General features: G+C 36.1%; 3 protein-coding genes and 2 pseudogenes across 6 annotated transcripts; 2 read left to right on the top strand and 3 right to left on the bottom strand.

Moving 5' to 3' along the window:
- Window positions 1-690: 690 nt before the first annotated feature.
- On the bottom strand, window positions 691-1934 carry LOC119542613 (annotated as a pseudogene).
- Window positions 1935-21369: 19435 nt separating this feature from the next.
- LOC119543101 (early activation antigen CD69-like) lies at window positions 21370-30205 on the bottom strand. The gene is made up of 5 exons (XM_037847777.1): window positions 30024-30205; window positions 26352-26474; window positions 25116-25315; window positions 24660-24763; window positions 21370-23528 (listed from the first exon to the last, which is right to left on the bottom strand). Exons 1-5 carry the CDS (start codon window positions 30085-30087, stop codon window positions 23420-23422), a joined length of 600 nt encoding a protein of 199 aa, XP_037703705.1. The 5' UTR covers window positions 30088-30205; the 3' UTR covers window positions 21370-23419.
- A 39647-nt stretch (window positions 30206-69852) lies between these two features.
- Window positions 69853-70706, top strand: LOC119542908 (annotated as a pseudogene).
- Window positions 70707-83608: 12902 nt separating this feature from the next.
- Window positions 83609-102490, top strand: KLRF1 (killer cell lectin like receptor F1). 3 transcript variants are annotated; one of them, XM_037847015.1, is made up of 6 exons: window positions 83609-83900; window positions 87587-87676; window positions 88609-88755; window positions 93724-93863; window positions 94223-94335; window positions 100926-102490. In XM_037847015.1, the coding sequence occupies exons 1-6, from the start codon at window positions 83816-83818 to the stop codon at window positions 100930-100932; spliced, it is 582 nt and encodes a 193-aa protein (XP_037702943.1). In that variant the 5' UTR covers window positions 83609-83815; the 3' UTR covers window positions 100933-102490. The 3 variants fall into 3 exon arrangements, with proteins under 3 accessions (XP_037702943.1, XP_037702942.1, XP_037702941.1); XM_037847013.1 differs by lacking the exon at window positions 100926-102490 and adding an exon at window positions 94689-96685 and having other exon boundaries at window positions 83663-83900; XM_037847014.1 differs by lacking the exons at window positions 87587-87676; window positions 100926-102490 and adding an exon at window positions 94689-96685 and having other exon boundaries at window positions 83662-83900.
- CLEC2B (C-type lectin domain family 2 member B) lies at window positions 100186-124775 on the bottom strand. Of its 2 annotated transcripts, XM_037847016.1 has the most exons (5): window positions 124480-124771; window positions 122162-122263; window positions 108803-108966; window positions 105585-105688; window positions 100186-101974 (listed from the first exon to the last, which is right to left on the bottom strand). In XM_037847016.1, the coding sequence occupies exons 1-5, from the start codon at window positions 124565-124567 to the stop codon at window positions 101857-101859; spliced, it is 576 nt and encodes a 191-aa protein (XP_037702944.1). In that variant the 5' UTR covers window positions 124568-124771; the 3' UTR covers window positions 100186-101856. The 2 variants fall into 2 exon arrangements, with proteins under 2 accessions (XP_037702944.1, XP_037702946.1); XM_037847018.1 differs by lacking the exon at window positions 122162-122263 and having other exon boundaries at window positions 124480-124775.
- Between the last annotated feature and the right edge of the window lie 4783 nt (window positions 124776-129558).

Below are 129558 nucleotides of genomic sequence, written 5' to 3'. Positions count from 1 at the left end.
TAAAAGCTTAAAACTTGGTAGTGTTAAAATTTCAAAGATACAAAGGAGACACTATAGTATATTAAGTCATTAGCCACATATAAAGGGACTCTAACAAAAAGGAAATTGTGCAATTCAGGAGTGTGACAGTTACAAAAAAGAGGAAATATGTTCTGAAATGAAGAACAGAATATTAGAATTAAAGGAAATCATAGAATCATTAACTTCAAACACAAATAAATAAATTGAAGCTTTAGCAAAATTGAAGGGTCTTATACTTTATAGCTAGTAAGTGATGTTAAAAGTAACTCAGAGACATTTGGTTATCGGTACCCTAATTTACTCATATTAGGGGCATTGTTCAAAAGATTTTTGTCAACAAAGACAAGACATATGAAGAGAAAGAGATAGATAGAGAAGAGCAGTTTTCAAATATTTTTCCAAAAAGGACTTTTATTATACCTGTGAACCTGAAATATAATTTGGTTGAACATAAAAGATTAAAAAATACAGCACCATTCCAGTTTATGATTCTGTGTCTGGGACCCAACTTTTCTATCTAGAAGCTTTTAGTTTTTTCCTTGGATTCTGAAATTCTATGATGAAGTGTCTTGTGAATTCATTTTCTTTTTTTTCAATGTTCAGTTTCCTTTAATGACCCCCATCTTCCTGAAGGGCAGGTACAGGCAGCTAGGCAATGGCAAGAGATGTTCACTTGAAGATCTTGCCCTGATTGAAGGGTTTGCCCACATGCCGGAAGGCCCCTTCCCAGGAAAAGTACTCTCGAACCAGCGTCTGGGTCTCCTTGCTGCCAGGATTCAACTTCTGCCATGTGTACAACTCATAGTCCACCTGCCAGTCTGGACTCAGCAGAAAGGCAAGTTCCTGGCGTCGGAAGACCCACACTCCAGAAATGGAGCGGCTGTTGTTGGTTCCAAAGAAGATGACACTGGCAAAGGCATTCTTCCTCAGCTTGTCCAATCGCTGGAACATTCCATTGATCAGGTTGCAGATCATGAAGGTCTGGGTGAGCTCTTCAAGAAAGCAGTACTCAGAATACCACAGGGACCAGATGTCCTTGTCAAAGTGTTCCCAGAAATATGGCAGCACCACCAAAAGTGTATCCTCATTGAAATACTTGTGCTTAAATTCATCCAAGACAAAGGTACCCTTGGGCAGGTGAGCAAGGGGTCTTTGGCCTTTGGCTCAGCAGCCGATGCCTGCTCACATTCATCCATCTCATCCTCAGGAGCAGGGGCAGCTGCCTTTTTCTCCTCTTTCCTCTCAGCCTGGGGCTTCTGCTCCTCCTCCCGTGGGCCTTTCTCTTTCCTTGGGGTGTCCTTTTTAGGCTGGCTCTCTGCAAACTTCTGGGCATCAAACTGGGCCATCTTCTCACAGAGTTTCACCTCCCCCAACACAGCCCGGAACTGAGGCTGGTTAATGCAGGTGGGGAACCAGCAATTGGTATTGGGGAAGGCCTGGAGAAAAGAAGGCTCAAGGACCTGTTTGTAGAGCCACAACAGGGTGCAGGCAACCGTGATGTCAGCCAGTGTCACACGAATTCGCCTCACCTCCTCCTCCTCATTCTCTGTGGCCTGCTTGTTGTGGCGCATGATGCCCAAGGTGGGGAACACCCAGGTACTGGCTGGGGGAACTATGTTGCTTTCAGCAAAGCTCTCACCCATGGTACTACCTGCGCAGCTGCCTCTGGAGTACTTCCCACAGCTCCTCATTGCATTGCTCTCAAACACACAGAATCCATCGTCACCCTCAAATGCTGGAACCTTGCTGGCAGGAAATTTGCGGAGAAATTCGGGAGCACGGTTGGTTTGTCCAAAGTGGAAGTGGGGTGCAGCGGAGAGCACATGGACCTGAGCCCCACTGTAGTGAGCAGTGATGAGGGCCTTGAAGGCCCTCCAGTTTTCCGGATATGTGTACAGGGTTGCAGCTGCCATGATGATTCCACAGAGAAAGGGCTGTGAGTCTATTTTTATCCTTTCTGTTGGGTGTTTGACAGGATGTTTTAATCAGACAACTCACATATTAAGCATCTGAGTAAATTTCTCTTCACATATCTTTTCTAATTTTCTCCCCACCTTTTTATTCTCGTCTCTTTTTTGGCATTCCTTTAGTGAGGTATTGGAGCTCTCGGATTCTAATGTTGTTTTTCCCCATTTTTCTCTCTTCCTTTTTAGGTTCCACAAGCTCTGAGAGTTCCTCAAAGTTTTACTCAAGCAGTTTTATAGAATTTGTTTTTAAAAAGATTTCAATACAGTAAGTTTCTAGAGTTCTTTCTTTTTCTCTGATGGGTCCCTTTTTACAGTTTGCTCTTTTTTTTAAAGTGATAAAATATTTTCTCCAACCTCCTTGAGATTATTAATATAAGATTTTGTCAAATTTTTCTTTTCACTGCCACTTTTAGTTTGAACTTCATCTTATATGTGCTGGTTTTGATCTGTGCTTTTCTTAGAGGTTTTCCTAAACATCTAGTGATCCTTGACTGTCATTAATACATGAGTGAGGTACTGAAATAAACCGTGGGTAGTTCTATGTCTTGTGCTGGTGGGCATTTCTGTGGATATTAGGCATAGACAGTTCATTTCTTCCTATTCATTTCTGTTCAGCTGGACAGGTTTCCCAAGGAGTAATCCTCCAGTTTTCTACCTGGGTGCCTGAAGCCTGGATATCAAGAATCTTGGATCTGATTAGGGGATCTCTCCAATCACTATCTAGACTTCCAATTAGTGCCTTTGTTTTCAATAAAGCAACTCTTCCCTCACCTTTCCTGAGCACCCGACTCCTCTGAAATCAGATTTCTTTTGGCCTGATCTTGCCAGACAGTGAAGTTCCATTCCTCTGCAGAGATGTGGAAGTTGCAGTTTGGTTGCTCATGGTAAGAAGTGTATCAAGACTTAACTGCTCCTTTTACATACGTTCAATGAGTCCTCCGATTTTTACCTATATTGCACCCATACTGTGATGGTTGGGATCATGTGTCAACTTGGCCCGGTGACCCAGCTGTCTGGTCAAGCAAACACTGGCCTAACAATTGCTGTGAGGACATTTGAGGCTGGTTGATAAACCTACAGGCTGGTTTATTGGATCATCAGTCAATTGACTGCAGCTGTGACTGATGACTCATCAAAGGGCGTGTCTTCCACAATGAGAGAATGCAATTGGCTGGATTTAATCCAATTAATCAGTTGAAGACTTATAAGCAAGACAGATAGAAGACCTTCACTTCTTCTTCAGCTGCCCAGTGAAGCATTTCCTGAAGAGTTCGTTGAAGTTGCCGGTTCGTTTCCTGAGGAGTTCATCGGACATCTTCCTTGGAGTTGACAGTTTGTTGACGGCTCTACAGAATTTGGACTCATGCATACCCACAGTTGCGTGAGTCACTTTTATAATTTGATAATCAGAGACACCTCTCATTGATTCTGTTTCCCTAGAGAACCCTAACTAATACACATACCATGTTAGTTTTCAATTGATGCATAACATATCACCACAAACTTAGTGGTTTAAACAGTGCATATTTATTATACCACAATTTCTGTTGGTTGGGAGTCTGGGCACAGCTTAATTGGGTCCTGGGTTTGAGGGTCACAGGCTGCCATCAAGGTGTTGGCAGGGGCTGTGTTCTTACCCAAGGATTCACTGAGAAGAATCCAATCTCACGTGAGTTCTTGCCAGCATTCAGTTCCTTGTGAGCTGTCACACTTAGGGTTTCCGTTTCTTGCTGGCTGCCAGCCCTGTTTCTTGCTTCATGGGCCTTCCAAACATGGTCCCTTGCTTTTTTTTTTTAATTTAATTTTATTGAGATTGTTCACATACCATACAATTATCCAAAGATCCAAAGTGTACAATCAATTGCCTATGGTACCATCATACAGCTGTGCATCCATCACCACAATTTGTTTTCAATTTTTAGAACATTTTCATTACTCCAGAAAAGAAATAAAGACAAAAAAGAAAACTCAAATCCTCCCATACCCCTAACCACCACCCCCCTCCATTATTGACTCATAGTATTGGTATAGTACATTTGTTACTATTGATGAAAGAATGTTAAAATGCTACCAACTGTAGTACATAGCTTGCAATAGGTGTATTTTTTCCCTGTATGCCCCTCTATTCTTAACTTCTAGTTATATTGTCATACATTTGTTCTAGTTCATGAAAGAGATTTCTAATATTTGTACAGTCAATTACAGACATTGTCCACTACAAGATTCACTGTTTTATACATTCCCATCTTTCAACCTCCAACTTTCCTTCTGGTGACGTACATGACTCTAAGCTTCCTTTTTCTACCGCATTCACACACCATTCAGCACTGTTAGTTATTCTCACAATAACATGCTACTGTCACCTCTGTCCATTTCCAGACATTAAAACTCAACTTAGTTGAACATTCTGCTGATAGTAAGCAACCGCTCCCCATTCTTTAACCTTGTTCTATATCCTGGTAACTTATATTTCATGTCTATGAGTTTACATATTGTAATTAGTTAATATCAGTGAGACCATGTAATATTTGTCCTTATGTGTCTGACTTATTTCACTCAACGTAGTGCCCTCAAGGTTTCTGCATCAATCTGTTTTTCTTAAGACAGTTTTGTTCACCCACCATACTTTCTGTTCTAAGTATACAATCAAGGGTTCTCTATATAGCCAAGTATTTATATATTCACCATCATCATCACTCTCTATATAAGGACATCTCCATTTCTTCCACAAAGAAGGAGGAAGAGTCAAAGAAGGTAAAGAGGAAAAAGAAAAAGAAAGAAAAAAAATGACAGATATAAAGCAACAAAAAGGAAGATAGAGTTATCCTAAAGTAGAATAAAAGAGTCAGCCAGCATCATCAATGCCAGGAGTACCATCCCCTCCCTTATGTCCCCCTCTTAAAGGCATTTAGCTTTGGTACATTGCCTTTGTTATATTAGAAGAAGCACAATACAATGTTTCTGTTAACTATAGTCTCTAGTTTGTTTTGACTGTTTTTTTCCCCCAGTACCACCCTATTTTTAAAACCTTGCAAGGTTGACATTCATTTGTTCTCCCTCATGTAAAAACATATTTGTACATTTTATCACAATTGTTGAGCACTCTAGGTTTCATTGAGTTATATAGTCCCAGTCTTTATCTTTCCTCTTTCCTTCTGGTGTCCCACATGCTCCTAACCTTCCTCTTCCAACTACACTCACAGTCACCTTTGTTCAGTGTATTTACTTTGCTGTGCTACCATCCCCAAAATTGTGTTCCAAACCTCTCACTCCTGTCTTTTCCTATCTGTCTGTAGTGCTCCCTTTAGTATTTCCTGTAGAGCAGCTGTCTTGTTCACAAACTCTCTCATTGTCTGTTTGTCAGAGAATATTTTAAACTCTCCCTCATATTTTAAGGATAGTTTTGCTGGATATGGGATTCTTGGTTGGCAGTTTTTCTCTTTCAGTATCTTAAATATATCATACCACTTCCTTCTTGCCTCCATGGTTTCTACTGAGAAATCTGCATAGTCTTATCAAGCTTCCTTTGTATGTTATGGATCACTTTTCTCTTGCTGCTTTCAGGTTTCTCTCTTCGTCTTTGACATTTGATAATCTGATTATTAAGTGTCTTGGCGTAGGCCTATTCAGATATATTCTGTTTGGAGTATGCTGTGCTTCCTGAATCTGTAATTTTATGCCTTTCATAAGAGATGGGAAATTTTCATTGATTATTCCCTCTATTATTGTTGCTGCCCCTTTTCCCTTCTCTTTCCCTTCTGGAAAACCTATAACACATACATTTATGCTACATTTATGCACTTCATGTTGTCATTCAATTCCCTGAGGCATTGCTCATATTTTTCCATTTGTTTCTCTGTCTGTTCTTTTGTCTGTAGGATTTCAGGTGCCTTGTTCTCCAGTTCTGGAGTATTTTCTTCTGCCTCTTGAGATCTGCTGTTGTATGTCTCCATTGTGTTTTTCATCTTTTATGTTGTGCCTTTCATTTCCATAGATTCTGCCAGTAGTTTTTTCAAACTTTCAATTTCTACCTTATGTTTCCCTAGTGTTTTCTTCATAGCCTTCATCTCTTTTGTTATATCTTCCCTGAACTCATTGATTTTGTTTTTATTTGATTTAGCATACTTCTTTGAAAATCTTTAATAGACTGTTTCATTAAAGTGAAACCATATCTCAACTGTATCTTGATTGAGGTGTAAGTTTGTTCCTTTGGGCCATATCTTCATTTTTCCTAGTATAGATTGTAGTTTCCTGTTGTCTAGGCACCTGGTTTCCTTGGTTACCCAGTCAGATTTTCCAAGACCAGAATAGGTTCTGGTCTCAGAATGGGATTATAGTCAGGGTGTATCTTAGAGGATACACTAAGATAGAGGCCTGTGAGGCCTCTAGTTGCAGTGCTTTCCTAACCTGCCCAATAGGTGGCTCCTGTCAGCCTGTTGCTCCTGACTGCTGTAAGGAAATGTGGCCCCTTCAGTTTCTGTTTTGGCTGTTTTCTTCCAAGCTCTTGGGTCTGGTTCTGAAGGGAAAGCTGGACCCCACCTCCTTACTCTTAGGGAAAATACACCCCTTAGGGAATTATCATCTGCATTTAAATTGTCTGTCTGACTCTGTTACCTCCACCCATCTGGGTCAGAGCGCTGCAAACTGAAAATGCCTGTGTCTCTCTCCTCTGAGCCCCTTAGGTTGAGAGAGAGAAAAAGGGACAGAAAACTCCCTTTTAGAGCCAGTACACAGCCCCCTAGTTTCACTTGTCAGCCAGAAGTAACACCTGGTCTTCTGGGTTCTCCCTTCCAGGACAGATGAGTCTCCTGGTTCTTTAAGGTCAGTCATCACTAAAAGTCTCTGTCTGCTTGTATTCAGCAGTCCACAGTAGTTAATTAAATCCCCATTTGGAGCTCAGTTGAGCTACATTTGGTTACTGGGAGAGTGTTGCTTTCTAGCACAGCAAGATTTTGCAACAAAGCTTGCCCAAGGTGGGGTGGGGAGGCTCCCAGCATGTTTCCACAGTTTTTACTTACAGATTTTATGCTGTAATCTCAGGCATTCCTCCCAATCCAGTTTGGTGTACGATGTGTGGACAATCATGGTTGTCCCCCAGCAGTTATTCTAAATTATTTACCAGTTGTTCGTGGTTGTTCGTTAGTTGTTCCAGGAGACTAACTAAATTCCACTCCTCTCTATGCCACCATCTTGCCCCCTCCCAGGTCCCTTACTTTTTAAAGGCATCAGGGGAGACAGTCACCTCCAGCAAGATAGAATTTATCCTCTTAAGTAGATTAATCATATGCATGTAATCACATACATCCCATGATTTTCCTCTATTCTATTGGTTAGAAGCAAGTCATGGGTCCCCCTCCCACACACTCAAGGGGTGGGATCACACAAGGACAGGAGCTCAGGGACCCTGGGGGCCACCTTGGAGTCTGTCCACCCAACTTAGAAGGTGCCTAGTGTCTCCAATTCCTGAGCATCCAGATCCCTATGGTTGAAGTTACTTAACATATTCCAATATCTGTGGATGTTTCTCATCTGTGGCTATTTTTCTTTAATCTTGCCCATGGCATTAATTCTTTTTTAAATTAATGTTGTTTTAGTTGAGTTTTATGGAGAAAGCAAAACAAATACATTGGTTCAATGTTACAAGTTTACCAGGAAAACCCCCACTGAATTTTTAAAGTAGTCTTTCATCTGCTTGGAAATTTTTAAAAAAATGCATTTATGTCTATAGGAAAAACATAAACATATTATTAATCTTTATTCAATTTTATTACAAAGCAACTTAATTTATAATATTAACCAATGTGTTTTACAAGCTGTTATTCTTGACACCTGAAATATATAATTCTATCCCCGAGGAATGTTTCTGGGAAACATTGGATTACATTATTAGACTGATTTTTCATGAATTTCACATAAAGATGTTTACTTAAAGTAGTAACCTTAATTTTATGAAACCTATAAATATACTCTGGTGATTTCACCAGCTAAAAGCTAGTGTGTTATTAGCAATATCATGTGTTTCAGGTATGACTGACTCTGGGTACGTCCCATGTATTAGCTCATTTAAACTTCATAACATCAAACAATAACTACAGGAACGAGACAGCATTACTCTATTTACCGATGAGGTAAACAAAGATAGGAGTAGAGCAGAAATTTGAACCCATATTTTCTTAAATTCCTGGAACCAATAAATCTCCTTGTCTTTTCTTAATGGCTCTTTGTGTCTGTAGGACACACCTCTATACCCAGACAGGCAGTTCATGTCTATGCCTTAACTTTCACTTTCTGCTGACGCAGAGCTCCAGGGTCTGTCAGAGGTGACAGACAGCTCTTGGGCATGCACAGCCCTGGGCACATGTGCTGCCCCGTCCATGTAATGTACATGGCCTTCCAGATTCACAGGAACACGTTGGAGCTTTTTGAAGCCCGTTATGGACAGTTGCCACAAACACCCCCTGGGGAAAAGGATTTATGCAAGGGGGAAACTCTTTGTCAGATCAAATAAGAGAAGTGTTTTCTGCAGAACTGCCAGACAGGTCAAATAATGACGATTCTCTGGGAACAGAGCTTTGGAGGATTCCAGAGCTATTCTGCACCCTCTAGTGACTGCTGGCTGCTGGGTTCATGTGGAGTTGTTGCTTGTTGAGGCTACCACAGAGCTGGGGAGGAGAGATGGGATTCGAGCAAGTCAACATGCCACAAAGCTCACATATCTTTCCAAGAATTGGCTCTTTCTCTTGGAAAAATGCTCCCCAAATTGCTGTAAGCCAATGGTTAATTTCCAGGGTTTTAAAAGTTAATTTTGACAATTTTTGCCAGTATTCATATTGCTTTTGGGGAGGTCCTTGTTCCACCATTCTTACTGATGTCCAAATGTTACCTTCACTTTAAAATAAGTTGTGCTACAACTGGTTTACTTTTAGGGCTGGAGTTGGTCAATCTTTGATGCTTCAGAACTCTTTTAATTAATAGTTATATCTTAAAATATGAATCGGGAGTAAGCAAAATGACAGATAAAATCTTTCAATAGCCATTTTTTTTGGTTTGATGGATTAATTTTTATCATTTTTTATTGTAGAATACAATGTATATACATAAAAGTGTTAACCTTCCAAGTGCAATTTAACAAGTAGTTAGAGCAAATTTCAAAGAATATTATAGGTTACAATTCCACAGTTTAGTTATTTCCTTAATATGAAACAACATATATACAGAAAGGTACTATCTTCCAAAGCATGATTTAACAAGGAGGTATATAGGAAATATCCAAAATTTTTATGATTTGTAGTACCATAGTTTCAGTCATTTCCTTATTGTGAAATCTAACATATATACAAAAAGGTATAGCTTTCAAATTACAATTTGACAGGTAGTTATATAACAAATTTTAGAGGATGCTATGGGTTACAGTTCCACCATTTCAATTCCTTCCTTCTAACTATTCTAATACCTTAGGAACTAAGGAAAAAAATTATATACACATTCAGTACTCATAATCCTTTGCTAAATTCCATCTTGTCTGTTGCTGTCCCTTCTTCTAGTTTAATCATTTTCCCAATCATCAGGGATGTCTAGGAGGTGACCACCTTAACCTGTTCATGTTGAAAAGGGGGTGTGACTTTATGAGCAAAGGGGACATATCTAGCTGATGTTCTTGAAGAGGCTATTGCCTCTGAGTTTTGGAACTTGACTGGCATAGGAGCACTCTGAAGGATTTAAGTTTCTAACAATGAACTTAGTGAGTGAAACTTTTATAGAGTATGGTATTCCTATTAACTATAGTCCCTAGTATGCAATGAGTAGATTTTTCCCATATACCCTTCTGCTGTCAACTCTCTGTGCCAGTGTCATACCTTAGAAGTATATCATGCAAGCACCTAACTATATTTGTTGTGCTGATTTGTGGGAAACATGTCTTTAAACAACTCCTTTCATTCCTATTTGCCTTCAAAATGGTGCTGATACTTACAATCTCATTATCAAACATCTATAGCCATTTTTCATAATAAAGAGAGACAGAAGAATTTGGTTTTCAAGTTAAACTTTGGGGGGAGTATATAGATTTTAGGATCATTTTGATTGTGCAAAGTTAAGATCCAGTCATGACATCATCAGCTCATGATGTCAAAGTTGAATTGATGTCATGAGCTGATCAACTGATCTAAGAAAAGGAATTATGAACAGATGTCTTTGTATTTGTCTGAAAGTATCTGCATAAAAAGTGTGACCCAGCAATTGGGGAAAAAATAGATGGGGAAAAGGAATCTGATCCGAAGGTAAGTAGATAGGCTTCAGCAACAAAGTATAAGCTGGGGAAGAAAGAGGTGTGCTAGTGCTAGAGGCCAAGTTGAATGTGGCTCGTCATAAACTTAGCAGTAGTGACATTTGATAATGTTTAAAATGTTCTGTGTCTCTATGTGCCAAAATTACTGATTTTATCCCAGAGTGAATTTTTCATTTTACCTATTGTACCCAGATTGTCTGAGTATGAATCCTAGATCTGAAATTTAAAGCCCTTGGGCAGGTTACTAAATTTCCTTGTGACTTTTGGTTTCTTTATACTAAAAATGTGATATCAATAACACCTAAGCCCTAGGGCTGTTCTGAGGATTAAATGAATTAGTCACATATAAAACACTTAGAATAATCTCTGGCATATAGAAGACTATACAGACATTAGTTATAATTATTGTTATTTTTATTGCCATTACTGTTTTTATTACCATTATTCAATACAAACTTTTTTTTTTTTTTTTTTTTTTTACTTTTTTGGGTGTTTTGAATAATAATGGGACAAGGCTGCAAGCTTAGCAAAGAGGTATAGGTTGAAAACTGCAACCTATGGAAGCAGTTATAAATCAGCAGTAATCAATAGAGTGGGCTGGAGCAATAAAGAGTGAGAGGAATTAAGCAAAACACACATTTTCTTATCATTCTCTGGGAATTCTTAGAATTATTCAGATGTGGAGAAGATTTCTTAAATAAAATATGAAGTCCCCAGTTATTTTATTTGTCTATTCAAGAAAAGCATATATAAATGTGCACTAGGCAATATCAACCCTCACCCCACCATAAAAACCTGTAAAGCTGAAAACATTCTGTAAAAACATCCTAGAGCCATTAGTAGATAACAAACCCAGGAGAAAGCTGAAAAACAGAAAGAAGAACTGCTTGTCTTGTAGAAATATTTCAGAGAGGTAGAGAAGCTAGTGAGTTCAGCAGTACTTTTGGAAATCTTAGGGGCTCGGGAAATTAAAGTCTTCAAAGGGTGGTGGGAGGATTGATAAAATCAAAGTATCAGCTTGGTTCATGAAATTTCTACACCCCAGGACAAGGTTTTTGAAACTCAGCACTTTACTTTTTTTGTTTTGAGGGAAAAATGTCATTTTTATTAATAATTGAGCCAGACTTCATGAAGGAAATACAAAGTATTAAGCTAAATCGGTCATTATCTCTGCTGCCCACCCAACTAGTCCAACTGGTTTAAAACATAGTAATATTATTATTATTCAGCTATTTAACATGGTTGTGAACACAAGTTATAGTCAAGAGGATCAACATGTTTTCAGGATTGATGAATGCTGATGCAGAAGATATGTTTTCCAGTGTTTTAAACAATATTTGTATCTACAGAAATTTATATACCAAGAACTAGAAGCCTTAAGAAAAGAAACCCAATGAACATATATCTAATATATATTATCAGATTAAGAAATCTATGTACGTTTTTCCTCTTCTGAAAAAAAGACCAACCAACCACACAAGCAAGTGAAATTATAGCAAACTTCAGTTAATGATAAAATATTGAAAGTTTTCTTTTGAAAGTGGGACCAAGACAGAAACACTATCATAACTTCTATTTAGCATCATTATTTGTGGCCTTTGCAAACATGATAAATTTTAGAAAAGTTACAAGTATTTGAAAGGCAAAAACATAGCACATGTCATGTATAGACATGATTCTGTTAATAGGAAATCAAAGAGAATCTATAGAAAAATTGTTAAAATATATAAATGAGGTTAGAAGGTAACTGGATGCAAGGTCAACTAAAAAAACGTATTATATTTCCATTCACCAACAAGCTGAAAATGACATTTTAGAAGTATACTGGAAGCTGGAGGCAAGATGGCAGATTGGTGAGCTGTATGTTTTAGTTACTCCTCCAGTAAAGTAGGTAGAAAGCCAGGAACTGCGTGGACTTGACACCGCAGAGTAATTTGACTTTGGGCATATTTCATATAACACTCATGAACACGTTGAACTGCTGAGATCAGCGAAATCTGTAAGGTTTTGCAACCAGGGGACCCACGCCGCTCCCTGCCAGGCTCAGTCCCATGGGAGGAGGGGCTGTCAGCTCCGGGAAGGAGAAGGGAGAACTGCAGTGGCAGCTCTTATTCTACTCATTCTACTGATCCAAACTCCAACCATAGATAGACTGAGACCAGACACCAGACAATCTGAGAGCAGCCAGCCCAGCAGAGAGGAGACAGGCATAGCAAAAAAACAGCAAGAAAAACTCCAAAATAAAAGCAGAGGCTTTTTGGAGTTCTGGTGAACCCAGAAAGCGGAAGGGCAGAGCTCAGGCCCTGAGGGTCATATGCAAATCCCAAAGAAAAATTGATCTCTCTGCCCCCTGGATCTTTCCTTAATGGCCCTAATTGCTTTGTTTCTTAGCATTTCAATAACCCATTAGATCTGAGAGGAGGGCTTTTTTTTTTTTTATCTTTTTTTTTCTGTTTCTAAAACAATTACTCTAAGAAGCCCAATACAGAAAGCCTCAAAGACCTGCAATTTGGGCAGGTCAAGACAAGAGCAGAACTAAGCGAGCTCTGAGACAAAAGGCAATAATCCAGTGGCTGAGAAAATTCACTAAACACCACAACTTGCCAAGAAAAGGGGGTTGTCCGCTCACAGCCATCATCCTGGTGGACAGGAAACATTCTTGCCTGTCACCAGCCCCATAGCCCAGAGCTGCTCCAGACAACCCAGTGTGACGGAAGTGCTTCAAATAACACGCACACACCACAAAAATGGGCATGGACATTAGCCTTCCCTCAGCTGGTTGTCCCAGAGTTGGGAAGGTGGAACAGTGTGAATTAACAAAGCCCCGTTCAGCCATCATTTCAGCAGACTGGGAGCCTCCCTACACAGTCCAGCAGCCCAGAACCACCCTGGGGGGACATCACTCACTTGTGACATAGCACAGTCATCCCTCAACAGAGGACCAGGGGGTGCACCGCCTGGAAGAGGGACCCACTCTCAAGTCTCAGGGGCCATACGCCAATACCAAGGACTTGTAGGTCAGTGACAGAGACAAATGGTGGCAGGACTGAACTGAAGGATTAGACTATTGCAGCAGCTTTAAAACTTCAGGAACACCAGGGAGATTTGATTGTTAGAGCCACCCCCCCTCCCTGACCGCCCAGACACACGCCCCATCTACAAGGTGGGCAACACCAACTACACACGCAAGCTTGGTACACCAATTGGACCCCATAAGACTCACTCCCCCACTCACTATAAAGGCAAAGCAGGGGAGAACTGGCTTGTGGAGAACAGGTGGCTCGTGGATGCCACCTGCTGGTTAGTTAGAGAAAGTGTATGCCACGAAGCTGTAGATCTGGTAATTTAGAGATAAGGACTTCAATTGGTCTACAAATCCTAAAAGAACTCTAACAAGTTAAGCAAATGCCAAGAGGCCAAAAACAACAGAAAATTCAAAAGCATATGAAAAAACCAGATGATATGGATAACCCAAGCCCAAGCACCCAAAATCAAAAGATCACAGTCCCTAGAGCAACTAATCAAAGAACTAAAGATGAACAATGAGACCATAGTACGGGATACAAAGGATATCAAGAAGACCCTAGAAGAGCATAAAGAAGACATTGCAAGACTAAATAAAAAAATAGATGATCTAATGGAAATTAAAGAAACTGTTGACCAAAGTAAAAAGATTCTGGATACTCATAGTACAAGACTAGAGGAAGTTGAACAATGAATCAGTGACCTGGAAGATGACAGAATGGAAAATGAAAGCACAAAAGAAAGAATGGGGAAAAAATTTGAAAAAATCGAAATGGACCTCAGGGATATGATAGATAATATAAAACATCCAAATATAAGACTCATTGGTGTTCCAGAAGGGGAAGAAAAGGGTAAAGGTCTAGGAAAAGTATTCAAAGAAATTGTTGGGGAAAACTTCCCAAATCTTCTGAACACCATAAATATACAAATCATAAATGCCCAGTGAACTCCAAATAGTATAAATACAAATAAACTCACTCCAAGACATATTCTGATCACACTGTCAAATACAGAAGAGAAGAAGCAAGTTCTGAAAGCAGCAAGAGAAAAGCAATTCACCACATACAAAGGAAACAGCGTAAGACTAAGTAGTGACTACTCAGTGGCCACCATGGAGGCAAGAAGGCAGTGGCATGATATGTTTAAAATTCTGAGTGAGAAAAATTTCCAACCACGAATTCTTTATCCAGCAAAGCTCTCCTTCAAATTTGAGGGAGAGCTTAAATTTTTCATAGACAAACAAATGCTGAGAGAATTTGCTAACAAGAGACATGCCCTACTGGAAATACTAAAGGGAGCCCTATAGAGAGAGAAACAAAGAAAGGAGAGAGAGACTTGGAGAAAGGTTCAGTACTAAAGAGATTTGGTATGGGTACATAAAAGGATATTAATAGAGAGAGGGGAAAAATATATATGATGAACATAAACCAAAGGACAAGATGGCTGATTCAAGAAATGCCTCCATGGTTATAACGTTGAATGTAAATGGATTAAACTCACCAATTAAAAGATATAGATTCACAGAACGGGTTAAAAAAAATGAACCATCAATATGTTGCATACAAGAGACTCATCTTAGACACAGGGACACAAAGAAATTGAAAGCAAAAGGATGGGAAAAATATTTCATGCAAGCTACAGCCAAAAGAAAGCAGGTGTAGCAATATTAATCACAGATAAAACAGACTTTAAATGCAGGGATGTTTTGAGAGACAAAGAAGGCCACTACGTACTAATAAAAGGGGCAATTCAACAAGAAGAAATAACAATCATAAATGCTTATGCACCCAATCAAGGTGCCACAAAATACATGAGAGAAACACTGGCAAAACTGAAGGAAGCAATTGATGTTTCCACAATAATTGTGGGAGACTTCAACACATCACTCTCTCCTATAGATAGATCAACCAGACAGAAGACCAATAAGGAAATTGAAAATCTAAACAATCTGATAAATGAATTGGATGTAACAGACATATATAGAACATTACATCCCAAATCACCAGGATACACATTCTTCTCTAGTGCTCATGGAACTTTCTCCAGAATAGATCATATGCTGGGATATAAAACAAGGCTCAATAAATTTAAAAAGATTGAAATTATTCAAAACACATTCTCTGACCACAATGGAATACAATTAGAAGTCAACAACCATCAGAGACTTAGAAAATTCACAAATACCTGGAGGTTAAACAACACACTCCTAAACAACCAGTGGGTTAAAGAAGAAATAGCAAGAGAAATTGCTAAATATATAGACACCAATGAAAATGAGAACACAACATACCAAAACCTATGGGATGCAGCAAAAGCAGTACTGAGGGGGAAATTTACAGCACTACATGCATATATTAAAAAGGAAGAAAGAGCCAAAATCAAAGAACTAATGGATCAACTGAAGAAGCTAGAAAATGAACAGAAAACCAATCCTAAACCAAATAGAAGAAAAGAAGTAACAAGGATTAAAGCAGAAATAAATGACATAGAGAACAAAAAAAAATAGAGAGGATAAATATCACCAAAAGTTGGTTCTTTGAGAAGATCAACAAGATTGACAAGCCCCTAGCTAGGCTGACAAAATCAAAAAGAGAGAAGACCCGTATAAACAAAATAATGAATGAAAAAGGTGACATAACTGCAGATCCTGAAGAAATTAAAAAAATTATAAGAGGATACTGTATGGCAACAAACTGGATAATGTAGAGGAAATGGACAATTTCCTGGAAACATATGAACAACCTAGACTGACCAGAGAAGAAATAGAAGACCTCAACCAACCCATCACAAGCAAAGAGATCCAATCAGTCATCAAAAATCTTCCCACAAATAAATGCCCAGGGCCAGATGGCTTCACAGGGGAATTCTACCAAACTTTCCAAAAAGAACTGATACCAATCTTACTTAAAATCTTTCAAAACATTGAAGAAAATGGAACACAACCTAACTCATTTAATGAAGCTAACATTAATCTAATACCAAAACCAGGCAAAGGTGCTACATGAAAGGAATACTACAGGCCAAACTCCCTCATGAATATAGATGCAAAAATCCTCAACAAAATACCTGCAAATCGAATCCAAAGACACATTAAAAAAATCATACACCATGACCAAGTGGGGTTCATTCCAGGCATGCAAGGATGGTTCAACATAAGAAAATCAGTCAATGTATTACAACACATTAACAATTCGAAAGGGAAAAATCAAATGATCATCTCAATAGATGCTGAAAAAACATTTGACAAAGTCCAACATCCAATTTTGATAAAAACACTTCAAAAGGTAGGAATTGAAGGAAACTTCCTCAGTATGATAAAGATCATGTATGAAAAACCCACAGCCAGCATAGTACTCAATGGTGAGAGACTGAAAGCCTTCCCTCTAATATCAGGAAGAAGACAAGGATGCCCGCTGTCACCACTGGTATTCAACATTGTGCTGGAAGTGCTTATCCAGGGCAATCCAGCAAGATGAAGAAATAAAACACATCATAATAGGAAAAGAAGACATAAAACTGTCATTATTTGCAGATGATATGATCTTATATCTGGAAAAACCTGAGAAATCAATGATACAGCTACTAGAGCTAATAAACAAATTTAGCAAAGTAGCGAGATACAAGATTAATGCACAAGTCAGTAATGTTTCTATATGCTAGAAATGAACAAACTGAAGAGACACTCAAGAAAAAGATACCATTTTCAATAGCAACTAAAAAAATCAAGTACCTAGGAATAAACTTAACCAAAGATGTAAAAGACCTATACAAAGAAAACTACATAACTCTATTAAAAGAAACAGAAAGGGACCTTAAAAGATGGAAAAAATATTCCATGTTCATGGATAGGAAAGCTAAATGTCATTAAGATGTCAATTCTACCCAAACTCATCTACAGATTCAATGCAATCCCAATCAAAATTCCAACAACCTACTTTGCAGACTTGGAAAAGCTAGTTATCAAATTTATTTGGAAAGGGAAGATGCCTCGAATTTCTAAAGACAATCTTAAAAAGAAAAACGAAGTGGGAGGACTTACACTCCCTGACTTTGAAGCTTATTATAAATCCACAGTTGTCAAAACAGCATGGTACTGGCACAAAGATAGACATATAGATCAATGGAATCAAATTGAGAATTCGGAGATAGACCCCCAGTTCTATGGCCGACTGATCTTTGATAAGGCCCCCAAAGTCACTGAACTGGGGCATAATGGTCTTTTCAACAAATGGGGCTGGGAGAGTTGAATATCCATATCCAAAAGAATGAAAGAGGACCCCTACCTCACACCCTACACAAAAATTAACTCAAAATGGACCAAAGATCTCAATATAAAAGAAAGTACCATAAAACTCCTAGAAGATAATGTAGGAAAACATCTTCAAGACCTTATATTAGACTTTACACCCAAAGCACAAGCAACAAAAGAAAAAATAGATAAATGGGAACTCCTCAAGCTTAGAAGTTTCTGTACCTCAAAGGAATTTCTCAAAAAGGTAAAGAGGCAGCCAATTCAACGGGAAAAAATTTTTGGAAACCATGTGTCTGACAAAAGACTGATATCTTGCATATATAAAGAAATCCTACAACTCAATGACAAGAGTACAGACAGCCCTGTTATAAAATGGGCAAAAGATATGAAGAGACAGTTCACTGAAGAGGAAATACAAATGGCCAAGAAACACATGAAAAAATGTTCAGCTTCGCTAGCTATTAGAGAGATGCAAATTAAGACCACAATGAGATACCATCTCACACCGATTACAATGGCTGCCATTAAACAAACAGGAAACTACAAATGCTGGAGGGGATGTGGAGAAATTGGAACTCTTATTCATTGTTGGTGGGACTGTATAATGGTTCAGCCACTCTGGAAGTCAGTCTGGCAGTTCCTTAGAAAACTAGATATAGAGTTACCATTCGATCCAGCGATTGCACTTCTCTGTATATACCTGGAAGATCGGAAAGCAGTGACACGAACAGATATCTGCACGCCAATGTTCATAGCAGCATTATTCACAATTGCTAAGAGATGACAACAACCCAAATGTCATTCAACAGATGAGTGGATAAATAAAATGTTGTATATACACAAGATGGAATACTACACGGCAGTAAGAAGGAACGATGTCGTGAAACATATGACAACATGGATGAACCTTGAAGACATAATGCTGAGCGAAATAAGCCAGGCACAAAAAGAGAAATGTTATATGCTACCACTAATGTGAACTTTGAAAAATGTAAAACAAATGGTTTATAATGTAGAATGTAGGGGAACTATCAATAGAGAGCAATTAAGGAAGGGCAAACAATAATCCAAGAAGAACAGATAAGCTATCTTGGGTAAATTTAACATTCTGGGGATGCCCAGGAATGACTATGGTCTGTTAATCTCTGATGGGTATAGTAGGAACAAGTTCACAGAAATGTTGCTATATTAGGTAACTTTCTTGGGGTAGAGTAAGAACATGTTGGAAGTAAAGTAGTTACCTTAGGTTTATTGTCTTTTTCTTACTCCCTTGTTATGGTCTCTTTGAAATGTTCTTTTATTGTATGTTGTTTTGTTAAGTATTTTTTTTTAATTTTTTTATTTTTCATACAGTTGATTTAAAAAAAAAAGTTAAAAAAAAAAACAACAAGGAAAAATATATGTAGAGCCCCCTTGAGGAGCCTGTGGAGAATGCAGGGGTATTGGCCTACCCCACCTCGATGATTGCTAACATGACCACAGACATGGGGGACTGGTGGTTTGATGGGTTGAGCTCTCTACCACAGGATTTACCCTTGGGAAGACTGTTGCTGCAAAGGAGAGGCTAGGCCTCCCTATGGTTGTGCCTAGGAGCCTCCTCCCGAATGCCTCTTTGTTGCTCAGATGTGGCCCTCTCTCTAGCTAAGCCAACTTGAAAGGTGAAATCACTGCCCTCCCCCCTACATGGGATCAGACACCCAGAGGAATGAATCTCCTTGGCAACATGGAATATGACTCCTGGGGAGGAATGTAGACCTGGCATTGTGGGATGGAGAACATCTTCGTGACCAAAAGGGGGATGTGAAAGAAAATGAAATAAGCTTCAGTGGCAGAGAGTTTCCAAAAGGAGCTGAGAGGTCACTCTGGTGGGCACTCTTATGCACAATTTAGACAACCCTTTTTAGGTTCTAATGAATTGGGGTAGCTGGTAGTGGATACCTGAAACTATCAAACTACAACCCAGAACCCATGAATCTCGAAGACAATTGTATAAAAGTGTAGGTTATGAGGGGTGACAATGGGATTGGGAAAGCCGTAAGGACCACACTCCCCTTTGTCTAGTTTATGGATGGATGAGTAGAAAAATAGGGGAATGAAATAAACAAACAAAGGCACCCAGTGTTCTTTTTTACTTTAATTGCTCTTTTTCACTTTAATTATTATTCTTGCTATTTTTGTGTGTGTGCTAATGAAGGTGCCAGGGATTGGTTTAGGTGATGAATGTACAACTGTGTAATGGTACTGTGAACAATCGAATGTACGATTTGTTTTGTATGACTGCATGGTATGTGAATGTATCTCAATAAAATGAAGAAAAAAAACATAAAAAAAAAGTATAGTGTATTAATTCTCTGTTGCCACCATAACATGTTTTATGGTTTGAAACCGCACCATTATCCTGCAGTTTCCATAGGTTGGAAGTGTAGGCTCAGTGTAGCCCAGTTGGTTCTCTGCTGATACGAATATTCTTATTCTTTTCTTATCGGGATATATATGCACTGATTTCTGTTAACCGTAAGCTGTGGATTGGATTGTGTCCCTCTAAAAGATGTGTTGAAGTCCTCATCTGCAGCTCCTCAGAATGAGACCCTGTGGAAATACGGTTGTTACAGATGCAATGTTAAGTTAATATGAGGTCATTCTGTGTCAGGGTGGGCCCTTAATTCAATGACTGGTGCCCTAATGTGAAAAGGAAAAAAAGAGACAGACCCAGAGAGGAGAAGGCCATGTGGGGATGGAGACATAAAGGGAGAAGACGGTCATGGGAAGGCGAGGCAAGGTTGGAGTGATGTTGCCACAAATCAAGAAACACCTGGTGTCACCAGAACCCAGGAAGAAGCCAGGACGTGTATGGACTAATTTCGGAAAATGTTGAAGTGTCTTGGCTTAAGGTAATATAGTGCTTTAGTATATACAGGCATTTTTACCATACATTATATTGATTAGCTTTTTCACTTAGCATAAACGATGTTGAGAAATGTGGTTAGGGTGAAGGCTTATAAGGGTTTAACTTTGTACCCCCTTGGCTACTTCATTTATTTCCTTGTATAGTTAGGACAATTACAAAACATATTGTTTAGAGAGTGGCCACAGTCACTGCTTCTATTCCACGAACCTGGGAGTGAGGCACGACTGAAATCAGATACAAAGGTCACTTGGCTATAAAGAACAATACAGAAATTTTTTTTGTCTTTTGACAGTGACATCCTCAAAACAGAGGTGCAGTGACATTACTGAGCCACGAGATGGCAATGCAGCCTGTGGGTGTCCTACACAGTGCACGGGGGAACTTCCAGACTTAATTTAGCCTAGGGACTTTTGGGGGGTGGATCTTGAAGCAAACTCATTTCAATATTTGTAGTTGAGCACTAGAAAGTAGAGATGCACTTTAAATAATGAAATTATTCCATTTTCTGATCCTATATGGTGTTTATTTAGAATAAAATATTTTTTAGAAAATGTTGAAACTGTAGAGAAGCACAGAGAAGAAAATAAATATTACCTATATCCCCAAAACTTGGGAAAAACCACTATATTTGCCTTTGCAGGTTTTTTTCCCTCTTTCAACATAAAAAAAAAAAAAGTTTACTATTAACCAGGATGGATCTTGTGGTATACATTATTTTTAACCATCTTAGCAATAATAGTTTGAGTATTATCCCATATACATAAATAATCTTCCTCATTATTTTTTACAATATTGATATAGCATTTCTTCATGTAATAAAATCATATTTATTTAACCAATTTCTTATTTTTGGACTATTGAGTGGCTCTTGATTTTTCAGTATTAAAAACAGCCGTTTAGTAAACATTTTTGTGGTTATGTCTTGCAAATCCAAGATTATTCCCTTAAAATTCACAAAGAGAAAATTAATGAAGATTAAAGTTATGAATCATTTTAAGGTTTTTTACAAGGATTGCCAAACTGCTTTCCAAAAAGTTAAACTAAACTAATTTACACAATCACTAGCAGTCTTTGCAGTCATGTATTTCCCAATACCTTCCTCAGAATTTTTTTTGTGTTTTAATTTCAATTATATTTTGACATGTGAAAGTCTGGCCAAATTTACGAAAATTGAGAATAGGCTTTTATTTGATGGCATGACATTATTAATTGCAGGACATTAGAGCTAGGAGACTGTGTTTTTTTACGGCTATGGGATTTGAGAAGCACAGAGGTTAAGAAACCTGTATAATATTTATCACTAAGTAGTGTCTAGAGTCTACATTTCTTTTCAATATGCCATGCTGGTGACACAGTTTAAAGAGAACATATATATTACGCATTTCCAAATGTTAGAGGAGAATATTGCAAAATACATCTGTAAAATTATTGAGTCATTAATTTCTTCCTGATTAAAATATAACATGAATATTATGCAGTTGTTGTTTCTATTTAATTCAATATTTTATGCTGATAACCAAAATATGTGTAGTGCTTTAGAATTTAACCAGATGCTTTCAGAACATCAGTTATGAGGACCAATTATTGTGTTATTGAAGTGAGGATGAGTTTATGAATAGGTCCTTACACTGATTCTGAGAGACTGTAGGTGTCTCCTAATTTCTCTGTGCCTCTTCAGGATGAGGGTGATAAGCAATAAAAGAAAAAAGAAAATAACAGAAACAAAGAAATTTTCAAAAGTGGCAAATTCCTCCCAAATCAATTAGACCTGCATTTATTGCTAAATATATAAAATTAGACACACCCTTTAGGATACACATGTATGAAAACAACTTCAAAAGTATAAGCCATGTTATAAATCTAAGGTTTTATTATAGATATGATTTTTGTTAATGTTAGAGTATTTTGCTTATTTTCTGTTTTCTGGTACGATATCTAAGTTTGAACACATTTTGAAAGAATACACACTTCTTGGAAACCATTTTGTTGATTTTAAATTTATTTCCATATACCTAAAAACAGCTTATAACTGTAGAATTCAAAACATAAACAAATAGACACATTTCATTGCACAAAGAAAATAGTTTACATGAAATATTGCACATGATAGAATTAATTAGGGAGGACACAAATTATAAGATAAGACTGGCATTATTCCAGCTTTAACAATACTGAATTTTTCCTTATAGATATTTGCCACATCACCTATTGCACATTTTCCAACACTTTCATCTGTTTTCCAAATCTTCCTCATGTTTTTTTGCCTTTGTCTTTTCTCTGCCAAATACAGAATATAAAAATTTAAAGGCAAAGAAATATGTACCATGAAAAAAGACCAGTTACATTGAGGAAGTAAAAACAAACAAATATAAATACACGTTCACACCATGCTTTGGGAGTACAAAAATTGCAAAGTAACTTGGTAGACTTCTCTAAAAAAGAGAGAAATATTCCTAAGCTCAGTATAAGTACTTGCCCACTTTCAAATGCTCTCAGAGTTTAAGCAATGCATTTCGACCAAATATCTGATCTGTCACCAGTCCCTGTTTACATTCAGTTTTTGATACTGTCATCTCAATCTTTCATATAGTGCAAATGAATGAAGGGCACACACTGTTGGTAGTCATTCAGCAATAAATAATAACATTAAACCTAGTTATTTTACTATTTCCAGGTTTAAAAATTATAAAGTGCATCTGAAAAGTTTTACAGTCATTCTTCTCATTCTTGGGCTTGCTTATCTGTCAACCTGTGATGTTTTTAGCTCAAGGCAGGAGTGTTCCACAGTGCAGGCTTTCCCAGAATTTCCCTTTCTTTTCTCCACAGTTCTGTTTGGAAGCAGTTTTCCAAAATAAGATGAAGATTTTCCAGAGTCCTTATGGAAAATTTCTGACCACAGAGCAGCATCCACCTACACTCAGTTTAGTTCCATGATAGTCCAGAAGTGAGTATGTTCCTCATTATTCGGAAGGTTTGCTACAGATCCAGTGTAAATTATTTTGACATTCTTCACTGCTGACCTCTGTGCTATTGAGAAATGCACAGTTCTCAGATCCTGTAAGGTTGAACCTGTCAAACAACAGGAAAACTCAGAATTATTTTCAGTTAATCATTTCTGTTTATTTACAAGAGAAGAAACTTTGTGGGTGGCTGACACCCCTGACTTATTGTTTAGTAGGAATGCATGAGGCAAGTCTGCCTGTTAAAAAGTCATAGACTAATCTGCAGAGACAATAGACAAGAATTTAAAGGAGTGGTATGTAGAAGATTCAGAGCTAAGAGTAAATATCCCCATTCATTTGGTTGACAATTTCCAGAGGAGGGATTCTTGGCCATTTCTGAGTTCACAGGCCCATCGAGAAACACTTGGAAATTATACATGGAATATTTCCAAACTAAAGTATATACATCAAACATTTATGCATACTTCTGCACACACTTTTAGGGGATTTAGGGTACCTGAAGCCCGTCTCTAGATATGGGAGCATGGGACACATATTAAGATTCCCTTTTCTAGGGACCTGCATTTTCATCTCCTTGTTATTTTATTGGTAATTATCATAAAATTAATTAGATTGCTAGAAATTGTTTCAATTCTGAATGCTAAGATGGAATAAATTAACACCAAATCTATAAAATGCCCCTCAAAATTTAAAATTTAACTTCACTAAAAATAAGGAAAATAGATTCAGTATCTTTAATCCTGGAGCAAGTTTTCTCTCAGGTACATAGAACCTTCTACGTAGCCACTGAAAATATTGTTCTTTGTTCCTGTAGTGATGGAAACTGGGGAAGAATAGGAGGGAGTTCTTTTTCAACAGTTACCTCATCAGTAAAATATAAACATGAGATTGGAAATGTTGTGGTTTGGGGTTTGTTTTTTGCATCATCATAATTATATATGGAATATTTCCAAACTAAGTCTTTTACTTACATTGAAGTTCACTGAGAACAAATTACTAGAAGCATTTATGGTATGAATTTCAAGGGGATAAAAATAAATAATAAACAATAAATAAAAAAACAATAATAAAACCTTTCCTTTAAAAAATGCCAAAGAAAAAACGCTTACAAAAGAGGTTAGAACTTTGCTCATGAGGAGCAAAACCTTTATACTGAAAGTGCTTCCAAAAGCAGAGAAGGAAAATAGTTTCCCTGAGCTGCCAGTCTAGAGAGGTGAAGAAAATTCTTGAGACTTACCAGTTGTTAAACACTTTGCCATTTGACCATTTCCATGTCTGACCATCTTCATTGTTCAGCCCAATCCAGTGTTCAGTTCTACCCACATATTGTTTTAGAAAGATCTTGAAGAAAGAACAAAGTATATGTTAACTCCTCTGGGCAAAGATATAATAAATCCTATATCTCAGAAGCTGCAGTTAGAGGTATGATAGCTAAGATGATAGACTGCTAATTCTATAAAGAATCAGCTCATTTGGATTCCTGGTCTTTGAAACTAAGCAATCAAAACAAACATAAAAGATGAAATGAACTCTCATTTTGACCTAAGCATATGGCTTTCTGAGACTCACTTTCCTACATGGGATACATGTACAATATCTTCTCTTAGAAGGGAACAGAGAGGGAAACCACAGATTACATACAAAAATAGAATACAACTATTTTATGAAACTGTTTTGAATACTATGATCTCACCATGTCCTTTTCAGAATCAATGAGAGCAAGAGTAGCACCATGTTTCAAACAAGAGCTTTGAGCCGAGGTCCAGCTCCTTTTCATAGTGGAAAAAAAGTAGCATTTCCTTTGATATCCAACCCACTCATCTGAGCATGAAGTGACGTGGCTCTCTGATGGCACCAAGGACATATATTGGCCTGGACAATTATACTGGCCCACTGTGAACAGGAAAATGGTTTGTTAGTTAAAAAAAAAAAAAGAGAAGGAATAAAAAAGAAACCAAATGCCCACAGCATGCAAAAGTAGCTCAGGGAACTTTGAACTGTTAGGTGATAAAGGATGAGAGCCAAGAAGGAACATTCTGAGAAGAATAAGAAGAAAGCAGTTTCTCATTTTATCTGAACTTCCATTTTGCCTACTCATCATTGTACAGGGTATGAGAGATAAGGAGGTGTCCCTTGGGTCATAATATCAGAAAGTGGCAGGAAAATAGAAAAACCCTGAAAATAGTCTTTGGACTAGAAAAGAAGAAAGTGCATTATAAATTCCAAGTAATCTGAATGCAGAATAGGAGAATTTTGAAGATGCAATAGCTGTAACAATACATTGAAAGATGAAAGAAAGAAGAATTTTTATGGAAGTAGTTAAAATACATAAAAGTCTATGACTGAGGGTGTTTCATAAAATTGTAAAGTTTGTTTGTAAAAGACACAAATATATCTTGTTATGGCTATATGCATTGGCTACCATCCCACTCACTACAGATTCTCTGAAAACTTCTAGATATAGGCTTAATTATCCATATCACCATTTTGTGGTCCTTGGGATAAAAGATAAAACATGGGCCAATTCTTTATGAATCTACGGCTTAGAAATTACTTTTTCACCAACAAGATGGGAAGCCCACAATTTTTGTAACTAAATGTCCATTTATGAAGAATCCAAATGAGCTCCCTTCATTCTAGAGCTCAAATCTGCTCAAATATAATTTTCTCCTGTATAGATTAATAAGCCATAGACACTTTTAATATTTATAAAGTTCTGGAAAACTCAAAAGTATTGCATTAATCATCAAAGGAACATGGAATTATATTTAGTATTGTTTAGGAAATTAGCCATAAATTATATATGTGATGATCCTAAGTAAACCAGAATTTCTGATTAATTAGACCAAGATAGTCACCACTGATTTCAGCCGGGTATGAATGCTTAGCTCTGGGAGTCTCTGAATGAGTTCATGAGGTGCTGACCTACCTGTTAAGGCAATGACAGCTATGATTAAACTGGTGATGAAGGCCACAGTCACTACAGCACATGGGACAGGGACCTGAAGGGATCCTTCAGGATGTGTCACAAAGTGGGAGCTGGTGGCGTTACCTGTAAGGGAGAAAGCTGTTGATGAAGTCAGGCAGACTCTAGAAGTAAGACGAGATCATCGTCATCTAATATTCTCTTGAGGCACTTAAATGAAAAAGTAATTATGCATCTCCCCATCTCCTTGTATGAAACTTATGAGTTAATTTTCCCCAAATCTTGAGTGATTTGGAGAGTTTGTTGGTGACTAGAAATTAAACAATTTAGGCATAATACTGAAACCCTAAAATATCTTTCCACGTATGTACTTAGTAGGTACACAATTCTACATTTATCATAATTTTATTGTTTTAATAATAATCAAACACTTACTAAGTACCTGATTACCCAAGAAGACATATAAAAAGAATATTGCAGCACAATGTCTTAACTTCCCTAAAATAACTTATTGTTTAAGAGAGATGATGAGAATGGGGATAAATATGGATAATGTTATAAAAATTTCTACAGCTAGAATGACTAAACACAAAATGACTGACAGTGCCAATAGTTGGTGAAGACTGGAGCAACTGGAATTTTCATCTATTATTGGTGAGAGTATATAATGGAAAAACACATTGGAAAACACTTCTCATAAAATTAAATATACACCTCCTCTATGACCCAGCAATTCCACTCCCATGTATTTCCCCAAAAGACATTAAAACATCTCTGCAAAAAGTCTTACACAAGAATGTTCACAGCAGCTTTATTCATAAGGATCAAATCCTAGATATAACCCAATTATTCATCAACAGGAGAATGGGTAAAAAAAAGAAATTTTAATCAATAATTTAAAAAAATATAAGATATACGGAACATATAAATGGAAATATACAGTATGTAGTATTTTGTGGCCTGATTCATGGATGAATCTCAAAAAATACATTGAAAATTTCTGGCACAAAAGATAACATACTGTTTACTTCCATTTATATGAAATACAAAAATGGACAAAACTAAACTATGGTGATAGAAATCAAAATCACATTTGCCTTTATGTGTGAGGGAGGGGCATTGATCCAGAAAAGCGGCATGAAGGAACTTTCTGAGATGCTAGAAATATTCTATATGTTGATTGGAGTTGTGGTTATACAATTTTCAAAACTCATGAAACTATACACTTGTAATTGTGCATTCATTGTATGTAAATTATACTTCAATTAAAAATAATTTCTGAAGTATTTGAATTTTCCAAGGAAAGTTAAAATTAAAAGTTAAGAGGAACTATAATAATATTATAGACTAAATATTGGGTAGAAGTTGATTTTTTTCCTTTACCCATCTGTGTGATGGTGAAACAAAGTCAAAGTTTTCTTTCACTATTAAGAAAAATTTCTGTGAAAGAATTTAGAATATGAATGTGATGTGAATTCTAATTCTTAGTTACAAAAAAAAAACCTAGAAAGATATCTGTTGTAGAATATAAGTAATTGAGAAAGTAATGAAGGGAAATTTTTAACTTAGATTTTGGAACTGACATTTGCTAGGATGAAATATCAGGATTTATTTTTAATCTGACTCCACAAAAAAGCTGTTCTCAAAATGGAAAAAGAAGATGGCTACTTGAACAATATTATAACTGACTAAGAAAATAGTCTCAATATGCAAAAACGGTTCTGTTTTATAAAGTAGATGACTGTCATAATTAAAAGACTTGTACACATAGGAAATGTCTTGAAATCAGTTTTTTCCCCTTAAAACATCTGTCTAAAGTTAAACTTGGAAAAGAGGTGTTGCTTTCTTTCATAACAATTTAGCATGTCCACCATTACATCAACTTTGCTTCTTCTGGGGTTTGCCCTTCCCATCGTAGATCTGCATTCAGATTTTGCAAGAGAAGCCTTTACTTCATTCCTGTCTAATTTTATTTCTCTCAGCCTCTCAAAGCAGACCTTCCTTTTTCACCCTCATTCAGTCATCACCGGAAGCAGTCCCTGGTAGGTAGGGTAGAAGTTCAGAGCTCTGTCTAGTTTCACTTCTCATCATGGAGAGTCATTTACGCTGCTTATACAATGCGGCCACAGCCCTGACTCCTTAGCAAGTTCCCACTCAGCCAAATACTCATGCCCTCCGGAGCCTGGTTCAGCCCAAGGGCTCACCCAATGGTTAAGCTTTGGAGATGACTCCCAGATAGTATTTTATATCCATTAGTGAGGATTGTGGTTACCCACAGTTTGGTGTATCTCCTAGGTGACCAGCACTTCCCCAATGGCACCTTTCCTTTCTGATTACAGGTCTGGTTCACTGATGCGGAAATTGAAAATAAATCCACCTATTTCCTATTGAATCATCCAAGGGTGACACCTGATGATTATTCATACCAATGTAGCAACTACCATTGCAGCATACAGTGAAAATTCAACACAAAATTGGGATGAGCTGAGAGAAAGTTAAGAATTCCTTCAACAGGTCCTCCTTCTTTCAACTATTCTTCTATTTGTTGAATAGTTTTATTATCATATTTTTTTTTCTTTCTGGCTGCTGCTCAACTAAGCGATAAATTATGGTTCACTTGGTTAGCTGAAAAGTTGCAGGCTTTGCACTTGTCACCCACACTTTAATTTGTATTCTTAGGCAAGGGACAGATTTTTCAGAGGTAAAGCTATGCTCTTCTATAGAAAACCAGTCTAGCAGACACAGGGGAAAACATACCTTCCTTCAGATTGTTTCAGCTTAAGTAAGCCCTAGTTTCTAAATGTTAGCTCTTTTTTTTTTTGCATGCCTCATTAATTAGGGAGAAAGAGGGATAAACAGGAAAAATAATCAAGTAAGCGTCATAGAAAAATGGTATGGAAAAACAAAGGGGAGAATTCTAGTAATAGGAAATAGAATAGATATGTGGACAGAATAGACAAATAGAAGAGAGAAATACAGCTAAAATGGGCAATTTCAAAGAAAAAAATAAAGGAAAGGATTCATGTAGAATTTGAAGCCTGTGATTATAAGAGAGAAATGGGAAGATCAAGTAGAAGAAAAGGGAGGGGCCCATAAAAATACTGAGGCACAGGACAGCATTTTCAAGGATTCAGATGCTTTTATGGCTATTTTCTCAAGGGTTCTAAACCTTCACATTTCCAGCCACTGGATGATGCTGTCGTAAGAACACAGGAGGTGAGGCACACAGGAAGCAAGAGATATCGGAAGGCTATCAAGACTTTCCATGGAACACAGAGCTTTCCATAAGGGCAGGTGATGCTTCCTGGAATATGTACAGGTGGATATGGCAAAATGACGGAGTGTACACTGGGCTGGGACAGGAAGTTTTCCAATTAAATCTAAAAAATTGAGAAGATATAAACTGAAACAAAGAAAAGGATCTTTAAAAATCTGCCAAAATTCACCTCTGTGGGTCCCTCTCAAGTCTCAGCCATCCTATCTTCTCATTTCTTCCCATTGTCTCCTTTATCCTGACTGAAATGGAACCCAATCAAATTCTCAAAAAGACAAAGCCACACTTTCTTCCCTAATTATCTACCTATCATCTATGTAGCTATCTGTCTGTCTGTCTATCTACCAACCTACCTACCTACCTACCTATTACCGATATATAAGAAATCAGATCTGACTTACCTTGTTCTCCATTCTCAGGATGCAAGCTGCTGTTCTCTGTTAAAGAACCATCTTCGGAATTCATCTCTATTCTGCTCAGTATCCCCTGGTTAATCCCAGGTCAAATCAACCTGCAGTGAAAATCTTTGCTGGAGCTCTTGCTCGGTGTCTGTGTCTCTGCGGCCTCCGTGGCATCTCAGCATTTATATTCCGTTACGCTGTCTCCACCCCCTTCCTCTTGCTCAACTACTCCAGTTCTCTTTCATTTATGCTCCAGTGGCCCAGACAACTCATGATGTGTTGTTGTGGTGAGGTGTGGGTTTTCCCTACTGTCTGAAATGGGCTTTCCCTCAGCTCTAGGTGCAGCAGGCAGGGGCAGAGGGATTTTCCCAGAACCTGAGATAACCTTCTTTAAGTTTGGAGAAAAAACAAATAGCTTAGGAGACAGCTAATCGAAATAGGGAATTTGAAGTTATGGATTTAAGTAGAACCCCTTAGTTAAAGAAGTTTGGTTCCGGATATATCATCTAGGGCATTCACTTTTCCTCTTTGCTTTGGGGTTCCTGTCTTTGAGACTGAAATATTTTGAAGAATGAGAATGTAATATTTCCCTGGAATCCCTTTTCATCCATTTAATCATTAATTTAACAATATTATTGAATATCCACTAGGTACTTGACACCATTTGGGGCCAGATGACTTACCGTTCAATAAGAATTATTAGATCTCTGTCCACATAGATCTCTCTATCCAGCTTGGAAGAGTTCTACTTGGGAAGCTACAGGTATCACTCATTTCTTCCCTGGGGAACAGTTCTTTAGTCTGCCAGTTTAGGGGCTTCTTTTAGTATAGCTGTTTTAATGCAGGAAAGAGAAAGCTTGTGGTCTGGAACTTCCTCCCTATGTTCTAAAATTGTTTATCTTAAATCATCTGTTTCGTTTCTCTCCTGCTAGTTTTCTTGTCATATTTTACTGTCAATGAGCCTGCCTTTCTTTCACCTAATATCTTATTCTCCTGTTTTTGCCCTTTCCTCTAAGTTATTCTGTTCAGATATCTCTGGGGCTGCAGATATTTGTTGTATGATTAGCTATGGTTTCAATCTCATCCTGATATATTAAGATCAACACAAAATGAATGTAGACTGTCAGTGCATGATGGTTTAAGGGAGGGATCAAAATACCACTCTGGCAAATAGCTTTGGTGCCTAAAATTTTAATCATTAATATCGCTTAAAGACATTCTGTTGTTGGAATAAAATATTTGTGAAAATGGAATGATTAGTTGGTTTTAAATCATCACCTACTGTAGTTGGGTCATTCGATGTATTTGTTTGCCTAGAACACAAGGTAGTAAATGTTGGTCCTAAAGGGTGTTTTCACATCCACTCTATTTTTCAATCAAGTACTTTCCCATAGAGCAGCCAGAGGGATTGTTTGAAATTAAGCCACATCATTTTGTTGAGAAGGTTCAACTCTTCCTCCCTCTACCCCCAATGCTTCTTATAAAATCACCATAAAATCCAAAGATCTTTTCATAGTTGAGAAAGCTTTATACATGATCTGGCACTTGTCTCCTTCTCCTAGCACTCTCATTAGTCATTGTCTTCTCCAAAAGTAAACTCCTTGCTATTTCACAAAAATATCAAAGACCCAGAGAGGTCTTCACTTACCATCATATCTAAAATAGAACCTCACAGTCTATGTCTCTACCTACATTTATTTTTCTCTCCAACCTTTGTTTTAATAAGTGCATTACATTTATTGATGTATTAACATATTATATCATTTTAATCATCTACGTGCCTTATTAGAATGTAAGATGCTTGGGGGCAAGGAATTTGTCCGATTTGTTCTTCTGTGTCTTTAACACCTGGCATGATAACCAGAACATACTAAATACATACTTGCTGAATGAATGAAGGAATTAATTGATGAATATGAATGTGTACAAAACATGTATGAAAGTTAGAAAAATCCCAAAATACGGGATGCTACTCAGAGAGGTCACTGGAATTATAGGATTGAGAAACATACATGATTTTAGACTGCTATTGGATAGAAAGGGTGCACTTGAATACTGCTGATGAATGACAAAGGAGTTAAGTTTGATACTTAAGAGAATAGCAGCACCTATTGATAATGCTTTTGCTAATTCCATTGGGTTGAAGCAGTCTCCACCTTTTAAATGTTTATCCTTCTAGAGTTGGGAGATTTAGGTTAAAGAACACAGTCTGCCACTAATTACATATACCATGTTTTGAAGAACATATGAGATAATATCACTGCTATAAATCTGCAGACATTATTTGAACTCTCCCAAGTCTGTGGGGTATACCTAAAGAGAAAGAATATCCTTATACACACCAATAACCTTTCAAAAATGTATTTATCTATCTACCTATTTATTTATTTGTTTATTTATTAGATAAGTGCAGAAAAATCCTGCACAAAATGCAGGGTTCCTGATACTGCACCATCACCACCACCCTGCATTAGTTGGGCACATTTGCCACAATTGATGATAGCACATTTTTATAATTGTACCATTAACTATAGTCCCTGGCTTTAAATAGGGTTTATTGGGTCATACCATCCCATGGATTTTTTTTTATTCTAGATTTTGACTCTATGAGTTTGCTTTTTCTAATATTTCATATCAGAGAGATCATACAATATATGTCCTTTTGTGTCTGGCTTATTTCACTCAACACAATGTCTTTGATGTTCATCCATGTTGTCACGTGCATCTGGACTTTATTTCTTCTTATGGCTGAATAATATTCCATTGTACATATACACCACATTTTATTTATCCATTCATGGGTTGATGGGCACTTGGGCTGCTTCCATCTTTTAACAATTGTAAATAATGCTGCTATGAGCATTTGTGTGCAAATATCTGTTCTAGTCCCTGCTTTCCATTTTTGGGGGCTTATACCTAGTAGTGGGGTTGCCAGGTCATATGGTAATACTATACTTAACTTTCTGAGGAACCATCAAACTGTCTTCCACAGAGGCTACATCATTTACATTCCCACCAACAACTGCAAAGGAAGACTTTTCATTAGCTGATTGGGCAAACATAGATCATGGTCCAATTATACCATTTACTAATGTACCATTTCCCCTCTGGTGATTCCCATATAAATGTGAAAATCTAATTTCCTTCACTAATTTCCTTCTTTGAAGTTTTAAGACTCTAGAATAGTTAGGCAGGGTAACATTACGAAAAAAGCACAGGCTTTACAGTCAGACAAATGACACCTCCCACTGTTTTCCCCCTTGCTCCTTATAGGCCTCAGGTGTCTTGAAGAAGTCAAACTTATTTCATTTCATAGGGTTTGTTTTTGCCCTTGTTCTTTCTGCTCTCAGATTTCTCATGGCTAACTCTTCTCATTTAGATTTTACCTCACATGTTACCTCCTCAATGAGAGCTTACCTGAACATCTTGTCTAAATTATTTCCAGTTAGTCGCTATCAGTTACTTCACTTTCTTTTACCATAGGACATACTACTGTCTGAAATTTTGTAGCTCATTATTTGTAAGCTTCTGTCATTATTATCTATTTCTCACTTCTAGAAGGTAAGATGTTTAAGAGTAGTCAATACATATCTTATTCAGCACTGAATTTCTAGTACATATGAGAGGGCCTGTTACAGGGAAGGAGTTCAATAAATACTTGTTGGATGGACACATAAAATAATATTCATGAGAATATTGACTCAAGCACTTAACTGTGCAACTTTGGGGGACCTAAACAACTTCACTAAGCTTTAGATTTGTTTTCTCTAAAATGAGAATGTTAACCTCCAACTCATAAGGTTTTTATGAAGAAAAATATGAGTTAGAAAATTAATTTCATTCCATGGTACATATTCATCATGGAATGATAGTTTGATGCAAGTCATGAAAAGTTCCTCATTTGATATAAAGAACTAAGAGATAATACCTGAGAACTGACAGCATAATTTCTGATGTGATGCAATGGACCTTGTCTGTCTGGGACACAGAAAGGCTGAGGAAGCTGCAGTCTCATATAACCACCTCTAACAGCTTTCACAGCATTAGGAGTCTTGCTTATGTACTCAAGGTTTCTTGCTCCTTTGACCATAATCAGGTAAACTGGTAAGCTTGCATACACACACACACACACACACACACATATATATTATATTGTGTATAACATGTATATTATATTTTATATATATATGCTATTAGCTACAGAAAAATGGCACCTAGAGATCTTAACAATATAAATATCTTTAAACATATGATATTGATCAAAGTTGAACTGCTACTTCTGTAGTGAAACCATTTTTCTCTACCTGTCTTTATGGGGACAACTGGCATAGCTTGTTGAAACCATCATATATATGGGTGGACTAGGCAGCCACTGCAAACTAAAAAATAACCAAGTTACCAAGAACATGATATGTGGCAGTTGGCCTCCTAGGTACCCACTGCAAATAAAAATGTGTGTCCTTTATTAAAGTTGTGCTTTTTCACGTGCTGGAGGTCCTATTATGACCAATAAATTATATACTTACAGTATTAATCTGTACTTATTAACCGAAAGGAATCTATCTCTACCTGTTAAATTTCAGGCAATAGGACAAAGCAAAGTATTGAGGACCAGGACGCAGTGTGGGATAGATTTTGGTGTCAGTGGATTTTTCAGTTGTCCCATATTCATCCAAATATTGAAGCAAACTTCCTCTATGGCCAGCCCTGATGTATTTAATTCTCCAAAGAAAAAGAACACACAAAGGAACATAAGAAGAAACAAAATCTGTGCCAATAAACTCTTTTCAAGCTCCTTATAAAACACACATGGTGATAATAATACCTTATATAAAGTTCACTTTTTTCAGAACAATTTTATGCCTCTTTTTCATAAATGATATATGAAAAATTTATGATATCCACTGGAAAGAGATTATTATTAGCATTTCATAGTTTAGTTGAGAAAACTGAAGCTTAGAGGAATAAATGTCTGGACAAATTTGGAAAAAGTCACTCAGGGCACCAAGAGTCAATGCAGCTCACCTTCTTGTGTGACCATATATGAAGAATCCGGGGGAAGGTTCCAGAAAGGAAATGAAGTAATGCGAGCTAGATGCAAAGTGGTGCAGGGACGGCAGGATATACTGCCCTTATCAGACAGCAGCTGCAGCAGCAGGCTTTAGGGGCACATGTTCTCGGAGACCGCAAAACTTCCGACCTAAGACAATTTCCGGAGACAACCTGTTCAACTTTTTTTTTTCTTTTTTCTTTCAATGGGTGAATTAGGTTTCTGAATGGCTTTTAATCTTCCTGTGCATCACAGCTTCAATTTATAATGCTTCAAACTCTGTTAAATCAGTACAAATTAGATAAATTTGTAAAATTTACTTTTAAGTCTTAGGTGTGTGTGTTTTCAAGTTGGTTACTGTAAAGGATCAACAAAGGTAACTATGAGTAAGTGGGGGATTTTCTAGTTCTAAAGACTTTCCAAACCTCTCTCCTCTCTGAATTGACTCTTTGAACTTTCTAATTTTCCACTTTGGTGGAACATCTTCCAAAACACAGAAATAAGTTGGTTTGGAAAATGTGAGCTGACATGTTTCTTCTTGCTGACTTGGAGAGGTAAAGGTAAGATATAGTGCTCATGTATTCAAAAACTTGAACTCTGAAAAATTTGACTATTTTTGAAAGCAAGCTACATGAAAGAAGAACCATACCAAAGATGAGATAGAATGTGCAACTACACTTTAGTACTTTATATAAATTAATTCCAGACTTCTCACATTTACAAAACACTTTTTGGGAAGACTCTCAAAGACAATGATTTGCAAACAGCAAATATAACACATAAATTTTAGGTAGGCCATGGCTTGGGCCACTCAGTCCTTGAGTAATGCACAATGAACTTGAGCAAATCTGCTTATCCCACTGTGTCAGTTTGAATGTATTATGTCCCCCAAAACACCATTATCTTTGATGCAGTCTTGTGTGGGCAGGAAATCTATTGGTGTTGATTGGGTTGGAGACTTTTGATTGGATGTTTCCATGGAGATATGATCTCTCAACTGTGGGCAGCATCTTTCATTGGATAATTTCCATGGAGGAGTGGCCCCGCCCATTCAGCATGGGTCTTGATTAGTTTACTAGAGCACTATACAAGCTCAGACAGAAGGAGCAAGCAGAGGGACACTTTGAAAAATGCACAGGAGCTGAGAGAGGAACTGCAGTTTACGGAGAAGCTAAGAGAGGACAAACACCCCAAAAGCAACTGAAGAGTGACATTTTGGAGAGAAGCTGAAGCCTAGAGAGGAATGTCCCGGGAGAAAGCCATTTTGAAACCAGAACTTGGAGCAGACGCCAGCCATGTGCCTTCCCAGCAAACAGAGGCTTTCCGGACACCATAGGCCATCCTCTAGTGAAGGTACCTGATTGTTGATGAATTACCTTGGACACTTTATGGCCTTAAGACTGTAACTGTGTAACCAAGTAAACCCCCTTTTATAAAAGCCAGTCAATTTCTGGTGTTTTGCATTCCAGCAGCATCAGCAAGCTAGAACACCCACCTTATATGGAGCTATTCATACCTAACCTATATAGTGACAGGAAAGCCTCTAGGTAGAAGAGCGATAGGGACCAGAAAATTCCTCTGCCCAACCAATTTGCAGTTCAAATGTAAGAAACATTTCTGATGGTCTGGATTGGCCTTGGAAAGAAAAATGCAGCCCATAAAATTGAATTCACCAGAATGTTGAAGAGGTCAAAGAAGACAAAACAACCACAATAGTATATTATGAATAATATTAGACTAATATACTTCTGATGGTTAATTTCACTTCAAGTTGGCTAGGTTATGGTGTCCAGTTGTTTGGTCAAACAAGCACTGGCCTGATTGTTACTGTGAGGATATTTCATGGATTTAAATCATCAGTAAGTTGATAACATCTAAGACTGATTGCATCTACAATCAACTAAGGAGATTGCCTTCAGCAATGAGAGAAGTCTTGCTCAATTGGTTGAAGGCCTTAAAGGGAGAGGTGATGATTTATTTCTGTAGTCAGAAGGGAGAATTTCCATCTCTACTTCATTCTATTTCAATTTCTCCTAGGGAATTCATTGAAAACCTACATTGGAGTTCCCAGCTTGCAGCCTACTCTACAGAATTTGGACTCACCATCCCCATGGTCACATGAGCCAATTCCTATGAAAAACTTCATAATATTTACACATATATACATATACATATATCTTGTTGATTCTGTTTTCCTGGAGAACCCTGACTAATACAAGACTTGAAAATATAAGTGAAATGGACATATCCTTGGCAAATGCGTCTTCCAAAACTGAAACAAGAAGTAGTACATAATCTGAATTGTTTTTTAGCTATTAAATAAATTGAATCCATACTTACATATACCCATTGGGAAAGAAGTTAAATTCAAAATTAAAAACATCAGAAGCTCCGTACCCAGATGATTTTGTGTCCCAATCTACCAATAATTTATGGAAAAAAATAACAGCAAACTTACATATCCTTCCAGAGAATATAAAAAGATCAGGCCAGGAATACTCTGCAAACTAAAACTTTCTGGCCAATATTACCCATGTAAATAGATACATAAATTTCAAAAATGAATTTAGGAAACTATTTCAACAATATGTCAAAATAACGCACCACAACGAAAAAGATATCCCAAAGATTACATACTGTATGATTCCATTTATAAATAAACTACAATCCAACATACCTCATAAATATGGATGCATAAGTTCTCAGCAAAATAGTAGCAAATAGAATTCAGCAATATATGAAAAGAATGATTCACCATGACCAAATGGGGTTTATTCCAAACATGCAATGCTAGTTCAGTATTTGAAAACCAATCATCAGTGTAATTTACCACTAAGTATTTCCCCTTCAGCACTGCATCAGCTGCATCCCACAAATTTTCATATGTTGTATTTTCACTTCTTTTCACTTAAATGCATTTATAAGACTTTCTTTTTTGACCCAAGGATTATTTATAACTGTGTTGTTTATTTTCTAAGTGGTTGAAGGTTTGTTATCTATTTCTGGTTTGAGTCCATTTCAATTTATTGAGGTTTGTTTGATTGCCCAGGATATGTTACACCTTGTCTATTCTGCTCTTGTTTAGCTGAATGTTTTATAAATGTCTATTAGATCTTGTTGGTTGATGGTGCTGTTGAGTTTTTCCATCATTGCTGATTTCTTGCCTAGTTGCTCTATCAATTGTTGAGAAAGAGATGAAGTCTTCTACAAGAATTGTGGATTTGTCTATTTCACCCTTCAGTTATAAGTTTTTGCTTCACACATTTCATGGCTCTGTTTTTGATGCAATCACAGTTAGGGCTGCTATGTATTCTTGGTGAATGAACCTTTTATCATTAAATAATGTACCTCTCTGTCTCTGGTAATACTTTTATTCATAAGTTTACTTTATGTCATGTTAATATAACCACTTCTGTTCTCTTTTGATTAATGCTTTCATGGCACATCTTTTTCCATACTTTTACTTTCAACCTACCTATATCATTGTATTTAAACTGATTTTTTAAGGTAACATATATTGGGGTCTTGCTTTTTAATCTTCCTTGCCAACTTTTTAAATGTTGTATTTAGAACATTTATATTTACTAGATAAAGATTTGTCAATATTGTTGATCTTTTCAAATAATCAGATTTTGGGTTTGTTGGTTGTTCTAGTTTGCTAATGCTGACTTTTCGCAAAACATCAGAAATGGATCGGCTTTTATAAAGGGGGTTTATTTGGTTATAAAGTTACAGTCTTAAGGCCATAAAGTGTCCAAGGTAAGTCATCAACAATCAGGTACCTTCACTGGAGGATGGCCAATGGTGTCCAGAAAACCACTGTTAGCAGGGAAGGCACATGGCTGGTGTCCGCACCAAGTTCTGGTTTCAAAATGGCTTTCTCCCAGGACGTTCCTCTCTAGGCTGCAGTTAATCTTCAAAATGTCACTCTCAGTTGTTCTTGGGGTGTTTGCCCTCTCTTAGCTTCTCCAGAGCAAGAGTCTGCTTTCCACGGCCATCTTCAAACTGTCTCTCATCTGCAGCTCCTGTCTCAGCTCCTGGGCGTTCTTGAATGTCCCTCTTGGCTGTAGGAAGCCTGATCCTTCAGTCTGAGCTTATATAGTGCTACAGTGAAGTAATTCAGACCACCCTGAATGAGTGAGGTCACACTTCCATGGAAATTATCCAATCAAGGTCTTGTTCGCAGTTGATTGGATCGATCTCCATGGAAACACCCAAAGGATTTCAAAATCTAATCAACACTAATAGGTCTGCCCACACAAGATTGCATCAAAGATAATGGTATTTAGGGGGACATATTACATTCAAATCAGCCATTTTTTTTCTATTATTTTTCTACTTATATTTCATTAGTTTCCATTATAATCTCTAGTATTTCCTTCCTCCCGCTGGTTTTACATGTAATTTGTTCTTCATTTCTCAGTATCATCAGATGGAGGGTTAAGTTATGATTTGAACTCTTTCTTCTTTTTTAATGTAGGCTTTTATAGATATAAATTTCTTTATGAGTATTGCTTTAGCTGCATCCCATAAGTTTTGGTATGGTATGTCTTGACTGTCATTCAGATCAGAGTACTTTCTGATTTATTTTTGCTTTCTTTGACTCCTTGGCTTTTTGGTAATATGTTCATTCAATTTCCAAGTAATTGTGGGTTTCTCAAAATATTCCTTATTATTTCTAATTGTATTCCATTGTAATCAGATAAAGCACTTTGTTTTATTTCATCCTTCTAAATGTATTGATGCTTGTTTTACGATCTGGAGTATGGTCTATATCAGAAAATGTTCCATGTTCCAAGAATGCCTATTTTGTTGTTGTTGGGTGGAATGTTCTGTAGATACCTATTAGATTTAGTTGGCTTATTGTATTGTTCAAGTCTTCTACTTCTTTGTTGATCTTCTGACAAATTGTTCTATCCATTATCAAAATTGAAGTGTTGAAGTCCCTAAATATTACTGTTGAATTGTCTGTTTCTACCTTCATTTCTGCCAGTTTTTTTCTTTCTGTATTTTGGTGCTCCTTCATTGGATACATTCATGTTCATAATTTTTATATCTTCATGTTGGATTGACTTTGTCATTAGTATAAAATGTAAAATAGCCCTCTTTGTATCTAATAATTTTTTTTTGTTTTAATGTCTATTTTGCCTGATATTAGAATAGCCACTCTAGCTTTACTCTGGTTCCTGTTTGCATGATATATCTCTTTTCCATCCTTTTACTTTCAATATATTTGTGTGTTTGAATCTAAAACCAGTCTCCTATAGACAACATATATTTTGATTTTGTTTTTCATCCAGTTGGATAGTCTCTGACTTTTGCCTGCATTGTTTTATCCATTCAGTTTTAATGTTATTATTGGTATAGTTTGATTTACACTTTCCATCTTACTTTTTGTTTTCCATATCATCTCATGCTTTTTTTTTTTGTTTGTTTCCCTATTCCTCACTTACTGCTTTCTTTTACATTGAGTGAATATTTTCTAGGTTAGCATTTACATTTCATTACTGATTTTTAAACATATTTTTGTGTTACTTTTCTAGTGGTTGGTCTAGAGTTTATATTGTCTGTCTCTACTTATAAAAATCAGCCTCAGATTCATGCTCATTTAACTTCATTAATACATAGAGATGTTACTTTTATATAGCTCTATTCCTTTCTTTCCTTATTGTGGTACTAATGTTATACATATTACCTCTATTATTGTTACAAAATCAACAATACATAGCTACAATTATAACTTTTCCATGGGTCATAATTTCCTTAGGGTATTACAGTCTTGCTCTCACCTAATTCCTTTGTGCTGTTACTGGTAAATATATTAAACATATATTACATTTCTATATGTTTTTTAGTTACTTCATTAGACATGGAGACTAAAAGTTAGGAATGGTCATTCTCCAAATTTTATGAGACTCCTCTACTTATCTGAAATCATTTATCCACTTCGCCACATTTTGTAGCAATTTTGCCCACTTTCTCCAGAAGGCAAAGCTCTGGGGGACATTTTCTGTGTCCTTTTGTTCTCTTTTTACCCTCACAGACTCCTTGATATCATTGATGTCATACTTGATGTCAAAGAATCACTAGACTTTGGAGCAGAATCTAGGTTATCTGCCACAGATTTCAACAAATCTTAAGTTGTTTGTTTTTTTAATTGACTTTCTATTTTAGATTACACTAAAATTTTTCTAGAACAACTAATTTGTCATTCTGAAGCAAGTGACTTGTAACAGAGAGATATTGGGAGGGGTATTTACCTTTTGGTCACCACAATTTCTTCTATTTACTGTCATCCTCTTCTGAGTATGAGAAAAGACAAATCTCCTTTTCTTTCTCTTTTGCAAAGGACTTCCTGTAGGCTTGAGTCATCTCCCCCTGCAGTTCTGTGGGCTTAATTGATCTGTCAGTGAGAATTTGCTAGAGCTTTGCAAACATCTCTGTTTTCCCTAGCTTACTCAAATTGTCACACCATTCAGGCCACTGACATTGCAAAATACTTTAAATAACTTTCTTTTCTGAGTCTCCTGATTCCTAGCTTATTTTTTTCATGCTTGGACATAACTCATATTCCAGTTACTAAAGTATTTTCCATTAGGTTCTTCATAACAGGATCTTCTGTAATCTGCATGTGTTCTAACCTAGATGCCACCTATCCCAAAAAAGCCCTTTCTAGATTATTTATCCAATTCCCCTTTACCAGAGGTGATCAAGTCTAGAACAATCAAGTTATTTTAATTGGACTTCATTTTTCTTAACCATGAAATGGAGAAAATATTGGTACTTATCTTAAGGTAGAGGTGAAAATGTAATGAATTAATACATGTAAGTGCCTGGCTGAAAGTTGGTGCTCAACAAATGTTAACTATTGCGCCCTCCTGGCCTTTCATAACTGAATTGCTGGCAAAGATTATCTGAACCTTCTAGATTAGAGGATAATATCTACCTCTGCTCAAACTCCATAGCCATATGGGAGGGGATGAGTGTCTGAGTAGAACTCACTTTATACCAGAAGAGGTGAATAAAGTAGAAAATTAGCAACCCATGCAATAATTATTGAAAAAGATTTGCCAAAAAGAGAAAATTTTGTTACTGATGTTCTATGCAAACTCTGGAACTTTATGTCCCTTAGCTACATTTGTTTTAGTCTCCTAACAGGAAACTTGAAAACCACACTAGAAAACATGAAAATGTAAGAAAAAAAAAAAAAAGGCTGTTGTTTAAACATCATGGAAAGCTTTTCCATGATGTAAAGTTTGAAGTAGTGAGTAGAGAGTATCACATAAAGAGGAAATAAAATAAAACTAGTGCACATTAGTAGTAAAAACTTGAAAAGGGTAAGGCCCATAGTTGTCTTGTGGTACAAGTGATAGGGTCCTGGATTGGAAATCATAAGTGGATTCAATTTGAATCTTGGCAGCTACTAATGCATGAACTTAAGAAAGTTTCACTTATTCATTTATTCATGTAGTAAATGAACAAATATTTAGTGAACGCCTACTTTATGCCAAGCACTGAAATATATGCCAGGGTTACAATGCTGGACAAAACTACCATGATCATTGTGCTCATAAGGTGTGGGCAGTCTAGAAGGTCATGTGAGACTTCTCTATTTTTTCTTAATCATTCTAGTTGAAGATTTATCAATTTTAATTACCTTAGAAATGAAACAACGTGGTTTCATTGATTTTTCTCTATGTTTTCTATTCTCTATTTTGATTATATTCACTCTAATATTTATTATTTCCTTTCTTTTTCCTTGCTTTTGGTTTAGTCTGCTCTTCTCTTTCTAATTTCTTAAGATTGAAGTTTAGGTTATTAATTTGATATCTGTCCTCTTTGTTAATATCAGAGTTGTGCGGGTTTGGAACTGTTATGGACCCCAAAAGAGCGATGATATTATAACCTTATCTTAGAGTGGAACCTTTTGATTGAGTGTTACCATGGAGATGTGACTCACCCAACTGCGGATGATAACCTTGATTGAATTATTTCAATGGAGATATGGACCCTGCCCACTCAGGGTGGTCTTGATTGGTTCACTGGAATACTTAAGAGAGCTCACGAGCTGACATAGTTGCTAACACTTGGAGATGCTTGGAGATACAGACAGAGGGATATTTGGAGATGCTAAGTTAAGAGATGAAGCCCATAGTTTGCCCCAAAGAAGCTAAAAGAGGACCCCTGGACACTTAGAGAGAGACACTTGGGGAGAAGGAAGCAGGAGCTGAGAGAGAGGAGCTAAGAGAGAAGCTAAGAGAGTCATTTTAGTGAAAGCCATTTTGAAATGAAACCCAGGGGCAAAGGACTTGCAGACGCCAGCCACGTGTCTTTCCAGCTGACAAAGGTGTTCCGGACACCATCGGCCATTCTTCAGTGAAGGTATCCTCTTGTTGATGCCAGTCTGGACACTTCTGTGGCCTTAGAACTGCAATTTTGTAACCTAATAAATCCCCATTATAAAAGCCAATCCATTTCTAGTGTTTTGTGTAACTGCAACTCTAGCAAATCAGAGCAAGAGGTTACAATTATAATTTCCCTCTAAGCACTGCTTTGTTTACATCCCATAAGTTTTGGTATGTTGTACTTTCATTTGCATTCATCTCAAAGTATTTTCTAATTTCCCTTGTGATTTCTTCTTTGATCCATTGGTTATCTAGGAGTGTGTTATTTTATTTCCACATATTTGTGAATTATCCAAATTTCCTTCTTTTAATGATTTCTAATTTCATTTTGCTGCGGTTGAAGATATGTCACATGTTTTCAATTATTTTAAATTTATTGAGGCTTGTCTTATGACCTAACATATGGCCAATCTGAATAATTTTCTTGAGAAAATGTATATTCTGCTTTTGTTAGGTGAAGTGTTCTATAGATGTCTGTTAAGTCTAGTTGGTTTTTAATGTTGTTCAATTCTTTTTTCTAGTTGATCTTCTATCCAGTTTTTCTACCCATTATTGAACATGGGATATTAAAGTCTCAAATTATTATTCTTGAATTATCTTTCTTTCCTTTGAATTCTGCCACTTTTTGCTTCTGTTGTTCAATGCATATATGTTTATAATTGTTATGTCTTCCTGATGGATTGATCCTTTTATCATTATATAATGCCTTTCTTTGTCTCTAGTAACACCTTTCTCCAGTGTATGCAAGTACAAGATAATTTTATATCTATTTCACACCGCTGATAGTTGGATCTATTTTACCCATTATTTCTGCTTCAGTCTTTTTATTGGTGTGTTTAAGCCATTTGCACTTAATGTAATTACTGATATATTAGAATTATGTTTGCCATTTTTTGTTCATTTTCTATGTCTTACATCTGTTTTTGTTCTCTATTCTTCCATCACTGCCTCTTTCTGTATTAGATATTTTCTAGTGTACAATTTAATTCTCTTGTGTTTCAGTTTACTACACTTTTGAATTATTTTCTTAGTGGTTGCTCTGGAGATTACAATTAGTATCTTAATATATAAAAATCTTTTCCAGATTAAAATCAACTTGGTTTCAATTATATAAAAATAATTTGCACTTATATAGCTTCATTAGCTCCCTCTCCTTTGTGCTGTTGTCATACAAACTGTATCTTTATTCATTATATGTCCATCAGTTAGATTTATAATTACTTATTCATGGAAATATCTTTTAAATCAGATTGGAGAAAAATATTTATAACCAAAACATACGTTTATATTGTCTTTTGTTTATACCTATGTAATTACCTTTACCAGTGATCTGTACTTTTTTCATTTGGATTCAAGTTACTGTTCAGTATCCTTCATTTCAATTTGAAGTACCTCTTTAGTATTTCTTGTAGGGCATGTCTGCTAGTAATGAATTATCTCAGTTTTTGTTTATCTTGGAATTATCAATTTCTCCTTCACTTTTGAAGTATACATTATCTAGATATAGAATTTTTGTATGACAGTCTTTTTATTTCTGTACTTTAAATTTTGAATGACATCCCACTGCCTTAGGGCCTTCATGGTGTCTAATGATAATAAGCAGCTAATCTTATTGAGGATCACTTTTATGTGAAGTTACTTCTTTTTTGCTGTATTCAAGATTCTCTCTTTGTCATTGGTTTTCAAGTGTTCGATTGCGGTTCCCTTTGAGTTTATCCTACTTAGAATTCATTGAGTTTCTTGGATATGAAGATAAAAATTTTTCATTTACCTTGGAAAGTTTTCAGTCATTGTTCTGATTTGCTAATGCTGCCATGATGCAAAATACCAGAAATGGATTGGCTTTTTAAAAGGGGGTTTGTTTGGTTACAAATTTACACTTCTACAGCCATAAGAGTGTCCAAACTAAGGTATCAAAAAGAGAAAACCTTCACTGAATGATAGCCAATGGCATCTGGAAAACATGTTAGCTGGGAGGGCATGTGGCTGGCATCTGCCGATCCTGGGTTGTGTTTCTGCTCCTCTCTCAGCTCCTGTGCATTCTTGGTTCCTTCTCCCAAGATGTTTCTCTCTAAGCACCAGGGGGTCCTGTCTTAGCATATCCCAGGGCAAACTCTGGGCTTCATCTCTTAGCTTAACATCTCCAAATGTCCTTTTGTCTGTATCTCCAAGTGTCAGCAAACATCTCTCCAAAATGTCCCTCTCAGCTGCTCTGAACTCTTTCTGTCTATGAACTCTTTTATAGGACTCCAGTGATTTAATTAAGACCCACCCTGAATGAGTGGGTGACACCTCCATGGAAATAATCTAATCAAAGGTCTCACCCACAGTTAATTGAGTCATGCCTCCATGGAGACACTCAGTCAATAGGTTCCAACCTAATCAACACCAATACATCTGCCCCACAAGATTGCTTTAAAGAACATGGCTTTTTGTGGGGGACATAATATATCCAAACAGGCACAGTCATTATTTCTTCAAATATTATTTCTGTCTGTCCCTTTCCCTCTCTTCTCTCCTTCTGGTACTCACATTATGTGCATGTTGGTAGGTGTGCTGGTTTGAATGTATTATGTCCTCCAGAAAAAGCCATATTCTTTGATGCAATCTTGTGGGGCAGACATAATAGTGGGGATTAAGTTGGAATGTTTGGATTAGGTTGTTTGCATGGAGATGCGCCCCACCCAACTGTAGATGATAACTGATGGGATATTTCCATGGAGGCGTGGCCCCACCCATTCAGGGTGGGCCTTGATCAGTGGAGCCATATAAACGTGCTGACTCAAAGAGAAGGAACTCATTGCAGCTGTGAGTGACGTTTTGAAGAGGAGCAAGCTTGCTAGAGAGGACTGTCCTGGGAGAAAGCCATTTTCAAACCAGAACTTTGGAACAGACACCAACATGTGCCTTCCCAGCTAACAGAGGTTTTCCAGACACCATTGGCCATCCTCCAGTGAAGGTACCTGATTACTGATGTGTTACCTTGGACACTTTATGGCCTTAAGACTATAACTGTGTAGCCAAATAAACGCCCTTTTTATAAAAGCCAATCCATCTGGTGTTTTGCATTCTGCAGCATTAGCAAACTAGAACAGTAGGCTTGATAGTGTTCCACATTTTCTGAGGCTCTGCACACTTTTCTTCATTATTTTTTCTTTCTGTTGCCTATACTAGATAATCTCAATTGACCTCTCTTCAAATTCACTCAGCATCTCTTATGTTGAGTTCAAATATACAGTTGAGTCTATCTAGTGAATTTTTCATTTTTAATTATTGTACTTTCCCACTCCAGAACTTCTTTTATTTGTCTTTAAAATTTCTATCTCCACAATCGCCAAGAGATGGAAACAACCTAAATGTCCTTCATCAGATGAGTGGATAGACAAAATGTGGTATATACACACAATGGAATGCTACACAGCAGTATTAAGGAGCGAGGTCATGAAACATATGATAACATGGATGAATCTTAAAGACATAATGCTGAGTGAAATAAGCCAGACACAAAAGGAGAGATATTGTATGTTACCACTAATGTGAACCCTGTGAAAAATGTAAAGTAAATGTCTTATATTGTAGAATATAAGGGACCTAGAGATAGACAGCAAGTAGTGAAGAGGGAATAATAATCTAATAAGAACAGACAAGTTATTGAGGGTGATTTTAATGATATGGGAATGCTCATGTGTGACTATGGTTCATTAATTTTCTTTTGGTCTGGTAGGAGTATATTGGAAGGAATGAAGTTATTTCAGGATATTTGTTTTTCCAGTGGCTTTGCTTTGTTTTGTTTGGAAGTGTTGTTTTTTTTTAATTTGATAAAGTTAATAAAATATTTCTATCTCTTTATTGATATTCTCTTCTTGGTGAGACATGTTCCTATACTTTCCTTTAGTTCTTTAGACATTGTTTGATTTAATTCTTTAAAAATATTTAAAACACCTGTTTTAAAATTTGTCTTGTGCCATAGATAGAATTGCATCTCCCCAAAAGATATGTTGAAGTCCTAATTCCCAGTTCCTCAGAATGTGATCTTATTTGGAAATAGAGTCATTGAGATGGAATTAGGCAAATTAAAATTGAGGTAATACAAGATTAGGTTTGGCCCTTAATCCAATATGACTGGTGTCCTTGTAAGAAGAGGAAATTTGGAGAAAGAGAAAGTCAGACACAGGAAAATGCCAGGTGATGACTGAGGCAGAGAATCCGTAGATTTTCAGGAAGCTGCCATCAGAAGCCAGAAGAGAGGCATGGAACAGATTTTTTCCTACTGTCTTCAAAGGAAACATGGCACTGATGACACTTTGATGTTGGACTTCTAGCTTCAGGAACTCTGAGACAATACATTTCTGTTGTTTTAAGCCACACAGTTTATACTACTTTGTTATGGCAGCCCTAGGAAACTAAGATAGTTTTTGGTACCAGGAAATGGGGTACTACTGTAACACATACTGAAAAATGTGGAAATGACTTTGGAATTGGGTGATGGGTGTAGGCTGGAAGAATTTTTAAGTGCTTAATAGTGAAAATCTTGATGACTATTGTACAAATATGAATTGTTTTATAAATATAGATTGTGGGGGATTGAATTATATACCCCACAAAAGACATGTTAAAATCTTAATTCATGTACCTGTGCATGTGAATCCATTTGTAAATAAGACCTTTTGAAGATTTTATTATTAGTTAAGCTGTGACCATATTGAATCAGGTTGGGTTTTAATCCATATGACTCAAGGCCTTATAAAGACAGGAAATTTGGACATAACCAGAAGATGAAAAAAGACGGTGGAAACTGAAAGTAGGAGAAATCAGAAAGGAGAAAGAGATCACCATGTGATAGAAGATTACCATCACCAAACACTATTTCGTCTGGAAGAAAGTGTAGCCTTGCCGGCATCTTGATTTTGGACTTCTAACCTCCAAACTGTGAGCCAAAAAAATTGTTGTTGTTTAGGCAAATGCATTGTTGGCATTTGTCTTAGGAGCTCTGGAAAACTAAGATATGAATGTTAAAGGGGTTTCTGGCAAAGACTCAGAATAATGCAAAGAGAGTACAGAGAAAGTGCACATTGTCTTAGAGAATTCATAGATCATCATGAACAGAGTATTGGTGAAAATATGAATGTTAAAAGTGCTTCCAGGAGAGTTGGGCAAGATGGTGGCATAGAGAGGAGTGGAAGCTAAGTAGTCCCCCTGGAACAACTAGAAAAAACCAGAAACAACTAGTAAATAATCCAGAATAACTGCAGGGGGACAAACGAGACCATCCACTCATCATACACCAACCTGAATTGGGAGGAATGCCCAAGATCGCAGCATGAAATCTGTAAGTAAAAACTGCAGATACAAGTCGCGAGACCCCCTCCCCCATAGCCCGAGCTGCAAAGCCTCATGGTGCCAGAGAGAAGCTCTCTCCCAGCAAGCGAATACAGCTCAGCTGAGCTCCAACTGGGGTTTTAAGCAGCGAGTATGAACTGCTCACTACAGGTACAAATCCCCAAAAAACAGACAGAGGCTTTGGGTGACGACTGACCTTGGAGAGCTGGAGGGTCACCTTGGACTAGGTCTGAAGGGGACTATCTGTTTCTTTTTTGGCTCAGTGGAGAAAGCCGCAGTCATTTTCAGTTTCCAGGGCCATGACTCAGAGAAGGGTGGAGACAGCACAAGCAGAGAGAGAGACCATTGAAATGCTAATGACCTCCCCCTAGGGGGTCTATCTTCTCTAAGAGGAAAGGGGTGGGGCCCTTTCCATTCAGAACCAGACCCCAGAGCCTGGGGGAACACAGCCATACCTCCTCACACCAGTCAAGAATTATAGGCTAACAGGCATCACCTGATGGGCAGAAAAGCACAGTGACCTGAGGCATCAAAGGGTGGAGCAATTTTCTAAGACACACCCTCAGGGAAACCAGATGCTGAATATTTCTTCCCTGTGGGACCTGAGCCTGTTCTGGTCTGGGAAAACCTGATTTGGATAACCAAGGAAACCATGCCTAGACAACAGAAAATTACAACCTACACTAAGAAAAACAAAGTTATGGCCCAGTCAAAGGAACAAACGTACACTTCAGCTGAGATACAGGAATTTAAACAACTAATGTTAAATCAATTCAAAAAGTTTAGAGAAGATATTGCAAAAGAGATAGAGGCTGTAAAGGAAACACTGGGCATATATAAGGCAGAAATCAAAAGTTCAAAAAACAACTAGTAGAATCTATGGAAATGAAAGGCACAACACAAGAGATGAAAGACACAATGGAAACATACGACAGCAGATCTCAACAGGCAGAAGAAAACACTCAGGAACTGGAGAACAAAACACCTGAAAGCCTACACGCAAAGGAACAGATGGAGAAAAGAATGAAAAAATATGAGCAACGTCTCCGGGAACTCAAGGATGAAACAAAGTACAATAATGTACGTATCATTGGTGTCCCAGAAGGAGAAGAGAAGGGAAAAGGGGAAGAAGCAATAATAGAAGAAATAATTAATGAAAATTTCCCATCTCTTATGAAAGACATAAAATTATAGATCCAAGAAGCGCAGCGTACTCCAAACAGAAGAGATCTGAATAGGCCTATGCCAAGACACTTAATAATCAGATTATCAAATGTCAAAGACAAAAAGAAAATACTGAAAGCAGCAAGAGAAAAGTGATCCATTACATACAAAGGAAGCTTAATAAGACTATGTGCGGATCTCTCAGCAGAAACCATGGAGGCAAGAAGGAAGTGGTGTGATATATTTAAGATACTGAAAGAGAAAAACTGCCAACCAAGAATCCTATATCCAGCAAAGCTGTCCTTCAAATATGAGGGAGAGCTCAAAATATTTTCTGACAAGCAGACAATGAGAGACCTTGTGAACAAGACCCCTGCCCTACAGGAAATACTAAAGGGAGCACTACAGAGTGATAGAAGACAGGAGTACGTGCTTTGGAACACAATTTTGGGAGATGGTAGCACAACAATGTAAGTACACTGAACAAAGATAACTATGAATATGGATGAGAGAGGAAGGTGGGGAGCATGTGAGACACCACAAGAAAGGAGGAAAGATAAAGACTGGGACTGTGTGACTTGGTGAAATCTAGAGTATTCAACAATTGTGATAAAATGTACAAATATGTTCTTTTACAAGGGAGAACAAGCAAATGTCAACCTTGCAAGGTGTTAAAAATGGGGAGGCATTGGGGGAGGGATGCAATCAACATAAATTAGAGACTGTAACTAATAGAATCACTGTATTATGCTTCCTTTAATATAACAAAGGTGATATACCAAGGTAAATGCAGATTAGAGGTGCGGATAGGGGAGGCATGGTAGACACTTGACATTGGTGGTATTGTCTGATTCTTTACTCTACTTTGATTTAAGGTTATTTTACCTTTTGCTGCTTCCAAGCTGTCATTTTTTTTCCCCTTTCTTTTGCCTCTCTACCTTCTTTGACTCTCCCTCCTGCCTTGTGGAAGAAATGTAGATGCCCTTATATAGATAGTGGTGAAGGTGGTGAACACATAAATATATGACCATACAGAGAACCATCGATTATTTACTTAGGATGGAATGTATGGTGAGTGAACAAAACCATATTAAAAAAAAAAAAAAATGGGTTGATGACAAAACCTCGAGGGCAATATACTGAGTGAAATAAGCCAGACACATAAGGACAATTATTGCAGGGTCTCACTGATAGGAACTAATTATAATATGTAAACTCATAGACATGAAATATAAGGTACCAAAATATAGGACGAGGCTTAAGAATGGGGAGCGGTTGCTTAGTATGAGCAGAATGTTCAGCTAGGATGAACTCAAATGTTTGGAAATGAACAGGGGTGTTGGTAGCAAGATGTGAGAATAACTAACAGTGCCGAATGGTGTGTGAATGAGGTGGAAAGGGGAAGCTCAGAGTCATATATGTCACCAGAAGGAAAGTTGGAGGTCAAAAGATGGGAATGTATAAAACTGAATCCTGTGGTGGGCAATGTCTGTGATCAACTGTACAAATACTAGAAATCACTTCCATGAACCAGAACAAATGTATGACAATACAATTAGAAGTTAATAATAGAGGGGCATATAGGGAAGAAATATATGCCTATTGCAAACTATACACTACAGTTAGTAGTATTTCAACATTTTTTCATAAACAGTAACAAATGTACTATATCAATACTAGGAGTCAACAATTGAGTGGGGTTGGTTAGGGATAGGGGAGGATTCGAGTTTCCTTTTCTTTTTTCATCTTTCACTTTATTTCTTGTCTGGAGTAATGAAAAGTTTCTAAAAATTGAACAAAAATTAAGTGTGGTGATGGATGCACAGCTGTATGAGGGTACCCGGGGCAGGTGATTGTACACTTTGGATCTTTGGATAATTGTACGGTATGTGAACAGTCTCAATAAAAATGAAAAAAAAAAAAAAAGTGCTTCCAGTGAGGCCTTGGCAGGCGATGACAAATTTGTACTGGAATTGCTTGGAAGTACAAGAAGATTTTTGAGCAGAAACATTGCCAGCCTGGACTGAAAGGGACAGACACTGGACAAAATGAAGGAAAAATGTCTCCCAAGGTGGAAAAATGGATGAAAAAGTCGTGGCCGAAGAGACCTCCTTGGGCCAAGAGGGTGTGGCTACGACCCCAGTCCTTGAGGGCATGGGATATAAGCCCTGGTGTTCCGAGAGGATGGGAGAGCCCAGGGGACAGAGCATCAGGCCACAGCGGATGACTCTCAGGCCTTGAAATCAAATGGAATTTGCCTGGCTGGGTTTCAGAGTTGCTTGGGACCCATGATTTCTTTTTCCCTTCTAGTTTCTCTCTTGTGGAATGGGAATGACTAAGCTATGCATTTTTCGCCCTTGTATTTTTGAAACAGGTATCTTGTTTTCTAACTAACTGATTTAGATATGTTTTGGGTTTAGATTTCAAACAAGAGTACTCTGAGAATGGTGCTCTGGGGAATCTCCACATCCTTCTGCCCCTTTCAGTACCTGCTGGACTGTTGGTTTTCATAACTACTGCAGTTGCAAAACTTCGTATTTCGAGGTTACTCTATAACTGAAGAGAGGGGGATGGAAAGGGCAAATTAAACTCACTGTTCTTAAGATTCAGCTATGTTCTTGAATAAATGATTCTGAGACAGTTGTGCTTGGCTCATTTCTAGAGTTTGGAAAAGGTTGGTTTCAACAATTTTGGCAAGTATTCCCATTGATTTTATGGAGAAGTATCTTTTTTAGATCCTTACTCTGCCATTCCTGTTGATGTTTAGTGAGACAATTAAACAAGTAATTATGATAATGTATACTTAGCATTTTGATAGGAAAAATAAAAGGTGGTATAGAGGCATCAAATGAATGGTTCATGTGGAACTATAAAAACCTTGAATTCTTGCTTTTTTTCAGATAAATCTAAAGGGTCAATCAGCACCAGAACTCCTGTGGAACCAGCTAAACCTTTTGCTGTGATTGTGTTACAGTTCTTTTCTCCTTTTCCCCATCCTGCTTACTTACTCCCCCACAAATGTAGATTTTGAGATCCCTCCCTAATGAACACCCTGTATATAAACTTCCATCTGACAGTCTGTTTTCTGAGGAACCAGATCTCTGAAGAAATACTGAAGGCTTATCCTAGCAAAAAGAGGAGGTTCATCCTTAATCTATTTGTTCCAAGGATTGTACATATAATCTTTACTCATTAGGAGCAATACCAACAGGGAATAAAAAGGAAATCAGGAAACCTAGTTCCTTGTAGCTTTTATCCTAACCATAGCTGGATATCTGACTCCTTTTTATATCTGGCATTTGGGTGTATGTATATGTATGTGTGACTATAATGAATATTTTGATTTTCCAATTAACAAAAATATGCAATCTGTCATATTTGTAGAAACAAATGGATTCATGCAAAAGAAAAACTAAAAAGAAAACATGGCTCTGTTTACTGAGTTCAGAGATTATAGATCCATATTTTATCTCATTAGTTGAATTTGATTTTCTTTTTTTAGTTTCACTCCAGAAGGTGATTATAAAATCATGATGACTGTCCTAGTTCCCTAGGGCTTTCTTTACAGACTTTCACAAACTGGATGACTAACAGCAACAGAAATTTATCATCTCACTGTTCTGGAGGCTGGAAGTCTGCAGTCAAAGTTTCAGCGGGCCTTACTCCATCTGACAGCTATAGGGAAGAATCCTTCCTTGCCTCTTCTAGGTTCTGCTGTTCTGCCAACAATACTTGGAATTCCTTGCACTGTGGGTGTATCTAACTCTGTATTCTTATGGCTTTCTACCCTTGGTCTGTGGAAGTATTTAAATTTCCACTCATAAGGACACTGGTCACACTGGGTTAAGACCTACCCTCATCCTGTCTGGCCTCATCTTAACTAGTCACACCTTCAAAGACCTTATTTCCAGAGAACATCACATTTTTCACAGGACCGGAGGTCAGGACCTGAACCCATCTTTTTGGGGGACACAATTCAATTAAAATGAGGCACTTCTCAGCAAGCCCCTAACAGTCAGTGACTGGGACTTTCATTGACTCCATCATGATGATATTTTGTTAACTTGGTTGGTTAAAAGTAACAAATATCTTCATGATAAATCCATACGTGTATTGGATTGTTCATGTCATGGTGATATATTTAACCATGTGCCAGTTCAAGGGGGTTTTACTCCATAAACCCTTCCCCCACTGAGGTATGGAGCTTTTCCTCCTGTCCTTTTCCTGATACTGTCCCTTTATGTCCAGGAATCCACAATATAAATTTGTGGTTGTCCCACATATGGCAAAGATGGAGGAACATTCAAGGAAACTGGGTTTTTGTTCTGAAGTGGGTGTCTTCAAAAGATGGGGGCAAGTCTATGATTGAGTATCTGAATAATTTTTATCTAGAAAGTGGGAAGAATGAATCATTAGAAAAGGAGCAGTAGTCACTCATACAAGCTGGAAGGGGGAGATGTCCTTTCATTTGTGTGGTTTAAACGGTGTTCTTATTTTCATCTGTGCTTAGAAATGATTACTGAGTTTCTTGTGTTGTCTTGATATATCAAGGCCACACAGTGCCCTTGTCTGAAGGTGGTGTTCTATTTAATGTTCAAGAGGAGAGCATCATAGCTGAGCTGTGAGAGCCATGTGTTTCAAGCTCCCAACAGGAGCTGCTTTTCACTTTCTCACTGGTGAGAGCTTTCCACATGAGGAAAAGTATGTAAATAGGAGAGTGAATTCGTGTTCAGTTTACTATCACAGGCTGAAGAGTGAAGAGAGTATTAAGGGTAACGATTACAGATGTGTCTCAAGACGTAGGCTTGGCAGATCACAATGGACATCTGAGATTAGGGTTAAGATTTGGGGATTGTTCTCAGCAAAATATTGAACATTTGATGTGTGTGAAGCAGAGATAGAAACAATCACATTAATAGTTTTGAACTTCTGATTGCTCTAGGCAGATAGATACAGGGTAAGAAGGAAATAGGGAGATGAGGTAGGAGGCTTTTATAGTACAGGTAGGAGAAAAATGGTGACTTGATCTAAGACACTGCCAGTGGAGTGAAATGGGAGAATATGAGAGGCTATACAGAGAGAAGAATTTAGGGGAAATGGATGTTGGCGAGGCGGTAGAAGTGAAATTGAAAGTTGTACTCTAAGAACCTCCCAGGACATTGTGGAGGCAAATGATTTTCCCAAAGAAATGGGGATAAAGATGGTGGGCAGACAAAATTATAGCTTTGACTATAGTAACTAAGATGATATATCCATATAAATGTATCCCTTTATTTCATTGACCAAATGATTGGCTTGAAGGATAGGTATATTGAATTTCATGTGATTGAACTGTAAAACAATGAGTATATTTGGAAGTACAAGAGAGCAGATTCAATATTAAGTTGATGAAGAAAATGGGGAACATCTTTATTTATACAGGATTTACTGCGACAAAGCACTGTTGTTCCATGCTTCACCAGAAGCAACAGAGAACTGTGAGGTGAAAAAAAATGAAGGTCACAGTTCCTGTCTGTCCTGGGTGTCTGCAGTTTAATTTGGCTATAAACCTCATAAATAAATCATTTTAACTGCAAAAAGTAATTGTGAAGTCATGTAATTATAAAATTACATATGGTAGAAGAGAGAGAGATTGGTAAACAAGCCTTGTTAAATGGCTGTATGGTGAATTAATTTAAGAGAATATTTTTAACTATTTTGCTTTGAGTCTTGGAACAAGTTTTCAAGTGGCCAGGTTTTAGGAAAACTCCCCCTTTCACTTTTCATTAGTCTCAGAATTCATTTGAAAGCAAATAAGGATGTAACCCCCACGCATCTGTTTCCTTTACACGTTTCTAACTTGATTTCACCACAAGAGCCACGAAATATATAGGAAGTCAATTTAATTTCCTTTCTTAGAAACAAGAAGTTACAAATTTCAAGGGTATTTTGGGGGTATTGGAAGTTTACAATTTCATTTAAGGGTTAAGAAAAATAAACATCAAATAAATTCTTTGCCAGAAACTGGTTAGAATAAGAAAACCCTAATTAAAAGTTCATGTCTAATTAGCAAATAAATGAATTAATCTAAAAGAAGATAACATAAAACATGAATAAAGAATGAAAAAATAGAATACAGTGTAGCTTGAAATCCAATGAAGCAATACATTACTTTTCTTAAAATGTTCGTGTGTATATGCTATCAAGTGGGCTGGGTGAAAAATTCAGTTAATAACAGCTGAATCACCTTTTCATCACAATGATAGTGAAACTAGTCTCTTTTCACAGCTATGTAACTTATACTTTGTCATGGCTAATGTAATTTGGCTAAGATAATATTCCTCTGCCATTAAATACATGGTATCTCATGCTTAATTAGCTTTAGTGGTTAGCATTCCACTTTAAAGTTTTCTTGTCAAGATTGCCAAGGAGCTTCATTTAATAAAACTCAATAGCTGATTCTCTCTTCTTATCTTATTTAACCTGACAGCAATTTATGACCCATTAGATAGCCCTGCCTGCCTTCCTTTTTCCTTCTTTCTTCTCTACCTTTCATTCTCTCTTGCTTCCATTCTTCTTTCCTTCCTCTCTCTCCCTCAGTTTATCTTTCTCTCCTTCCTTCTTTCTTGGTTTCTCTTTTCTCCCTCTCTTCCTTCCCTCCCTTTCTTTCCTCACCCCCTTTTCTTGGTTTCTATGAAACCTCTCTCCTTCTATAAAACTGGTTATTCCTTAGTCTCTTCTGCAGAATCTTTTCCTTCTCCTTTTGCTTTCTTCTATGTATCCTATCTGTGCCAGCTTCTTAGATTATCTCATCCAGCTCCATGCCATTAATGCTTTCCCTAATCATATGAGCTATACTTTTCAGCCCTAACTTCTTTCCTGCATTCTAAACTTGTTTACCCACTGCTTGCTCACCCTCTCTACTTCAATTCCAAATATACATTTGGAATACAAAATGTCCAAAACCAATCTCCTAGTTCTGTCTCTCGTCAGTTTATTCTCCAGCTTTTCATATCTCAATAAATGACAGTTTCATCCTTCTCATAACTCAAGCCAAAATGTGCTGAGTCATCTTTGTTTCCTCTCCTTTCATAAGCACTACACCTAATCCATCAGCAAATCTTTTTGGTTTCAAAATACATACCCAATCACCACCTCACTGCTGCCACTGTATTTGAAGCCAAGACCATCTCTTGCCAGCACTATTGCGACAGTGTTCTATTTGCTGAAATTGGCAAAGCAACCCCCAATGGTTTTGCCTGGACCCTGCTTCATTTTTATTCAAGGCACTTCCTCACTTCCTGATCCATTATAAAGTTGCTTGTTTATTTGTTTACTGCTTATTTCCCTCCATTAAAAGGATGTAAGTAGAATGAGAGTATCAATTTTGTTGCATTCCCTGCACAATTCTCAGTGTCTAGAACATTGTCAGTCACATAATAAATGTTCAATAATTATTTGTTGAATTAATGAATAAACAAATGCTTGCAAATGATAGTGAGCAACAGAGCCAGTGGATTGGAGGTGGCAGCATTACAAAGAGGGTCAAGGAAGTCATCTCTGAAAAGGAGACTGCTAGGCTAGTTGTTTGAGTTACAATAAAGCCCATGAGAGAATCTGACAGTGCAGATGTAGCATACAGATAGCAAGTCCGATAAATATGATACAGAAAACTTCTAAGGTGAGGATGCCACATAACCCCTTTATTTATACCTAGTTTTGAAACGTCACACACTCTTCAATGTCCAATGGTCCATTACATACCCTGCTTTAGCTTGCTGAGCAATCTCCTGCCCTTCTTTTCCTGTGCAAATGATATTAGCGTTACCTTGCAGAAGTCCAGTCTGAATATGAAGCTTTTCATATAGTTTGTGTTGTATTGACTCCTGTTCTTGTGTCAGTTAACCCCCAGTCATTAATATGATTTACGTTTACATCCGCAAACCTTTCTATATCTTCTCCACAGTAGAATGATGGACGTTCAAGGAGCAGTAGGATATAGGCAACTGAATCTGAGATGCTGAGAAGGTGAAAACATTGCCTTTTACATGGGCTTTAGGCAGGTCTGCCTGATGGGCAATGTCAATCTTAATAGCCAGTAGAACTATCCCAAGATTGGAAATCAAGCTGAGACCTGAATGTTGATTGTATGCCAGTTTGGGATGACACTATTGTTGTTGTTGTATGTTTATTATTCACTCTGTAATAATATTTTTTTCCTTTAGGAGGAAAGAAATCTTGGTTCTGCTGTTGTAATTCTTCTTCTAAGTAAATCTTAGGATCATTTTGTCTGATATTGTCAAGGTCATTGTTGACCTGTGGCTAACTTCTATAGTCAGTTTTCAGTTTCCTTCTTACTTGACGTATCAGAAGAATTTGACACAATTGATCTTTTCTCTTTCCTTTATGCACTTTATTTCTTTGGCTTCCACAGAAAAGGTATTATTAATTCCATTAACATCAAAACCACCATCATCAATACCCTTCTTCTAAGGCTTCCACCACCAATTTTCTCATATGAATTGAGTATGCGTTTTCTTCTTTGTCTCCTATTAACTTTCTAAGTGTTTTCTCTACATTAGTCATATTTGTACCTATCATATGAACTTCCTGTGTGATATGATTTGACACTGAAAGATTTATACAACAACATACTATTTTCATGAGCCTGCATTGAAATTTCACACTCACTGGTTAGATTTCTTTTGTTAAATCCCTCCCATAGGTTAGCCTTTCCCTATAGGGTCCTGGGGAAAAATATAAACAAACAAACATATGCATACATACAACACACATAATTGTCATTAGTCCATTGACGGAATTATGCCTCCATTCACTGGCCTAGGCCTAATTTGTATTTATTTTTAAAAAAGAAAAGGGGATTAAAATGTCAAATTCTAGTATATCAAATAAATAAGAACCAGACGTAGATTCTTTTTGTTATTGTTGGTCTTTCTTAAATGCTCCTTTCAAAGCAATATAAAGCATTCAGAGTTTATCCAGATTGGTTTCAGACCTCTGCTAATAAATGTTTTCTTCTTTCTTTTTCAAATGTTCCCACTATACTATTGGAGGTAGCAGATGTACATGCTTTTGTTTACAATTGGGCAACTGTTTTAAAAGGTAGGGGACAGTTTATCAGCCTTTTGATGATCTTACCTTGAGCAAAAATGATTGACTGCAATGCACTCTAATGATAACGCCATTATCTGAGTTATGTTAAAAGGGCATTTCCTACTTTGTTTTCTTTGTAGAATATTAAACAGGAAGCAAGTATCATTTTGGACAATTTCTCAGAAAAAAATGAAAGCACCACACGTTTTGTTTGTTGCAATTTTAGGAATGTGACTTTTTAACAAGAGTTCATACAGATCTTAGTCTGATTTACTTCAGTGCAATACATAACAGACATAATTCATTAATTCCATTATCTGCTGGATAAAGAAATTCATTAATTTTACAGTAATTTCAGAGGCTTCAGACCTCTCAAAGGGGATTAGAAAGTCTCCTAGAATAGTCTTAGATATTAAGAGTATTTTAACTTAAATCTCTATAAACAATATTATGTTTATAAAACAATATGATTATTTTATTGGTAGCATGTACAATTTGAATATAGTAAAGCTGAGAAAAAAGACACTCCAATTTCATTACTAGCTTGAGGGGAATTGATTTTAGCACAACAGAATTGCTAATCAGATACTAATCAATTTATTATTTTTAGTCATAAACTTAAAATGCATTTTCAGTTATTTCATGTGGTACTCAATAATACAGAAAATCCTAAATCTAAACCATTTTAATACATTTTATTTTAATAATTAAAAAAAATTTTGGTGGAGAAAGTAATCAGAAAAGCTAAATTGTAAAAGACGGCTTCTGCTATAAATAGACCTGGTGGATTAAGGCCGATATTAATATTCAATACATTGGAGTACTGAGCAAAATGACGAGATCACTGTAGATGTCCAATAAACAAAAAGTACTAGTTTGGTTCTTTGCTTGTATGAGGAAAAGAATTAGGTAAATTAATGAAAACCATGGGATCAATGAGTTAAAACTTATCACATGATGGTTTTATGTTCCACATTACTAACTAGGAGTAAATGAAATCGGCAAGCTGATTTCTGACACAATTGTACCTTTCAGCCTTCTTTTTCTGCACTCATGTCAGCGGGGATTCGCATGGGCAGTTCTTCAGTTTTGCTGGTGAGCTGATGCCCTCTAGTGATGGTAGGAGGACATAAGCGTTGTCTCCTATGGGATTGTGAGATAAATACAGGAGAGAAAAAAGTGCGGCGCTCTCATACTGCCCTCCCTCTTCCAACTGAAAACCTTCCCCCAAATCCTATCTTCCCATCCAATCACTATGGAAACACCGACTGGGGACAAAATAGTGGGCCTGAGACTGATGGGTGCTGAGAATACAAAAACAAAAATTACAGGCTCTTTTCTGTTTAATGTGGTTCACAAATCATGGTATGCATAAAAAGTAAAGATAGATGAGGGATGAACTCTTTTGTCTATCTCTGGTACTTAGCATCTTGATTATCAGCTGTTCCTCTTGGGTAATCATTGTACTCCCAGGATCTGGCACTTTGTAGGTATTAAATTAACATTGAGTGAATGAATGAGTTAATGAGTGAATCAATGCATATATGGTAGAAGCAGTTTTAGGGAAAGCTTTCTTCAGTGCTCATATGACATGAAGTATATACCTGTACACTCTTGATGTGCAGTGGTTTTTGACCAAGAGAAAAGAGTTAGCTATAGGAGCAGAACAGTCTAAGAACAGAAGACCGTGATTCATTTTTTCAACTTTGCTGTTTCATGCCTTATGAGTGTTCAATCACATGGTTTTAATATATTTTCATATATAATTTTCAGTTTTGTATTACATAAAATCTTTCAAAGATATTATCTTTTATATTATTTTGATATGATTTCTATTAGTTCTTTAACAAAATTAGAGTGTTCTCTCTGTAGAATATTTGCATAGACAGAAAAAAAAACCCTAAATTAACCAGGTATTTTGGTGACTTGTAGAGTAGTGTGTTTGTGGTTGCCATAGGAATATGATAAAGGGTTTAAGAGAGTGTAGGACCCGTTGTACTACTTGTTAGTCTAGGGAAAGCTTGTGTGGAGGAAAAAAACCATGAAGTCAGATTTGAGGGCTCTGGGCCACATTAAATAGAAAACAGTCTATAATTTTTATTTTTATATTCTCAGCATCTATCAGTCTCAGGCCCACTATTTTGTCCCCAGTCGATGTTTCCCTAGTGATTGGATGGGAAGATAGGATTTGGGGAAGGCTTTCAGTTGGGGGAGGGAGGAGAGCATGAGAGACCCACATTTTACTCTCCTCATTTGAACTTCAGAATTTCCACTTTCTCTGAGTGACCTTGGGAGAGTAACATAATCTCTCTTGAATTCCCATCTTCCGTTTGCAAAATAGGATAATATTGCTTAATCTGAGCTGACACAATAGGGTGATAGTAATGATAGGATGCATGGGAAATACTCAGAAATCATAGGCAACACTCAAGTCAGGTAATCTCTTGTATGTCCCACCTTTGTTCGGTCCTTTTGTGCCGCTGTATTCAAGCAGCTGTCACTCAAAAGCTTTTCAACCAACCTTTTATATGTTCTTGAATTTGTCCTGTATTATAAATACAAAATCCTTTGAGGCACTTCTAGATTTTATTTATCTCTTTATTCCCAAGTATCTAGCAGAACCTGGCATCCTTCTTGACAAACATTATGTTTTTACTGTTTTTCAAATACTGGAGAATGAATAAGTAAATACAAGTTATATATTCATTAAGGGTTTATCTGCAAAGATAGATTATAAATCCTCATAGTAAAAGGGTCCCATAATTGTTTTTTAAAAGTGATTATATGACATTTTTACAGTCTTATGACTCCAGAATATATTTTTGCTATTAACGTATTTTTATAGACACTATGATGGAATTAAACTGATGCTTTTAGGTACAGTGGTCAGGGAAGATCTCCTTAGGGGAAATGATGCTTAAAATGATAACTTGAGGCATATTGTTTATATAACCAATGTAAATCAAGTAGGAACATTCTTCTGTCTGTAAATTTACTGTAAGGTTAGCAAACATGTTTGAGTTTAATAGTAACAAAAACCTTCCCTTGCTTCCTGTTATGGCATGAATGTGATTCTTTGCAGGAGTCACTTCCATTATTATACATCAAGTTTCAAAAAAGAAAAGGCACAGAAATAGTCTCTTGCCTGCATATTTTAGTTGCAAATTTCAGTTTTGAATTTTTAAGCATGTAATAAGCCAAATATTATTTTGTTGTACGTTCTTTTGAGCTCAAAGATAAAATATTTAATAGAATAGTACCCTAATAATTTAATACATTTTTATAGATTTTTATTCATTTGAAATGCTGAAAAATATGCTGGCAATATAATAGGATTGTCAAAGAGTTGTGATTGAACTAGGGCTAAGTAATTTTTTGCTAGCTATTTCTGAACAGCTTTATTGTGATATAATTCATATACCATAAAATTTACCCACGTAAAGTGCACAATTCAATGGTATCTAGTAAGTTCCCAGAGTCATGCAACCACACAACCTAGTATTAGAACATTTTACTTACTACAACATAAAACCTGTACCCATCAGTGATCTTTTCCCTTTCCTCCCCATCCTCTCTAGTCCTAGATAGCCATTAATCTTTCTTGCTTGTGGATTTACCTATTCTGGACTTTACATGTGAATGTATCCATATAATATGTGGGTTTTTGAGACTGGCTTCTTTCACTCACATAATGTTTCAAGGTCCTTACATATTGTAGCATGTTTCAATAATCCTTTATTTTTATTGCCAGATAATAAGCCATTGTATGGACATATCCCATATTGTTTATCATTCATAAGTTGATGGTCAGTTGGAATGTTTCTACCATTTGGCTGTTATGAATAATGTTATACAAGTTTTGGGTAGATGTACAGTTTCATTTTTCCTTTATTCCTAGGAGTGGAATTGCTGGTCCTTCAGAAACTTTATATTTAAAATTTTTAGACACTCCTGAACAGTTTTCCAGAATGGATGCTCTATTTTACATTCCCACCAGCAATATATAGTGGTTCCAATGTTCCCTATCTTATCAGTACTTGTTATCATCTGTCTTTTTCATAGCCATCCTAATGCTTGTGAAGTGATATCTCATTATGGTTTTGATTTGCATTTCCTTAATGACTAATGATGTTGAGCATCTCTTCCTGTGCTTATTGACCATTGTATTATTTCTTTGGAGAAATGTTTATTCATGTTTTGCCCATATTTTAATTAAATTATTTTTCTTTTTAATATTGAGTAGAGTTCTTCATATTTTCTTGTTACAAGGACCTTAACAGATATAGGATTTCCAATTATTTTTTCCCATTCTATGGATTCTCTTGTCACTTTCTTGACGGAATCATTTGAAGCATAAAAGTTTTAAAATTTGATGATGTCTAATTTATCAAGATTTTCTTTTATTGTTGTGCTTTTTGTAATATATCTAGAAGGCTTTGTCTAATCCAAGGTCATGAAGATTTACACCTTTGCTTTACTTCAAGATTTTTACAGTTTTAACTGCTACATTTAGGTCTATGATCTACCTTGAGTTAATTTTTGTGAATGGTGTAAGCCATCTCACTCCATTCTTTTGCATGTGGATATTTAATTATCCCAGTAACATATGTTGAAAAAGCACACTTTCCCTATTGAATTGTCCTAACACCCTTATTAAAAATTGATTAACCATAAATGTAAGAAATTTTTCTGGACTCCCAATTCTATTCCATTGATTTGTATGGCTATCCATATGCTGTCTTGAATACTTTACCTTTGTAGTAAGTTTTGATACCTGTTTTTGTGAGTCCTCCAACTTTGTTTTTATTTTTCCAGGTTGTTTTGGCTATTCTGGGTCCCTTGAATTTCTATGTGAATTTTAGTATCAGTTTGCCAATTTCTGCCAAAAAAAAAATTATGTAAGCCAACCAGGATTTTGATAGGGATTGTGTTGGGTCTATTTATCAATATGGGGAGTATTGACATCTTAACAATATTAAGTTATGAGCTCAGTATATCTTCCTATTTATTTAGGTCTTCTTTAATTTCTTTTAATGGTGTTCTATAGCTTTCAGTGTATCAGACTTCCACTTCTTTGTTAAATTTATTCCTACATGTTTTAATATTTTTGATACCTTTGTAAATAGAATTGTTTTCCTAATTTCATTTCTGGACTAGTCATTGCTAGTGTATAGAAATACACTAGTTTGCATATATTGATGTATTCTGCAACATTGCTGAATTCACTTATTGGTTATAACAGACTTTCTAGTGGATTCTTTAAGAGTTTTTATATATAATATCATGCCATATGAAAAATAGAGATCATTTTCTTCCTTCCTTTCCCATCTGAGTGTGTTTTAATTATTTTCTTACCTAATGCCTCAGCTAGAACTTCCAGTACAATATTGGATATAAATGGTGAGAGTAGACATCCTTGTCTTGTTTGTGGTCTTGGAGAGAGAGCATTTTAATCTTTCACCATTAAGTATCATATTAGCTGTAGGGTTGTTTTGGATATGCCTTTTATCAGGTTTAGGACATTCCCTTTGATTCCTTGTTTGTTGAGTGTTTTTAGTCATGAAAAGTTGCCAGATTTTGTCAAATGCTTTTCTTGCAGTTATTGAGATGATCATGTGGTTTTTATATTTTATTCTATTGATATGGTGTATTATATTAATTGATTTGTGGTGTTAAACTAATCTTGCATTCCTGGGATATATCTCACTTGGTCATGGTGTATAATCCTTTGTATGAATTGCTTAATTCAGTTTGTTAATATTTTATTGAAGATTTTGCATCTGTGTTTATAAGACATATCGATCTGTGGTTTTATTTTCTTGTAGTATCTTTTTATGGTTTTGGTATCAGTGCGTTTCTGGCCTCATAGAATGAGTTGGAAAATGTTGTCTCCACTTCTACTATTTTGAAGAGTTTGTGAATTATTGATATTAATTCTTTAAATATTTGGTGGAACATAATGGTGAAACCCTCTGAGCTTAGATTCCCTTTTGGGCATATTTTTTAAGTTATTAATTTTATATTTTTACTTTTTATAGTTCTATTCAATCTTTCAATTTCTTCTACTCAAGTAGTAGTTAAATCTTGCTAGGTTCTTTTCCATTTTATCTAGGTTATCTAATTTGTTGGTATATAGTTGTTTATAGCATTCCATTAAAATCCTTTTTATTTCTGTAAGGTTAGTAGTTATGTCTCCTCTTTCATTTTTGATTTTACTAATTTGAGTCTTCTTTCTTTTTTTGTTTAGTTTAACTAAAATTTTGTCAATGTTGATGATCTTTTCAAAGAATCTACTTTTTGCTGTGTTGATTTTCTCTACTCTTTTTCCATTCTCTGTTTTTTTAATCTTCACTCGAATCTTTTTGATTTTCCTTCACTTGCTTTGGATTTAGTTTGAATCTCATTTTCTAGTTTCTTAAGAGGTAGGCTAGGTTATTGAATTAAGATTAAAAAAATATACAGGTGTATAAAGCTTTAAATTTCCCTCTGACCATTTCATAAGTTTTGGTATGTTGTGTTTCTGTTTTCATTCATATCAAAATATTTTCTAATTTTCCTTGTGATTTATTCTTTAATAAATTAGTTAATAAGAAGTAAGTTATTGAAATTTTGCATATTTATGAATTTCACATATTCCTCTTTTTTTATGTCTAATTTTATTCCATGGTAAGTAGGAGATCATAATATGATTTCAATCCTTTTAAATTTGTTGAGGCAATTCTAGTTCTCGTACAGTTGCTGTTGGCATGGTATTATTTTTCCATCCTGTTACTTTCAGTCTATTTTTATTTGAATTTGAAGTGTCTCCCATAGACAGCATAGAGTTGGTCTTATTTTTAGTCCTGTCTGACAATCAGCCTTTTGATCAAATAGGTTAATACATTCCCATTCAGTGGTATTGATATGCTTAGTATTTACATCTGCCATTTTACTTTTCTTTTTTCAATGTGTCTCATGTCTTTTTTTTTTAACTAATAGACTATTTTTAGAGCAGTTTTAGATTTACAGAGAATTGAGCAGATAGTTCAAAGAGTTCTTATACCCCATCCTCCCCTGCTCACAATTTTCCCTATTATCAACATCTTGCATAGTGGGTGCATTTGTTACAATTGAGGAACCAATATGCATACATTATTGATAATTAAATCCATAGTTTACTTTAGGGTTCACTCTTGTGTTGTACAGTTCTATTAGTATTGACCAATGCATAATGCCCTGTATCCACCATTACCGTATCATACAGAGTATTTTCACTGTCCTATAACTCTCTCATTTCTACCTATTCATTCCTTCACCCTCCACCCATCTGTGCAAACCGCTGATGATTTTACTGTCTCTATAGTTTTGCCTTTTCCAGAATGCCATATAATTGAAATTACACAATATGTTGCCTTTCAGACAGATTTCCTTACTAAGAAGTATACATTTAAGTTTCCTCCATACCTTTATGGTTTGATAGCTCCTTTCTTTTTATCACAGAATAATATTCCACTGTATGGATGTACCACAGTTTGTTTATCCGTTCATATCTTGGTTTCTTCCAGTATTTGGCAGTTACAAATAAAGCTGCAATAAATATTCATAAAGCTGCAAGTTTTTGTGTGGACATAGTTTTCAATTCATTTGAGTAAATACCCAGAAGTACAATTACTGGATCATATGGTAAAACTATACTTGGCACGTAAGGAACTATCAGTCTGTCTTCCAATGTGGCTATAGCATTTTGCATTCTGACCAGCAATGAATAATATTTCCTATATTTCCACATCCTCACCAGTATTTGATAATGCCAGTTTTAAATTTTATTTTAGTCATTCTAATAGGTGTGTAGTGGTATCAAATTGTTGCTTAATTTACAATTACCAAATGACAGATGATGTTGAATATTTTTCATATGTACTTACTTGACATCTGTATACTTTTTTTGGTATGGTGGCTATTGAGAGGTTTTACCTATTTTTAAATCGGGTTGTTTGTTTTAATTGTTGAATTTTAAGTGTTCTTTGTATATTTTGGATACATGTCCTTCATCAGATATGTACTCTGCAAATATTTTCTTCCAGTCTGTGGCTTGCCTTTTCATTCTCTTAATATAGCCTTTTGCAGAGCAAACGTTTTTAACTTTAAAGAAGTTCAAATTGTCTTTTTTTTTTTTCTTGCATGGATTGTACTTTTGGAGTTGTATCTAAGAAGTCATCACTGAACCCAAGGTCACCTATGTTTTCTCTTACATAGAGAAGAGTATTCACAGCTGCTTTTGTGGTTTTTGCAATTCCGTTTGCCGGCCATTCTGGATATATGCTAGAGACATAATAGCAAAGTGCCAAAATTATGCCTCCTTGGTTTCAGCATAGCTGAGTCTTAATATCAGGTTTGTGAGAAATGGCTCTTTTGAAACATCTAATTTATTTTCTAGCTGTTCACAGTCACAAATAACTTGAAATTAAAGCCCTAAATCTTTGGAGAGCAATGTCATGAAGACGGCAAAATAAGACATTCCTGCAAAAGTTTCTCCTAAGAAACAACAAATAATGGGGTAAATCCCACTTGCTCGATCTCCAGAGGATGATAGAGACTAGAGAAAGACATTTTTTAAAAAGTCAGAAAAGAAGGTAGGAAATTGGCAACTCGGACATGCCGAGCCAGAGCCTCCCCCCACACTGAGTCCTGTGCGGCTTAAGAGTCACCCATCGGCTGCTCTCAGGCCTGGGCCCTCCGGCCGTGGTCGCTGAACAGAGAGCCACACACAGCGAGACAGAACCCCATGCACGATTCAGGCTTGGGAAATTACGGCCTGATAAGCTTACAAGAACTGCTAAAGGGAGTTCTCCAGGCTGAAAGGAAAAGACAAGAGATAGTGGTTGGAACAGTGTGAAGAAGTGAAGACATACAGTAATGAAACTAACTGGGTAAATGTAAATCCCAATAGTACTGTATCCTCAGTAAATAACTGTGCTCTATATTTCATATAAGAGTTAGAATACAAGTGAATAATAGGTAATCATATTTGCTTATGAGACGTGAAGAATGTAAAGAAGTAATATGTGAAAAACAACATAAAGAGGGTAAAGGGAGGAATATAGGAACAGAGAAGGTGTGTGCTATTGAAGTTAACTTTTCAAACTAGTATGTTTTAAACTTAGGTTGTTTAATACAAACCCCACAATAACTGCAAAGAAAATATAGAAAAAATATAAAAATATACAGCAACAGACATGAAAAAAGGATCAATCATTTACTTCACAAAGGATTAATCATACACAAAAGGAGGCTGCAATAAAGGAAAAGACAGACTAAAAAGGTTTAACAAAAGACAAAGTGACTGAAGTCCTGCCTTATTAGTAATAGCACTGAATTAGGTGTTTTGTTAATGAATTAAACTACCCAATCTAAAGACCCAGATTAGCAGACTAGATAAACAAGCACAATCCAACTATACATTGTTTACAAAGACTCACCTTAGACCCAAAGACACAAATAGGCTGAAAATGAAAGGATGGAAAAAGATATTCCATGCAAATAGTGACCCAAAAGAAGCTGAGGTAGCTATACCAATGTTGGGTAAAATATACTTGAAGTCAGAATCTGTTATAAGACATAAAGAAGGACATTATATATTAATAAAAGGGTCAATCTGTCAATAATAAATAACATTCATAAACATTTATGCACCTAACCACAGTGCCCCCAAATACATGAGGCAAACACTGGCAAAACTGAAAGGAGAAATGGACACCTCTGCATAACAGTTGGAGACTTTAATACATTACTTTCCTCAAGAGACAGAACATCTTGACAGAAGATAAATAAGGAAACAAAAAACTTGAACAATATGATAAATGAACTAGACCTACAAAACACAGTACCTCAAAATAGCAGGATACACGTTCTCCTCAAGTTCACAAGGATCATTCTCCATGACAGATGATATGTTAGGTTATGAAACAAGTTGCAATAAATTTAAAATGATTTAAATTATACAAAGCATATTCTGGAACTGGAAAATCCACAAATTTATGGAGGTTAAACAACACACTCTAAAACAACAAATGGGTCAAAGAAATTATAAAGGAAATCGGGAAATTATAAAGGACATTTGAGCACAACACATCAAAACTTATGGGACTTAGTGAAGGCAGTGCTCAGAAGGAAATTTAGAACCCTAGATGCTTACATTAAGAAAGGACAAAGAACTCAAGTCAGAGATAAAAGCACACATCTGGAGGAACTAGAAAAAGAAGAGCAAACTAAACTCAAAGTGAGCAGAAGGAAGAAAATAACAAAGATTAGAGCAGAATTAAATGAAATAGAGAATTAAAATCAAAAGTCAGTTCTTTGAAAAAATCTATAAAATCGACAATCTTTTAGCTAGACTGAGAAAAAAAAATAGAGAGGATGCAAATAATTAAAATCAGAAATAAGCCTTCCTTCCAGGACCCCCTCTCCTTCACCTCCCTTCTTTCTCTCCTTCTCCCCTCCCTCTCTCTGGCCTCCTTCCCTCCTCCCCTCCCTTCCACGCTTCTCTCCCACCCCTGTCCCAGTGGTCTTTTTTCATCACCCCACCCTCAACCCCAGCAGCCCAGTCTCCTGTCTCTAGCCTTCCTGGTGGCCCTTGGCCCTTGTGTCAAGGTGGAGATACCTCACACTCCATTTGTTCTCCCCTCTCTGTTGTCCCTGTGCAGGTGGGAAGCTGTTTTGAGGCCAGGTGGGCTCCAGGGTTGCAAAGCCTTCTCTTTGTGCTGACCATGGGGACAAGCTCAATATTTGAATATCCACAATGGCCAATGAAGCTGGTCCTTGTCCCTGTGACATTGGCCATAAGCTTGAGTAAGAGGGATGGGGTGTGAAGTTCAAGTCAAGCACTTCAAGGCAGATGTCAGCAAATCCCGTTGTCACTGGAAAGCTGTGACTGTCATTCATGATATATTTGGCTGGCAATTGCCAAATGCCAGGCTTATAGCTGACATGATAACAGCAATGGATACACATCCTTGTCCCAGACTTCCCAACAGGCATGGAACCCCTCCTATGACTGGTCCACCTTTTGAGCGAGTGAAAGCAAGAAATGCCAGTAAGCTTGATAAAGAGTGGATGTGGTCTTGAAGTATTTGAAACAACAGTATTGTGCACAGAAAATTGGCATCATAGGATTCTGCTGGGGTGGCATTGTTGTCCATCATGTGATGATAAAATACTCAGAATTCAGGGCAGGGGTGTCTGTCTATGGCATTGCCAAGAATTCTGAAGACATATACAGTTTAAAGAACCCATGTTTATTTTTGTTGAAAATGATGCTGTGATTTCTCTTGAGCAAGTTTCTTTGTTGACCCAGAAAGTGAAAGAACACTGCAAAGTTGAATATCAAGTTAAAACATTTTCTGGACAAACTATGGGTTCCTGCAACAAAAGAGAGAAGATTGCTCACCTAATGATGAGCCCAGCGTTGAGGTGGCAAGATGAAATCTAACTGAATGCCTGAACAAGTACATTTTTGGTGCTCAAGTCAAGCTTTCCCAAAAGAGCTTTCATTTAAAATTTCCCTTTGAAATACTTAGATTGCTTGAATTAGTTTTCACTTTATACAAAATATTTCAAGGAATCTTAAAATCCATTATTTCATCTGAAATATGAATTCACTAGGAAATGATCATGTATGAAATGATTTAAATTCTTTTTTAATGTGTGTATAGAATGAAAAATAATAGGTCAGTACTTACAGAGGTTGAATGATAGAATAATATCAGAACTATCAGTAAAAAACTCCCCAATAGCTCAGGTCTTGCCTTCCTGTTCTTTACTTGAACACATCCTTTAAAATGACTAGTGTGGCAAAGCCACAAAGAACATGAACTGCAAACTCATGTGGATAGAAAGCCCCATATAATTACACATTTATCTTTGTCTTAATAGAGCTGAATTTGTCATGTTCATATATTGCAATATGAAGAGTATTGAGATTAACATAGAGTTAATTGACCTACTTACATCAAGCTAATAAACTTATTTTTGAAAAAAATATCAACAATAAAAGGGGGGACATCACTACTGACCCACAGAAAAAAAAGGATCATAAGAGGATACTATGAGCAACTGTATACCAACAAATTAGACAACATAGATGAAATGGACAAATTCCTAAAGACAAAAACCTACACCGACTTTAGAAGAATAGAAGATACCAACAGACCACTTACAGGTAAAGACACTGAGTCAGTAATTACAAACCTCCCAACAAAGAGATACCCAGGGCCAGATGGCTTCACAGATGAATTTTACTAAACGTTCCAAGAATTAACACCAATTCTGCTCAAACTCCTCCAAAAAATGAAAGAGGAGGGAATACTACCAACTCATTCTATGAAGGCAACACCATCCTAATACAAAAGCCAGATAAGGATACCATAAGAAAAGAAATCACAGTCCAATATACTTTATTAAAATCTGTTCTGGTTTGCTTTGCTGTTGAAAGCAGATACCATAAAATGCATTGGCTTTAACTATGGGAATTATTAGCTTGCAGGCTTACAGTTTTGAAGCTATCAAAATGTCCAAATCTAGGCATCATCAAGATGATGCTTTCTTCCTGAAGGCCAGCTGCTGGTGATTCTGGATCCTTAGTCACTTGGCAAGGCATGCAGAGGCATTGGCTGTCTCTCCCTTCTCTTCCGGGTTTCGTTGCTTTCAGCTTCTTGCTTCCATGACTCTCTCTCTCTCTTTCTCTTCATCCTGTTTATAAAGGACTCCAGTAAGAGGATTAATACCCATTCTGGGCCACATCTTAGCTGGAGTAAACTAATGAAAAGAACATACTTACAATAGGTTTATGCCACAGGGACAGATTAGAATTTATAGAGAAATCCTACAACTTAAAAACAAAAAGACAAAAAACTCAGTCAAGAAATGGGCAAAAGACTTGAATAAACATTTCTCTAAAGAAGATAGACAATGGCCAAAAAGTACATGGGAAGGTGCTCAAAACTTCATTCATCATTAGGGAAATGTAAATTAAAACCACAGTGAGATACCGTTTCACACCCACTAGAATGGCTACTATATATTAAAAAAAAAAAAAAATAGCCAGTATTGGAAAGGATGTGGAGAAACAGGAAAACTCATCCATTTTTGGTGGGACTATAAAATGATGTACCCACTGTGGAAAACAGTTTGATGGTTTCTCTGAAAGATAAGTATAGAATTACCATATGATCTAGCAACCCCACTTCTAGGTATATAGTCAAAAGAATTGAAAGCAGGGATTCAAACAGATACTTGCACACCAGTGTTCATAGTAGTAGTATTCACAATTGCTAAAAGATGGTATCAACCCAAGTGTCCATTAACAGACGAATGAATAAGCAAAATGTGGTAAATACACACCATGGAATATTATGGAGCTGTGAAAAGCAGTGAAGTTCTGATACGTGTAACGGCATGCATGAACCTCGAAGACATCAAGTTGCGTGAAATAAGCCAGACAAAAAAGGAAAAATATTGTGTGAACTCACTGATAGGAAATAATTAAAATAAGCAAATTCATGGAGTCAGAGACTAGAATACAGGTTACAAGGGTCTGGGGAGGGCTAGGGCAAAGAATAGTATGTCAGAGCTTAATTGGTACAGAATTTCTGTTTGGGGTGTTGAAAAAGTTAGGGTAATGCAGTATGGTGGTGCTTGCACAACTTTGCAAATGTAATTAACAGCACTGAATTATATATCTGAATGTAGTTAAAAGCAGAAATTTTAGGTTCTATATAAATTACTGAAATAAAATTTAAAAAGTAAGTATTTTCTTTTTCTTCCTTTCTACTCTCAACCCTCTTTTCAGAATTTTATATCACTTTTTGCATGGAATAGCTGAAATTATTAATTAAATATAATCAAAGGTAATGTTGCAGACCTAAACAACAGTAATTTTTTCCTGAAGAACTTCTTGCAATTCCAGGGATTTCTTTTTTCTTAACTAAAATAGTAGTCCAATGTCTCTGGTATTGCAAGATGAAAGAAGAAATGATTGTAGTTTATCTTCCCTGTTGTAACAACAACAACAAAAAAATGCCCAGTGTTGTTTTTTCTTCCTAAGAGAAATTACTGCATAGACATAGCACGTTCTACTTGGTTTGGTGAATTTGACAATTTGTTTGTGCTTAGGAAGAATGTTAGAATAAGAGGTGGAAATATTTCTCTTCCCCTGATTCTCATGGCTTAGTAACTTGAGAAATACCCACTCTTATCCTAGTATCTCTCTCTGTGGCTTTCAGACCTGAGACCCTTTATGATAGTGCTATTGAGATTTTTGTGCCAAAAAATCTTCCTATGCATTACATATTCCTTAATAACTTTGGTTCCTTTGAGTGTCCTTGGACACTCATCAAGGTCAAAGTATAATTTTTCTCATTTCTAACAGATAAAGTGTTTTTCTATATCCTGAGGTCACTTACAAAAATCATCTATTTGTCCAAGGCATTTCATTAACAAATAGGGAAAATTCTTGTCAAAGTTTCCTTTCTCAAAGTACATTTGTGTGTAAGAAAATGTATGGTATATCCGTACAGTTACATTTCTACCCTTTTGCTTTTACTTTGCAGAACTTTTGAACTTGGTGAAAGCTGATAAATTAAACATATTGCTGTAATTCAGAAATTAAACCTAGGGATTAGAGCTTAGTGATTAAGGAAATTACTGAAGTAGTAGTCACATGAAAAAGTAAGAGTGGGCAGGAAGGCTCAATGCATAAGTAAAAAACCAGGGATGGGAGCTATCTGGGTGAGGGAAGAATCTAAGCAGTAAGCCAAAGGAGGAAAAGGCTGATACTACCACTCTCAGGATTGTGGTTTTACAGTGTAGGGTTGAAGGGTACCTGCAAATTCTTGACATGCATCTTAAGGCTGAATCATGTGTCTGTAGCCAGAGGTGCCTATTTTTAAAAGTGCCGAGAGTGATTCTTTTTGAGGTTGGGGTGAAATCCAGGGTAGAACTCTGCAAAGAAGTTTGATTGAGAGGTAACCATAAAGTTATGATGCCAATTGTTGAACTTGGTGTAGATAGAATAATAAAGCTTTGAAAAGACCTTAAAAATCAAATGTAGTTGACATCCATCTGTTGAACTGTTCTCTGTAGGAGGACAGAGTAAATATATTAGATAATTTTGAGGCTGAGAGGTTTAGGCAACAATGAACAGAGTGTATTGCTAAAAATATAGTTGAAGTTATTAAATAAAGTGTCCTGTGTTCAGTGAGAATAAGCAGATAAATCACATCAGAATGGTATCAAAAGGGTTATTACATTGTTCTGAAAAACACTGAAGATCCAGTTTGTGTGGTTTTCAGGTGTATGACAAAGTCTACCACATTACACTGCATGAAATAAAGCTATATGTGCTGGTTAGGTTCATGTGTCAATTTGGTCAGGTGACGGTGTCCAGTTGTTTGGTTAAGCAAGCACTGGACTGATTGTTACTGTGAGGACATCAGGTGGGCTTAAATCATCCATAAGCTGATTGCATCTATGGCTGATGACATCTACAATCAACTGAGGTGATTGCCTTCAGTAATGAGAGATATCTCATCCAATTAGTTGAAAGCTTAAAAAAAGTGATGATTTTAGCAGTCAGAAGGGAGAGATTTCCCTCTCTACTTCAGCTAGCCTGCCTCTTCTGGGGAATACATCAAAAACCTTTATCAGATAAATCTGGACCCAACATCGTGAGATTGAGAACATCTTGACCAAGAGGGGGATGCAGAATGAAACGAAATAAAGTTTCAGTGGCTGAGAGATTCCAAATGGAGCCAAGACATCATTCTGATGCACATTCTTATGCACTATATAGATAACCCATTTTAGGTTTTAATGCATTGGAATAGCTAGCGGTAAATACCTGAAACTATCAAACTGCAACCCGGTAACCTTGACTCTTGAAGACGATTGTATTGTGATGTAGCTCACAAGGGGTGACAGTGTGATTGTTAAAACCTTGTGGATCAGACTCCCTTTATCCACTGTATGGATGGATGAGTAGAAAAATGGGGACAAAAAACTAAATGAAAAATAGGGTGGAAAGTGGGGGATGATTTGGGTGTTGTTTTTTGCTTTTATTTTTTTATTCTTATTTTCACTTTTTCTGGTACAAGGAAAATGTTCAAAAATAGATGGGGTGATGAATGCACAACTATATGATGGTACTGTGAACAATTGATTGTACACTGTGGATGATTGTATGGTATGTGAATATATCTCAATAAAATTGAATAAAAAACAAACAAACAAAAAAACAAAAACACTTCATCAGAGCTCCCAGCTTGCAGCCTGACCTATGGAATTTGGACTTGTGCATCCCCATAGTCACATGAGACAATTTTTATTAAAATCTCATAATACTTCAGCTATCTCCTTTTGGTGCTGTTTTTCTTGAGAATCCCAACAAATACACTGTATTATTTAGATTAGGTGCCATTAATTGTGAGAAAGATCATTTGTCAAAAGGTTTTTGGCTCTGGTCCCATCTTTCTTGACATTTTATTAATGCTTAGATTAATGTGTCAGATTTACAAATGGCACACACTTGGATAGCAAACACACGGAATGATAGCATCATAAGCTCCAAGCATTTTGAAATGCAGAGAAAACAGAGACTTTGACAAGATGAATATTTTAAATTTGTATTAAAATCCCAACTGAAAAATTAACAGGATGGGAAGGATTAGGTTAATTTATAGAGTTATGAAACAACCCTAGGGAAGTTCAGTGACTACAAGTTCAAATGAGATGAGCCTGTGTTGAAGTAATCTTAGGTAAAATCAATACACACATAGTGAGGGCAGGGCAAGATGGTGGAGTAGTGAAGAGTGGGTTTTAGTTACTCCTCCAGAGAAGTAGGTAGAAAGCCAGGAACTGCATGGACTGGACACCGCAGAGCAATTTGACTTTGGACATACTTCATACAACACTCACGAATGCATGAAACAGCTGAGATCAGCGAAATCTAAGCCCATTACAGAAAGCCTCAAAGACTTGCAATTTGGGCCCAGGCAAGAGCAGAGCTAAGATAGCTCTGAGAGACAAAGCAATAAGTCTAGTGGCTGAGAAAATTCACTAAACACCATAACTTCCCAAGAAAAGGGGGGCATCTCCTTACAGCCATCTTCCCAGAGGGCTCGGAATGCTCCTGACTGGTGACAGTGCCCCAGCCAGAGCTGCCCCAAACAACTCAGTGTGACAGGAAGTGTTTCCAATAAAATGCGCACAATATCTGGCATGGACATTAGCCTTTTGTACACCCATAGCTAATTGCCCTGGAGCTGAAAAGGTGGAGCTGTGTGAAAAGGGGGAAATCAACATGCCCCATTCAGCCATCCTTTCAGCAGGCTGGGAATGCCCCTACATGGCCCTATGGCCTAGAACTTCCCTTGGGGGCTGGTGCTCACCTGTGGCATAGCACAGTCTTCCCTCAGCAGAGGCCCTAGGAGGGCACAGCCTGGAAGAGGGACCCACTCGCAAGTCCCACACACTACACATGCAAACTTGGTGCATCAATTGGACCCCCACAAGACTCAGACCCCACTCACCACAAAGACAAAGTTGGGGAGAACTGGCTTGAGGGGAATAGGTGGCTCATGGATGCCACCTGCTGGTTAGAGAAAGTGTATTCCACCAAGCTGTAGACCTGACAAATTAGAGATAAGTGTTTGAATCAGTCTACATATCCTAAAAGAACCCTATCAAGTTAAGCAAATGCCAAGAGGCCAAAAACAATAGAAAATTTTAAAGCATATGAAAAAACTAGATGATATGGATAACCCAAACCCAAACACCCAAATCAAAAGATCAGAGAAGACACAGTACTTGGAGTAATTAATCAAAGAACTAAAGATAAACAATGAGAGCATGGCACAGGATATAAAGGACATGAAGAGGACTATAGAAGAGCATAAAGAAGAAATTTCAAGAGTAAATAAAAAAAAGAGGATCTTATGGAAATAAAAGAAACTGTTGACCAAATTAAAAAGATTCTGGATACTCATAGCAGAAGACTAGAGGAAACTGAACATTGAATTAGTGACCTCAAGGATGACAGAATGGAAAAATGAAAGAACAAAAGAAAGAATGGGGAAAAAATTGAAAAAATCAAAACAGACCTCAGGGATATGATAGATAATGTAAAATGTCCAAATATAAGACTCATTGGTGTCCCAGAAGGGGAAGAGAAGGGTAAAAGTCTTAAAAGAGTATTCAAAGAAATTGTTGAGGAAAACTTCGCAAACCTTCTAAACAGCATAAATACACAAATCATAAATGTCCAGCAAATTCCAAATAGAATAAATCCAAATAAACCCACTCCAAGTCATATTCTGATCAGATTCTCAAATACTGAAGAGAAGGAGCAAGTTCTAAAAGCAGCAAGATGAAAGCAATTCACCACTTACAAAGGAAACAGCATAAGATGAAGTAGTGACTACTCAGTGGCCACCATGGAGGCGAGAAGGCAGTAGCATGACATATTTAAAATTCTGAGAAAGAAAAATTGCCAACCAGGAATTCTTTATCCAGCAAAGCTCTCCTTCAAATTTGAGGGAGAGCTTAAATTTTTCACAAACAAATGCTGAGAGAATTTGCTAACAAGGGACCTGTCCTACTTGAAATACACACATAGTATCTATACCAAGTGGAGTGACAGTTTCCTGTCCACTGCTGGCACAGTTCATTGAAAGAATCTACATGTTATGGTTTCAAATCAACTCAGTTTCCTCTTTGCACCCTGCATGCACTCAGTTCTGCAAATGAGAGAACAAAGAGGAAGGTGAATTAGTTGCGTCACAATTTAAGGATTATTTCTATGAACTGAGAGTATTTAGCCAGAATCAGGAAAGGAGTTTCTGAGAAAAGGTTTGTTGTTTTGCAGTTATTCAAGTAGCTGTCAAATTAAAAAGGATGTTACACTTAAATTACTTGCCAAAGTGTAGAACTGATACAATGGTTGAAAGAAGCATGCCTCAACATCTGGTGAATTTTATCATTGAGGGCTTTTCAAGAATTGATTGCACATTAATTCATGGAGAATATAGTTCAATTTTAAGCAACTGATTAGCAATTGTTTAGGTGAATTCTGAAGTTCCAATTCACATACCCCAGTTAATCTTGTCAGTGGGTGTTTCTGCAGTGTTCAAAGAGGGCTTTTTTTTATGCTATTGTTTGAGAGAATTATCTATGTTTTCTTGGATTTACAATATAAGTTTAAAAACCCAGATATTTAAAGAATGTAAGTGCTATTCTCAAAACTTTTTATCCATAAATCTAACATTTTTGAATAAAACAAAGCTATTCAGTCTCATGTATTGTACGACCACTGTATTAAAACTATTAATTATAGCTATGGATTGAAGTAAGCACTAGTTGTAAATACTCCATGAGCAAATCAAACAGGACCTATTTATTTAAAGCATACAGAAAGAATAATGACATAAAGGGGAATTAGCAACGTTTTTTTCCAGGCCAGATAAAGAGGGCAGGGTTCTTGGTTCTAAATGTCACCACTGAACCCATCTGAATAAATGAGTGTCAAGACAGATTTTCTACATGCATAAGGGCTCTTCTGTAGGAGCAGTTCTGTCTGAAGGCCTGTCTAGATTCATGCTGGCAACTTCTTCTAGGCCTCCTTGATCTTGGAGTTAAACAATATGACTTGATGTTAATATACTCAGACCCGAATACAATTATTATGTTTCATCTCAGCATTTCCAGGCTTACAGCCTGGTCCGACGGTATTTCCAAACTAAAGTTCCTGAACCTGAACAGAGGTCAAGTTCTCAGAAATCTCAGAATGGTGTGCTAACAAGCATTTAGATATCTATAAGGCTTATGCTGCACGTGCTCTTTGATTACATTAAATAGATTAAATTCCCCCAGCAATGAGTCCAATTCCCAAACTTAATGACTGTATGTTTGAATGTTTTCAACAATACTTTGAAATGTTTGCCTTTTAAAAATATTTAGCATAGAAAAAAAATCCCACAATGGTGCCTGGCATATAATAAGATAATTCCCCAGAAAATACTTGCTAAATATTGAATGACTATTAGGGTGTTAAAATATGATTGTTCCTGTTATTTAATTTTATCTGAGGTCATACATGCAAAGAAAAATTCTGTAGGTGCTAGACCGAGCACCAATACAGGGAATGCTAACAGTTTGTCAAACAGAATTTTTAACTTTTGGTCCATCTTCTGCTTCCAGAGTATATAAAGAATTTATAAGTGTTCAGAGATTGGGAAGTAAGGATTTATCTAGAGCGAATTGTTATGTGCTACATCTTTCCCTACATCCTTCTGTGGTGAAAAGTAGAAGAGCTTCTCTCTTACATTAAGCCATAAGGCTGGCAAATTCCCTCTGGGATTTGAAGATTGCGGGGATTGATACTCTCAGTATGAGAGGCTGTAGTTAGAACTACAGTAAGCTGCACTTCCACCAATGGTGAGACAGAAGTGAGTATTTTTCCTGGGCCAGGTGTGAATTCCATGAAAAGGAGCCAGCCATGAGCCACTCAGAGAAGAAACCAACCTAAGAGTGCTTCCTGCCACAGACAGGCCAACCTCAATGAAAAGAGGGGAGAGGTGTAGAGGAGGAAGCAGCAGATGGTGTGTGGGTGTGTGTAGGTGAGATACAATGGCTTGTAAGAAAAACTGCCAGAGGAGACACCACCCACATCAGAAAACCACAGACAGATCAGGAGCAGATTTACTGGAAACTTTCAAAGAGAAGAAGAGAGCATGTGGAGTGTCAATGCTCGAATTAAAACTGTACAAGCTAATGACACCTGTTCTGCATGTTTATGTCCACTCTATTCCATCTTTACACACCCCTTGCAGGGCTCAGTTGACACAGAGCACGGGGGTAAGAAGGAACTCAAGCAGACCCCTTCATAATCCCTGTCCCTCCTTGGTGGCCTCTAAACTACAATCAGGCCTAAGCTGGGGTGGGGGAGAGTTAAACTGGATGAAAATTGGACTTTCGATATTAGACTGAATTGGACTTTTTATTACCCTAAATAGGAAAATTACTTAAGAAATAATGGAAAAATGAAGTGATGTGGTAAGAAATGAGTCAATAGAAAATAGAAGCTTTGAGATAAAATATAGTTGCTTTCTCTTTGCATCCAACACGGTCCTGCTTGTTGAGTTAGTTACCTATACATTTGATATTTTAGTGTTGTTTGAGCACTTCAAAATGCTTGACCAGATTGACATAAAACCCTAACAAAAATTTTCTTCTTGAGAACTTTGCAGCACATGGTAGGATGACTTACATACTCCAAACAAAGTATTCCGTGTTCCTGTGGGTGTGAATTTATTTGTAAATAGTGCTTTTACAAGATTTTATTGCCAGTTAAGGTGTGGCCCACTGAATCATGGTGGGTTTAAGTCATACTACTGGAGGCCTTATAAAGAGAAGAAAGTGCAAGCCAGAAGTCAGAGAAGGTCACTGGGGGAGCCAGAAGGTGGAAGTGAGCGAAAGGGGAAGAACAGACACAAGGAGAGAGAGCACTCCAAGCGATGGGAGACAGAAATGCAAGCCCAGCAAAGATTGCAGCAAGCCAGCACCAGAATGCTACAGACTTTAGGGAGGAAGCAAGCCCTTCCAATGCCTTGATTTTGTATTTCTAGTCTTCAAAACTGTGTGAGACAATCTATGCTTGTAGTTAAGCCTATCTGTATTGTAGTGTTTGCCATAGTAGTCTGGCAAACTAAGATACAGCGTTTTTTGGCAAATAGAAAACTCAAATTTGCAATGTAGCAATTCAGATTCTTTTACACATTCTAACAGTACTGAGAAAAAAAAACACATTTTCTTATAACTTTTGACTGTAAACAACAAGAATTATAGAAATTGTGCTTTTCAAATTGGCCTCACAAGGCAAATCATATATTTTCCTATATGCTAGATTCTACTTTAAATTAAGAAGTTACCCAAAACTTCTGTAATAAAAGAATTTTTAATGTCAATTATTCCAATGAATAAAAAAATTCTAAATGTAACAGAAATGTCTCAGTACACTATGGATTTGATTCACTTTGTCATTTCTACACTAACTTTTGAGGAAGATTTGAGAACAGGACTCTGAGACCTGGGGGTTACTTACATTCAGAATGATTCTATCTGAGTCACAGAAATGGGCTTCCTTGATCTTTGTCAAATGAACTGTACAAGGTCTTTGGATTATGTAATGATTCACATAATCATTATCGTGGGATCTGAGTTCTTGGTAGTGGTGTTTTTATTGGATTGGTACAGCATTCTATAGAACAGGACTACTGTGGAATATGATATTAAAAGCTGTTCCTGTGAATCTCCTGGGTCCCAGGCACAGCTCTCCTTCCCACATAGCATAGCAGTAAGTCAATTAACTTCAGCTTGCACCATGATCCTCTCCTCTGTCTGTTGGTTCAGTGATTAAGGAGCCAAAAATGTCATGGGGAAGTGTCAGCTTTCAATTCATCAGGAACATGGCTATGTTCCTTATTAAAACAGTCTTTCTTCTGATACTAGGACCTCTAAACCCAACAAAACCAAATGTGGGGGGAAAGAATCAGTTTTCTTCAAGTGAATTATTAGGTGTAAGCATGTGTTGGAGGGTCCCACTATTAATTTGAATACTAAGCCTATGGTTTGGTTCACAGAGAATTTATATCTTTCTGGCACTATGTTGTTCATTTTGACCATGGCAGACATAGCAACATATATCAGCAAGGCAAACACCACGTATCAGCAAGGCAAACACCACCACTTGTAGAATCCTGTCCAAAGTTGAAAGGCATTTTATCCCAGCTGGTACCAGATACACTTTCAGAAGTCATTTCAACATCCTATCCAGCCAGTTACCTATCGGTAAGAAAATTAACTTCAATAGATGTGAACTGATGGTCAAGCTTTTTTTTTTTCTGCAAAAAGCCAAAGACAGTGTTGTTTGGGAAACCATCAAAACAGACAAGACATGCTGTAAGCCTATGCATGGTGATGCTGGCAGAAGCACTGCCGGCAGAGGGGGCAAACATGTTCCTAAGATATGTGACTTCCCCTATGAAGTCCATGATGCAAGAGGCTGAAGTAATCAGAGTGCCATCAGACGGCTGGCTGCTCTTCCTGGGGAACTGTGTCCTACTTTGGTTTCTGTTCTTGACAGGTGGGGCATTCAGCAGAAGGGATAGTAAGATCAGCCTTGATGAAGGAAGACCATATTATTGAGCCCTTGCATAGCTTCCATCCTTGTCATCCTCAACATTTTTTTAACAGAGGCCCAGTTAACCAGCTGTAGGGTGGCTAAGAAAAGAGGCTGGCTGACATCCACAGGGTAAGTCATTTTGTCCACCTGATTATTAATAAATATGCCCAAAGTTGAAGATACAAGGTGGTAAAGTGAATAGCAGGGAAACAGTAACCCGATAATGTTACTGTGACTGTGATAAGGTAGAACACATCTTTAAGTCACTGCAAAATTAAAAGGGATGATTGTGAGGGTATCACTAGTTTACCCCTGGAGTTATGCTGCCCTCCTTCTATATCCTGCTTTTTGCCCTGGGGAATAACTGGCACAAACAACTTTGCCCTCTGGCTTCCACATTCCTTTGGCCAGTTGGTGCTTGGCAGGGGATGGAAGGCATGAGGAGATGCGATAGGGCCCTTGGCCCCTCTCTGTGAGGCCAGCACTGGCTGTGCTCCTCTCACGACTGCCTGCTCTTTCTGGCTTTCTTTCCTTCAGGATTCTGCCACATCATTGAAGTCTTTGGGGCAATAGCTAAAGGCTTTGAGTTCTCTTTCTAGATTTTCTAGTTACCAGAGATTCAGGATTTCATTGCCAAAATTTTAAACTATTTTTTTTCAATTAATCAGAACAATGTTTTCAGAATTGCATTTCTCTTTAGTCGGGGCATAAGGGAAAGTTTTGAGATAATGGAAAAGTTCTAAAACTGAATCGTGAGGTTGCACAGCTATATCATAGAATTGTATACTTACATTGGCTGAATTTTATATTATGCAAATTATAATGCAATAAATCTGAGAAAAAGAAATAAAGCTCAACTTTTTTTGCCCTGCCTCCTGGATACCACACAGAAAAGGTAGCTGGAAACTATAGTTTCTTTCCTCAAAATTCAACCTTGAAGTTTGATTTTTTTTTTTTCTGTATTGGTGATAAGTCTATAGAATGCCAAAAATTGCCAGTACTTTTTTCCTTCAAATTATATTATTATTTAGTATGATTTATAATCAAAGTTGTTTCAGGATCAGGAAATAATTTAACTGTTAGGCAACTGTAAATTAATATAGCAAATCAAATATGAATATATTGGGGACTGTAATTCAAAATTCACATAAATACTTAGGCTGAGCTACAAGGCAGTTATATGTCATTTACTTCAACCCTTTTGAGATTCAATTTTTTTTTCCTGGGCCTTCAGGGCTATATCTGGCGAAAATTTTAAAGACACCAAATATCTTAAATTTAATATACGGTAGATAATTGAGAAGTTATGTGTTATCTAGGCCATGGGAAATGAACTTTAAGACAACTAAACAAAACATTTCCTCTGAGGTTTTCACCAATAGATCAAACTGTGAACCTTTGCATGTACCCTAAGAGGACAATTTGAAGACAATCTCTGCTAAGCAACACTTTTATCCATCATTCCTGATTACATATCATACTTACAAAACCAAAATATACCATATAGACACACATACTCACATATGCGAAGATGCAAGATGAAGAAAGATACATGACATTGAACATACAATCAAAAAGAAGGAATTCCATCCAAACATCCCAACTTAAATCTAAAGGTATGGAATTAAGTTTTGTTTTATTTTTCTCCAGTTGGTGTGGACTAGTGTATTAGTGTCCAATTTTCTGTTCTATTCTGTTCTTGGACTATTTCATTATCATGAAGTTCCTCTCTCATTCTCTTTCTGTATCTCTCGCTCTCATATATAAATGTGAGACTAACACTTATTTTTTTAAAATAATATTTTGTCTGATATAATTTTAAGGATATTCTCAGAAAATACACTTTCAATGAAAATTATTTATTTAAAAATTAATATTTCTTACTAGTCATCTACTTCCATATCATTTGTAAAAATATGGCAATTTTAATGCTATTTTTCTAACTCAACTTGTCAAAATCTTTTTTTAAAACATATTCTTTACCAGGTTGCCTCAAAATGAAGTTTGTGCACCACAAACCTACATTTTAATTTAATGGCTCAGACATACCCTCCATATGAGATATTAATCCATCCTGCCACTTTTATGTGATCTGGAAAAAGGAGATAAACAGAAATTAAAAACACAAATAAACAATCACACTTAAAGAGATGATATTTCCTGCACTACTATGAGACTATTCCTTTCTAAATATTTCTTTTCATCTTGCCTCTTGATTTTTATTGATATAGTACTCTTCAGAATATACTTTCCTACTTCTCCACCTACAAAAATCCTACTTTCATTTTGAATCCTTCCTCTAGTATCAGCTACATCATTAAAATTCCATAAGTTACCCCAGAGAAATATTTGTTCTCACCATTGCCATACCTTCCTTTGGTCTTCTATTATAGCACTCATTACACTTCCATTCCTCTTAGAGTTACATGTAGGCCTAATTATAAGAAATTTATTGTTGCTTTCACGTAGATTTTTACAGATTTCCTTGGTTTCTAAGTCTTTCAACACTTCTTGTATACAATTTGCATTGTATTTGGGGAAATAGAGATATTAAAGCTGAAAGACCACAAAAAGTAGAGGCTCCTCGTTGCGAAATTTTTTCTCACTCAGTTCATAGGGGACATTATGAACCCAAAATGTGTTTTGGTGCAAAAAAGGAGCTCAGGAAGCTGAAAAAAATAGATTTACAGCCCTCAGATATTTAAGTAACACATGCTAATATTCATAACTTTCATTCTTCGCTAATCATTAGTAAAGCTTAGGGTAAGATTTATATTTCATGTGAAGATGAAACCCTTGTTTGCAAATGATAATGTTATATTTTTGCTTTGTCCTACTATGTATCTATAGTAGCTTCAGAATTACTATAGGAATATTATTACTAATAATTTAATTAGTTAAAACAGATTAAAATGTTTCTGCAGTTCTTTTGTCCTTATATATATGACACTGAACATGCAGATTAAATTTTTATGTTTTCAAATCACTTGAAATAATTCCTCTCGTTACATTTAAGCCATTAACTCAATACCCAGCTTTGCTTTATATTCTATTTTCAGGATCCTTCTCTCTCTCTCTCTTTCTCTCTGTCTTTGGCTTTATTTTATATATATGTAAAACATTTACATGTTTTTGAAGTCAAACCTATAAAGCAAGGTACTTCCAGAGAAATCCAGCTCCCATAAATCCAGCGTCCACCCTGTTCCCTCTCCTCCCCTTTAGGAAATCATTTCTATTAGTTGTGGGCTTGTTCTTTCACAGATTTCTACTTAAAAATAGATTTAAATATACAGCTATATATGAATGATCATATATGTAGATGTGTGTACATAATTTTCCTCTTTCATTAGAAAAAAATAGGATAGGAAATGATATTTTGCATCTTTTATTACTTAGCAATATAAACTGGATATTACATATATTATAGCAACAAAGTGTTATCCTTTTGTTAGCTGAATATTTCTTCACTATGTGGATGTACCATACTTTATTCAAGTATGCTTCTATTAATGGACATTTGTGATATTTCTGTTATTTTCTATTATAAACAGTGTTGCAATGAACAGCATTTTCATATGTCTTTTCATATTTTCTAATGTGTTAGCAGGAATGATTCTTAGAAGGGGCATTTCTGAATGACAGTATCAAGGCTGACACAGTTTTGCTAGTTTTTTTCCAAATTGCCTTCCATAGGATTATGCCATTTTATATTTCCATCTTTTCCAGTGTTTACTAGGCAATTCTTATTTGTTCGTCCTTCCAAGTAACTTTATAATAAATGTTGCAGGCTCATACGTCACAAGGGAAGAAACAGACACACACAAACAAACAAAAAAAAAAACAGAAAAAATTGATAGTAGTTTTACCGTACCCTAAATTACTCCCTAACTTCATTAATTAATTTATGGAGAATTTATATCTTTTTGATGCTTACTTAGCCTTCTTATCCAAGAACATATCTGTATTATTTCCATATTTCCATTACTTCAAGTCCACAGTTGTGTTTTTCAGGTTTTTTTTTTTTTTTTTTCAGTTTTCCTCACATAAGTTTGAGGTACTTCTAATTAAGTTTTAGTTGTTTTTTTTTTTAACTTTTAAAAATGTTTGCTATCCATAAACACTGCTTTCCCTTCATTTATATTATCTAAGTGGCTATTGGACAGATGAAGACAATTATTTTAGTATTTTAATTTTATACCTGCATCTACTAAGTAATTTTATTATTTAAAGGTTTATGGTAATATTCCCTTTTTTTCTTTCCAAATATATAAGCATGATGTCTACAAATAATTGTAACTCTTATTTTATAATGCTTTTACCTTTAATTGGATTATCTTATCTGATTGCATTGCATAACACCTCCCACATTATATTAAATATTAATGGAAATTTGGGATAGCTTTTCTTTTTCCCGATTTCTGTGGAAAAATTCCAGTGTTTCTCAGAGTTAGGGGAAGTGATTTCTTATTATTATGATACATTTGCATAAATTAGTTTTGGTAGGGACATAGGATGTTTTGCAAATATAGATGTTCTTTTATTCAGTACAACTAACTACTTATATAATTCTATAAGCCAGTGCCTACCTAATTTAAGTTTGCTTTAATGAGACTGAGAAAGATAAAGTATATACTTGAGCACTGTGATGAGACTGTCTACCTTCTTTCTAATGATATCAGCTTGCTGATTAAATAACATCACTGAGTGAGCACTCTTTTCTTGAACCTGGCAGTGTAGGTATACGAACAATAAAATAGTCCTTTCTCTTAAAGAGTTTGACCTCAAATAAGAAGCTGAAACATTATTATTGCATGAGTTAAGAACAATTTTATGACTTTTTTAGATTAAAATAACAGCACACCCAAAGGCATCTTTAGCTCTGATCTGTATTAAGTCCTTGATAAATGAAACAAATTTGAATGACTTGTGAACCTTACATCAAAACAAATAATTAGAAAGTATATTTCTGTAATTATGTATGTGTGTATCTGTGTGTGGGTGTGTTTGGGGAATTATTACATGTATTGCATTAAAATTCTTGTTTCAATAGGTCAAAATATCAAATATTAGCAATTTTCAAAAATTCAACATAGCATATATCATAGCTTCTGACCACCCAGAGTACTATAATTAGTAAAGAAAAAATGCATTTATTTTCTATTTAATTAGCCTTTTTGCTTTTGGTTGCCTAATACCCTTTGAAATATTAAAAAATTCCAAATAATCCTATTATTGCAGTTATTATTCTTAGAAATATACTTTTCTAAGCTAATTAATATGTTTAATCTTTTGGGTTATTCAGTGACCTTGAGCTGGTATAAAATCTTATTGGCAATATCTGGAACAGTAAATGGTATTCTGGCCTTGACTTTGATCATCCTGATATTGTTAGGTAAGTTAGAGCTTAATAAAATGAAAGTATGAAGACATTTACTTTTCTCCTGTTGTTCTTTTTTTTTCATGTTCATTCATTCATTCACTCATTATTACATTAACAAAGATTTACAAGGAGCTGCTTTACATTAAGTTCCACAGTGATGTATTTAACACTGTATTTAGTCAAATAAGATTTGTATCTTGTCTTCAAGTGGCTTATAATCTACTGGGAGTAAAATGCTGCATAATGTATAAAAATATGATCAATGCTAGAAAACAGATACGTATATAGAGTAAAGAATTTTTATGTTCTCCTATTTTGAAAGTGATGATGACTATGATGTGTGTGTGTGGGGGAGGGTGAATATTTTGAAACCAGATTTCTGGATTTCTTATCTATTTGTGAATAGACAGGATTCTACTTTCTCAAACATTTTATATGTTTTATCTAAGGATGTGTTCAGTTTACTGTTTCTTTTGCCCAACAAATATTTAGCAACTACTATACTCTAAACATTATTTCAAATTCCCCAAATTAAAAAATAAAATATGGTATAATTATGTTGAGTACTCATCTTCTATTGGAAAAACTGGCCCTAACAAATAATCGTGATAGAATGTCCTAAATACAGTACCAGAGGTTTCAACAAAACATTAAGAAAAAGCATTTATGCTTCTTAGAGCAGGAATTTTGCTGCTGTATCACCAGTTCTTAAGACAATGCCTGGCACCAAGTAGACCATCAGCTAATATGTATTTAATAAATGAATCAATCATGTAATATTTGAAACTATTTTCTCTTAATAGGCATGCAAACAAAAACTAAACTTCCTAGTGATCCGTGCTGTTATTTCTGGCCCCAATCAGCAGCAGCATCCCCCATAATTTGTTTCTGAGACATTGTACAGTGAAGATAATTACTCAACCTTAAACAATCCTGTTTTCAAGTTTCTCAGGGAGTGTTGCTAAAATGCCAAAAAGGAAATGCCATCCAGCATGATGAGTTTGGAGACCTGAAAGTGAAGAGTGAAACAAGAGGAAATCTAAGTAATGAGGATGCAGACAACTGTGTTTTAAGAGCTACAGGGCACAGAGGTATCTCTCTGGCTTATGCTGATATTAGTTGTTTGGATTCTCTTAAGTTTGATAAAACCCTATTGAAGAGGTAGATCAAACTATTCAACAAATATTAGGTATACATCTTCTTTGCAACCATAACTTGATTGACATATTTTTCCATCTTTCTTTCTTTTTCTTTTTTCTTTTTTTCCTTCTTTCTTTCTTTCTTTCTTTTTTTTTTTTTTTTTGGCAATGGAGAGAGGAGATATAAAAACTACCCTCAGGGAATTTAAAATCAAGTTGAGACCTATATAGTTATTACCATTATAAGGCAATATATACATAAAATTTTTCCAGTCTCTGTTGAGTTGTTCTTTTCTGAAATAAAAATTTCAAGAGTAGTTATATCAATCAACTTATTCACTATGATTTTGTGATTAGATTTTAAACTGAGAAATTGGTACCATACAGAATTTTGAAAAACACTTCCTTCTAATTTCAATTTTTTAATAGTTTAACATTTTAACATTTAACTCTATGAGCCTTTTGACATATTTTATTTATGATATTAGAGAAAGATACAAATTAATGTATTTTATAATTATTTGGCAAATTATTATTCTGTAGTCCACTAGATTGTGTTACCTCCTTTATCACATAAGATAATTTTATATACTTTATCATATATTTATTATCACTCTCATGTTTTGAATTACCTGTCTGTTTTCACATGTACAAGCCTCAACCTGTTGAAATATTGTAGCATTGCAACATATTTTACTGTCTGACAATCTAAAAGTCTGATTCACCTTTAGCTTGTCATGTGTGTTCAAAGGTAAGGCAGCTTTGGTAGGTAAAACATGGAATCTTACAGACACCATTAAACATTCTTTAAAGTAGTTATAATTACTGTTTATCAAATGGTATGCTATCTCCTCTTATTTTTTTAATTGAGGTGAAAGTCATATAAAAGTAACTGTTTTAAACTGAACAATTGAGTGGCATTTAGTAAATTCACATGTTGTACAAACACCATCTGCATCTTGTTCCAATACATTGTTGGCACTGCAAAAGAAAAACACCATACTCACTAAGCAATTACTCCCCATTCCTACCTCCTGCCCTGTTAATTACCAGTCTGCTTTCTTTCTCTATGAATTTATCTATTCTGCATATTTCCTACAAATGGAATAATATATGTTGCCTTTTGTGCCTGGCTTTTTCACTTAGCATAACATTCATCCAGCTTGAAGTTATTTGTTAATTTCTGTGGCTAATGATATTCCATTATATGGCTATGTCACATTTTGTTTATCCATTCACCAGCTGATGGGCATTTGGGTTGTTTCCGCTTTGGGGCTGCTACGGATAGTGTTGATAGGAAGAGTTGTCTGAAAATTTTTACGTGGACATATGTTTTTATATATACCTAGGAGAGGAGATACTGGGTCACATGGTATTTCTATGTTTAAATCTGTTAGGAACCGTCAAACTGTTTTTCACAGCTTCTGCACCATTTTACATTCCCAGAAGCAAGGTAAGTGGGTTCCTGTCTCTCCACATCCTCTCCAACACTTGAGCATGTGAAGAACTTTCCACTGTGGTTGTGATTTCTATTTCCTTAATGATAATCATTTTGAGCATATTTTCATGTACTTATTGGCCAGTTGCATATATTCTTTGTAGAAATGCCCATTCAAGTCCTTTTGTCATTTTTAATTGGGTTGTCTTTTGTTGCTGATTTTAAGTATTGCTTTTTCTTAAAGATAAACCAAATTCAAAACATTTAGCTATACCGACTAATAATAAGAGAGAGGACTAAAATTATTAAGATCAAGAAAGAAATTGGGGATATTTCTACAAACCTTGAAGAAATAAAGTTTATTAAAAGAGTATACTGTGAACAATTGTATGCCAACAAATTAGATAACTTAGAAGAAATGAGACAAATTCCCAGAAACACACAAACTACCAGAAATGAATCAAGAAGAAATTTAAAAATCTGAACAGATCTATAAAAACTAAAGAGATTGAATCAGAAATCCAAAATCTCTAAATAAAGATAATTCCAGGTTGAGACGGCTTTGCTGATGAATTCTAACAATCATTCAAAATATTAGCACCAACATTTCTCAAACTCTTCCATTAATTAGAAGAGGGAACACTTCCCAAGTCATTCTATAGTCCACCATTTCCCTGCTACAAAAACCAAACAAAGACGTCACAAAAAAGAAAACTACAGACTGATATCCCTCATGAAAATAGATGCAAAAGTCCTCAACAAAATACTAGGCAACTATCCCAGCAGGATATTAACAAAATTCCTACGTCACAAACAAGTGGGATTTATCTGGATATGCAAGGGTGGTTCAACTTATAAAAATAAATAAATGCAATTAAAAGAATTAATAGAATGAAGTAAAAAACACACACTCATCTCAATTGATGCAGAAAAACATTGACAAAATCCAACAAACTTGCATGATAAAATACAAAAAAAAAAAAAAAAAAGAGGCAGGAATAAAAAAGAACTTTATCTGATAAATGTCTGTATGAAAACCCCACATCTAATATCATACTAAATGATGAAACTGAAAGCTTCCTCCCTAAAATCGGGACTAAGATAAGATATTCACTCACACCACATCTGTTCATCATTGTACTGGAATTAGAGCAATTAGACAAGTAAAAGAAATAAAAAGCATCCAAACTGAAAAGAAGGATAAATCTATCTCTATTTGTCAATGGTATAACCTTATATATAGAAAACCCTGAAGAATCCATATAAAAACTATTAAAGCTAAAAAAGGAGTTCTTCAATGTGGCAAGATGTATGATTAACATAGGCAAGTCATTTGTATTTCTGAACACTAGAAATGAACCATACAGAAATAAAATAAACTTTCTGAAATGGATAAGCTGATCCTAAAATGCACATGTAATTGCAAGGGATCCCAAATAGCTGAAAAAATCTTGAAAAAGAAAAACAAATTTAGAGATCTCACACTTTTTGATCTCAAAATGAAACTACAAAACAACAGTAATCAAAACAATGTAGTATTCACATATGAATAGAAATATAGACCAATAGAATAGATTTGAGTGTCAGAAATAAACCCATGCATCTATGGCCAAATAATCAATTTTCAGTGAGAGTTCTAAGACCATTCAATGGGGAAAGAATAGTCTTTTCAACAAATGATATTGGGACAACTGCATATCCACATGCAAAACAAAGAATTTGGACCTCTATCTCATACCATATACAAAAGATAATTCAAAACGGGTCAAATACCTACCTATAAGAGCTAAACTATAAAACTCTTCCAAGGAAATATAGGTGTAAATATTCATGATCTTAGATTAGGTAACAGTTCCTTAAATGCAACATGAAAAGCACAAGCAACAAACTGTAAAACAGATAAATTGGACTTCATGAAACATAAACATTTTTGTGCATCACAGGACACCACCAAGAATGAAAAGATAGCAAACCAAATGGATTTGTTAATTAGATATTTATATCTAATAAGGGTCTAGGATGCAGAATATATAAAGAACTCTTACCACTCAATAACAAAAAGACAAACCACCAGGAAAAAAAAATGGGCAAAGGACCTGAACAGATATTTATCCAAAAAAAAATGCAAATAGTCAATAAATAAATGAAAAGATGCTCAACAAATTAGTTAGGGAAATGGCAATCAAAACTACACTGGGATACCACTTCACTCCCTTTAGGAAGGCTATGATCAAACAAAGCAAAAATGAAAAGTGTTGGAGAGGATATGGAGAAATCAAGACCCACAAATATCGTGGGTGGGAATGTAAAATGGTGCATACCTGTGAAAAACAGTATGGGCAGTTCTACAAAAGTTAAATATAGAAATTTCACATGACCCAGAAATTCCACTAGTAGGTTTATACCCAAGGGGATAGAATACATGTCCATGCAAAAATTTTCACACAAATGTTCATAGCAGCTTTATTCATAACAGTTCCAAAGTGGAAACAACTCAGATGTTCAGCTGTTGAATGGATAAACAAAATGTGGCATATCCACACAGTGGAGTATTATTCAGCCATAGAAACTGATGAATAACTACTGATACATATTACCAGCTGAATTAACGTTGAAAACAGTATGCTGAGTGAAAAAGCCAGACACAAAAGCCAGTTATTATATGATTTCATTTATATAAAATATAAAGAATAGGTAAATTCATAGAGACACAAAGCAGGTTTGAGGCACCAGAGTGGAGGGAACAGGGAATATGTTGAATATCTGTTTAATGGGTATGATATTTATTTTGGGGATGATGAAAATATTCTGAAATTAGATAATGATGATGGTTGCACCACGTTGTAGATTTTACACTTAAAAATGGTTAAAATGATGAAATTTTTATATGAATTTCACCTTGATTAAAAAGAAAGAAGAGGTTGGAATGCTGCAAAGTAAAATGGAGAATAGAGTATTTATATCAACTTGCACATATATTTATTATGCCAAAAGACTCAAGTATTTTCAATTTGAGAAGACCTAAATTTAACTATAATTTAAGAAAAGCATTGGACTTGGTGTTGTTGCAATTATAAAGAGGTTAACAGAACCTGTTATTAATCTCAGTGTTTGTTATATTAAGGGCAAAAAGGGATACAGCTCCAAAACAATAATCAGAGAGATTCTTAAAATTTTTATGGATAACTTCTAAGTAGTATAGATACCTAACCTCTCAAATAACATGATCATAATAAATAGCCTAATTGGTTCATGTAATTTTAGTCAACATATCAGATCATGGTGTGAAAAAAATCCCTTTTGTCTGGATATTGCTCCCAAGCATTACCATTTGTATTTTGAGCACCTTATATATCTGAGCATTTTCTTATGGGTGATTTTTATCATAGCTCCACCCTTATTCAGAAGAATTATTCTCATTGCTGATTTTCAGCAAGGCAAATGTGATTTAATTTATCTTTGTTCTTTCCATTTCTTTATAGGACTGTGCCCATCCGAATGGCTCAGATATCAAGAAAAGTGTTACTGGTTCTCTAGTGAATTGAAAAGTTGGAGTGCTAGTTATGAGTATTGTTTGGGAAGACAATCTCATCTACTAATCATTCAGGACCAACTTGAAATGGTAGGTGGTTTCGTATCATGGTTAGGGCATTAGCCTCTTTATTGTTAAAAACTGCTTTCCTTTCATCCAACCCTTACATTAAATTGCCATTTATCTTGATTTCTGAATTTTTAGCATTTTCTTGAATTTTGTGCTGGACGTTGAGTGCCTCTCTTGACATGGCTAGTCTTGGCCCCGAATAGCCTCTATTCAATTTACAAGTATTGTATATATTTTTGTTTGTTTTGTTTCTAAATAAGATATTAGTATAAGAGTCCCAATGCAGAGTGCTAATTTTCCAATAAAATTCCAAAATATTAGTTAACATGCCCAAATTAAAGTACTCTCCTCATTTATCTACTTATCACCTATGTTTTAAGGCTTTTATACAGGAAAACCTAAGACAATCAAATTATGTATGGATTGGACTTAACTTCACCTCCTCGAAGAGGACATGGACCTGGGTGAATGGTTCACCATTAGATCCAAGGCTGTAAGTCTTTCTAAACAACAATCTGTTTTGATTATTTATATAGTGTAAGATTTGTCTTATAAAACATCTCTAAGTTCACCACTTTTAATTGTGCAATATTTCTTGGTACCATCACACTCAAACGGATGAAAAGTGACTTAAAGTTCACCGTATTAATGATGGTTTGCTTGTCTTTTTGCTATTGAGCTGAAGGGGTTCTTCTTCATATTAAACCCATATCAGATAAATGGTTTCCAAATATTTTCTCCCATTTTGTTGGTAGTTTTTATTTTTTAAGGGAAGGTATTAGCTAGTAATACAAATGTATATCTTCAGCAACAGTGATTAGTATATACTTATCCTTTCTCATGCAGATTCTTCATAAAGGGACCAGACAAAGAAAATAGTTGTGCTGCCACCAAGGAAAACAAAATTTACTCTGAATCCTGCAGCAGTGTTTTCAAATGGATTTGCCAATATTAGCATTTTTTTAACTTACAGTGGAATAATCAACAAAGTTTTGGACCTATCGGGTTCTAACATTAATCTTTCAGGAGTAAGAGTTTAAAAATTCAATTAAACACCAAAATCTCTACTCCTTCCCTCATCTATATTGGTCCAGAGTAATACATTTTAACAATCTAATCTAAAGCCTTTCAATTTTTTATGTGATAATTTAATCCAGAGTGAGCTCTTATATTTATATCCAAGATTTTATTCATTGTTAATTTTACAACAAATGTGATCAATTTATGTCTCTTTTTCTGTATCTTGTTTTTTTACTCTTAACAATGTCTTATGTAAATTCTTATGGTTCTAAGAGTTGCATTACAGTGCAGATTTATACATTTTTCACCTTTCTTCCTGAAAAATAACTATTTCCAGGTTTTTTACTACTGTAAATTGCACTGCAGTGAACACTTGGAATATATTTTAATAGGTAACAGTGCTTTTATTTCTATGATATAAAACATAAAAAATGGATGTTGGGAAAAAGTGTTAAATATATTGTTTTTTGGTTTTGGATTTTATCCAAATTTTATGTTTCCCTTTTTTTTTTCTATTTAGAAGCTATCACAAATTGATAAGATGATTGCAGGTACAGAATAATGAACTCGCTTTTTTTATTTTTGAGAAATTAGTTGCCAACTTGATGCACCATCACCCTTTGATGCCTTAGTGTGTATTTCCTACAAACAAATGTCATCTCCTACATAACCACAATACACTGATGAAAATTAGGAAAATAGCATCAACACAGTATTACCATCTAATTCTCCGACTCCCGTCAAGGTTTGCCAACTTAGTACTAATGTTCTTTGAAGTACAAGCATCCAGTTTGGAATCAATTTCTGCATTTAGTCACTCAGCCTTCCTTGACCTTGACATACATGACCTTGACATTTTGGAATACTACAGGCCAGTTATTTTGTGAAATGCACCTCTAATTGAATTTGTCTGATTTTTCTTTCTCATGCTTACATTCAAGTTATTCCTCTTTGGCAGCAATAGCCTAGAAGGGATCCAGTGATATTTTGTCCTTCTCACTGCATCATTTCAAGTGGCACACAGTGTTATTTGTTCCAGTATCGATGAACTTGATATTGTATTCACTTTGGTCACTGGATTAACGGAATGCATGCTAGACTTCTCCACTGTAAAGTTACTCTTTTTCACTTATAACTAACTAGTATTTTGTGGGAAGTTACTTTCAAATTCTGTAAATATCCCATGCATCATCAAAATTTCAATTTATTCATTTTTTGAATTTATATCTTTATGGACTCCCAGTTCACACTTTGTTCAGCAAGTTATAATCTCTTATTTTGAAGCTCAAATTGTTCCAAATTTGGTTATGAGGTCAATTCAAAGGGACATCTGTGTTCCTGATTTCCTATAAACCCTTTGCTGATTTGTAACAAAAAAAAAAATGGTTATTCTCTCAGCAGAGTACCAGTAGCCATTCTTGCCAATATATGAACCAGACTTTATGTCTAGTCTGATACATAAAAACAAAGATAATTAATCAGAAAATATAAAAATATAACTATTTCTTTTTCCAAATAATTTGCTTCTTTTATCTTAGTAAATTGTATTTTCTGAATCCCCTCTAGAGTTCAAGCTCCATGAGCATAGGGATTTTTACCTGTTCATCATTGTGTTGGTTGAATGTACTGTGATAGATGCTATGAAGAACAATTGTGTGGTCCTTGTGGGAATGTAAGGTAGGGGGATCTGACTTGATCACTGAATTCAGGCAACACTTCCATAAATATGTAACAAATGAATTGAGAGCTGAAGTGAGTAGAAATACATCAGAGAAGTAAAAAAAAAAAAAAAAAAAAAATTCTATGAAGTCCCAAATTAAAAGTACAATGGGAATAAATAAACTTTTGGATCTAATGAGTATGCTGTGCTTACAAAAATGAAAATACAAAGAAGGCTAGTGTTGCCAGAGGTCATGAAAGGAGAGGTTGGGTGTGAAACATGGCTGGAAAATTTTCATTACAACAGGAATTGAAAGTAAGTAAAAGGCTTCAAGAAACATAGTAACCTGATCACTTTTGAGTTTTGGAAACAGGGAATAGATATTTGGATACATGGATTCTCCAGTTTGGATACTTGGAGTCCATTTATGTGGCTATTTCCATAGTCCAGGCAGGATATGATGGAATAGTATGGAAGTCTTAGAGATAAAGAGAAATAAATTGATTAGAGAAATATAAACATTAGTCAACTGATTAAAATGGTAGATAAGGAAGAAGGCAATGTCATGGATAGCAACAGGCTTCTGTTTCCATTCAGCTGGTTGGGAGGGTGGTTTACTGATGAGGACCACATTTGGGGGGAAAGTTGTAAACTAACTTTTAGACACATTCAGATTAAGATAAGTTGAGACATTAAAGTGGAGATATCACATAGGCAGTTAGATAAAGAGTCTGCAACTCAGAGAAAGTTTCATAGTTAAATATGTAGAGTTGGGAAATATTGGAGTAGGTAATGACCACAAATATATAAAAGAGATTACACAGGGAGGATTACAAAGGGAAAAGAGGACCCAAAATTATAGGAAGGTTAACGTAAATGGCAGAGACTTAGAGGATGTATGTAAATAAGAATAAACAGTCAATGAGTAAGGAGGAATATCAGGGAAATGTGGTGGTACAGAATTCTTGGAAGACAGTATAACAGAAGAAGAAAATAGAAAAGAAGTGCTAAATGCTGCTTGAGAGGTAATGCACGATGGGAACTGAAGCAGTTCCACTGGATACAGAAACACAGGCTAGGATGACTTGGGGAGAGATGTTGGGGGCAGTTTTGTGGAGCAATAGATGAAGCCAAATGGACTGGATAACAGAGTGATGGGAGGATATATTTTCTTTAATTTGAAGAAAGGCTCTGAAACAAGAAAGGGACATTCCAGCTCTGGTTTGCAAATGAGAAAGATGGGACACAGAAATGAAAATAAGTGAATCTTGATAAGACAAGAAGAGGAATCAAAATTACACATTTTGTTAAATCTATATGTGACAAATAGATTACAAAAAATTACTACTACCATCATAGTTTTCCATATTAAACATGCATAAAATAACTATTTAATGGACTGAACAAAATTCTCATTTATTCTCTATTACAAGAACCTGTGTAGTTATTGGTAAGTATTTGATCTCATGCAGGCTTGTCCCTAGGTCCGAGAGGTCCTAGGCAAATATTTTCCATGGGACTCTGGGTTTACAAACAATCTGATTAAAATGTGTTACAGAATTCGTGGGCCCATGAGAGGTATCATAACAGAGAAGAGTGATATGTATTTCTTTATTGTCTGGTCAGTGTGCTTGAAGATTCTTGACTGTGTCTAGACATCATTTATCCTTTTTCAGATCCAGGAGCCATCCCTGCCTGCTCTTTATTGTCAAATGTGTCTTTCCTTGCTAGGTTCATTTCTCACACCATGAGAAAAAATGTGCAGTGGTGTTATTACTCCAAGTGCCATGGCTCTTTGGAACCAGTTTGCATGGAAACAGTATAGATCTTCTTGTCTGTGCAGTTCCTTGATGCCATTTACCTCACATCATTACATCATCCCCTCCAGGCTTACTGACTTCCAGTGACTCTCTTGGAAGTCATTGCTACACTTCATTGACGACAACCACAAATGCCAGTCTAATCTAAAATATACAGAAAACGTGAATAATTCATTTTCTGGACATGTTAAATTAGCCAATCAAAATTTTGTAGCATAAATGTAAAGCAACACATCTTCCAACCATATCCTCTCTTAGACTCTCTCAACTATAATCCTTACCCTCATGGGGAAAATTTTAGGAAAATCACACTCAAAAATTTAGATGTAAGGATATAAAAATTTTTATCAACATTATTTGACCAATCTGAATTTTGCTTAAGAATGCAAAGTTGTTTAACATCAGAACATGTATAAATGCCACTTGCCACATTAAGAGATTAAGGAAGAGAAAACATAAGAAATCTAAATAGATGTGGTAATCAAACACATTGGAGAAAATTCAAAATATGTACCTACAAAAACTCTCTTAGCGGGAGTGAATCTCCCTAGCAACATGGAATATGACTCCTGGAGAGGAATGTAGACCCGGCATCGTGGGATGGGGAACATCTTCTTGACCAAAAGGGGGATGTGAAAGGAAATGAAATAAGCTTCAGTGGCAGAGAGATTCCGGAACGAGCCGAGAGGTCACTCTGGTGGGCACTCTTACGCACACTTTAGACAACCCTTTTTAGGTTCTTAAGAATTGGGGCAGCTGGTGGTGGATACCTGAAACTATCAAACTACAACCCAGAACCCATGAATCTTGAAGAAAATTGTATAAAAATTTAGCTTATGAGGGGTGACAATGGGATTGGGAAAGCCATAAGGACCACACTCCACTTTGTCTAGTTTATGGATGGATGAGTAGAAAAATAGGGGAAGGAAACAAACAAACAGACAGACAAAGGCACCCAGTGTTCTTTTTTACTTTAATTGCTCTTTTTCACTTTAATTATTATTATTGTTATTTTTGTGTGTGTGGTAATGAAGATGTCAGGGATTGATTTTGGTGATGAATGTACAACTATGTAATGGTACCATGAACAATTGAATGTACGATTTGTTTTGTTTGTGTGGTATGTGAATATATCTCAATAAAATGAATATTAAAAAAAGGAAAAAGAAGATATTTCCCCAAAAAAACACACACACAAAAAAAAAACAAACAAAAAAACAAAGAAATAGAAGACCTCAAGAAAGCAATCACAAGCAAAGAGATTAAATCAGTCATCAAAAAAAAAAAAAAAAAAAAAATCCCAGGAAAGAAAAGTCCAGGACCAGATGGCTTCAATTTTGAATTCTACCAAGAATTCAAGAATGAATTAGTACCAGTTCTGCTCAAATACTTCAAAAGAATTGAAGAGGGAAAGCTACCTAACTCGTTCTATGAAGGCAACATCATGCTGATAGGAAAGCCAGACAAAGATACTGTAAGAAAAGGAAACAAAAGACCAATCTCTTTTTTAATGCATTTTTATTAACTTTAACATATATACATAATAGTGATAACTTTCAAAATATGATTTAGCAAGTAGAGACAAATTTCAAAGAATGTCACGTGTCACATTTCCACAACTTCAGCTATTTCCATCCATACAGAAAAGTGTTAACATTCAATGTACAGCTCAACAAGCAGTTATAAAGGTTATTTCAAAAATTGTTATGGGTTATATTTCCACAGTTTCAGTTCTTTCTTTATTGTGAAATATAAGGTATATACAGAAAATGAAGACTTTCAAAGCACAATTCAACAAGTAGCTGTAGACTAATTTCAAAGAATGTTATAGGTTACAGTTCTACCATGTCATTTACCTCCTTCCAGCTATTGCATCACCTCAACACCTAAATTGTATATATATTTATATAAATTTTCAATATTCATTGAAAAAAAAAACTTTCTTAGCAAATAGGAATAAAAAGAAACTGCCCTAAGCTAAAAAAGAGTATATACCAGAAAAAAAAATATAGATGAAACAATGTCAAAATAGTAGTAGTATTCTCTATAGAATCTGAAACAATTTAAGAATTTTCACTAGCAATATTGCTCTGACAGTCCTGTCCATTTTAATTAGATAAGAAAGAAGTGAAAATTATAATTCAGGAATAAATAAAACTTATTCTTAGATGCTACATTTTATAACATTAAAAATAGTATACAAACTGTAAGAAAGTTTTCGGGATGGCAGTTGAACAGAAGAATATACAAAACAGTTACATTTCTATATAGGAACACCTATTTTAAAAGGTAATAAGATGACAATTTCAATAGAGATAACAGATATATAGGGATAAATATAATAAATAATATATATTAACCATGGAATTTTTTAATTTAATAAAACCCAAATAAATAAAAGATAATCAAAATACATAAATAAAACATTATTGACGTGGACTGAATTATTTACCCTAATTTAGATGTGTTCTTGGTCTTAATTTCCTTTCCTGTGAGTGTGAGCCCATTGTAAATAGGATCTCTTTTATATGTTACTTTGGTTAAGGTGTGGCCCAAATGAATGAATGTTTTGTTTTAATCCAGATTATAAGAAGAAGAATTCCAGATACAGAGAGAAAGCCACAGAGAGGAGCCAGAAGCCGGAAGTCAGCAAAAACATGGAAGAGAAAGTAGAGGACCTCGCCGTGTGATGGAAAAGCCAAGGAACCAATCAAGGATTGCCAGCCAGCCAGAGGAGGAGGAGGAGGCAAGTCTTCCAGCCACTGAAACTGAGATACAATAAATTCCCAGTGTTTAAGCTATAAATACCCATTGTGTGGAATCCATAATAGCAGCCTGGAAACTCAGACAAGTATAGTGATAACTATCCCAAAATTGACCTATAGATTCAGTGAAATTACAAGATTCTTCTAAAATTGATATAGTAGAGCAAACAGGATTTACCATGTTGCTGACAGGGCGACGCAGAAATGAAACACAGATACAAAGTTAAGATTTAAGGGAGCAGGGGACCCACAGCATGGTGTGACAAGTGGGTGCCAGTATATCCATGCCCTGGCTATTTATTTGTTTTAGTACAAGGGAGCTTATGGTACGTGTCTTGTGACACATACACTCCATCAGATGCCTCTGTTTACATCTTGTCACATATCAGAAGGAACAATCTGGATACAAGGTACAGAACAATAGTGAAACACGGTCGTCATGCCCCAAGACACATGTCTTTGTGAGGCATGCCTGCACAGCGTTCCATGCAGGCTTGTGGCTTAGCATTCCAAGCCACCACCCCAGACATGGGTTAAGAAACATGGAAGACTCGGTTTCCCACATTACCAAGCCATGCAAGAAGCACAAACCTAATTTGAGGAACATTTTTTAACAATTATAAAGATAATTATCAGATTATAATATTAAAACAGTATAGTTTTGAAAGTAAGTTATACAGAGGGGGATAAAAGAAGGTTGAGGTATAGGCACCATCTTATCCATAGCTGTAAATCCATCATCAGAAACATCAGCCTAAATAGTGCATAGTTTTCCTACAAATCCATTTTCTTTCTGTGTAGCATCTAGCTGAAGCCACGCCACCATCATTGAGGTAAGCACATTCTTCATTTCCACTCACATTAAACCTACAATAAAGGGATTAGACATTATGTCCTAGGAGTCCTGTAATTTCTCCATGATCTAATGACATCTTTCAAAAAAATCTTATTTGTTCATAGTTTTGAAAGGGTGTGCTATGATACAGTCCTCTCTTGCTAGCATTAAGATACCAAGTTGTACCAAAAGAAATTCTCTTCCAAGAATATGTATTTGTTACATTGACATTAAGTTAGTTAGATGTGATCTGTGGAGCTACCAGTTTATGTAAACCAGTGATGCTCAACTGGGGTGATTTTGCCCTTCCCCTTCCCCCAGGGGGCACAATAAATATCTGGAGACATTTCTGATTGTCATGACTCAGGATGGGAGGTGCTACTATTATCTACTGGGTAGAAGTCAACAAAGAATTGTTTGGTTCAAAATGTAAGTTGTGTTGCTGTTGAGAAATTCTAATAAAAACTAAGTGGCTGACACCAGTCAAGAATTATAGGCTAACAGGTGCCACCTGCTGGGCAGAAAAGCACAGTGACCACAGGCATCAGAGAGTGTACCAATTTTCTAAGACACACACTCAGGGAAACCGGATACTGAATATTTCTTCCTTCTGGGACCTTAGCCCATTCTGGTCTGGGGAGGCCTGATTGGGGTAACCAAGGAAACCATGCCTGGACAACAGAAAACTACAACCTACTCCAAGAAAAATGAGGTTATGGCCCAGTCAGGGAAACAAACTTGCACTTCAACTGTGATGCAGGAATTGAAACAACTAATAATAAGTGAATTCAAAAAGTTTAGGGAAGATATGGCAAAAGAGATGAACCTTATAATGAAAACACAGGACATACATAAGGTAGAAATTGGAAGTTCAAAAAACCAACTGGCGGAATCTATGGAAATGAAAGGCACAACACAAGAGATGAAAGACACACTGGAAATATACAACAGCAGATCTCAAGAGGCAGAAGAAAATACTCAGGAACTGGAGAACAAGACACCTGAAAGCCTACACACAAAAGAACAGATAGAGAAAATAATGGAAAAATATGAGCAACGTCTTCAGGAACTTAAAGACAAAACGAAAAGCAAGAATTTATGTGTCACTGGTGTCCCAGAAGGAGAAGAGAAGGGAAAAGGGGCAGAAGCAATAATAGAGGAAATAATCAATGAAAATTTCCCATCTATTGTGAAAGACATAAAATTACGGATCCAAGAAGCGCAGCATAACCCGAACAGAATAGATCTGAATAGGCCTACGCCAAGACACTTAATAATCAAATTATCAAACATCAAAGGTAAAGAGAGAATCCTGAAAGCAGCAAGAGAGAAACGATCTATCACATACAAAGGAAGCTTGGTAAGACTACATGTGGATTTCTCAATAGAAACCATGGAGGCAAGAAGGAAGTGGGGTGATATATTTAAGATTCTGAAAGAGAAAAACCACCAACTAAGAATCCTATATCCGGCAAAACTATCCTTCAGATATGAGGGAAAGCTTAAAACATTCTCTGACAAACAGACAATGACCGAGTTTGTGAACAAGAAACCTGCTCTACAGGAAACACTAAAGGAAGCACTGCAGACAGAAAGGAAAAGGCAGGAGTGAAAGGTTTGGAACACAATGTTGGGAGATAGTAGCACAGCAGTGTAAGTGCACTGAACAAAGATGACTGTGAATATGGTTGAAAGAGGAAGGCTGGAATCATGTGGGACACCAGAACAAAAGACGAATGATAAACACTGGGACTGTGTAATTCAGGGAAACCTAGGATGCTCAATGATTGTAATAAAAGTTACAAATGTTTTTACATGAGGTAGAATAAATGAATGTCAACATTGCAAGGCGTTAAAAATAGGGTGGGATTGAGGGGAAAATACAATCAATGCAACCTAGAGGCTAGAATTAACAGAAACATTGTATTATGCTTCCTTCAATGTAACAAAAGCAATATAACAAAGCTAAATGCATATGAGGGGGTGGGGAATAGGGGAAGGGTATGGGACTCTAGGCATTGGTGATGTCTGACTCTTTGTTCTACTTTAGGTTAATGCTCTCTTTCCCTTTGTCACCTTCTAGCTGTCAAGTTTTTTGTTTGTTTGTTTGTTTTTCTCTCTTTCTCTTGCTTTTTCTTTTGCCTCTCTGCCTTCTTTGACTCTACCTCCATCTTTGTGGAAGAAATGTCCTTATATAGAGAGTGGCAAAATGCTAATACATAAATACGTGACTATACAAACTAAACGATTGTTTACTTAGGACGGAATGTATGGTGTGTGAACAAAACCATCTTAAAAGAAATGGGTTGATGAAGAAACCTTGAGGGCACTATATCGAGTGAAATAAGACAGACACATAAAGGCAAATATTGCAGGGTCTCACTGATATGAACTAATTATAATATGTAAACTCATAGACATGAAATATAAGTTACCAGTATAAAGAATGAGGCTAAAGAATGGGGAGCGGTTGCTTATTATGAGCAGAATGTTCAACTAGGGTGAACTTAAATATTTGGAAATGGACAGGGGTGATGGTAGCGTGTTGTGAAAATAACTAACAGTGCTGAAAGGTGTGTGAAGGTGGTGGAAAGGGTAAGATCAGAGTCACATAGGTCACCAGAAGGGCAGTTGGATGTTAAAAGATGGGAATATATGAAACAGTGAATCTTGTGGTGGACAATGTCTGTGATTAACTATACAAATATTAGAAATCTCTCTCATGAACTAGAACAAATGTATGTCACTGTAACTAGAGGTTAATAATAGAGAGGCATATAGGAAAAAAATATATACCTATTGCAAACTATATACTACAGTTAGTAGGATTTTAACATTCTTTCATCAACAGTAGCAAATGTACTATACCAAAACTATGAATCTATAATGGAGGAGTGGGGCGTGGTTAGGGGTATGTGAGTTTCCTTTTTTTTGTCTTTGTTTCTTTTCTAGAGTAATGAAAATGTTCTAAAAATTGAAAAAAAAATAATTGTGTTGATGGATGCACAGCTGTATGGTGGTACCGTGGGCAATCGATTGTACACTTTGGATCTTTGGATGGTTGTATGGTATCTGAACAATCTCAATTAAAATAAATAAATAAATAAATAAATAAATAAATAAATAAATAAACTAAGTGGCTTGGACGGTCACTATGGGGATTTTTGCTGAGATCTGTGGAGCAAACCCAGGTCTCTAGAGCCATGTTTTTGCATTGTAGAATCAAAGATAAGAAATCCAGGACAAATTGCACTATAAATGTAAATAAAATCAGGTTAAAATGAACATCGAGTTCGGCTTGAATATCATAAAACAGAAAGCATGAAGCTTAACAAACATGTATAAAATTAAGGAAGATAAGTTAAAATCAGGCAAAAATGTAGTGTTGTTTGCTCTGTGTATATGAATTTCAGGTCTTTATTTTCAAGATCACCAACTAGAAGATCTGCCCCCTTATTTTTGGATTTCTAAACTCTCTGGTTGATTCTTGGAATTAATCTCAATAAATGATATAACCTTCCCCACTCCATCTTTCCAACACACATACAGATCTTGGGCTGCAGAGAAATTTCTATAATTCCTAGGTCTTAGGGAAAGTTGCACTGTCTGAACTTAAATAATCCCAGAAAGAAAGAGTCTTACCATTTGATAAACATGGCTCCATTTACCCATTTTCCCATTTGGTTTCCTGTCATTGTTAGTCCAATCCAGTGATCAGAACTGCCTTTATGGCGCATAAGGAAATCCTTTAGAGACAAAGTAAATTTCATACTTTTACTTGCCAGTCTTTTCTATAACCTGTTGTGTCCCTTTTACTTTGCACATTGAGAGAAACAAGGAGGCAAATGTTCAACTCCTGGCTCTGCTATGAAATAACTATATGATCTTGAAAACAGTACCTTAATCATTTCTATCCTCAGTTTTCTGATTTATAAAGCAACAATGTGAAGTAAATTTCCTTTAACATACATTTAAAAAAAATAAATTCATGCATATTCAATTTGAAAATCTATTTTTACAAGAATTTCAAACTGTAAGCTCCTAGAAGACAAAGGTTTGTGATTGAGCTCTTGTGCTGCATTCTTAATGATCACATATTTATTAGAATGTTTTTCACTTCCCAGTGAATACTAGTATATTTAAAGTTATCATTTACTTCAACTTCTCTACTCTCTCAGAGCTATCTGTGTGTGTGTGTGTATGTGTCCTTTAATTATCAGATTTTATTTTTCTAACAAACATTTAGATTTCTAAAGGCATTATTTAGAAGTGAATATAACATTATTTTTTTCCTATTTCCCCTTTTCTCCTTCTTCCTTCAATGTTTAAAATTTCTTGCTACTTTAGAACCTTTTTTATCATAGAATATAGAGAGAAAGTCATTGAGTCTACTCTGCTAATAGGTAGCTGAGAAACCAAGAGCCTGATGTTGTATCACTTTATCTTCCAATTTTCTAATAAATAAAAGGGAGTTATACCAGATTACAACACCGTGGTGAAATTCTACATGATAACAGTGACACTAATAATAACTTTTGGCATTTTAACATCCTTCTACTGCAGCATTCTATACATTTATTTGGGGGGGGGGGGTGCAATCATATGTCAATTCACTAGTAAGTTCTGGGTATAGTATACAAGGGGATAGATTAACAAAACATTGTTCCTGGACTCAAAGGGCTTCATTTTGTGGAGGGGAATATTATGTAAACATAGAGTTAGAAAATATACTACCAGATAAAGAGAAAATTGGAGTATAATAAATAGTAGGTAAAATTTGAATTTAAAGGAAGATGAGCCAGCGTCCATCTGGGTAACTTTCTCACAGGATGTGCTGTGAGGGGTGAATCTAGAATCTAGAAGCAAGATGATGCCATAGAAAATATAGAGGGCAAGGGATAAGAGGGAAATCCATATTCTAGACTTAGGAAAGAGCTTGTTGGTAGGAAAATGTAAGGCAGGACAGCATGAATTGGAAACCAATAAGATATATATTATTGAATACTTGGGACATTTGGATGAGGCTCAGTTTTTATGGTCTTCGTGACAGAATTGGGAGGTGTGTTTGCTAAAACCTATCCTACGAAAATTGTCAATCATTATTTGCTTAAAGGGGTTCTTGTGTAGCCCCTTGTCCAAAACAAGCAAGAAACTTTTAAATAGGTAGAAACATTTCAGCTCACATTAAGCAAAGGAAAATACATTTTTGTGATTTAAGGAAATATTTTTAATTTTAAATTAAACAATTTTAGATAAATAATCCATCTAAGTTAATTCTACATTACTTTTATCACTGTTTCACAGGAAATTTTACTTCATTCTGCCATTTAATTTTTTGCCAGTTTATGTAGCACACAGTAAATTTTATGATCTTCAAAATATATCAGGAAATTGTATGATCAAAGATTTTTTCTTTTATCTAAATAGCACAACTATTCTTACCTAATATGTTTAATGATTTCTCTTAAATTCAAAACAAATTAGTTTGGGGTACTTCTGTCTCTTGTGTGCCATGATCTTGGCTGTTTTTGTCAGTCTTCACTGACAAGATTCCTATAAAATGAATATTTTAAAATATTGATAGTCTTGCTCTTTTCTTTATCCCTCAAATATTTTATTAACACTAATTATTTTTCCATTTTGCTGCTAGTTTAACCTTTTTTTTCCCCAAAAAGAACAGTGAAAAGCAGTCAAAAGATTTTTCAGAACACTAGTTTTCAAAAGTCTTACAGAATTCAGCACTTAAACTATTGAATACAGAAGCCCATCTTATTAAATGGAACCTACAACTTATTTCTTGATTTGCTTTATCTTCTCTTAACATGTACAGTCTTTTATATTTTCATCAGCTTTCCATACCTTTTGCTGCTTCCAAATAGTTTAGTTTCCTTGCACTGATCAATACACTGGTGCAGACTATTTCATATTCACTTAAATTTCACCCAATCTCTTTAGGCAGATTGCATCAACATAACTTGCAGAGTACAGAAGCAACACCATGCTCTTTTAACATTTACTGCTGTTTTGAGCTTTACATTTGAAACACTTCTCAATTGTTCATTGTTCTCAAAAAAATTCTTTTAGATCAGGTTATATTATGTCATATTTTCCTTTCATGCTTGAAGAAACTAAACTAAACGAAAATAAACACTGATGTTTACCATAAGGTGACTGATAGAAAGGACAGATTTCACAAACCCAGAGGTGAAGAGTTTTAAAAGCCCTGGTTAAAGTTCTCAGGGATTCTCTTCTACTCATAAGATTTTTGTCATTGTGAATCAACAAGATCCATTTAGCTTTCAGTTTGCTCCTGGTTCTGTGCTACAGCTAAGGATACAGTTCCAAATAAGACAAGGTCTCTACTCATGGAAGCTCATACTGTGGTCTGGGACAGCATTATTAACAAAAATCCTTGCATTTTTGGTAGTGAGTGTCTACATAGAGGTAGCCATGGGACCTCAGAGGCAGCAAAGCAAGAAGGACAGATCAAAGGAAAACTCCTCAAAGAGAGTGGAATGAGAATCCCATTCTTCCGGAGGCAATTCTCCTTTCTTCATGGAATACTAGCTTATAAAAGATTTCCAAATATTATCAAGCTCTTCTATTTTTACCCCTTGACATATAAAAATGCCATTCTGTCTACCACTTCATACACATTTTACACTCTTCATACAAAATATCCCCAGATTTTTCACCTATACCTCACATGGCATGTTCTGAACCCCTACAACAGTCTGGATATGTAGATAGGTAGATGTCAAAAGCTTTACAAAATTCTAATGACATTTTAGTATTTCTGGTGCTATTGGGATGTTGCAGCACAAGATAATTCACAAGAGAATGTATATTAAATTACTTACCATTTCTTTCATGCTGTCAATAATAATTAGGAGAGCATGTTCATGGGTACAGCTGGATCTACTTGAATTCCAATCTCTTTCTTCTTTAGAGAAAAAATAGCAATTTTTGCGGAAACCAATCCAGTCCTCTGGGCAAAAACACTGGGGGTGTTTGTAAAAAGGAACTGTAATAACAGAAATTGAAACAAATATATATTTTAAGGATCACGTAAAAAATATGTCATTCTATTTTGAGATCATTGGGGATATTATTGTGCAACATAAAAGATTATGGTCGCTCTAGCTTTGTGGTGTCAAGAAGTGGTTATGGGACTTGGGGGCAAGATGGCAGACTGGTGAGCTGTATGTTTTAGTTACTCCTCCAGGAAAGCAGGTAGAAAGCCAGGAACTGTGTGGACTGGACACCACAGAGCAATCTGACTTTGGGCATACTTCAGACAACACTCATGAAAACGTGGAACTGCTGAGATCAGCGAAATCTGTAAGTTTTTGCGGTCAGGGGACCCGCGCCCCTCCCTGCCAGGCTCAGTCCCGTGGGAGGAGGGGCTGTCAGCTCCGGGAAGGAGAAGGGAGAAGTGCAGTGGCAGCCCTTATCGGAAATTCATTCTACTGATCCAAAATCCAACCATAGATAGACTGAGACCAGACACCGGAGAATCTGAGAGCAGCCAGCCCAGCAGAGAGGAGACAGGCATAGAAAAAAAACAACACGAAAAACTCCAAAATAAAAGCGGAGGATTTTTGGAGTTCTGGTGAACATAGAAAGGGGAAGGGCCCTGAGGCGCATATGCAAATCCCGAAGAAAAGCTGATCTCTCTGCCCTGTGGACCTTTCCTTAATGGCCCTGGTTGCTTTGTCTCTTAGCATTTCAATAACCCATTAGATCTCTGAGGAGGGCCCGTTTTTTTTTTTTTTTTGTATTTTTTTTTTTTTTAATCCTTTTTTCTTTTTCTACAACAATTACTCTAAGAAGCCAATACAGAAAGCTTCAAAGACTTACTATATGGGCAGGTCAAGTCAAGAGCAGAACTAGGAGAGCTCTGAGACAAAACACAATAAGCCAGTGGCTGAGAAAATTCACTAAACACCACAACTTCCCAAGAAAAGGGGGGTGTCCGCTCACAGCCATCATCCTGGTGGACAGGAAACACTCCTGCCCATCGCCATCCCCATAGCCCAGAACAGCCCCAGACAACCCAGTGTGACGGAAGTGCTTCAAATAACAGGCACACACCACAAAACTGGGCATGGACATTAGCCTTCCCTGCAACCTCAGCTGATTGTCCCAGAGTTGGGAAGGTAGAGCAGTGTGAATTAACAAAGCCCCATTCAGCCATCATTTCAGCAGACTGGGAGCCTCCCTACACAGCCCAGCAGCCCAGAACTGCCCTGGGGGGATGGCATTCACCTGTGACATAGCACAGTCATCCCTCAACAGAGGACCCAGGGTGCACGGCCTGGAAGAGGGGCCCACTTGCAAGTCTCTGGAGCCATACGCCAATACCAAGGACTTGTGGGTCAGTGGCAGAGACAAACTGTGGCAGGACTGAACTGAAGGATTAGACTATAGCAGCAGCTTTAAAACTCTAGGATCACCAGGGAGATTTGATTATTAGAGCCACCCTCCCCCCTCCCTGACTGCCCAGAAACACGCCCCATATACAGGGCAGGCAACACCAACTACACACGCAAGCTTGGTACACCAATTGGACCCCACAAGACTCACTCCCCCACTCACCAAAAAGGCTAAGCAGGGGAGAACTGGCTTGTGGAGAACAGGTGGCTCGTGGACGCCACCTGCTGGTTAGTTAGAGAAAGTGTACTCCACGAAGCTGTAGACCTGATAAATTAGAGATAAGGACTTCAATTGGTCTACAAATCCTAAAAGAACCCTATCAAGTTCAGCAAATGCCACGAGGCCAAAAACAACAGAAAATTATAAAGCATATGAAAAAACCAGACGATATGGATAACCCAAGCCCAAGCACCCAAATCAAAAGACCAGAAGAGACACAGCACCTAGAGCAGCTACTCAAAGAACTAAAGATGAACAATGAGACCATAGTACGGGATATGAAGGAAATCAAGAAGACTCTAGAAGAGCATAAAGAAGACATTGCAAGACTAAATAAAAAAATGGATGATCTTATGGAAATTAAAGAAACTGTTGACCAAATTAAAAAGATTCTGGACACTCATAGTACAAGACTAGAGGAAGTTGAACAACGAATCAGTGACCTGGAAGATGACAGAATGGAAAATGAAAGCATAAAAGAAAGAATGGGGAAAAAAATTGAAAAAATCGAAATGGACCTCAGGGATATGATAGATAATATGAAACGTCCAAATATAAGACTCATTGGTGTCCCAGAAGGGGAAGAAAAGGGTAAAGGTCTAAGAAGAGTATTCAAAGAAATTGTTGGGGAAAACTTCCCAAATCTTCTAAACAACATAAATACACAAATCATAAATGCTCAGCGAACTCCAAATAGAATAAATCCAAATAAACCCACTCCAAGACATATACTGATCACACTGTCAAACACAGAAGAGAAGGAGCAAGTTCTGAAAGCAGAAAGAGAAAAGCAATTCACCACATACAAAGGAAACAGCATAAGACTAAGTAGTGACTACTCAGCAGCCACCATGGAGGCGAGAAGGCAGTGGCATGATATATTTAAAATTCTGAGTGAGAAAAATTTCCAGCCAAGAATACTTTATCCAGCAAAGCTCTCCTTCAAATTTGAGGGAGAGCTTAAATTTTTCACAGACAAACAAATGCTGAGAGAATTTGCTAACAAGAGACCTGCCCTACTGGAGATACTCAAGGGAGCCTTACAGACAGAGAAACAAAGACAGGACAGAGAGACTTGGAGAAAGGTTCAGTACTAAAGAGATTCGGTATGGGTACAATAAAGGATATTAATAGAGAGAGGGAAAAATATGGCAAACATAAACCAAAGGATAAGATGGCTGATTCAAGAAATGCCTTCACGGTTTTAACGTTGAATGTAAATGGATTAAACTCCCCAATTTAAAGATATAGATTCTCAGAATGGATCAAAAAAAATGAACCATCAATATGTTGCATACAAGAGACTCATCTTAGACACAGGGACACAAAGAAACTGAAAGTGAAAGGATGGAAAAAAATATTTCATGCAAGCTACAGCCAAAAGAAAGCAGGTGTAGCAATATTAATCTCAGATAAAATAGACTTCAAATGCAGGGATGTTTTGAGAGACAAAGAAGGCCACTACATACTAATAAAAGGGGCAATTCAGCAAGAAGAAATAACAATCGTAAATGTCTATGCACCCAATCAAGGTGCCACAAAATACATGAGAGAAACACTGGCAAAACTAAAGGAAGCAATTGATGTTTCCACAATAATTGTGGGAGACTTCAACACATCACTCTCTCCTATAGATAGATCAACCAGACAGAAAACCAATAAGGAAATTGAAAACCTAAACAATCTGATGAATGAATTAGATTTAACAGACATATACAGGACATTACATCCCAAATCACCAGGATACACATTCTTTTCTAGTGCTCATGGAACTTTCTCCAGAATAGATCATATGCTGGGACATAAAACAAGCCTCAATAAATTTAAAAAGATTGAAATTATTCAAAGCACATTCTCTGACCACAATGGAATACAATTAGAAGTCAATAACCATCAGAGACTTAGAAAATTCACAAATACCTGGAGGTTAAACAACACACTCCTAAACAATCAGTGGGTTAAAGAAGAAATAGCAAGAGAAATTGCTAAATATATAGAGACGAATGAAAATGAGAACACAACATACCAAAACCTATGGGATGCAGCAAAAGCAGTGCTGAGGGGGAAATTTATAGCACTAAACGCATATATTAAAAAGGAAGAAAGAGCCAAAATCAAAGAACTAATGGATCAACTGAAGAAGCTAGAAATGAACAGCAAACCAATCCTAAACCAAGTACAAGACAAGAAATAACAAGGATTAAAGCAGAAATAAATGACATAGAGAACAAAAAAACAATAGAGAGGATAAATATCACCAAAAGTTGGTTCTTTGAGAAGATCAACAAGATTGACAAGCCCCTAGCTAGACTGACAAAATCAAAAAGAGAGAAGACCCATATAAACAAAATAATGAATGAAAAAGGTGACATAACTGCAGATCCTGAAGAAATTAAAAAAATTATAAGAGGATATTATGAACAACTGTATGGCAACAAACTGGATAATGTAGAAGAAATGGACAATTTCCTGGAAACATATGAACAACCTAGACTGACCAGAGAAGAAATAGAAGACCTCAACCAACCCATCACAAGCAAAGAGATCCAATCAGTCATCAAAAATCTTCCCACAAATAAATGCCCAGGGCCAGATGGCTTCACAGGGGAATTCTACCAAACTTTCCAGAAAGAACTGACACCAATCTTACTCAAACTCTTTCAAAACATTGAAAACAATGGAACACTACCTAATTCATTTTATGAAGCTAACATCAATCTAATACCAAAACCAGGCAAAGATGCTACAAAAAAGGAAAACTACCGGCCAATCTCCCTAATGAATATAGATGCAAAAATCCTCAACAAAATACTTGCAAATCGAATCCAAAGACACATTAAAAAAATCATACACCATGACCAAGTGGGGTTCATTCCAGGCATGCAGGGATGGTTCAACATAAGAAAAACAATCAATGTATTACAACACATTAAAAACTCGAAAGGGAAAAATCAATTGATCATCTCAATAGATGCTGAAAAAGCATTTGACAAAATCCAACATCCGTTTTTGATAAAAACACTTCAAAAGGTAGGAATTGAAGGAAACTTCCTCAACATGATAAAGAGCATATATGAAAAACCCACAGCCAGCATAGTACTCAATGGTGAGAGACTGAAAGCCTTCCCTCTAAGATCAGGAACAAGACAAGGATGCCCGCTGTCACCACTGTTATTCAACATTGTGCTGGAAGTGCTAGCCAGGGCAATCTGGCGAGACAAAGAAATAAAAGGCATCCAAATTGGAAAAGAAGAAGTAAAACTGTCATTGTTTGCAGATGATATGATCTTATATCTAGAAAACCCTGAGAAATCAACAATACACCTACTAGAGCTAATAAATTTAGCAAAGTAGCGGGATACAAGATTAATGCACATAAGTCAGTAATGTTTCTATATGCTAGAAATGAACAAACTGAAGAGACACTCAAGAAAAAGATACCATTTTCAATAGCAACTAAAAAAATCAAGTACCTAGGAATCAACTTAACCAAAGATGTAAAAGACCTATACAAAGAAAACTACATAACTCTACTAAAAGAAATAAAGGGGACCTTAAAAGATGGAAAAATATTCCATGTTCATGGATAGGAAGGCTAAATGTCATTAAGATGTCAATTCTACCCAAACTCATCTACAGATTCAATGCAATCCCAATCAAAATTCCAACAACCTACTTTGCAGACTTGGAAAATTTATTTGGAAAGGGAAGATGCCTCGAATTGCCAAAGACACTCTAAAAAAGAAAAACGAAGTGGGAGGACTTACACTCCCTGACTTTGAAGCTTATTATAAAGCCACAGTTGCCAAAACAGCATGGTACTGGCACAAAGATAGACATATAGATCAATGGAATCGAATTGAGAATTCAGAGATAGACCCTCAGATCTATGGCCGACTGATCTTTGATAAGGCCCCCAAAGTCACTGAACTGAGCCATAATGGTCTTTTCAACAAATGGGGCTGGGAGAGTTGGATATCCATATCTAAAAGAATGAAAGAGGACCCCTACCTCCTCCCCTACACAAAAATTAACTCAAAATGGACCAAAGATCTCAATATAAAAGAAAGTACCATAAAACTCCTAGAAGATAATGTAGGAAAACATCTTCAAGACCTTGTATTAGGAGGCCACTTCCTAGACTTTACACCCAAAGCACAAGCAACAAAAGAGAAAATAGATAAATGGGAACTCCTCAAGCTTAGAAGTTTCTGCACCTCAAAGGAATTTCTCAAAAAGGTAAAGAGGCAGCCAACTCAATGGGAAAAAATTTTTGGAAACCATGTATCTGACAAAAGACTGATATCGTGCATATACAAAGAAATCCTACAACTCAATGACAATAGTACAGACAGCCCAATTATAAAATGGGCAAAAGATATGAAAAGACAGTTCTCTGAAGAGGAAATACAAATGGCCAAGAAACACATGAAAAAATGTTCAGCTTCACTAGCTATTAGAGAGATGCAAATTAAGACCACAATGAGATACCATCTAACACCGGTTAGAATGGCTGCCATTAAACAAACAGGAAACTACAAATGCTGGAGGGGATGTGGAGAAATTGGAACTCTTATTCACTGTTGGTGGGACTGTATAATGGTTCAGCCACTCTGGAAGTCAGTCTGGCAGTTCCTTAGAAAACTAGATATAGAGCTACCATTCGATCCAGCGATTGCACTTCTCGGTATATACCCGGAAGATCGGAAAGCAGTGACACGAACAGATATCTGCACGCCAATGTTCATAGCAGCATTATTCACAATTGCCAAGAGATGGAAACAACCCAAATGTCCTTCAACATATGAGTGGATAAATAAAATGTGGTACATACACATGATGGAATACTACGCGGCAGTAAGAAGGAACGATCTCGTGAAACATATGACAACATGGATGAACCTTGAAGACATAATGCTGAGCGAAATAAGCCAGGCACAAAAAGAGAAATATTATATGCTACCACTAATGTGAACTTTGAAAAATGTAAAACAAATGGTTTATAATGTAGAATGTAGGGGAACTAGCAGTAGAGAGAAATTAAGGAAGCGGGAACAATAATCCAAGAAGAACAGATAAGCTATTTAACGTTCTGGGGATGCCCAGAAATGACTATGGTCTATTAATTTCTGATGGATATAGTAGGAACAAGTTCACAGAAATGTTGCTATATTATGTAACTTTCTTGGGGTAAAGTAGGAACATGTTGGAAGTTAAGCAGTTATCTTAGGTTAGTTGTCTTTTTCTTATTCCCCTGTTATGGTCTCTTTAAAATGTTCTTTTATTGTATGTTTGTTTTCTTTTTAACTTTTTTTTTTCATACAGTTGATTTAAAAAAGAAGGGAAAGTTAAAAAAAAAAAAAAAAAAAGGAAAAACAAGGGAAAAAAAAAAAAAAGATGTAGTGCCCCCTTTCGGAGCCTGTGGAGAATGCAGGGGTATTCGCCTACCCCACCTCCATGGTTGCTAACATGACAACAGACATAGGGGACTGGTGGTTTGATGGGTTGAGCCCTCTACTATAAGTTTTACCTTTGGGAAGACGGTTGCTTCAAAGGAGAGGCTAGGCCTCCCTATATTTGTGCCTAAGAGTCTCCTCCTGAATGCCTCTTTGTTGCTCAGATGTGGCCCTCTCTCTCTGGCTAAGCCAACTTGAAAGGTGAAATCACTGCCCTCCCCACTACGTGGGATCAGACACCCAGGGGAGTGAATCTCCCTGGCAACGTGGAATATGACTCCCGGGGAGGAATGTAGACCCGGCATCGTGGGACGGAGAACATCTTCTTGACCAAAAGGGGAATGTGAAAGGAAATGAAATAAGCTTCAGTGGCAGAGAGATTCCAAAACGAGCCGAGAGATCACTCTGGTGGGCACTCTTACGCACACTTTAGACAACCCTTTTTAGGTTCTAAAGAATTGGGGTAGCTGGTGGTGGATACCTGAAACTATCAAACTACAACCCAGAACCCATGAATCTCGAAGACAGTTGTATAAAAATGTAGCTTATGAGGGGTGACAATGGGATTGGGAAAGCCATAAGGACCAAACTCCACTTTGTCTAGTTTATGGATGGATGTGTAGAAAAGTAGGGGAAGGAAACAAACAGACAAAGGTACCCAGTGTTCTTTTTTACTTCAATTGCTCTTTTTCACTCTAATTATTATTCTTGTTATTTTTGTGTGTGTGCTAATGAAGGTGTCAGGGATTGATTTAGGTGATGAATGTACAACTATGTAGTGGTACTGTAAACAATCGAAAGTACAATTTGTTTTGTATGACTGCATGGTATGTGAATATATCTCAATAAAATGATGATAAAAAAAAAAGATTATGGTCATAATCAGAAATAGTGATCACGTAACAGGTTGAGAAAAATTCCACATTAGGTTAAATGACAGTAGTTCAATATTTAACAAGATAATCCTATTCCTTTAAAATCCAACTCAGTTACATAAAGGTCTTCCCAAAACAACCAGTGCTTTTTTTCTGGATAAATGAAGTATGAAGAGACACTAGTATTATCTGGCAGTAATAAAAATGCTAATTTATGTAAGACAGCACTAAATCTAGTGCTTTCATCTCCATGAAAACAATGAAAATAATAGAACAGAATCTATAACTAACACACTGCATGTTGGATTGCCTGTTACCAGCTAGGATCCACCCCCACTGTATGGTTCTGGGTTTGCCATTGAAAGGAATCCACATGACATTTGGAAAGAGGAAGTTAAGCAGAAGATATTCTCAGAAACCACGGACATAAGAGCACCAAAGACCTTTCCATGAGCCCCCTTTTGCAGCCTTGGCAGCTAGATGTGTTAGCTTAATAGACTTCCCTTTAATCTGTGTTCTCCGACCAAATTAGTGCTTTAGGAAAAAATGATTGGTGATAATTTCTGCTCCAGCTATATACACTTTCAGACTATCACTCCCCAGCTCCTCTCACACTAGTTAATCTCTAACTCCTATAATAATGTCCCTGTTCTTGTAATATTTGGAGTGTCTGTTTTCCTGAACAAAACCATACTGAATCTGTTTTTGGTGCTAGATGTGGTTCTAAGGATGTAGAACATGGGGTTGAGATTTAGCATACAATTTCTGATATGATTAACTTTAAAGGTGTTAATGATCCAATTGCCTGTCATAAATGGGATGCTGATGGTTCCTTGTGCACAGTGGGAAAAAAAAGTTAAATACCATCTAAAGTCACCTGGTGTCAATTGCCTATAGAAGGCAAAACATTTAACACCCTTCTCTCAGTCACTGACAGAATAGTCAAAAAGAATAAGAATAAATCATATCTGAACATCATGATTAACAAACTGAAGCCAATTGACATATATAGCATTGACATATGAAGCAACAACTTCAGAATAGACAGTGTTTAAAGTGCACATGACGTATTTGCCAAAATGCAGGGCAATAAAATAGTAACAACAAATTTCAAAGGATTAAAGTTATTCAAAATATGTCATTTGATGACAATAGGGTTAAGCCAGGTGTCAATAGCAAAAGTAAGAAACTAGAAAAATCACCAAATGTTTGGAAATTAAACAATATAATGCTTTCTTTTATTTTATGAGTCAAAGAAGAAATCATAATGGGAAAAAGAAAATATTTTGAACTGAAAGACAAGGAATATAAACCATATCAAAACTTGTGGAATATAGCTAAACTTGTGGACCACAGCACATTCCCTTAAAGCTTAGAGGGAAATTTATAGACTTAAATTCATGTTTTTTAAAAAAGAAAAGCTTAAAATCAAGACAACTATCCATTTCAAAAAGTTAGTAAAAGAGTGACACATAAAACCAAAGAAAGTAGAAAATGCAATTTTTTAAAGAAAGCAGAAACCAATCGAATAGAAAATTAATGTAAAATAGAATCAACAAAACAAAAGTTGGATTTTTTTTGAATAAGCTAAGAAAAGATCATTAGGAAGATTGATAAAGAAAAAAGGAAGAGCAATGGATAGGTAAAGACACAAATTGGCAATACCAGTAATGAAAAAGTGGACAAATTCCTAGAAAAACATAACTTGGCACAACTAATAAAGGAAAACTAGTAAATCTGAACAATATCTAATAAAGAAATTAAATCTTTAATTACAAAAACTTCCTCCAAACAAATCTCCCAGTCTGGGCAGCTTCACTTGTGAATATTTCTTATCATTTAAGCTAGGAATAACAACAGTGAGACAAAACCTTTTTCAGAAAATAAAAAAAAAGAAGCAATACTTGCCAACTGAATTTTAGCAGTCAGCATAATCTTGTTACATGCATGAGAATATTATGACAAAAAAAAGGAAATTTTAAGTCAACTTCTTATGAACATATGTGCATACATCTTAAACAAAATATTGTCAATTTAACTCAAAGATATTAGAAAGCTAATACATTGCGATCAATGAAGTTTATTCCAGAAATGAAGGGTTAGTTTATCTTTTTTAAAAGTCTATATAATTTGACACATTTACAAAGTAAAGGAAAGAAATTGAGTATCTCAATAGATGAAGATAAACCACTTCATAACATTTTATACCCTTTCAGGATAAAACCTCCTAGCCATCCAGGAATTAAAGGGAACTCCCTTAATTTGATTAAGATTATCCATGAATACTCTCACTTAAAAAGAAAATATTTTAAACTTTCTCAATGGAATTGAGAATGAGACAAAGATGTAGGCTGTCATCACTTCTATTCACTCCTGGACAGAAAGTCCTAGCCACTAAAATAATGCAATAAAAGGAAATTAAAAGGCATAAGGATTGCAACAGAATAAATAAAACAATTATTATTTGTAGGTAATTTGATTATTTACATAGAACATCCCAAAGAATCTGGATACAATTTATTAGAATTAATAATTAACTATAGCAAGGTTGCTATATACAAATAGAAAATAAAATTTATAAAAAGATAACACAATTGCATTATAAAGCATTAAGTACTGAAGAATAAATCTGTAAAAAATGTATAAGATGCCTACTCTGAAAGCTATAAAATACTGCTGAAATTATAAGGATCGAAATGAATACTTCAAATGGATGATTCAATGTTGTTAAAATGATGATTTCCCCCAAATTAACTATAGATTTAATACAATCTCAATCACAACAACAGATTCTAAAATTTTTATGGTAATTTAAAGGACCTAGAATAGACAAGGCAATCTTGAAGAAGGAAGAAGCCGCTAAAAGCCGTACACTACTAGATGTCACAATTTATTATAAAATGACAATGTTAATGCAGTATGGTATTGGCCCAGGGATAGAAAAAATAGAATGGACTAGTGAATCAAATAAAAATGACCTTTGTCTACACAGTTGATTTATGACAAAGGACCAACTGCAGTTAAGTGGGGAAAGTATACTCTTTTCAATAACTTGTTCCAGGTCAAATGGATATCTGAATGGAAAAAAAAAAAAAAATGTACCTTGATTCTTACGTTCTAGCATTCATAAAAATCAATTTCAAGTGGATTATATTTCTGCATGTGAAATGATAAAAGCATAATAAAGATTATAATAGAAACCCTAAGAAAATATCTTCAAGTTTAAATGTATAGTAAATCTCTTAAACAGTATGCAAAAAAGTAGTAAAAACAAAACAGACAAGAAGAAAGATAATTTACACTGCCTTAAAGTAAGAAATTCTATTCATCCAAAGACAGCATACTGAGGGTCAAAAGCCAGGCTTCAGAGTAGGAGAAGATACATGCAATACCAAAATATGATTTTCTGGAAGCCAGAGCTTTTGGGAGAGGGTGGAGGAGGATGGAGGCCTAATGGGAACTTGAGAAAGTAAAGGAGAAATTCTGTTTAATTCATAGAGGTGGAGAGAGAGAAGGCCCAGAAGAACACAGGGCCTCTGACATCAACGGAGGTGAGATTTGTTCCAAAAGCTGGCTCATAAATTGTGGCTTTTTGAGCATATAGGACGATTTTGGATGAATTTGTACTAAATTAAAACAACAACAACAACAACAACAAAAACACTTCTTTGCTATCAGTTATCATGTCTGCTTTAAGTTAGAAGATTGAATAGCAACACTGAATACTGTAGAAATGCACTTTGCTCAATAATACTTGAGTTGTTGCATTATTTGATTATCCACTGGTTGTTATAGAAAAAGTCTTTACTGTAATTGATGGTTGTTGCCTTAATAATATGTTGCCTGTATTTCTACCTTTAGCCTGGGTATGTGCACAAGTCTTTGTAAAAGAAACATGGTCTACTTGCAAGAAACTGATCAGTGCCCTTGAAGTGGTCTTTGTTGATGTGAAACAAATGGTAAGAATTTGAATTGATCCTTCCTATTATGGTACTGAAGTTAAGTCTACTTAATTAGCAAGACATGCTCATTCCCTGACTTTATATACTTGTAGCTATCAATAAACATTGTGATACTTGAATAAAAAAAAGAAAAAGAATCAAATAGAAAAAGAGAAATAACAATAAAAATATGGGCAAACTATTTGAACATGCCTGTACAAAACAGTTTGGCCAAAGAATTGGTCATCAGGAAAATGTTGATTAAAGCCACAATAAAATCCCAATACACACTCATCATAATGGCAAAAAAAATGTGTAAAACAGATAACAAAGAGTTGACCAGGATGTGGAGCAACTGACATTATTATCCACTTCTGGTGGGACTGTAAATTTAAAAACAAAAATGGTACTGTGGAAAACTGTTTTGCATTATCTACTACAGGTGATCCACACATACTCCATGGCTTAACAATTCTACTCATAAGAATATCCCAAATGATATCCACAGAACATTCACTAAGAGACATGTCTAAGGGTGTTCAAAGCAGCACTGTTTGCAAGAGTTGAAATGTAGAACAATCCAAATTTCCATCAAAAGTAGAATGATTAATAAATGAAATAATCTACAGCAGGAGTCCACAGACTATTGCAGCCTGAGGTCAAAGAAAACCCACATTCTGTTTTTGGATAGCCTACCAGCTAAGAATGATTTTACGTTTTTAAATAGTGGGAAAAATGAAAAGAGGAATAATATTCTATGACGTGAAAATTATGTAAAATTCAAATTTCAGTGATCAGTGACTGTTATTATGATACAAACATAGAGCTGAGGAGTTGTAAAAGAGACTGGATGGCTAGCAGAGCCTAAAATATTGAATAACCTGCCTTTTCTCTAAAAAGTTTTCCAACAGCCTTCTACAACAACGAACTGTTCCTACATGTTTTGAAATGGAAGAATCACACAAGCATAAAGTTGAACATAAGAAACAAGACAAAAAGGATACATGCAAATTGCATGATTTTATTTATATACTAATTTTAAATGGGAAAAACTAATCTATGGCAACAGAAATTCCATGAATGGTATGTGAAATTATCAGGATGAAGGACTTTTTCTTAATCATTTTTACATCTCCCCATGCCTTATATAGGTCATGGTATAACACAGATTAAATATACCATGAAGAATGAGAAGAGATTGAGAATGAAAAAAAGTCATGATTGGGACAGAAAGGAAAAGTATCATAAAGTATAACGTATCAAAGTCCTGCAAAAGGGTATAGTTTACTCACCTTGTGGTAACAAAAAAATAGTAACAAATATAACAAAAAGAAAAACAGATACAAAAGCAATAAAACACACTATCTTTTGCATCTTTGATCTGTTACAGAAATCTGAAAAAGAAAAGAAATACATTTAATAAGGACACAAGGAGGAAAAAAAGACTAAATTAGCATTCATAACCAGTGCCAAGGAGATTACACAAAATGTAATTTTTCTCTTTGTCATATAGATACAGCCTGTTGTTTTTCTTTTGGTTGACATTTCTCAGGGCAGCCCTAGCTAAATGTTAAAACGTCACTCTTACTGCCAATTTTCTAAATGTATGACTCTTCTATGTAGAGTACCTCAGGCCTGGAGTCACCCCAGGCATGTTTTCTTTTTCATCATCCTTCCTCTAGGTGATATATCAGCACATCGTAACACTTGCAATAAGTGCCTAAGAAAATCTGCTTTTTAATTAATGGAAAAGTTTATTTTATACAAGAGAGACAGTGTAGCATAGCTCAAAGTTCACAGAACAATCAATCAGAAGACTTAGGCTTGCAATTTCCACCACACACAAGCAGAAGGAACTTGGACAGTTCAGTTTTCTCTGGTCCTGCCTGTCTTCATCTGCAAAATTAATAGAGTAAAGCTCGGAGGAATTATTTTTTCCCTTAGTGCCCATTCAGGAAAAAATAATATGGGGACACACATTTTTTAAATGAAACATTTTATCATTTTATAAGATTATAAATCATTTATGTTTATTGTAAATTTCTATGATGTCTAAAAAGTTGTAGAAAGTACTTATCATTTTGTTGAATAAGCCTTTTCCTTAGATGATATATGAACAAAATAAAACTTAGAAACACTAAAAGCATATTAGTATTTGTCAGGGGTTGGGGAAAGCGGTAATGAGGCAGGGCTGCTTGATGGGTATGGGGTTCCTTTTTGGGGTGATGAAAAAGTTCTGTAATTAGATAGTGATGGTTGTACAACATTGAAAATGTGCTGGAAGTCACTGAATTATACACTTTAAAATAGCTAAAATGATGAATTTTATGTTACATGAATTTTATCTCAACAAAAATAAATTATTTCATCACAAAAAAAAAAAAAAAAAGCCAAAAAAAGAAAAATAGTGGTCTCCCATTATGAATCTAATACTGAAAGATGGATTTGAAAGAAGTCTCTTGGACCTCATAATTAATATGCTCAAAGAAGTAATTAAGAAAAGACAACTTAATTTCCCTGGCCAACTCAATAACAGCTCAGTTAATTAACAATGAAACAAAATGTTCTATATTCATCCCTATTATAACTTAAACAGTTAGAGACACAAATTATTTTTCCCATGGAAAAATTTCATTATTCAACTAATCATTTTTTTTCTTAGTTTATGACTCTGATTTTCTCTATGAAGAGATGGGAAGAAAGATCCAGGGTGGCCAATAAATTAAAAATTTAAAATACTATAAAATTTAAAAATTTAAAATCAACCAAAATACTTTTCCCTAGCTCATAGCTATAGAAAAATTATAAAATACTGATAAGCAAAAAGAAGGAAATAAAAAATAACCAAATTATATTGCACAACAAATTCATATTGCTGACTGATATATAGGTAAGGTAGAAATTAACAACCATTTTAAGAGTGGCTAGAAAACATTCTTAGATATTTTTGATTCAGGTGATATTTTTGTGCTCTAACTTAATACTTAATCCTATTTTCCTCTACCTTCTGATCTCACTTTAGGCAAAATTTTGAAATTGGCAAAAGGTAAAAGGGGAAAAAAATTTATGAAATCTAATATGTACTGCAACAACAATTTTTTGACTGTAGCATACACTGGTAGATTGAAATGAAATTAAATGGTCAATGTTTAAAGCTTACCAGAGTCCCCACATCATAGATTGTTGTATTTAATGCATCTTTGTTGCAGTCCCTTTCTTCTCACTGTATTTTGAGTCATGCTAAAATGCTCTTTCCTCTCAGATTTGCAGTTTGGATTTTACATATTCTGAACTTTTCATTTAATACATATAATGCTACCAAGTTTATTAAGAAAAAAATTTTTTACTACATTTTCTTCCCTTTCCAAATGATGTAACTAAAATAAATCAAATCTGAATTTATATGGTTGAAACAGTCATTTCCAAATCTGAATTTTTTACTATAATTTTCATTTAGAGAATGGTAACTTAAAAAAAAAGATTTTTCTTCTTTTTGGTTGACGGAAGAAAACAAAAAACCGAGTTCTTATCTTCAAAGTCTTTTGTTTTACATTATGCTTCATAATTTCAATAAATCACATTCATTCTGAACAATTAAAAATGTCCTTACCTGGCTTCATTGCATCAGTTCCCTGGTTGCTGTTATCAATTGTCGGAGACTCTTTAGTACATACAGGTTTCTGGATGTTTTGTACCATATCTTTCAAATCCTTCGCTCAAAGTTTTAATTTTATTTAGCTTTTATGTAAAAGTCTTGTTGTTTTTAAACTGAAGCTCCAAACTAGAGTTATGCTTCCTTAGAATAGCAAAATAAGTCTTTGAAAGAGTATTTCTCAAGCTACAAGTAATCATGTGACTAAATGTGAGTCATACTCCTCTACCATACATTTCCTGCTAATTGAAGACAAAAAGCTTGTCTTGTTCAGCATATGTGAAATGAAAAAACTAAAAGAGGAAGAAGAACAAACCCATGTATTCTCACTCCCTTAACTGGGGATCCTTATCTAAATCACAGAACATAAATTACAGAAGTGAGTATTTTCCAATTGTCCCAAGCGGCATATAAAGAGCATCCTTCCAGATACGTAGGAGAGAATATTAATTAATTAAAATGTATGTTTTAGGAATTAGGGCTTAATTATCTGTTTTAAGAAATACTGTTTTTAAAGTGATGGAACCAAAGAAAAGAAAGCTACGCTTAATCTTGGCTATTCAAATGATAACAAAAACCATTCTCCCTCTCTCTTCTCTCTCCCTCCCTCTCTCCCTCTCTCTTACCCTGTCTCCCCTCCTCTCTCTCTTTCTTCCTCTTTCTTGTTCCCAAATACAATACATGCATGCATGTGCACGCACACACACACACACACACACACACACACACCACACTCCCACACACGGAGGGAAATAAGAAAGTAAAAACCATACAGGATGCTAACGTGCCCAGTCAGGGTAATGCTGTTATGCTAATGTTGGCTTTCCAGGCCACAATTTGCTTTTCAAATATGCATTCATAAAAATTTTCAGATCAGTCCATATACACCCTCACTAAATATATTAGGGAGAAAACTGAAGAGAAGCAGGTGATGCCCCACAAATTACTGTGAGATTAATACCACATTTGTTCTGACTGAGAAATTGTGAAGAGAAAAGGGAATGCGAATATAGAGGAAAGCAGTGTACAAAGGAATGAAAAGGATGAAAAAGAGAAAAGAATAAGAAGCACTGGACTAAACTGTTGGGGAAGCCTCTATTATACAGTTGTTGACACTTCTGTCATCTCCCATTAAAAAAAAAATGCAAGGTAAATTTAAGAAGGGAGAGATAGATAACAAAATGTTTGTTTCCATTTGGGGACAGAAAGAAGACAAAGTTTCAGAGGAAGTGAACATGTTCTGTCTTTGTAGTCACCAAAATAGTCTATCCAAAGGATTATTCAAGGTGCATATCTAGAAGAACAGAGAGATTAAAATATCATAGTTGCTAAGAGAAAAAGTCAAGATATAAAAATTCACTCAAGATATGAAACATTTTCATCACCTCAAAATGTTACCTGATGTCCCTTCATAGTCCATTGCTCCAACCTAGGCACCAGCCAGTCACTGACCTGCTATCAACAGAGATGAGTTATACTGATTTTAGCATTTTATATAAATGGAATCATACAGTATTCACTTTTGTGAGTCTGGTGCCAGTCACTCAGCATAATGTCTTTGAGTTTCATACATATTGCTCTGTATACCAGGAGTTCCACCATTTGTATTGCTGAGTAGTAAATATTTCATTGTTTGGATATATATTATTGCTGAAATGCTACTTCCCAGTTCAATTACATCAGTTTTTGTTTCACATGTTCTGGAGATCTGTCATTAGGTGCATATATGTTTATTATTATCATATCTTCTTAATTTGTTGACCTTTTTCATTATGAAACAAAAACTGAAAATAATTTTTGTATTAAAGTTTATTTTGTTTTCTATATGTGTAGCAACTCCAGCTCTTTTTTTGGTTACTGTTTGAATGGTACCTATTTCATTATGCTCTCACTTTCAACCTCCTTGTGATTTTTTATTTAAAGTGTATTTCTTGTAGAAAGCATGTAGTTGGGTTATGTATTCTTTTTTGTTATGCATTCTGCCAATCTATGCATTTTAATTGGAGACTTTATCCATTCACCTTTAGTGTAATTATGGTAAATTAGATTTATGTCTGCCATTTTGTTTTTGTTTTCTGTATGTCTTATGTTTCTCTGTTCCTAAATTCTTCCATTACTGCTTTCTATGTGATAAATAAATATTTACTAGGATACCATTTATTCCTCTAGTCATTTCTTTTGCTATATATTTTTAAGTTACTTTCTTATTGGTTACCTCGGGATTACCATCAACAACATCTTAATTTATAACAATTTTGTTTGGATAAATATAAAGTTTAATAGCAAACAAAAGCATTGCTCCTGTAATGTGCCATTCCCCCTCCTTTATGCTATTATTGTAACAAATTACATGTTTACATAGTGTGTCCATCAACATACATTTATAAGTATTGCTTTATGCAGTAGTCTTTTTTTTAAAACTTTTTTTTTATTTAAATAAGGAGAATTCTTTCATATGGAAAGAGCTAATACAATCACATATTTGAAAGGAGAAAAAATAAGTACTGAACCGGAGGGAAAGGTCAAAGGATGAGTGTACCACCACTGGTCTGGAGAACTCATGATTCCATTTCCCATCCAAGCTTCCAAAAAATAATGTATAAACGAGTTACATGTTACACTTTTAGCCATCGTCTGCCTTTTCAAATATCTGGTCTACATGAAAAGACGAAGAGGAAAGGCCAAAATAAACAAAAACAAAAGGGAACAACAACAAAAAACTCTCTCAAAAACAAAACAAAAAAACCCTCAAACCCTCTTTACTATGCAAGGCTTGAGGCTAAAAGCTTGAGAGTACAGTATCCCCCTTAAACAATGGAAGAAAGTCTCCAACATAGAGCCTTAATAGAAATTTCCACTCCAAGTCTTCCTAACATGCTCACGACAGGGACCTGGGGACACTGCTACCATCTTCGTAGCCACCAAACAGGGGTGGAAAATGAGTGAACAGCAGGTCCAGTGAGCCTGGAAGATCACTATAGCCAAATACATGCTTGTGGTCCTGGTGGCGAGCACAGCTGGGTGTCAGCGGGGTTTCCAGAGAGCTCAGATCTGTCTGTCTCTAACACCGAACGATTCTTGTCCTGGAGGACGTATTTGTTTTCAAGTCCATCTCACATTCAGACAGCTGGCTTTCTGGAAGTCTGTATCTCCTATTCATACAGAACACATCAAAGCACAAACATTCTAGTAGTATCCTTGGTTATCAAATGCCATTTCCAACAAACCCTTTAACTCAGGCTTCTCTGCAAGAACTAAAAAAGGGACAAATACAGATTTGAGAGGCAATTACTTAGTGGAGCACAACCAAACAGCTGATAGAAGGGACTTTACCAGAGTTGCCACACACTGCCTCCTTGGCTGAGCATCAGTCACAAACGTCATGAACCAAACAAAAGGCAGATCCAGAAGCATAGGAGGGCCATGGCTGGAGAGAACTGATGCCAATATTTAATGACAAGATAATCCAATATCCCTAGAAGTGCTGGAATGACCTCAGCTTTGGAACTGAACCAGTTTTTCTGAATGTGTACTAAAGTCATCTTTTGTTTTTCCCCCTAAGAAGGAACCTACAGCCAGAAATTTATTTATTCGAACTTTAAAAACAATAATGATGCAAATAAAAAAGGGGAAGCAGCAGTCAAGAAAATCAGACCAAATGCAGTGAACAGAGAAATCTTCAGTGGATGGGCAAGACATTTCAGATATACAGCCCCACACTCTGGAATTTCATTCAGTTGAGTAGCTCATGGTGGAAAAACACTACAGGATTACTAGTTGCCCAACAGATTACACCATTCACAGCCAGGGCAAAGCTGCTGAGTGTGAGAAAGGAAGACAATTTCAGCAAGTAAACGTGGCCACTCCCAACCCCCACCCATTTCAGCAGCAGAAAAGTTCAGTGCTGGTCTCCACCTGTTCCTGGCAACGACCCTGGGACATCCCAGCAGCAGCCTCTGCATGTATTTGCATCCTGAGAAAGGGAGTTTGAAATGAAAATATGACCCTACACCTTATTACTTTGAGCCTAGCTCTAAAACCACATGAAAGAGAGATACTGCACCTTAAATGCCTCTGCATTTGATCAGGGTGTTGGGAAGCCTGTAGGTTTGCCCTCTGCCCCCACAAAGTCTAATTTAAAATCTGTATCTTAGCAGGGAAGAAGACTGCAGCTTAGGTACATGGAGGTGGTGAATGCACTGAACTTCACATGCAATTTCTTGGCCTTTCCTGCACAAAATAATTCAGACATTATGTATAAATAGAGCAGTGAAACAGTTACTTTCCTCCTGGACATATAAATAAATTCTAAGTGGTTTTTTTTTTTTTTTTTTTTAATTTGGGAGAGGGAGAGGAGTGGGAGAAATTTAGGATAAGAGAAAAGGGCTGGAGAACAGGTGATGATTCTGTTTTTATTTTCTTTTCTCAAACAGGAAGTACTGTCATTCTGAAGGCAGTTACACCTGAACGGTACATGTTTTTAACAGCATCCAGGACTATTCTGTTGAATTTCAAAATGAGAAGAAAATCTTTTTCTTTGTTTGACAAATGCACATTGGAATTAGGTGTGGTGGATGTATTTCTAAACCGTACAGGCAGAGATGAATTTGTGTAGCTTCAGCAGACCCAGATTCATCCAGGGACACTGTGGCAATGACAGCAGGGTGGGGGGCAGAGAGGAGCTGCAGTCGGGGCACGGTTCATCACAGGCACAATGAGGGTGCTTGCATGGGGAAGAGAAGCAGCGGATGAGGGACACAGACCAGACAAGTGTCAGTCACTCCAAGTTTGGGCTTCCCTTTGAGAAGGGACTTAAGAGTAAAGATACAGGAGATGAAGAAGCAAAGAAAAAAAAAGATAAAAAGCAAGCACTGAGGGTGGAGACAAGAAGGCGAATTGCTAAAAGTTATAGATTAAACTGTAAAGCATTTCTCGATAAAACTGCCCTTTTCCTTGATAAAACCAAGGATGAGACACCAGAACCCTTTGCTAGGTTATTTATTCTCCCACTTCCTCAAAACAGCAGACAGCAATAAG

This window comes from Choloepus didactylus, chromosome 8 (genome assembly GCF_015220235.1).
Source record: "Choloepus didactylus isolate mChoDid1 chromosome 8, mChoDid1.pri, whole genome shotgun sequence".
In the NCBI taxonomy this organism is placed as follows: Eukaryota; Metazoa; Chordata; class Mammalia; order Pilosa; family Megalonychidae; genus Choloepus; species Choloepus didactylus.
The sequence above is the reverse complement of the archived record's forward strand: the minus strand, read 5'-3'. Positions and strand labels throughout refer to the sequence as shown.

What these genes read in the sequence shown, in the direction of transcription:
- LOC119543101 (XM_037847777.1), bottom strand. Translation starts at nt 30,087, where the DNA reads ATGAATTCCGAAGATGGTTCTTTAACAGAGAACAGCAGCTTGCATCCT. An exon ending in AGCTGTCATTGCCTTAACAG is followed by an intron (nt 25,316 to 26,351) that starts GTAGGTCAGCAC and finishes TCCTGTTCACAG; the next exon opens with TGGGCCAGTATAATTGTCCA. An exon ending in TTGATTCTGAAAAGGACATG is followed by an intron (nt 24,764 to 25,115) that starts GTGAGATCATAG and finishes TCTTTCTTCAAG; the next exon opens with ATCTTTCTAAAACAATATGT.
- KLRF1 (XM_037847013.1), top strand. Translation starts at nt 83,816, where the DNA reads ATGCAAGATGAAGAAAGATACATGACATTGAACATACAATCAAAAAGA. An exon ending in GATCATCCTGATATTGTTAG is followed by an intron (nt 87,677 to 88,608) that starts GTAAGTTAGAGC and finishes CCTGTTTTCAAG; the next exon opens with TTTCTCAGGGAGTGTTGCTA. An exon ending in TTCAGGACCAACTTGAAATG is followed by an intron (nt 93,864 to 94,222) that starts GTAGGTGGTTTC and finishes CTATGTTTTAAG; the next exon opens with GCTTTTATACAGGAAAACCT.
- CLEC2B (XM_037847016.1), bottom strand. Translation starts at nt 124,567, where the DNA reads ATGGTACAAAACATCCAGAAACCTGTATGTACTAAAGAGTCTCCGACA. An exon ending in TTGACAGCATGAAAGAAATG is followed by an intron (nt 105,689 to 108,802) that starts GTAAGTAATTTA and finishes TTGTCTCTAAAG; the next exon opens with GATTTCCTTATGCGCCATAA. An exon ending in GGAGCCATGTTTATCAAATG is followed by an intron (nt 101,975 to 105,584) that starts GTAAGACTCTTT and finishes CCTTTATTGTAG; the next exon opens with GTTTAATGTGAGTGGAAATG.